We start from the raw sequence: 144,179 nt of genomic DNA on the forward strand, positions 1-144,179 counted from the left end.
CTAAAACAAAACCGAATATTTCCGGTTTCATTTAGTCATATCCGGAAAAACTGGTGTGGAATTTGTATGCAATCAACCGAGAAAATCACAGTAAAAATGGTTTTGGAGAAAAGCAAAGGCTTTTTGTTAGGCAAGTGCATAAAATGTCATCTAGACAGGAATTCGTATGCAATCAACTGAGAAAATGTCATCTAGACAAACAGAAATATCATGTTTGTCTGCCGCAGTTCCTCAGGCTTTCTTTTTGAAAATACGAATGTGTAGAGCTGGTGTCCCCATGATGAACCAATTAGTGTTTCTACGGTAGAAAAATAAATGTTCCCTGATAAAAATACTCAAAACAATAAAGTCCATCAATAATATCAGGAATACACAAACACGGAGGCTTTCACAATATTTCAGATTGAGTTAGCCAAAACACAACCGGATATTTCAGGTTTCATCCAGTCATATCCGGACAAACTGGTGTGGAATTCATATCCAATGGAGCGAGAAAATCACAATAATAATGGTTTTGGAGAAAAAGAAAAGTCTTTTCATTAGGAAAGGAGAATAAATGTCATCTATACAAACAGAAATATCATGTTTGTTTGTTGCGGTTCCTCTAGCTTTCTCCCTAGAAAATACGAATGTGTAGAGCTGGTGTCTCCATGTGGAACCAATTACTGTTTCAAAGCTCAAAATAAAACGTTACCCAATAAAAAACATTCAAAACAATAAAGTCCGTTGATAATATCCAGAAAACACAAACACAGAGGCTGTAACAATATCTGGGATTGAGTTAGCCAAAACACAACCGGATATTTCTGGCTTCATCCAGTCATATCCGGACAAAAAGGAGTGGAATTCGTATGCAATGGAGCGAGAAAATCACAGTAAAAATGGTTTTGGAGAAAAGCAAAGTCTATTCGTTAGGCAAGTGCATAAAATGTCATCTCTACAAACAGAAATATCATGTTGGTTTGTTGCAGTTTCTCTAGCTTTCCTACTAGAAAATACGAATGTGTAGAGCTGGTGTCTCCATGTGGAACCAATTAGTGTTTCCAAGCACAAAATTAAATGTTCCCCAATAAAAACATTCAAAACAATAATGTCTGTTGATAATATCCAGAAAACACAAACACAGAGGATGTAGAAGTATTTCAGATTGTGTTAGCCAAAACAAAACCGGATATTTCCGGTTTCATCCAGTCATATCGGGACAAACTGGTGTGGAATTCATATGCAATGGACTGAGAAAATCAGAGTAAAAATGGTTTTGGAGAAAAAGCAAAGTCTTTTCGTTAGGCAAGTGCATAAAATGTCATCAATACAAACAGAAATATCATGTTTGTTTGCCGCAGTTACTCTAGAATCCTCCCTAGCAAATACGAATGTGTAGAGCTGGTGTCTCCATGTAGAACCAATTAGTGTTTCCAAGCACAAAATTAAATGTTCCCTGAAAAAAAAACATTGAAAAAAATAAAGTCCCTGGATAATATCAGGAATACACAAACACAGAGGCTTTCACAATATTTCGGATTTAGTTAGCCAAAACACAACCAGATATTTCTGGCTTCATCCAGTCATATCCGGACAAAGTGGTGTGGAATTCGTATGCAATACACCGAGAAAATCACAGTAAAAATGGTTTTGTAGAAAAGCAAAGTCTTTTCGTTAGGCAAGTGCATAAAATGTCATCTATAGAAACAGAAATATCATGGTTGTTTCCCACAGTTCCTCTAGCTTTCTCTGTAGAAAATACGAATGTGTAGAGCTGGTGTCTCCATGTGGAACCAATTACTGTATCCAAGCTCAAAATAAAATGTTACCTGATAAAAAATATTCAAAACAATAAAGTCCGTTGATAATATCCAGAAAACACAAACACAGAGGCTGTAACAATATCTGGGATTGAGTTAGCCAAAACACAACCGGATATTTCTGGCTTCATCCAGTCATATCCGGACAAAGAGGAGTGGAATTCATATGCAATGGACCGCGAAAATCACAGTAAAAATGGTTTTGGAGAAAATCAAAGTCTTTTCTTTCGGCAAGTGCATAAAATGTCATCTAGACAAACAGAAATATCATGTTTGTTTGCCGCAGTTCCTCTAGCTTTCTCCAAAGAAAATACGAATGTGTAGAGCTGGTGTACCCATGATGAACCAATTAGGTTTTCAACAGTACAAAATTAAATGTTCCCTGATAAAAACATTCAAAACCAAAAAGTCCATCGATAATATCCAGAAAACACAAACACACAGGCTTTCACAACATTTCGGATTGAGTTAGCCAAAACACAACCGGATATTTCTGGTTTCATCCAGTCATATCCGGACAAAGTTGTGTGGAATTCGTATGCAATGTACCGAGAAAATCACAGTAGAAATGGTTTTGGAGAAAAGCAAAGTCTTTTCATTAGGCAAGTAGATAAAATGTCATCTACACAAACAGAAATATCATGTTTGTTTGTCACAGTTACTCTAGAATTCTCCGTAGAAAATAAGAATGTGTAGAGCTGGTGTCTCCATGTAAACAATTAGTGTTTCGCAGCACAAAATCAAATGTTCTCTGATGAAAAACATTCAAAACAATAAAGTCTTGCATAATATCAGGAATACACAAACACAGAGGCTGTAGCAATATCTGGGATTGAGTTAGCCAAAACAAAACCGGATATTTCTGGTGTCATCCAATCATCTCCAGACAAACTGGTGTGGAATTCATATGCAATGGACTGAGAAAATCACAGTAAAAATGATTTTGGAGAAAAGCAAAGTCTTTACGTTAGGCAAGTGCATAAAATGTCATCTAGACAAACAGAAATATCATGTTTCTTTGGCGCAGTTCCTCTAGCAGTAACCCTAGAAAATACGAATGTGTAGAGCTCGTGTACCCATTAAGAACCACTTACTGTTTCAACGATACAAAATTAAATATTCCCTGATAAAAACATTCAAAACAATAAAGTCCATCATAATATCCAGAAAACACATACACAGAGGCTTTCACAATATTTCGGATTGAGTTAGCCAAAACACAACCAGATATTTCTGGTTTCATCCAGTAATATCCGGACAAACTGGTGTGGAATTCCTATGCCATGGACTGAGAAAATCACAATAAAAATGGTTTTGGAGAAAAAGCAAAGTCTTTTCGTTAGGCAAGTGCATAAAATGTCATCAATACAAACAGAAATATCATGTTTGTTTGCCGCAGTTACTCTAGAATCCTCCCTAGCAAATACGAATGTGTAGAGCTGGTGTCTCCATGTAGAACCAATTAGTGTTTCTAAGCACAAAATTAAATGTTCCCTGAAAAAAAAAAACATTGAAAAAAATAAAGTCCCTGGATAATATCAGGAATACACAAACACAGAGGCTTTCACAATATTTCGGATTGAGTTAGCCAAACACAACCAGATATTTCTGGCTTCATCAAGTCATAGCCGGACAAAGTGGTGTGGAATTCGTATGCAATGCACCGAGAAAATCACAGTAAAAATGGTTTTGTAGAAAAGCAAAGTCTTTTCGTTAGGCAAGTGCATAAAATGTCATCTATAGAAACAGAAATATCATGGTTGTTTCCCACAGTTCCTCTAGCTTTCTCTGTAGAAAATACGAATGTGTAGAGCTGGTGTCTCCATGATGAACCAATTACTGTATCCAAGCTCAAAATAAAATATTACCCGATAAAAAACTTTCAAATAATAAAGTCCGTTGATAATATCCAGAAAACACAAACACAAAGGCTGTAACAATATCTGGGATTAAGTTAGCCAAAACACAACTGGATATTTCCGGCTTCATCCAGTCATATCCGGACAAACTGGTGTGGAATTCGTATGCAATGGACCGAGAAAATAACAGTAAAAATGGTTTGGGAGAAAAGCAAAGTCTATTCGTTAGGCAAGTGCATAAAATGTCATCTCTACAAGCAATAATATCATGTTTGTTTGCCGCAGTGCCTCTAGCTTTCTCTGTAGAAAATAGGAATGTGTAGAGCTGTGTCTAGATGTGGAACCAATTAGTGTTTCCAAGTACAAAATTAAACGTTCCCTGAAAAAAAAATTAAAAAAAAATAAATTACGTGGATTATATCAGGATACACAAACACAGAGGATGTAGCAATATTTCAGATTGAGTTAGCCAAAACACAAGCGGATATTTCTGGTTTCATCCAGTCATATCTGGACAAACTGCTGAGGAATTCGTAGGCAATGGACCGAGAAAATCACAGTAATAATGGTTTTGGAGAAAAGGAAACTCTTTTCGTTAGGCAAGTGCATAAAATGTCATCTAGACAAACAGAAATATCATGTTTGTTTTCTTCAGTTACTCTGGCTTTCTCCCTAGAAAATAAGAATGTGTAGAGCTGGTGTCTCCATGTGGAACTAATTAGTGTATACAAGCTCAAAATGTAATATTCCCCAATAAAAACATTCAAAACAATAACGTCTGTTGATAATATCCAGAAAACACAAACACAGAGGCTGTAGCAATATCTGCGATTGAGTTAGCCAAAACAAAACCGGATATTTCCGGTTTCATCCAGTCATATCCGGACAAACTGGTGTGGAATTTATATGCAATGGACCTATAAAATCACAGTAAAAATGATTTTGGAGAAAAGCAAAGTCTTTTTGTTATGCAAGTGCATAAAATGTCATCGATACAAACAGAAATATCATGTTTCTTTGCCGCAGTTCCTCTAGCAGTCTCCCTAGAAAATACGAATGTGTAGAGCTCGTGTACCCATTAAGAACCAATTACTGTTTCAACGATACAAAATTAAATATTCCCTGATAAAAACATTCAAAACAATAAAGTCCATCATAATATCCAGAAAACACATACACAGAGGCTTTCACAATATGTCGGATTGAGTTAGCCAAAATACAACCCGATATTTCTGGTTTCATCCAGTCATATCCAGACAAACTGGTGTGGAATTCGTATGCCATGGACTGAGAAAATCACAGTAAAAATGGTTTTGGAGAAAAGCAAAGTCTTTACGTTAGGCAAGTGCATAAAATGTCATCTATAGAAACAGAAATATCATGGTTGTTTCCCACAGTTCCTCTAGCTTTCTCTGTAGAAAATACGAATATGTAGAGCTGGTGTCTCCATGTGGAACCAATTACTGTATCCAAGCTCAAAATAAAATATTCCCCGATAAAAAATACTCAAAACAATAAAGTCCATTGATAATATTCAGAAAACACAAACACAGAGGCTATAGCAATATCTGGGATTGAATTAGCCAAAACAAGTCCGTGGATAATATCAGGAATACACAAACACAGAGGCTGTAGCAATATTGCGGATTGAGTTAGCGAAAACATAACCAGATATTTCTGTTTTCATCCAGTCACATCCGGACAAACTGGTGTGGAATTCCTATGCAGTGGACTGAGAAAATCACAGTACAAATGGTTTTGGAGAAAAGCAAAGTCTTTTCGTTAGGCAAGTGCATAAAATATCATCCAAACAAACAGAAATATCATGCTTGTTTGCCGCACTTCCTCTAGCTTTCTCCCTGGAAAATATGAATGTGTAGAGCTGGTGTACCCACGATAAACCAATTAGTGTTTCAACAGTACAAAATTAAATGTTCCCTGATAAAAACATTCAAAACAATAAAGACCATCGATAATATCCAGAAAACACAAACAAGAGTCTTTCACAATATTTCCGAATGAGTTAGCCAAAACAATACCGGATATTTCTGCTTCTTCCAGTCATATCCGGACAAAGTTGTGTGGAATTCATATGCAAGGGACCGAGAAAATCACAGTAAAATTGGTTTTGGAGAAAAGCAAAGTCTTTTCGTTAGGCAAGTGCATAAATGCCATCTATACAAACAGAAATATCATGTTTGCTTGCCGCAGTTCCTCTAGATTTCTCTCTAGAAAATACAAATATGTAGAGCTGGTGTCTCAATGTGAAACCAACTAAAGTTTCGCAGCAAAAAATTAAATATTCCCTGATAAAAAAACTTTCAAAACAATAAACTCTGGGGATAATATCAGGAATACAAAAACACAGAGGCTGTAGCAATAACTGGGATTGAGTTAGCCAAAACACAACCGGATATTTCTGGTTTCATCCAGTCATATCCGGACAAACTGGTGTGGAATTCGTATGCAATGGACTGTGAAAATCACAGTAATAATGGTTTTGGAGAAAAGCAAAGTCTTTTCTTTTGGCAAGTGCATAAAATGTCACTGATACAAACAGAAATATCATCTTTGTTTGCTGCAGTTCCTCTAGATTTCTCCTTAGAATATACGAATGTGTAGAGGCAGTGTCCCCAGGATGAACCAATTAGTGTTTCTACATTACAAAATGAAATGTTCCCTGATAAAAACATTCAAAACAATAAGTCCCTCTATAATATCGAGAAAACACAAACACAGAGTCTTTCTCAATATTTTGGATTGAGTTATCCAAAACACAACCGGATATTTCTGGTTTCATCCAGTCATATCTGGACAAACTGGTGTGGAATTTGTATGCAATAAACCGAGAAAATCACATTAAAAATGGTTTTGGAGAAAAGCAAAGTCTTTTCATTAGGCAAGTGCATAAAATGTCATCTATACAAACAGAAATATCATGTTTGTTTGCCGCAGTTCCTCTAGCTTTCTTGCTAGAAAATACGAATATGTAGAGCTGGTGTCTCCATGTGGAACCAATTAGTGTATCCAAGCTCAAAATAAAATGTTCCCCGAAAAAAACTTCAAAACAATAAAGTCCATTGATAATATCCAGAAAACACAAACACAGAGGCTGTAGCAATATGTGGAATTGAGTTAGCCAAAACACAACTGGATATGTCTGGTTTCATCCAGTCATATCAGGACAAACTTGTGTGGAATTCATATGCAATGGACTGAGAAAATCAGAGTAAAAATGGTTTCGATAAAAGCAGAGTCTTTTCGTAAGGGTAGTGCATAAAATGTCATCTATAGAAACAAAAATATCATGGTTGTATGCCGCAGTTCCTCTAGCTTTCTCTGTAGAAAATAGGAATGTGTAGAGCTGTGTCTCCATGTGGAACCAATTACTGTATCCAAGCTCAAAATAAAATGTTTCCCGAAAAAAAACATTCAAAACAATAAGGTCCATTGACAATATCCAGAAAACACAAACACTGTGGATGTAGCAATATCTGGGATTCAGTTAGCCAAAACAAAACCGGATATTTCCGGTTTCATCCAGTCATATCCTGTACACTGGTGTGGAATTTGTATGCAATGGACAGAGAAAATAACAGTAAAAATGGTTTTGGAGAAAAGCAAAGTCTTTTTGTTATGCAAGTGCATAAAATGTCATCGATACAAACAGAAATATCATGTTTGTTTGCCGCAGTTCCTGGAGGTTTCTCCCTAGAAAATACGAATGTGTAGAGCTGGTGTCCCCATGATGAACCATTTAGTGGTTCAAAGGTAGAAAAATTAATGTTCCCTGATAAAAACATTCAAAACCATAAAGTCCATCGATAATATCCAGAAAACACAAGCACAGAGGCTTTCAGAATATTTCGGATTGAGTTAGCCAAAACACAACAAATGTTCCCTGTTAAAAAACATTCAAAAAAATAAAGTCTGTTGATAATATCAGGAATACAGAAACCAGAGCTGTAGCAATATCTGGGATTGAGTTAGACAAAAGAAAACCGGATATTTCTGTTTTCATTCAGTCATATCCGGATAAACTGGTGTGGAATTCATATGCAATGTACCGACAAAATCCCAGTAAAAAAGATTTTGGAGAAAAGCAAAGTCTTTACGTTAGGCAAGTGCATAAAATGTCATCTAGACAAACAGAAATATCATGTTTGTTTGACGCAGTTCCTCTACCAGTCTCCCTAGAAAATACCAATGTGTAGAGCTTGTGTACCCATTAAGAACCAATTACTGTTTCAATGATACAAAATTAAATGTTCCCCGATAAAAACATTCAAAACAACAAGTCCATCGATAATATCCAGAAAACACATACACAGAGACTTTCACAATATTTCGGATTGAGTTAGCCAAAACACAACCGGATATTTCTGGTTTCATCCCGTCATATCCGGATGAACTGTTGTGGAATTCATATGCAATGGACCGAGAAATCACAGTAAAATGGTTTCGGAGAAAAGCATAGTCTTTTCGTTAGGCAAGTGCATAAAATGTCATCGATACAAACAGAAATATCATGTTTGCTTGCCGCAGTTCCTCTAGCTTTCTCCCTGAAATACGAATGTGTCGAGATGGTGTCTCCATGTGGAACCAAATAGTGTTTCCAAGCACAAAATTAAATGTTTCCTGAAAAAAAAAACATTCAAAAAATGAAGTCCGTGGATAATATCAGGAATACACAAACACACAGTCTGTAGCAATATTTCGGATTGAGTTAGCCAAAAAAAAAAAACAGACATTTCTGGTTTTATCTATTCATATCTGGACAAAGTGGTGTGGAATTCGTATGCAATGGACCGAGAAAATCACAGTAGAAATGGTTTTGGAGAAAAGCCAAGTCTTTCATTAGGCAAGTCGATAAAATATCATCGATACAAACAGAAATTTCATGTTTGATTGCAGCAGTTCCTCTAGCTTTCTCCCTAGAAAATAGAAATATGTAGAGCTGGTGTCTCCATGTGGAAACAATTAATGTTTTGAAGCACAAAATTAAATGTTCCCTGATAAAAAACATTCAAAAAAATAAAGTCTGTGGATAATATCCAGAAAACACAAACACAGAGGCTGTAGCCATATCTGGGATTGAGTTATTCAAAACAAAACCGGATATTTCCGGTTTCATCCAGTCATTTCCGCCACACTGGTGTGGAATTCGTATGAAGTATACCCAGAAATCACAGTACAAATGGTTTTGGAGAAAAGCAAAGTCTTTTCGTTAGGCAAGTGCATAAAATGTCATCGATACAAACAGAAATATCATCTTCGTTTGCCGCAGTTACTCTAGCTTTCTCCCTAGCAAATATGAATGTGTAGAGCTAGTGTCTCCATGTGGGACCAATTAGTGTTTCCAAGCACAAAATTAAATGTTCCCTGATAAAAAAATTCAAAGCAATAAAGTACATCGATAATATCCATAAAATAAAACACAGAGGCCTTCACAATATTTCAGTTTGAGTTAGGCAAAACTCAACAGGATATTTCTGGTTTCATCCAGTCAGATCCGGACAAACTGGTGTGGAATTCGTATGCAATGGACTGAGAAAATCACAGTAATAATGGTTTTGTAGAAAAGCAAAGTCTTTTCCTTAGGCAAGTGCATAAAATGTCATCTATAGAAACAGAAATATCATGATTGTTTGCCGCAGTGCCTCTAGCTTTCTCCCTAGAAAATACGAATGTGTAGAGCTGGTGTATTGATGTGGAACCAATTAATGTATCCAAGAACAAAATAAAATGTTACCCGATAAAAAAAATTCAAAACAATATAGTCCGTTGATAATATCCAGAAAACACAAACACAGAGGCTGTAGCAATATCTGGGATTAAGTTAGGCAAAACAAAACCGGATATTTCCGGCTTCATCCAGTCATATCCGGACAAAGTGGTGTGGAATTCGTATGCAATGGACCGAGAAAATAACAGTAAAAATGGTTTTGGAGAAAAGCAAAGTCTATTCGTTAGGCAAGTGCATAAAATGTCATCTCTACAAACAGAAATATCATGTTTGTTTGCCGCAGTGCTCTAGCTTTCTGTGTAGAAAATAGGAATGTGTAGAGCTGTGTCTCCATGTGGAACCAATTAGTGTTTCCAAGTACAAAATTAAACGTTCTCTGAAAAAAAAAATTGAAAAAAATAAATTACGTGGATTATATCAGGATACACAAACACAGAGGATGTAGCAATATTTCAGATTGAGTTAGCCAAAACACAAGCGGATATTTCTGGTTTCAGCCAGTCATATCTGGACAAACTGGTGTGGAATTCGCATGCAATGGAAAGAAAAAAATCACAGTATATTGATTTTGGAGAAAAGCAAAGTCTTTTCGTTAGGCAATTGCATAAAATGTCATCTATACAAACAGAAATATCATGTTTGTTTGCCGCAGTTCCTCTAGCTTTCCCCCCAGAAAATACGAATGTGTAGAGCTGGTGTCTCCATGTGAAACTAATTAGTTTATCCAAGCTGAAAATAAAATGTTATCCGATAAAAGCATTCAGAACAATAACGTCTGTTGATAATATCCAGAAAACACAAACACAGAGGCTATAGCAAAATCTGGGATTGAGTTAGCCAAAACAAAACCAGATATTTCAGGTTTCATCCAGTCATATCCGGACAAACTGGTGTGGAATTCATATGCAATGGACTGAGAAAATCAGAGTAAAAATGGTTTTGGAGAAAAGCAAAGTCGTTTCGTTAGGCAAGTGCATAAAATGTCATCGACACAAACAGAAATATCATGTTTGTTTGCCGCAGTTCCTCTAGCAGTCTCCCTAGAAAATATGAATAGGTAGAGCTTGTGTCTCCATGTGGAAAGAATTACTGTATCCAAGCTCAAAATTAAATGTTCCCTGATAAAAAAAACATTCAAAACAATAAAGTCTGGGGATAATATCCAGAAAACCCAAACACAGAGGCATTCACAATATTTTGGATTGAGTTAGCCAAAACACAACCAGATATTTCTGGCTTCATCCAGTCTTATCCGGACAAACTGGTGTGGAATTCGTTTGCAATGGACCGAGAAAATCACAGTAAAAATGGTTTTGGAGAAAAGCAAAGTCTTTTCTTTTGGCAAGTAGATAAAATGTCATCTATAAAAACAAAAATATCATGTGTGCCTGCCGAAGTTCCTCTAGCTTTCTCCCTAGAAAATACAAATATTTAGAGCTGGTGTCACTGTGTGGAACCAATTAGTGTTTCCAAGAACAAAATTAAATGTTCCCTGATAAAAAACATTCAAAACAATAAAGTCGATGTATAATATCCGGAATATACAAACACAGAGGCCTGAAGCAATATCTGGGATTGAGTTAGCCAAAACACAACCGTATATTTCCGGTTTCATCCAGCCATATCTGGACAAAGTCGTTTGGAATTCATATGTAATTGACCGAGAAAATTAGAGTACAAATGGTTTTGGAGAAAAGCAAAGTCTTTTCGTTCGGCAAGTGCAATACAAACAGAAATATCATGTTTGTTTGCCACAGTTCCTCTAGCTTTCTTCCTAGAAAATACGAATGTGTAGGGCTGGTGTCTCCATGTGGAACCAATTACTGTATCCAAGCTCAAAATAAAATGTTCCCCGATAAAAAACTTTCAAACAATAAAGTCCATTGATGACATCCAGAAAACACAAACACAGAGGCTTTCACAATATCTGGGATTGAGTTAGCCAAAACACAACCGGATATTTCTGCCTTCATCCAGTCATATCCGGACAAGTGGTGTGGAATTCGTATGCAATGGGCTGTGAAAATCAGAAAAAAATGGTTTTGGAGAAAAGACAAGTCTTTTTGTTAGGCAAGTGCATAAAATATCATCTATACAAACAGAAATATCACGTTTTTTGCCACATTTCCTCTAGCTTTCTTTCTAGAAAACACGAATGTGTAGAGCTGGTGTCCCCATAATGAACCACTTAATGTTTCCAAGCTCAAAATAAAATGTTCCCTGATAAAAACATTCAAAACAATAAAGTCCATTGATAATATCCAGAAAACACAAACACAGAGGTTTTCATAATATTTCAGATTGTGTTAGACAAAATACAACTGGATATTTCTGCTTTCATTCAGTCATATCCGGACAAACTGGTGTGAGAATTCGTATATAATGGACTGAGAAAATCACAATACAAATGGTTTTAGAGAAAAGCAAGGTCTTTTCGTTAGGCAAGGGCATAAATTGTCATCTATACAAACTGAAATACTGTTTTTGTTTGCCGCAGTTCCTCTAGCTTTCTAACTAGAAAATAATAATACGTAGCGCTGGTGTCTCCATGTAGATCCTATTACTGTATCCAAGCTCAAAATAAAATGTTCCCTGATAAAAAAACTTTCAAAACAATAAAGTCCATCAATAATATCCAGAAAACACAAAAACAGAGGCTGTAGCAATATTTCTGATTGAGTTAGCCAAAACACAACCGGATATTTCTGGTTTCATCCATTCATATCTGGTCAAACTGGTGTGGAATTTGTATGCAATGAACTGAGAAAATCACAGTAAAAATGGATTTGGAGAAAAGCAAAGTCTTTTCGTCAGGCAAGTGCATAAAATGTCATCTATACAAACAGAAATATCATGTTTGTTTGCCACAGATCCTCTAGTTTTCTCTCTAGAAAATACGAATATTTAGAGCTTGTGTCTCCATGTGGAAACAATTATTGTATCCTAGCTCAAAATTAAATGTTTCCTGATAAAAATTTTCCAAACAATAAAGTCTGTGGATAATATCAGGAGTACACAAACACAGAGGCTGTAGCCATAAGTGGGACTGAGTGAGGCAAAACAAAACTGGATATTTCCGGTTTCATCCAGTGATAACCGGACAAACTGGTATGGAATTCGTATGCAATGGACCGATAAAATCACAGTAAAAATGGTTTTGGAGAAAAGCAGTCTTTTCGTTAGGCAAGTGCTTAAAATGTCATCGATAAAAACAGAAATATCATGTTTGTTTGCCGCAGTTCCTCTAGCTTTATCACTTGAAAATAAAAATATGTAGAGCTGGTGTCTCCATGAGGCAACAATTAGTGTTTCGCAGCACAAAATTAAATGTTCCCTGATAAAAAACATTCAAAACAATAAAGTCTGTGGATAATATCAGGAATACACAAACACAGAGTCTGTAGCAATATGTGGCATTGAGTTAGCCAAAACAAAACCTGATATTTCCGTTTTCATCCTGTCATATGCGGACAAAGTGGTGTGGAATTCGTATGCAATGGACCAAGAAAATCACAGTAAAAATGGTTTTGGAGAAAAGCAATGTCTTTTCGTTAGGGAAGTGCATAAAATGTCATCTATACAAACAGAAATATCATATTTGTTTGTCGCAGCTCCTCGAGCTTTCTACCTAGAAAATATGAATGTTTAGAGCTGTTGTCCCCATGATGAATGAACTAGAGATTCAACGCTACAAAATTAAATATTCCCTGATAAAAACATTCAAAACAATAAAGTCCATCGATAATCTCCAGAAAACACAAACACATAGGCTTTAGCAATATTACAGATTGAGTTGGCCAAAACACAACCGGATATTTCTGGTTTCATCCAGTCATATCCGGACAAACTGGTGTGGAATTCGTATGCAATGGACCAAGAAAATCACACTAAAAATGGTTTTGGAAAAAAGCATCGTATTTTAATTAGGCAAGTGCATAAAATGTCATCGATAAAAACAGAAATATCATGTTTGTTTGCCACAGTTCCTCTAGCTTTCTCCCTAGAAAATACGAATGTGTAGAGCTGGTGTCTCCATGTGGAACGAATTACTGTATCCAAGCTCAAAATAAAATGTTACCCGATAAAAAACATTCAAAACAATAAAGTACATTGATAATATCGAGAAAAAAAAAACAAACACAAATGCAGTAGCTATATCCGGGATTGCGTTAGCAAAAAAAAAAAAAAAAAAAAAAAAAAAAAAAAAAAAAAAAAAACGATTATTTCCGGTTTCATCCAGTCATATCCGGACAAAGTGGTGTGGAATTCTTATGCAATGGACTGAGAAAATCACAGTAAAAATGGTTTTGGAGAACAACAAAGACTTTTCGTTAGGCAAGTGCATAAAACATCATCGATACAAACAGAAATATAATGTTTGTTTGCCACAGATCCTCTAGCTTTCTCCCTAGAAAATATGAATATATAGAGCTTGTTTCTCCATGTGGAAACAATTACTGTATTCAAGCTCAAAATTAAATGTTCCCTGACAAAAAAACATTCAAAACAATAAAGTCTGGGGATAATATCCAGAAAACACAAACACAGAGGCATTCACAATATTTCGGACTGAGTTAGCCAAAACACAACCAGATATTTCTGGTTTCATCCAGTCGTATCCGGACAAAGTCGTGTGGAATTCCTATGCAATGGACCAAGAAAATCACAGTAAAAATGGTTTTGGAGAAAAGCAAAGTCTTTTCGTTAGGTAAGTGCATAAAATGTCATCGATACAAACAGAAATATCATGTTTGTTTGTCGCAGTTCCTCTAGCTTTCTCCGTAGAAAATACGAATGTGTAGAGCTGGTGTCTCCATGTGGAACCAATTAGTGTTTCCAAGCACAAAATTAAATGTTCCCTAAAAAAAAAAAAAAAGCATTCAACAAAATAAAGTCCATAGATAATATCAGGAATTCACAACACAGAGGCTTTCAAAATATTTCAGATTGAATTAGCCAAATAAAACCCGATATTTCTGCTTTCATCCAGTCATATCCGGACAAAGTGGTGTAAAATTCGTATGCAATGTACTGAGAAAATCACAGTAAAAATGGTTTTGGAGAAAAGCAAAGTCTTTTCTTAGGCAAGTGTACAAAATGTCATCTATTCAAACATAAATATGATGTTTTTTGCCACAGTTCCACTAGTTTTCCGCTAGAAAATATGAATGTGTAGAGCTGGTGTCTCCATGTGGAGTCAACTAATGTTTCTACGGTACAAAATTAAATGTTTCCTGATAACAAAATTTCAAAACAATAAAGTCTGTCGAGGATATCCAGAAAATTTTAACACAGAGGCTGTAGCAATATCTGGGATTGAGTTAGCCAAAACACAACCGGATATTTCTGGTTTCATCAAGTCATATCTTGAAAAAGTGGTGTGGAATTCGTATGCATTGTAGTTAGAAAATCACAGTAAAATGGTTTTGGAGAAAATCAAAATCTTTTCCTTCAGCAAGTGCATAATATGTCATCTATACAAACAGAAATATCATGTTTGTTTGCCGCACTTCCTCTAGCTTCCTCCCTAGAAAATATCAATGTGTAGAGCTGGTGTCTCCATGTGGAACCAATTAGTGTTTCCCAACACAAAATTAAATGTCCCCTCATAAAAAACATTCAAAACCATAAAGTCCATGTATAATATCGGGAATATACAAACACAGACTCTGTAGCAATACCTGGGATGGAGTTAGCAAAAACATAACTGGATATTTATCATGTCTTCCAATCATATCCGGATAAAGTGGTGTAGAATTCGTATGCAATGGACCGAAAAAATCACAGTACATATGGTTTTGGAGAAAAGCAAAGTCTTTTCGTTAAGCAAGTGCTTAAAATGTCATCTATACTAACAGAAATATCATTTTTGTTTGCCCCAGTTCCTCTAGATTTCTTCCCAGAAAATACCAATGTGTAGAGCTGGTGTCTCCATGTGGAATCAACAAGTGCTTCCCAGCACAAAATTAAATGTTCTCTGATAAAAAACATTCAAAACAATAAAGTCCGTCTATAATATCCGTAAAAAACATAGACAATGGCAGTAGCAATTTCTGGGATTGAGATAGCCATAACACAACCGGATATTTCTGGTTTCATCCAGTCATATCTGGAAAAAGTGGTGTTTAATTCTTATGCAATGGACCGAGAAAATCACAGTAAAAATGGTTTTGGAGAAAAGCAAATTCTTTTCGTTAGGCAAGAGTATAAAATATCATCTATTCAAACAGAAATATCATGTTTGTTTGCCGCAGTTCCTCTAGCTTTCTCACTAGAAATTACGAATGTGTAGAGCTGGTGTCTCCATGTGGAATCAACTAGTGTTTCTAAGCACAACATTAAATGTTCCCTGATAAAAAACATTCAAAACAATAAAGTCCATAGATAATATCTAGAAAACACAAACACAGAGGCTGTAGCAATATCTTTGAATGAGTTAGCCAAAACACAACCGGATATTTCCAGTTTCATCCAGTCATATCCGGACAAAGTCATTTGGAATTTTTATGCAATGGAACAAGAAAATCACAGTAAAAATGGTTTTGGAGAAAAGCAAAGTTTTTCGTCAGGCAAGTGCATGAAATGTCATGTATACAAACAGAAATATCATGTTTTTTGCTGCAGTTCCTCTAGCTTTCCCTCTAGAAAATATTAATGTGTAGAGCTGGTGTCTCCATGTGGAGTCAACTAGTGTTTCTACGGTACAAAATTAAATGTTCCCTGATAACAAAATTTGAAAACAAGAAAGTCTGTCGAGGATATCCGGAAAACTTTAACACAGAGGCTGTAGCAATATCTGGGATTGAGTTAGCCAAAACAAAACCGGATATTTCCGGTTTCATCCAGTCATATCCAGACAAATTGTTTTGGAATTCGTATGTAATGCACCGAGAAAGTAACAGTAAAAATGGTTTTGGAGAAAATCAAAGTCTTTTCGTTAGGCAAGTGCTTAAAATGTCATCTAGACAAACAGAAATAAGTTTGTTTGCCAGAGTTCCTCTAGCAATCTCCCTAGAAAATACGAATGTGTAGAGCTGGTGTCTCCATATGGAGTCAACTAGTGTTTCCCAGCACAAAATTAAATGTTCCCTGATAAAAAAATATTCAAAACAATAAAGTCCATCGATAATATCCAGAAAACACAAACACAGAGACTGTAGCAATATCTGGGATTAAGTTAGCCAAAACACAACCGGATATTTCTGGTGTCATCCAATCATCTCCGGACAATGTGGTGAGGAATTCGTATGGAATCATCCGAGAAAATCAAAGTGAAAATGGTTTTGGAGAAAAGCAAAGTCTTTTGCTTCTGCCATTGCATAAAATGCCATGTATATAAACAGAAATATCATCTTTGTTTGCCGAAGATCCTCTGGCTTTCTCCCTAGAAAATACGAATGTGTAGAACTGGTGTCTCCATGTGGAGTCAACTAGTGTTTCCCAGCACAAAAGTTAATATTCGCTGATAAAAAATATTTAAAATTAATAAAGACTGTCGATAATATCCGGAAAGCATTAACACTGAACCTGTAGTAATATCTGGTATATAGTTAGCCAAAACACAACCGTATATTTCTGGATTCATCCAGGCACATCTGGACAAAGTGGTGTGGAATGCAATGGACCAAGGAAATCACAGTAAAAATGGTTTTGGAGAAAAGCAAAGTCTTTTCTTTAGGCAAGTGTATAAATTGTCATCTATTCAAACAGAAATGTAATGATTGTTTGCAGCAGTTCATCTAGCTTTCACCCTAGAAAATATGAATGTGTAGAGCTGGTGTCTCCATATGGAACCAATTAGGGTTTCTACGGTACATAATTAAATTTTCCCTGATAAAAACATTCAAAACAAAAAAAGTCCGTTGATAATATCCGGAAAACACAAACACAGATGCTTTCACAATATTTTGCATTGAGTTAGCCAAAACACAACGGGATATTTCTGGTTTCATCCAGTCATATCCGGACAAAGTGGAGTGGAATTCATATGCAAAGGACCGGACTGAGAAAGTCACAGTGAAAATGGTTTTGGAGAAAAGCAAAAGCTTTTCGTTAGGCAACTGCATAAAATGTCATCTATAAAAAAAGAAATATTATGTTTGTTTAGCGCAGTTCATCTAGCTTTCTCCCTAGAAAACACGAATGTGCAGAGCTTGTATCTCCATGTGGAAACAACTAGTGTTTCCTAGCACAAAATTAAATGTTCCCTGATAAAAAACATTCAAAACAATAAAGTCTGTCGATATTATCTGGAAAACAGAAACACAGAGGCTGCAGCAATATCTGGAATTGAGTTACCCAAAACATAACAGGATATTTCTGGTTTCATCCAGGCATATCCGGGCAAAGTGGGGTGGAATTCGTATACAATGGATAAAAAAATCACAGTAAATATGGTTTTGTAGAAAAGCAAAGTCTTTCCTTTATGCAAGTGCATAAAATGTCATCGATACAAACAGAAATGTCATGTTTGTTTGCCGCAGTTCCTCTAGCTTTCTCCCTAGAAAAATGAATGTGTAGATTTGGTGTGTCCATGTGGAACCAATTAGATTTTCTACGGTAAAAAATTACATGTTCCATGATAAAAAAACATTCAAAACAATAAAGTCTATTGATAATAACCAGATAACACAAACAAAGAGGCTTTCACAATATTTTGGATTGAGTTACCCTAAATAGAACCGGATAATTCTGGTTTCATCCAGTCATATCCTGACAAAGTGGTGTGGAATTCGTATGGAATGGACTGAGAAAATCACAGTAAAATTGTTTTGGAGAAAAGCAAAGGCTTTTCGTTAGTCAAATGCATAAAATGTCATCTAATCAAACAGAAATATCATGTTTGTTTGCCGCAGTTCCTCTAGCTTTCTCCCTAGAATATACGAATGTGTAGAGCTGGTGTCTCCATGTGGAACCAATTAGTGTTTCTACGGTACAAAATTAAATGTTCCCTGATAAAAATATTCAAAACAATAAAGTCCATCGATGATATCCAGAAAACACAAACACAGAAGCTTTCTCAATATTTCGGATTCAGTTAGCCAAAACACAACCGGATATTTCTTGTTTCATCCAGTCATATCCAGACTAAGTGGTAAGGAATTCGTATCCAATGGACCGAGCAAATCAGATTAAAAATGGTTTTGGAGAAAAGCAAAGTCTTTTCGTTAAGCAAGTTCTTAAAATATCATCTATACAAAGAGAAATATCATGTTGTTTGCTGAATTTCCTCTAACTTTCTCCCTAGAAAATACGAAAGTGTAGAGCTGGTGTTTGCATGTGGAAGCAATTAGTGTTTCTACGGTATTAAATGAAATGTTCCCTGATAAAAACATTCAAAAGAATGAAGTCCATCGATAATATCCAGAAAACACAAACAGAGAGGCTGTTGAAATATCTGGGATTGAGTTAGCTAAAACACAACCGGATATTTGTGGTTTCATCCAATCTTATCCGGACATAGTCCGGTGGAATTCGTATGCAATGCACCGAGAATATCACAGTAAAATGGTTTTGGAGAAAAGCAAAGTGTTTTCTTAGGCAAGTGCATAAAATGTCATCTATACAAACAGAAATATCATGTTTGTTTACCGCAGTTCCTCTAGCTTTCTCCCTAGAAAATATGAATGAGTAGAGCTGGTGTCTCCATGTGGAGTCAATTAGTGTTTCCCAGAACAAAATTAAATATTCACTGGTAAAAAAACATTCAAAACATAAAGTCTGTCGATATTATCCGGAAAAAAGAAACACAGAGGCTGCAGCAATATCTGGGTTTGAGTGAGCCAAAACATAACCGGATAATTCTGGTTTCATCCAGGCAATCCGGACAAAGTGGGGTGGAATTCGTATACAATGGACAGAAAAATCACAGTAAATATGGTTTTGTAGAAAAGCAAAGTCTTTCCTTTAAGCAAGTGCATAAAATGCCATGTATACAAACAGAAATATCATGTTTGTTTGCCACAAATCCTCTGGCTTTCTCCCTAGAAAATACGAATGTGTAGAACTTGTGTCTCCATGTGGAGTCAACTAGTGTTTCCCAGCACAAAACTAAATGTTCTCTGATAAAAAACATTCAAAATAATACAGTCTGTCCATAATATCCTGAAAGCATTAACACAGAGCCTGTGGCAATATCTGGGATATAGTTAGCCAAAACACAAACGGATATTTCTGGTTTCATCCAGGCACATCTGGACAAAGTGGTGTGGAATGCAATGGACCAAGGAAATCACATTAAAAATGGTTTTGGAGGAAAGCAAAGTCTTTTAGCTTGGCAAGTACATGAAATGTCATCTATACAAACAGAAATATCATGTTTGTTTTCCGCAGTTCCTCAAGCTTCCTCCCTAGAAAATACGAATGTGTAGAGCTGGTGTCTCCATGTGGAACCAATTAGTGTTTCTACGGTACAACATTAAATGTACCATGATAAAAAACATTCAAAACAATAAAGTCCATTGATAATATCCAGAAAACACAAACAAAAGGGCTTTCACAATATTTTGGATTGAGTTACCCAAAACACAACCGGATATTTCTGGTTTCATCCAGTCATATCCGGACAAACTGGTGTGGAATTCGCATTCAGTGGACTAAGAAAAAAAGAGTACAAATGGTTTTGGAGAAAAGGAAAGTCTTTTCGTTAGGCAAGTGTGTAATATGTCATCTATACAAACAGAAATATCATGTTTGCTTGCCAACGTTCCTCTAGCTTTCTCACTAGAAAATACGAATGTGAAGCGCTGGTGTCTCCATGTGGAGTCAACTAGAGTTTCCCAGCACAAAATTAAATGTTCACTGATAAAAAACATTCAAAACAAGAAAGTCCGTGGATATTATCACAAATACACAAACACAGAGGCTGTAGCAATATCTGGGATTGAGTTAGCCAAAACAAAACCGGATATATCCGGTTTCATCCAGGGATGTCCGGAAAAAGTGGTGTGGAATTCTTATGCAATGGACCGAGAAAATCAGAGTAAAAATGGTTTTGGAGAAAAGCAGTCTTTTCGTTAGGCAAGTGTATAAAATGTCTTCTATACAAACAGAAATATCATGTTTGTTTGCCACAGTTCCTCTACCTTTTCCCTAGAAAATACGAATGTGTAGAAGTGTTGTCTCCTTGTGGAACCAATTAGAGTTTCCAAGAACAAAATTAAATGTTCTTGATAAAAAACATTCAAAACAATAAACTGCATCGATAATATCCAGAAAACACAAACACAGAGTTGGTAGTAAGATCTGGGATTGAGTGAGCCATAACACAAGAGGATATTTCCAGTTTTATCCAGTCATATCCGGACAAAGTGTTCTGGAACTGGTATGCAGTGTACTCAGATACTCACAGTACCAAAGAAAATATTCCCTGCTTAAATTCATTCAAAATCACAAAGTCCACTATTAATAATATTAAAAAACACAGAGCAGAGCCTGTAGCCAGATCTGGGATTCAGTTAGCCATAACACAAGAGGATATTTTTGGTTTCATCCAGGCATATCCACACAAAGTGCTGTAAAACTGGTATGCAATGGCCTCAGATAATCACAGTCAAACTGGTTTTGGAGAATAGCAAAGTATTTTCTTAGGCAAGTGCATAAAATGTCATCTACACCAACACAAATATCATGTTTCTTTGCAGCAATTGCTGTAGTTTTCTGCCTAGACAGCACGAATGTGTTGAGTTTGTGTCTCCATGTGGAACTAATTAGAGTTTCCCTGCACCAAAGAAAATATTCCCTGCTTAAATTCATTCAAAACCATAAAGTCCATTGATAATATCAAAACACACAAAGCACAGCCTGTAGCAAGATCTAGGATTGAGTTAGATATAACACAAGATGATATTTCTGGTTTCATCCAGTCATTTCCATTCAACCTGTTATGGAACTGGTATGCAATGGACTCAGAAAATCACCCTCAAACTGGTTTTGGAGAAAAGCAAACTCTTTTTCTTGGACAAGTGTATAAAAAGTTATGTTTGCAAATATCAATATCCTGTGTGTTTGCAATGATAGCTCTAGCTTTCTGCGTAGAAAACACAAATATGAACACGTTGTGCCTGCGTATGGAATCACTTAACATTTCCAGCACAAAACAGAATTTCTTCTACAGAAATTCATTCTAAAATGTAAAGTCCATTGATAATATCCAGAAAACACAAACACAGAGGTTGTAGCAAGATCTGGGATTGAGTTAGCCATAACACAAAAGGATATTTCTGGTTTCATCCAGTCATATCCACACAAAGTGCTGTAAAACTGGTATGAAATGGACTCAGATAATCACAGTCAAACTGGTTTTGGAGACTAGCAAAGTATTTTCTTAGGCAAGTGCATACAATGTCATCTACACAAACACAAATATCATGTTTGTTTGCAGCAATTACTGTAGTTTTCTGCCTAGACAGCACGAATGTGTTGAGTTTGTGTCTCAATGTGGAATTAATTAGAGTTTCCCAGCACCAAAGAAAATATTCCCTGCTTAAATTCATTCAAAACCATAAAGTCCATTAATAATAAAAAACACAAAGCAGAGCCTGTAGCAAGATCTGGGATTGAGTTTGCCATAACGCAAGAGGATATTTCTGGTTTTATCCAGTCATTTCCATTCAACCTGTTGGGGAACTGGTAGGCAATGGACTCAGAAAATCACCCTCAAACTGGTTTTGGAGAAAAGCAAACTCTTTTTCTTGGCCAAGTGGATAAAAAGTCATGTTTGCCAATATCATTATCCTGTTTGTTTGCAACGATTGCTCTAGCTTTCTGCGTAGAAAGCACAAATGTGAACACGTTGGGCCTGCATATGGAATCACTTAACATTTCCAGCACAAAAGAGAATTTCTTCTACAGAAATTTATTCTAAAACGTAAAGTCCATTGATAATATCCAGAAAAGAAAAACACAGAGGTTGTAGCAAGATCTGGGATTGAGTTAGCCATAACACAAGAGGATATTTCTGGTTTCATCCGGGCATATCCACACAAAGTGCTGTAAAACTGGTATGCAATGGACTCAGATAATCACAGTCAAACTCGTTTTGGAGAATAGCAAAGTATTCTCGTTGGCAAGTGCATAAAATGTCATCTACACGAACACAAATATCATGTTTCTTTGCAACAATTACTGTAGTTTTCTGCCTAGACAGCACGAATGTGTTGAGTTTGTGTCTCCAGGTGGAACTAATTAGTGCTTCCCAGCACCAAAGAAAATATTCCCTGCTTAAATTCATTCAAAACCATAAAGTTCATTGATAATAAAAAACACAAAGCAGAGCCTTTAGCAAGGTCTGGGATTGAGTTTGCCATAACACAAGAGGATATTTCGGGTTTCATCCAGTCATTTCCAGACAAAGTTTTGTGGGACTGGTATACAACGGACTCAGAAAATCACCCTCAAACTGGTTTTGGAGAAAAGCAAACTCTTTTTCTTGGCCACGTGTATAAAAAGTCATGTTTGCAAATATCAATATCCTGACTGTTTGCAACGATTGCTCTAGCTTTCTGCGTAGAAAACACAAATGTGCACACGTTGGGCCTGCATATGGAATCACTTAACATTTCCAGCACAAAACAGAATATCTTCTACAGAAATTCATTCTAAAACATAAAGTCCATGGATAATATCCAGAAAACACAAACACAGAGGTTGTAGCAAGATCTGGGATTGAGTTAGCCATAACGCAAGAGGATATTTCTGGTTTCATCCAGGCATATTCGGACAAAGTGCTTTGGAATTGGTATGCAATGGACTCAGATAATCACAGTCAAACTTGTTTTGGAGAATAGCAAAGTATTTTCTTAGGCAAGCGCATACAATGTCATCTACACCAACACAAATATCATGTTTGTTTGCAGCAATTGCTGTAGTTTTCTGCATAGACAGCACAAATGTGTGAGTTTGTGTCCCCATGTGGAACTAATTAGTGCTTCCCAGCACCAAAGAAAATATTCCCTGCTTAAATTCATTCAAAACCATAGAGTCCATTGATAATATCAAAACACACAAAGCACAGCCTGTAGCAAGATCTAGGATTGAGTTAGCCATAACACAAGATGATATTTCTGGTTTCATCCAGTCATTTCCATTCAACCTGTTGGGGAACTGGTAGGCAATGGTTTAGAAAATCACCCTCAAACTGGTTTTGGAGAAAAGCAAACTCTTTTTCTTGGCCAAGTGGATAAAAAGTCATGTTTGCAAATATCAATATCCTGTTTGTTTGCAACGATTGCTCTAGCTTTCTGTGTAGAAAACACAAATGTGAACACGTTGTGCCTGCATATGGAATCACTTAACATTTCCAGCACAAAAGAGAATTTCTTCTACAGAAATTTATTCTAAAACGATAAAGTCCATTGCTAATATCAAAAAATACAAAGCAGAGCCTGTAGCAAGATTTGGCTTTGAGTTAGCCATAACACAGAGGATATTTGTGGTTTCATCCAGTCATATCCGGACAAAGTGGTGTGGAATTCGTATGCAGTGGATCAAGTAAATCACAGTAAAAATGGTTTTGGAAAAAAGCAAATGTTTTCATTAGCCAAGTGTATAAAATGTCATCTATTCAAACAGAAATATCATGTTTGTTTGCTGCAGTTCCTCTAGCTTTCTCCCTAGAAAATACGAATGTGCAGAGCTGGTGTCTCCATGTGGAACCAACTAGTATTTAAACGGTACAAAATGAAATGTTCCCTGATAAAAACACTCAAAACAATAAAGTCCATCGATAATATCCAGAAAACACAAACAAAGAGGCTTTCACAGTATTTTGGATTGAGTTAGACAAAACACAACCAGATATTTCTGGTTTCATCCAGGCATATCCGGACAAAGTGGTGTGGAATTCGTATGCAATGGACCGAGAACATCATAGTAAAAATGGTTTTGGAGAAAAGCAAAGTCTTTTTGTTAGGCAAGTGCTTTAAATGTCATCTATACAAACAGAAATATCATGTTTGTTTGTTGCATTTCGTCTATTTTCTCCCTAGAAATACGAATGTGTAGAGCTGGTGTCTCCATGTGGAGTCAACTACTGTTTCCCAGCACAAAATTAAATGTTCTCTGATAAAAAACATTCAAAACAATAAAGCCTGTCGATAATACCCAGATAATATTATCACAGAGCCTGTAGCAATATCTGGGATTGAGTTAGCCAAAACACAACCAGATAATTCTGGTTTCATCCAGGCAGAGCCGTACAAAGTGGTGTGGAATTCGTATATATTGGACCGAGACAATCACAGTATAAATGGTTTTGAAAAAAAGCAAAGTCTTTTCGTTAGGAAAATGTATAAAATTTCCTCTATTCAAACAGAAATATCATGTTTGTTTGTCACAGTTCCTCTAGCTTCACCCTAGATAATATGAATTTGCAGAGCTAGTGTCTCCATGTGGAACCAATTAGTGTTTGTATGGTACAAAATTAAATGTTCCCTGATAAAAACATTCAAAACAATAAAGTCATTGATAATATCCAGAAAACACAAACACAGAAGCTGTAGCAATATCTGGGATTGAGTTAGCCAAAACACAACTGGATATTTCTGGTTTCTTTCAGGCATATCAGACAAAGTGGTATTGAATTCATATAAAATGGATTGAGACAATCACTGTAAAAATGGTTTTGGAGAAAAGCAAAGTCTTTTCATTAGGCATGTGCATAAAATGTCATCTATACACACAGAAATATCAAGTTTGTTTGCCGCAGTTCCTCTAGCTTTCTCCCTAGAAAATACGAATGTGTAGATCTTCTGTCTCCATGTGGAGTAACTAGTGTTTCTACGGTACAAAATTAAATGTTCCCTGATAAAAAAACATTCAAAACAATAAAGTACATCTATAATCCTGAAAACACAAACACAGAGTCTTTCACAATATTTTGGGTTGAGTTACCCAAAACACAACCGTATATTTCTGGTTTCATCCAGTCATATCCGGACAAAGTGGTGTGGAATTCTTATGCAATGGACCGAAAAAATCACAGTACAAATGGTTTTGGAGAAAAGCAAGGTCTTTTCGTTAGGCAACTGCATAAAATGTCATCTATTCAAACAGAAATATCATGTTTGTTTGCCGCAGTTATTCTAGCTTTCTCCCTAGAAAATACGAATATGTAGAGCTGGTGTCTCCATGTGGAGTCAACTAGTGTTTCCCAGCACAAAATTAAATGTTCCCTGATAAAAAAACATTCAAAACAATAAAGTCCGTTGGTAATATCCAGAAAACACAAACACAGCGGCTGTAGCAATATCTGGGATAGAGTTAGCCAAAACACAACTGAATATTTCTAGTTTCTTTTTTTTTTTTGACAGGCAGAGTGGACAGGCAGAGAGAGAAACAGAGAGAAAGGTCTTCCTTTTGCCGTTGGTTCACCCTCTAATGGCCACCGAGGTAGTGCACTGCGGCCGGCGCACCGCGCTGATCCGATGGCAGGAGCCAGGTGTTTATCCTGGTCTACCATGGGATGCAGGGGCCAAGGGCTTGGGCCATCCTCCACTGCACTCCCTGGCCACAGCAGAGAGCTGGTCTGGAAGAGGGGCAACCGGGACAGGATCAGTGCCCCGACCGGGACTAGAACCCGTTGTGCCGGTGCCGCTAAACAGAGGATTAGCCTAGTGAGCCGCGACACCGGCTGAATATTTCTAGTTTCATCCAGTCATATGCGGACAAAGTGTTGTGGCATTCGTATACAACGGACCAAAAAATCACAGTAAAAATGGTTTTGGAGAAAAGCAACTTCATTTCTTTAGGCCAGTGCATAAAATGTCATCTATACAAACAGAAATATCATGTTTGTTTACCACAGTTCCTCTAGCTTTCTCCCTAGAAAATACGAATGTGTAGAGCTGGTGTCTCCACGTGGAGTCAACTAGTATTTCCCAGCACAAAATTAAATGTTCCGTAATGAAAAAGATTAAAAGTTATAAAGTCTGTTGAAAATATGCGGAAATCACAAACACAGAGGCTTTCACAATATTTCGGATTGAGTTAGCCAAAACAAAAAAGGATATTTCTGGTTTCATTCAGTCACTTTCGGAAAAACTGTTGTGGAATTCGTATGCAATGGACCAAGAAAATCACAGTAAATATGGTTTTGAAGAAAAACAAGTCTTTTCCTTCGTCCAGTGCATAAAATGTCATCTAATCAAACAGAAATATCATGTTTGTTTCCCGCAGTTCCTCTAGTTTTCTCCCTAGAAAATACGAATGTGTAGAGCTGGTGTCTCCATATGGAGTCAACTAGTGTTTACGAGCCCAAAATTAAATGTTCTCTCATAAGAAACATTCAAAATAATAAAGTCTGTAGATAATATCCGAAACATTAACACAGAGCCTGTAGCAATAACTGGGATTGAGTTAGCCAAACCAAAAACCGATATTTCTGTTTTCATCCAGGCATATCTGGACAAAGAGGTGTGGAATTCATATACAATGGACCGAGAAAATCACAGTAAAAATGGTTTTGGAGTAAAGCAAAGTCTTTTCGTTAGGCAAGTGAATAAAATGTCATCTATACAAACAAAAATATCATGTTTGTTTGCCATAGTTCCTCTAGCTTTCTTCCTAGAAAATACGAATATGTAGAGGTGGTGTCTCCATGTGGAAACAATTAGTGTTTCCCAGCAAAAATTTAATGTTCCCTGATAAAAAAGATTCAAAACAATTAGGTCTGTCGATAATATCCAGAAAACACAAAAACAGAGCCTGTGGCAATATCTGGGATTGAGATAGCCAAAACACAACCGGGTATTACTGGTTTCATCAAGTCATATCTGGAAAAAGTGGTGTGGAATTCGTATGAAATGGACCGAGAAAATTACAATAAAAATGGATATGGAGGAAATCGAAATCTTTTCTATAGGCAAGTGCATAAAATGTCATCGATACAAACAGAAATATCATGTTAGTTTGCTGCAGTTCCTCTAGCTTTCTCCCTAGAAAATACAAAAGTGTAGCGCTGGTGTTTCCATGTGGAACCAATTAGTGTTTCCAAGCACAAAATTAAATGTTCCCTGATAAAAAAAAATTCAAAACAATAAATCCCTGGATAATATCTGGGAAACAGAAACACAAAGCATGCAGCAATATCTGGGATTCAGTTACCTAAAACACAACCAGATATTTCTAGTTTCATGCAGCCATATCCAGTCAAAGTGGGATAGAACTGGACCGAGAAAATCACAGTAGAAATGGTTTTGGAGAAGCGCAAAGTCTTTTCTTTAGGCAAGTGTATAAAATGTCATCGATACAAACAGAAATATCATGTTTGTTTGCCGCAGTTCCTCTAGCTTTCTCCCTGGAAAATATGAATGTGTAGAGCTGGTGTCTCCATGTGGAAACAATTAGTGTTTCAACGGTACAAAATTAAATGCTCCCTGCTAAAAACATACAAAACAATATAGTCCATCGATAATATCCAGAAAACACAAACATAGAGGCTTTCACAGTATTTTGGATTGAGTTAGCCAAAACACAACCGGATATTTCCGGTTTCATCCAGTCATATCCAGACAAACTGGTGTGGAATATGTATGCAGTGTATCGAGAAAATCACAGTAAAAATTGTTTTGGAGAAAAGCAAAGTCTTTACGTTAGGTCAGTGCATACAATGACATCTAAACAAACAGAAATATCATGTTTGTTTGCCGCAGTTCCTCTACCTTTCTCCCTAGAAAATACAAATATGTAGAGTTGCTGTCTCCATGTAGAACCAATTAGAGTTTCCAAGCACAAAATTAAATGTTCCCTGATAAAAATATTCAAAACAATAAAGTCTGTGGATACTATCAAGAAAACACAAACACAGAGGCTGTAGCAATATCTGGGATTGGGTTAGACAAAACAAAACCGGATATTTCCGGTTTCATCCAGTAATATCTCGAAAAACTCCTGTGGAATTCCTATGCAATTGACCAAGAAAATCACAGTACAAATGGTTTTGGAGAAAAGCAAAGTCTTTAAGTTAGGCAAGTGCATAAAATGTCATCTATACAAACAGAAATATCATGTTTGTTTACCGCAGTTCCTCTAGCTGTCTCCTTAGAAAATACGAATGTGTAGAGCAGGTGTTCCCATTATGAACCAATTAGTGTTTCAATGGTACAAAATTAAATGTTCCCTATAAAAACATTCAAAACAATAAAGTCCATTGATAATACCCAGAAAACACAATCACAGAGGCTGTAGCAATATTTGGGATTGGGTTAGCAAAAAACACAACTGGATATTTCTGGTTTCATCCATTCATATCCAAACAAAGTGGTGTGGAATTCGTATGCAACGGACCGAGAAAATCACAGTAAAAGTGGTTTTGGAGAAAAGCAAAGTGTTTTCATTAGGCAAGTGCATAAAATCTCATCTATACAAACAGAAATATCATGTATGTTTGCCGCAGTTCCTCTAGCTTTCTCAATAGAACATACGAATGTGTAGAGCTGGTGTCTCCATGTGGAACCTATTAGTGTTTCCAAGCACAAAAGTAAATGTTCTCTGAAAAAAAGCATTGAAAAATATAAAGTCCATGGATAATATCAAGAATACACAAACACACAGGCTGTAGCAATATTTCGGATTGCGTTAGCCAAAACACAACCGGATATTTCCGGTTTCATCCAGTCATATTCGGAAAAAGTGGTGTGGAATTCGTATGAAATGGATTGAGAAAATCAGAGTAGCAATGGTTTTGGAGAAAAGCAAAGTCTTTTCGTTAGGCAAGTGCATAAAATGTCATCGATACAAACAGAAATATCATGTTTGTTTGCCGCAGTTCCTCTAGCTTTCTCCCTGGAAAATTTGAATGTGTAGAGCTGGTGTCTCCATGTGGAACCAAATAGTGTTTCCAAGCACAAACAAAAATGTTCCCCGAAAAAAAAATATTCAAAAAAATAAAGTCCGTGGATAATGTCAGAAATACACAAACGCAGAGTCTGTAGCAATATCTGGGATTGATTTAGCCAAAACAGAACTGGATATTTCCTTTTTCATCCAGTCATATCTGGACAAACTGGTGTGGAATTCGTATGCAATGGAAAGAAAAAATCACAGTACAAACGGTTTTGGAGAAAAGCAAAGTCTTTTCTTTAGGCAAGTGCATAAAATGTCATCTAGACAAACAGAAATAATATGTTTGTTTGCCGCAGTTCCTCTAGCTTTCTCCATAGAAAATACGCATGTGCAGAGCTAGTATCCCCATGATGAAACAATAAGTGTTTCTACCGTACAAAATCAAATGTTCCCTGATAAAAATATTCAAAACAATAAAGTCCATCGATAATATCCAGAAAACACAAACACAGAGGCTTTCACAATATTTCGGATTGAGTTAGCCAAAACAAAATCGGATATTTCTGGTTTCATCGAGTCATATCCGGACAAAGTGGTCTGGAATTCTTATGCAATGGACCGAGATATCCACAGCAAAATTGGTTTTGGAGAAAAGCAAAGTCTTTTCCTTAGGCAAGTGCATAAAATGTCATCTATACAAAAAGAAATATCATGTTTTTTTTTGCCACACTTCCTCTGGTTTCTCCCTAGAACATATGAATCTGTAGAGCTGTTGTCTCCATGTGGAATCAATTAGATTTTCAACGGTACAAAATTAAATGTTCCCTGATAAAAACATTCAAAACACTAACGTCCATCGACAATATCCAGAAAACACAAAAACAGAGGCTTTCACAATATTTCTGATTCAGTTAGCCAAAACACAACCAGATATTTCTGGTTTCATCCAGTCATATCCGCACAAAGTGGTTTAGAATTCCTATGCAATAGACCAAGAAAATCAAAAGACAAATGGTTTTGGCGAAAAGCAAAGTATTTTCATTAGGCAAGTGTATAAAATGTCATCGATACAAACTTGAATGTCATGTTTTTTTTTGCCGCAGTTCCTCTAGCTTTCTTCCTAGAAAATACGAATGTGTAGAGCTGGTGACTCCATGTGGAACCAATTAGTGTTTCAACGGTATAAAATAAATGTTCCCTGATAAAAAACATTCAAAAAATAAAGCCTGTGGATAATATCAGGAATACAGAAACCCAGAGGCTGTAGCAATATCTGGGATTGAGTTAGCCTAATCAAAACAGGATATTTCCGGTTTCACCCAGGCATATCCGGTAAACTGGTGTGGAATTCATAAGCAATGGACCAAGAAAATCACAGTAAAAATGGTTTTCGAGAAAAGCAAAGTCTTTTCCTTAGGGAAGTGCCTAAAATGTCATCGATACAAACAGAAATATCATGTTTGTTTGCCGCATTTCCTCGAGCTTTCTCCCTAGAAATCTGAATGTGTAGACCTCGTGTCCCCATGATGAACCAATTAGTGTTTCAACGGTACAAAAGGAAATGTTCCCTGAAAAAACATTCAAAACTATAAAGTCCATCGATAATATCCAGAAAACACAAACGCAGAGGCTTTCACAATATTTTGGATTGAGTCAAAACACAACCGGATATTTCTGGTTTTATCCTGTCATATCCGGACTAACTGGTGTGGAATTCGTATGCAACGGACCGAGAAAATCACAGTAGAAATGGTTTTGGAGAAAAGCAAAGTCTTTTCGTTAGCCAAGTGCATAAAATATCTTCGATACAAACAGAAATATTATGTTTTTTTGCCGCAGTTCCTCTAGATTTCTCCCTAGAAAATACGAATGTGTAGAGCTGGTGTCTCCATGTGGAACCAATTAGTGTTTCAACGGTAGAAAATTAAATGTTCCCTGATAAAAAACATTCAAAACAATAAATTCCATAGATAATATCCAGAACACAAACACAGAGGCTTACATAATATTTACGATTGAGTTATCCAAAACACAACCGGATATTTCTTGTTTCATCCAGTCACATCCGGACAAAGGGGTGCGGAATTCAGATGCAATGGGCTGAGAAAATCAGAGTAAAAATGGTTTTGGAGAAAAAGCAAAGTCTTTCGTTAGGCAAGTGCATAAAATATCATGTATACAAACAGAAATATCATGTTTGTTTGCCGCACATCCTCCAGCTTTCTCCCTAGAAAACCCAAATGTATAGAGCTGGTGTCTCTATTTGGAGCCACTTAGTGATTCCAAGCACAAATTAAATGTTCCCTGATAAAAAACATTCAAAACAATAAAGTCTGTGGATAATATCAGGAATACAGAAACACAGAGGCTGTAGCAATATCTGGGATTGAGTTAGCCAAAACAAAACCGGATATTTCCGGTTTCATGCAGTCATATGCGGACAAAGTGGTGCGGAATTCGTATGCAACGGACCGAGAAAATCAGAGTAAAAAGGTTTTGGAGAAAAGCAAAGTCTTTTTGTTATGCAAGTGCATAAAACGTCATCGATACAAACAGAAATATCATGTTTGCTGCAGTTCCTTGAGCTTTCTCCCTAAAATACGAATGTGCAGAGCTGGTGTCCCCATGATGAACCAATTAGTGGTTCAACGGTGCAAATTGAAATGTTCCCTGAAAAAACATTCAAAACCATAAAGTCCATCGATAATATCCAGAAAACAAAAACAAAGAGGCTTTCAGAATATTTCGGATTGAGTTAGCCAAAACACAACCGGATATTTCTCGTTTCATCCAGTCATATCCGGACAAACTGGTGTGGAATTCGTATGCAATGGACTGAGAAAATAAGAGTAAAAATGGTTTTGGAGAAAAGCAACGTCTTTTCATTAGGCAAGTGCTTAAAATATCATCTATACAAACAGAAATATCATGTTAGTTTGCTGCAGTTCATTTAGCTTTCTCCCTAGCAAATACGAATGTGTAGAGCTGGTGTCTCCATCTGGAAACAATTAGTGTTTCCAAGCAAAAATTAAATGTTCCCTAATAAAAAACATTCAAAACAATAAAGTCCATCGATAATATCCGGAAAACACAAACACAGAGGCCTTCACAATATTTGGCATTGAGTTAGCCAAAACACAACCGGATATTTCTGGTTTCATCCAGTCATATCCGGACAAACTGGTGTGGAATTCGTATGTCGACCGAGAAAATAAGAGTAAAAATGGTTTTGGAGAAAAGCAAAGTCTTTTCGTTAGCCAAGTGCATAAAATGTCATCTAGACAAACAGAAATGTCATGTTTGTTTGCCGCAGTACCTCCAACTTTCTCCCTAGAAAATACGAATGTGCAGAGCTGGTGTCCCGATGATGAAACAATTAGTTGTTCAACGGTACAAAATGAAATGTTCCCTGAAAAAAACATTCAAAACCATAAAGTCCATCGATAATATCCAGAAAACACAAACACAGACGCTGTAGCAATATCTAGGATTGAGTTAGACAAAACAAAACTGGATATTCTGTTTACATCCAGTCATATCCGGACAAAGTTGTGTGGAATTCGCATGCAATGGACCGAGAAAATCACAGTAAAAATGGTTATGGAGAAAAGCAAAGTCTTTTTGTTAGGCAAGTACATGAAATGTCATCTACACAAACAGAAATATCATGCTTGTTTGCCACAGTTCCTCTAGCTTTCTCCCTAGAAAATACGAATGTGCAGAGCTGGTGTCTCCATGAGGAACCAACTAGTGTTTCCAAGCACAAAATTAAATGTTCCCTATAAAAAAATTCAAAACAATAAAGTCTGTGGATAATATCAGGAATACACAAACACAGAGTCTGTAGCAATATCTGGGATCGAGTTAGCCAAAACAAAACCAGATATTTCTGGTTTCATCCAGTCATATCCGGACAAAATGGTGTGGAATTCGCATGCAATGGACCGAGATATTCACAGTTAAAATGGTGTTGGAGAAAAGCAAATTCTTTTCGTTAGGCAAGTACATAAAATGTCATCGATACAAAGAGAAATATCATGTTTGTTTGCCACAGTTCCTCCAGCTTTCTCCCTAGAAAATACGAATGTGTGGAGCTTTTGTTCCAATTATGAATCAACTAGAGTTTCAACGGTACAAAATTAAATGTTCCCTGATAAAACATAAAAAAAAGTCCATCGATAATATCCAGAAAACACAAACACAGAGGGTTTAGCAATATTTCGGATTGAGTTAGCCAAAACACAGCCAGATATTTCTGGTTCCATCCAGTCATATCCGGACAAAGTGGTGTTGAATTCATATGCTACGGACCGAGAAAATCACAGTAAAAATTGTTTTGGGGAAAAGCAAAGTTTTTTCATTAGGGAAGTGCATAAAATATCATCTATACAAACAGAAATATCATGTTAGTTTGCTGCAGTTCCTCTAGCTTTCTCCCTAGCAAATACGAATGTGTAGAACTGGTGTCTCCATGTGGAAACAATTAGTGTTTTCAAGCAAAAATTAAATGTTCCCTAATAAAAAACATTCCAAACAATAAAGTCCATCGATAATATCCGGAAAACACAAACACAGAGGCTTTCACAATATTTGGCATTGAGTTAGCCAAAACACAACCGGATATTTCTGGTTTCATCCAGTCATATCCGGACAAACTGGTGTGGAGTTCATATGCAATGGACCGAGAAAATAAGAGTAAAAATGGTTTTGGAGAAAAGCAAAGTCTTTTCATTAGGCATGTGTATAAAATGTCATGGATACAAACATGAATGTCATATTTTTTTGCCGCAGTTCCTCTAGCTTTCTCCCTAGAAAATACGAATGTATAGAGCTGGTGTCTCCATGTGGAACCAATTAGTGTTTCAACGGTATAAAATTAAATGTTCCCTGATAAACAACATTCAAAACAATAAAGTCTGTGGATAATATCAGGAATACACAAACACAGAGGCTGTAGCAATTTTCGGATTGAGTTAGCCAAAACACAACCAGATATTTCTGGTTTCATCCAGTCATATCCCCACAAAGTGGTTTAGAATTCCTATGCAATGGACCGAGAAAATCACAGTAAAAATGGTTTTCGAGAAAAGCAAAGTCTTTTCCTTAGGGAAGTGCATAAAATGTCATCTATACAAACAGTAATATCATGTTTGTTTGCCGCAGTTCCTCTAGCTTTCTCCCTAGAAAATCGAATGTGTAGAGCTGGTGTTCCCATGATGAACCAATTAGTGTTTCAATGGTACAAAACTAAATGTAGCCTGATAAAAACTTTCAAAACAATAAAGTCCATCAAGAAAATCCAGACAACACAAACACAGATGATTCACAATATTTTGCATTGTGTTAGCCAAAACACAACCGGATATTTCTGGTTTCTTCCAGTCATATCAGGACAGGGTGGTGTGGAATTCGCATGCAATGGACCGAGAAAATCACAGTACAATTGGTTTTGGAGAAAAGCAAAGTCTTTTCTTTAGGCAAGTGCATAAAATGTCATCTCTACAAACAGAAATATCATGTTTGTTGCCATAGTTCCTCTAGCTTTCTCCCTAGAAAATACGATATGTAGTGCTGGTGACTCCAAGTGGAACCAAATTACTGTATCCAGGCTAAAAATAATATGTTCCCCGATAAAAAACTTCAAAATAATAAAGTCCATTGGTAATATCCAGAAAAAAAAAAACAAAAACACAGAGTCTGTAGCAATATCTTGGATTGAGATAGCCAAAAGATAACCGGATATTTCCTTTTTCATCCAGTCATATCTGGACAAACTGGTGTGGAATTCGTATGCAATGGAAAGAAAAAATCACTGTACAAATGGTTTTGGAGTAAAGCAAAGTCTTTTCATTAGGCAAGTGCATAAAATGTCATCTAGACAAACAGAAATATCATGTTTGTTTGCCGCAGTTCCTCTAGCTTTCTCCATAGAAAATATGAATGTGTAGAGCTGGTGTCCCCATGATGAACCAATTAGTTTCTACTGTACAAAATTAAATATTTCCTGATAAAAATATTCAAAACAATAAAGTCCATCAATAATATCCAGAATACAAAAACACAGAGGCTTTCACAATATTTCGGATTGAGTTAGCCAAAAGAAAACCGTATATTTCCGGTTTCATCCAGTCATATCTGGACAAAGTGGTGTGGAATTCGTATGCAATGGACCGAGAAAATGACAGGACAAATGCTTTGGAGAAAAGCAATGTCTTTTCGTTAGGCAAGTGCATAAAATATCATCAATACAAACAGAAATATCATGTTTGTTTGCCACAGTTATTCTAGCTTTCTCCCTAGAAAATACGAATGTGTAGAGCTGGTGTCTCCATGTGGAACCAATTAGTGTTTCCCAACACAAAATTAAATGTTCCCTGTTAAAAACATTCAAAATAATAAAGTCCCTCGATAATATACAGAAAACACAAACACAGAGTCTGTAGCAATATTTGGGATGGAGTTAGCGAAATATAACTGGATATTTATCATGTCTTCCAATCATATCCGGACAAAGTGGTGTGGAATTCGTATGCAACAGATCGGGGACATCACAATAAAAATGGTTTTGGAGAAAAGCAAAGTCTTTTCCTTGGGCTAGTGCATAAAATGTCATCTATACAAACTGAAATATCATGTTTCTTTGCCACAGTACCTCTAGCTTGCTCCCTAGAAAATACGAATGTGTAGAGCTGGTGTCTCCATGTGAAATCAACAAGTGTTTCCCAGCACAAAATGAAATATTCCCTGATAAAAACATTCAAAGCAACAAAGTCTGTCGATAATATCCGGAATAAACCTAGACAATGGCAGTAGCAATATCTGGGAATGAGATAGCCACAAAACAACCGGATATTTCTGGTGTCATCCAATCATATCCGGACAAAGTGGTGTAGAATTCGTATGCAATGGGCCGAGAAAATCACAGTGAAAATGGTTTTTGAGAAAAGCAAATTCATTTCGTTAGGCAAGTGCATAAAATTTCATGTAAACAAACAGAAATATCATGTTTGTTTGCTGCAGATCGTCTGGCTTTCGCCCTAGAAAATACGAATGTGTAGAGCTTGTGTCTCCATGTGGAATCAACTAGTGTTCCCCAGCACAAAACTAAATGTTCCCTGATAAAAACATTCAAAACTATAAAGTCTTTCGATAATATCCAGAAACACAAACACAGAGGCTGTCGCAATATCTGGGATTTAGTTACCCAAAACACAACCGCATATTTCTGGTTTCATCCACGCATATCCGGACAAAATGGTGTGGAATTCGTATGCAATGGACTGAGAAAATCACAGTAAAAATGGTTTTGGAGAAAAGCAGTCATTTCGTTAAGCAAGTGCATAAAATGTCAGCTATTCAAAGAGAAATATCATGTTTGTTTGCCGCAGTTCCTCTTGCTTTCTCCCTGAAAACACGAATGTGTAGAGCTGGTGTCTCCATTTGGAACCAGTTAGTGTTTCCCAGTACAAAATTAAATGTTCCATGATAAAAACATTCAAAACAATAAAGTCCATCGATAATATCCAGAAAACACAAACACAGAGGCTGTAGCAATATCTGGGATTGAGTTAGCCAAAACTGAACCGCATATTTCTGGTTTCAGACAGTCATATCCGGACAAAGTGGTGCAGAATTCATATGCAATAGACCGAAAAATCACAGTGAAAATGGTTTTGGACGAAAGCAAAGTCTTATCGTTAGGAATTGCATAAAATATCATGCATATAATCACAAATATCATGTTTGTTTCCCACGGTTCCTCTAGCATTCTCCTAGAAAATACGAATGTGTAGAGCTGGTGTCTCCATGTGGAACCAATTAAAGTTTCCCATTACAAAATAAAATTTTCCCTGATAAAAAACATTCAACACAATAAAGTGCATCGATAATAACCAGAAAACACAAACACAGAGGTGGTAGCAAGATCTGGGATTGAGTGAACCATAACATTAGAGGATATTTCTGGTTTCATCCAGGCATATCCGGACAAAGTGCTGTGGAACTGGTATGCAATGGACTCAGATAATCACAGTCAAACTGGTTTTGGAGACTAGCAAATTATTTTCTTAGGCAAGTGCATAAAATGTCATCTACACCAATACAAATATCATGTTTGTTTGCAGCATTTGCTATAGTTTTCTACCTAGACAGCACGAATGTGTTCAGTTTGTGTCTGCATGTGGAACTAATTAGTGCTTCCCAGCACCAAAGAAAATATTCCCTGCTTAAATTCATTCAAAACTATAAATTCCATTGATAATAGCAAAAAACAAAAAGCAGAGCCTGTAGAAAGATCTGGGATTGAGTTAGCCATATCACAAGAGGATATTTCTGGTTTCATCCAGGCCAAACCGGACAGCATGCTGTGAAACTGGTATGCAATGGACTCAGATAATCACAGTAAAACTGGTTATTGGAGTATAGCAAAATATTTTCTTATAAAAGTGCATAAAATGTCATCTACACCAATACAAATATCATGTTTCTTTGCAGCAATTGCTGTAGTTTTCTGCCTAGACAGCACGAATGTGTTGAGTTTGTGTGTCCATGTGGAACTAATTAGAGATTGCCAGCACCAAATAAAATATCCCCTGCTTAAATTCATTCAAAACCATAAAGTCCATTGATAATATCAAAAAACACAAAGCAGAGCCTGTAGCAAGATTAGGATTGCGTTAGCCATAACAGAAGAGGATATTTCTGGTTTCATCCAGTCATTTCCATTCAACCTATTGTGGAACTGGTATGTAATGGACTTAGAAAATCACCCTCAAACTGGTTTTGGAGAAAAGCAAACTCTTTTTCTTGGCCAAGTGGATAAAAAGTCATGTTTGCAAATATCAATATCCTGTTTGTTTGCAATGATAGCTCTAGCTTTCTGCGTAGAACACACAAATGTGAACATGTTTGGCCTGCATATGAAACCAATTAGCATTTCCAGCACAAAACAAAATTTCCTCTACTGAAATTCATTCTAAAACGTAAAGTCCATTGATAATATCCAGAAAACACAAACACAAAGGTTGTAGCAAGATCTGGGATTGTGTAAGCCATAACAAAAGAGGATATTTCTGGTTTCATCCAGGCATATCCGGACAAAATGCTATGGAACTGGTATGCAATGGACTCAGATAATCACAGTCAAACTGGTTTTGGAGACTAGCAAAATATTTTCTTAGGCAAGTGCATAAAATGTCATCTACACCAACACAAATATCATGTTTCTTTGCAGCAACTGCTGTAGTTTTCTGCCTAGACAGCACGAATGTGTTGAGTTTGTGTCTCCATGTGGAACTAATTAGTGCTTCCCAGCACCAAAGAAAATATTCCCTGCTTAAATTCATTCAAATCTATAAAGTCCATTGATAATATCAAAAACACAAAGCAGAGCCTTTAGCAATATCTGGGATTGAGTTAGCCATAACACAAGAGGATATTTCTGGTCTCATCCAGGCATATCCGGACAAAGTGCACTGGATGTGGTATGCAATGGACTCAGATAATATCAGTCAAACTGGTTATTGGAGTATAGCAAAATATTTTCTTAGAAAAGTGCATAAAATGTCATCTACACCAATACAAATATCATGTTTCTTTGCAGCAATTGCTGTAGTTTTCTGCCTAGACAGCACGAATGTGTTGAGTTTGTGTGTCCATGTGGAACTAATTAGAGATTGCCAGCACCAAAGAAAATATCCCCTGCTTAAATTCATTCAAAACCATAAAGTCCATTGATAATATCAAAAAACACAAAGCAGAGCCTGTAGCAAGGTCTGGGATTGAGTTTGCCATAACACAAGAGGATATTTCTGGTTCATCCAGTCATTTCCAGACAAAGTGTTGTGGAACTGGTATGCAATGGACTCAGAAAAGCACCCTCAAACTGGTTTTGGAGAAAAGCAAACTCCTTTTCTTGGCCAAGTGCTTAAACAGTCATGTTTACGAATATCAATATCCTGTTTGTTTGCAATGATAGCTCTAGCTTTCTGTGTAGAAAACACAAATGTGAACATGTTTGTCCTGCATATGAAACCAATTAGCATTTCCAGCACAAAACAAAATTTCCTCTACTGAAATTCACTCTAAAACGTAAAGTCCATTGATAATATCCAGAAAACACAAACGCAAAGGTTGTAGCAAGATCTGGGATTGAGTTAGCCATAACACAAGAGGATATTTCTGGTTTCATCCAGGCATATCCGGATAAAGTGCACTGGATGTGGTATGCAATGGACTCAGATAATCACAGTCAAACTGGTTTTAGAGACTAGCAAAGATTTTCTTAGGCAAGTGCATAAAATGTCATCTACACCAATACAAATATCATGATGCTTTGAAACAATTGCTGTAGTTTTCTGCCTAGACAGCACGACTGTGTTGAGTTTGTGTCTGCATGTGGAACTAATTTGTTTTTCCCAGCACCAAATAAAATATCCCCTGCTTAAATTCATTCAAAACCATAAAGTCCATTGATAATATCAAAAAAACAAAGCAGATCCTGTAGCAAGATCTGGGATTGAGTTAGCCATAACACAGAGGATATTTGTGGTTTCATCCAGTCATTTCCATTCAACCTGTTCTGGAACTGGTAGGCAATGGACTCAGAAAATCACCCTCAAACTGGTTTTGGAGAAAAGCAAACTCTTTTTCTTGGCCAAGTGGATAAAAAGTCATGTTTGCCAATATCATTATCCTGTTTGTTTGCAACGATTGCTCTAGCTTTCTGCGTAGAAAACACAAATGTGAACACATTGGGCCTGCATATGGAATCACTTAGCATTTCCAGCACAAAACAGAATTTCTTCTACAGAAATTCATTCTAAAACGGAAAGTCCATTGATAATATCCAGAAAATACAAACACAGAGGTTGTAGCAAGATCTGGGATTGAGTTAGCCATAACACAAGAGGATATTTCTGGTTTCATGCAGTCATAACCACACAAAGTGCTGTAAAACTGGTATGCAATGGACTCAGATAATCACAGTCAAACTGGTTATTGGAGAATAGCAAAATATTTTCTTAGAAAAGTGCATAAAATGTCATCTACACCAACACCAATATCACGTTTCTTTGCAACAATTGCTGTAGTTTTCTGCCGAGAAAACTCAAATGAATGAGTTTGAGTCTCCATGTGGAAATAGAGTTTCCCAGCATCAAAGAAAATATTCCCTGCTTAAATTCATTCAAAACCATAAAGTCCATTGATAATATAAAAAAACAAAAAGCAGAGCCTGTAGCAAGATCTGGGATTGAGTTAGCCATAACCCAAGAGGATATTTCTGGTCTCATCCACGCATATCCAGACAAAGTGCTGTGGAACTGGTATGCAATGGACTCAGATAATCACAGTCAAACTGGTTTTAGAGAATTGCAAATTAATTTCTTAGGCAAGTGCATAAAAGGTCATCTACACCAACACAAATATCATATTTGTTTCCAGCAATTGCTGTAGTTTTCTGCCTAGATAGCACGAATGTGTTGAGTTTGTGTCTGCATGTGGAACTAATTAGTGTTTCCCAGCACCAAATAAAATATCCCCTGCTTAAATTCATTCAAAACCATAAAGTCCATTGATAATATCAAAAAAACAATGCAGATCCTGTAGCAAGATCTGGGATTGAGTTAGCCATAACACAAGAGGATATTTCTGGTTTCATCCAGTCATTTCCATTCAACCTGTTCTGGAACTGGTAGGCAATGGACTCAGAAAATCACCCTCAAACTGGTTTTGGAGAAAAGCAAACTCTTTTTCTTGGCCAAGTGGATAAAAAGTCATGTTTGCCAATATCATTATCCTGTTTGTTTGCAACGATTGCTCTAGCTTTCTGCGTAGAAAACACAAATGTAAACACATTGGGCCTGCATATGGAATCACTTAGCATTTCCAGCACAAAACAGAATTTCTTCTACAGAAATTTCATTCAAAAACATAAAGTCCATTGATAATATCCAGAAAATACAAACACAGAGGTTGTAGCAAGATCTGGGATTGAGTTAGCCATAACACAAGAGGATATTTCTGGTTTCATGCAGGCATAACCACACAAAGTGCTGTAAAACTGGTATACAATGGACTCAGATAATCACAGTCAAACTGGTTATTGGAGAATAGCAAAATATTTTCTTAGAAAAGTGCATAAATCTCTTCTACACCAACACCAATATCACGTTTCTTTGCAACAATTGCTGTAGTTTTCTGCCGAGAAAACTCAAATGAATGAGTTTGAGTCTCCATGTGGAAATAGAGTTTCCCAGCATCAAAGAAAATATTCCCTGCTTAAATTCATTCAAAACCATAAAGTCCATTGGTAATATCAAAAAACAAAAAAGCAGAGCCTGTAGCAAGATCTGGGATTGAGTTAGCCATAACACAAGAGGATATTTCTGGTGTCATCCAGGCATATCCGGACAACGTGCTGTGGAACTGGTATGCAATGGACTCAGATAATCACAGTAAAACTGGTTATTGGAGTATAGCAAAATATTTTCTTAGAAAAGTGCATAAAATGTCATCTAGACCAACACAAATATCATGTTTCTTTGCAGCAATTGCTGTAGTTTTCTGCCTAGACAGCACGAATGTGTTGAGTTTGTGTCTCCATGTGGAAATTATTAGTGCTTCCCAGCACCAAATAAAATATCCCCTGCTTAAATTCATTCAAAACCATAAAGTCCATTGGTAATATCAAAAAACAAAAAGCAGAGCCTGTAGCAAGATCTGGGATTGAGTTAGCCATAACACAAGAGGATATTTCTGGTCTCATCCAGGCATATCCGGACAACGTGCTGTGGAACTGGTATGCAATGGACTCAGATAATCACAGTCAAACTGGTTTTGGCGACTAGCAAAGTATTTTCTTAGGCAAGTGCATAAAATGTCATCTACACCAACACAAATATCAAGTTTCTTTGCAGCAATTGCTGTAGTTTTCTGCCTAGACAGCACGAATGTGTTGAGTTTGTGTCTCCATGTGGAAATTATTATAGCATCCCAGCACCAAATAAAATATCCCCTGCTTAAATTCATTCAAAACCATAAAGTCCATTGATAATATCAAAAAAACAAAGCAGATCCTGTAGCAAGATCTGGGATTGAGTTAGCCATAACACAGAGGATATTTGTGGTTTCATCCAGTCATTTCCATTCAACCTGTTCTGGAACTGGTAGGCAATGGACTCAGAAAATCACCCTCAAACTGGTTTTGGAGAAAAGCAAACTCTTTTTCTTGGCCAAGTGGATAAAAAGTCATGTTTGCCAATATCATTATCCTGTTTGTTTGCAACGATTGCTCTAGCTTTCTGCGTAGAAAACACAAATGTGAACACATTGGGCCTGCATATGGAATCACTTAGCATTTCCAGCACAAAACAGAATTTCTTCTACAGAAATTCATTCTAAAACGGAAAGTCCATTGATAATATCCAGAAAATACAAACACAGAGGTTGTAGCAAGATCTGGGATTGAGTTAGCCATAACACAAGAGGATATTTCTGGTTTCATGCAGTCATAACCACACAAAGTGCTGTAAAACTGGTATGCAATGGACTCAGATAATCACAGTCAAACTGGTTATTGGAGAATAGCAAAATATTTTCTTAGAAAAGTGCATAAAATGTCATCTACACAAACACAAATATCAGGTTTCTTTGCAACAATTGCTGTAGTTTTCTGCCGAGAAAACTCAAATGAATGAGTTTGAGTCTCCATGTGGAAATAGAGTTTTCCAGCATCAAAGAAAATATTCCCTGCTTAAATTCATTCAAAACCATAAAGTCCATTGATAATATCAAAAAACAAAATCAGAGCCTGTAGCAATGTCTGGGATTGAGTTAGCCATAACACAAGAGGTTATTTCTGGTTTCATCCAGGCATAACCACACAAAGTGCTGTGGAACTGGTATGCAATGGACTCAGATAATCACAGTCAAACTGGTTTTGGAGAATAGCAAAGTATTTTCTTAGGCAAGTGCATAAAATGTCATCTACACCAACACAAATATCAAGTTTCTTTGCAGCAATTGCTGTAGTTTTCTGCCTAGACAGCAGGAATGTGTTGAGTTTGTGTCTCCATGTGGAAATTATTAGTGCTTCCCAGCACCAAATAAAATATCCCCTGCTTAAATTCATTCAAAACCATAAAGTCCATTGATAATATCAAAAAACACAAAGCAGAGCCTGTAGCAAGGTCTGGGATTGAGTTAGCCATAACACAAGAGGATATTTCTGGTTTCATCCAGTCATTTCTAGACAAAGTGTTTTGGAACTGGTATGCAATGGACTCAGAAAATCACCCTCAAACTGGTTTTGGAGAAAAGCAAACTCTTTTTCTTGGCCAAGTGGATAACAAGTCATGTTTGCCAATATAAATATCCTGTTTGTTTGCAATGATAGCTCTAGCTTTCTGCGTAGAAAACACAAATGTGAACATGTTTGGCCTGCATATGAAACCAATTAGCATTTCCAGCACAAAACAAAATTTCCTCTACTGAAATTCATTCAAAAACTTAAAGTCCATTGATAATATCCAGAAAACAAAAACACAAAGGTTGTAGCAAGATCTGGGATTGAGTTAGCCATAACACAAGAGGATATTTCGGGTTTCATCCAGGCATATCCAGACAAAGTGCTATGGAACTGGTATGCAATGGACTCAGATAATCACAGTCAAACTGGTTTGGAGACTAGCAAAGTATTTTCTTAGGCAAGTGCATAAAATGTCTTCTACACCAACACAAATATCATGTTTCTTTGCAGTAATTGCTGTAGTTTTCTGCCGAGAAAACTCAAATGAATGAGTTTGAGTCTCCATGTGGAAATAGAGTTTCCCAGCATCAAAGAAAACATTCCCTGCTTAAATTCATTCAAAACCATAAAGTCCATTGATAATATCAAAAAACACAAAGCAGAGCCTGTAGCAAGGTCTGGGATTGAGTTTGCCTTAACACAAGAGGATATTTCTGGTTTCATCCAGTCATTTCCAGACAAAGTGTTGTGGAACTGGTATGCAATGGACTCAGAAAATCACCCTCAAACTGGTTTTGGAGAAAAGCAAACTCCTTTTCTTGGCCAAGTGCTTAAACAGTCATGTTTACGAATATCAATATCCTGTTTGTTTGCAATGATAGCTCTAGCTTTCTGTGTAGAAAACACAAATGTGAACATGTTTGGCCTGCATATGAAACCAATTAGCATTTCCAGAACAAAACAAAATTTCCTCTACTGAAATTCATTCTAAAACATAAAGTCCATTGATTGTAGGACCCCCGAAGCAGGTGTCCCACAGATCGACCGAACCCCAGATACATGATCTCCACACCAATCGATGCAAAAGGCAAGAGGGAAGTTTATTTCATTTGCAAATGTGCCGTCTCAGCAGCACCCTCTAGTGCAGTGCAGAGAGCGCGGCCCATTTGCAAATGAAATAAACTTCCCTCTTGCCTTTTGCATCAATTGGTGTGGAGATCGTGTATCTGGGGTTCGGTCGATCTGTGGGACACCTGCTTCTGGGGTCCTACATTTTGGGGGCTCGTCCGGGATCCAGACCCCCCAGATTCACCCTCCATCTCCCAATCGGAGGTAAGTTTTTTCTGTTCCGTGTATTTTTGTGTGTTCCATTGTCTATCTTCCCCGGGCGCCGGGCGTACGGGTGTTTGTGTTTGCGGGCGCTAGGCGCCGAAAGAGTAGAGAGCCAGTTGTAGGAAAAGACATACGTGTCCAGGACCCCTGGCTCGAGCCTCTGGAGGACGCTCCAGTGGCAGTCTGGGAGGAGAAGGAGGTGGATTTTGTCTCCCTCCTTCGTCGGGAGAGCCTGGCTGCTAGGCAGCCACTCCCGAGCCAAAGGGAGAGCCTGGCTGCTAGGCAGCCGCTCCCAAGCCTGCCTGTCTGGCGGCTGCTCCCATCAGAGGTTTTGGTTTCAGTTTTGTCTCGTTGCATTGTCGCGCGCAGTGTGTTTGTGTGTTTTGTAATTGTGTTCTGTGTTATAATTTACTTACCTTTCTTCTCCAATATGGGACAGGGATTAACTACACCTCTAAGCCTCACTTTAGATCATTGGAAAGAGGCCTGGGAGCGGGCCCAAAACTTGTCTGTGAGAGTGCGGAAGAAGAATTGGACAGGTTTTTGTACGTCCGAATGGCCAGCCTTCAATATCGGGTGGCCACAGGATGGGACTTTTGACTCTCGTATTATCTTACAGGTGAAGAGCCAGGTCTGTAAGGAAGGGAAAGAGGGGCACCCGGATCAAGTGCCCTACATCTTTGTGTGGGAGGACCTGGCGCAAAACCCCCCAAAATGGGTAAAACCTTTCCTCTTTTCCAACAGGGTGGTGGCGAAGCTCAATCCCGCTACACCCGCCACCGCCCTGAGGATGGAGCCCAGTCCTGAGTTGCCAGCAGCTGCCCTCGTGGCGGAGTCGAGCCCCAAACCCACTCCGCCCCTATCCGCGACACCCCTAGTATCAAAACTCGCGGACCAAGGCAAATACCCCACCTCAACCCTTTACCCATTAAAGGAATCGGACTCCCTCAAATCTAAAAAGCCCCTAGTCCCCCCAGGCAAGCAGGAGGACCTTTTACTTTTTGATATCCCACCACCTTATGCCCCCCCCTTCCCAAAAGGCCCGTGGCACCTTCTCTGGAGTCTGTGCAGGAAGGAAGGGAGGAGGAACCTCCGGCTCATTCAACCCCCATGAGTGCCAGACTGCGTCCACGTCGAGGGAGGGGGGATGAGGACAACCAGTGGAAAGCTCGGGCTTCCCCCTTTCGCTCAGTGAGGGATTACATGCAATACTGGCCGTCTTCCTCCTCCGTATAACTGGAAAACACATAACCCGTCTTCCATCTTTTTCACAGGATCCACAAGCCCTGACGGGACTCGTAGAGCCTATTTTACTAACACATTAGCCTACCTGAGATAATTGCCAGTAGTTTTTTGCAGATTTTACTAACCACTGGAGAAAGGCATAGGGTTTATTTGGAAGCCCGTAAAAGGCTTTTCCCTTGTCTAGGCCCTTGTTTAAGCCCGACTGGGACTTGAACACGGTGGAGGGAAAGGAAAGACTCAGACTCTACAGCCAGGTTCTCCTGACGGGTTTGACGGAACGCCTTCAGAAGCTGGAGGGGCTTCAGGGGCATACATTACCTGATTTAGAAAGGGAACGCCTAAAGAAAGGGAAGATAGGATGAGGGGGGAGGAACTGACTAGGATCCTGGCCACCATAGTTTCCAAAGCAGAGCAAGGGAGGATCAGGTCAGGAAGGGACCCGGGAGACCGACAAAGGCCCCGTCTTGACCGAGAACAATGCGCACTGGGCAAAAGAGTGCCCAAAGAAACAAACTTGTTTGAGATCCGTTCCTGTACTATCTCTGAAAAATAAAGATTAGGAAGGGGATCCAGTGGTGCACGGCTGCCACACGGGACTCGAGCCGACCTGACCGACATCCCCCTGCCAAATGCGGACTGACCTGGCATACCGACGGGAACAGCTTCCTGCAAGACAGCGAGAGAAGAGCCGGGGCAGCGGTGGTGGACGGCCGAACAAGGTCAGTAGTCTGGGTTTCTGCCCCCCCCCCCCGGAACCTCCGCTCAGCGGGCAGAGCTGATCGCTCTGACCCAAGCACTCCGCGCAGCCAAGGAAAAGCGGGTGAACATCTACATGGACAGCAGGTACGCTTTTGCCACTGCCCATGTCCATGGGGAAAATCTATAAGCGAAGGGGGCACCTGACCTCCACGAAAGGACTCTCTTAATGCAAGATGGACCAGGGTAACTGAGGCCCGTGTAAAATAAACCCCAAGCATCTCAAACCCCCGGAGGGGGCCAGGATCAGAAGGGCAGGACCTGGCGTAAACTGGGAGGTAAATTTTACAGAAAGTTACCCCAATAAACATGAAGTTATTTGTAAACACCTCCTCAAAATGGACAGAAGCCTTCCCGACCAAGAAAGAAACCGCACTAATATTTCCGATTTGGACTACCAAAAGGTACTGGGGTCAGACAACGGACCCGCTTTCGTCTCCCGGGTAAGTCAGTCGGTGGCCAGGGTGCTGGGGATTTAGTCAGGTAAAACATATAAACAGAACAATTAAAGAGACCTTAACTAAATTAATAGTGGAGACTGGCACTAGAGACTGGGTCGAATTGCTGCCGATGGCTTTGTTTAGGGCTTGTAATACACCTTCTATGAAATATTGTATGGAGGTCCCCCACCCGCGGCGGATTTGTTAGGACCCATTGCTAACTCTTTTGCAACTTCCCCTACCCTGTAGACTCGCTTCCGTGCCTTACAACTGATTCACAAGCACATAGGAAAGCAGCTGGTGGCCGCCGCATATCAGTCCAGGGGTTTCGCGCTCCCACACTCGTTCCAGGCTGGGGACACTGTCTACGTTCGCAGGCACCAAACCACGACTCTTGAGCCGCGCTGGACCACCCCAACAGCGGTAAAAGTCGACGGATTCGCCGCCTGGGTCCACGCGTTCTGTGTGAAGCGAGCCCTACTGGAGGAGGACAAAACTCAGGACGATTGCCCCGCTGACTGGACAGTATGGAAGGCACAACGCACTCAAAATCCACTCAAGATAAGACTCTTAAAGACTGTTTAGTACTTGTAATACTTTTGATTTTTCTTACCCCGATTATGGGCAGCCCACATACCCCAAGGAGGCTCACGTGGGAGGTGAGATCTGGCACCACTGAGGTCGTGTGGTCCGTTTCCCACGAGGCCCCTTCTGGGACGTGGTGGCCTTCATTGCACCCTGATGTGTGTCAGTTGGTAGCAGGGATAGACACCTGGGATATACCGGACTGGAGCCCAGCCGAAATCCCCAAGGAAGGAGTCCCCGCCAGCGCCGCTGGAGGGTGGATCCCCATGGTCTACGGCGCCGGGTGGCTTGGGTGCAGATATAAGACAAAAAGATGCCAGTTACAACAACAAGAGTTTTACGTGTGCCCTAAGGATGGCAGGTCTACGGAAGAAAGGTGGCGGTGCGGGGGGCCAGAATCTCTTTACTGTAAAGCCTGGGGATGTGAGACCACGGGTCACGCGTATTGGAAACCCTCCTCTAGTTGGGATTGGATTACTGTGCACCGTAATTTCACCCCGGGAACAGGGCCCTCCTGCTCTATGCCCCTAAACATTTCCTTCACAGAAAAGGGAAAAAAAAGCCAACATTGCTGACTGGAAAAGGGGAAGGACTTGGGGTTTAAGGTTTTATGTTTCTGACTACGATCCTGGGTTCCAATTTTCCATTCAACTTAAAGAAAGAACTATCTCTCAGTCTATAGGCCCCAACCTAGTGTTGGCGGGGTTGGCGGATCAGAGGCCGAGGCCTGTGTTGGCAGATCAAAGGCCTGTGTCTAGGGTTACACCTCCAAGATCCCAGGGCCAACCCTCGACCTCTCCACCTTCCCTGACGACAGGGGCAGCTGTGAGTCCTAACTCGTCTCCTGCTGTACGGTTGGGCACAGGGGACCACCTCTTAGGCCTAATACATGGGGCCTTCCAAGCACTAAATGGCTCTGACCCCGATAGGACCCGGGATTGCTGGCTGTGCCTTGCCTCACCTCCCCCTTATTATGAGGGAGTAGCCGTCGTTGGGAATTGGACCAACCATACTATTTTGCCTCCCCAGTGCTCCAATCTGCCATCCCACCGACTAACTCTTCCAGAAGTATCAGGACAGGGACTTTGCGTAGGCTCCATTCCCCCTCAATATCAGGGCCTCTGTAATAAAACTATGACTCTCAAACCAGGCACCTATTATTTAACAGGACCAAATGGGACATTTTGGGCATGCAATACAGGCCTAACCCCCTGCTTGGCAGGACAAGCTCATAATCGAACTCATGAATGGTGCGTCATGGTTGAAGTATGGCCTCGGGTCACATTACATGACCCTGAGGAAGTCTACCGACAATATGAGGGAAATCTCCAGCTCCCTAGGGAACCCTAACCATAACGCTAGCCCTCATATTGGGAGGACTCACAGTTGGGGGCATCGGAGCAGGCATAGGTACCGGAGCCACTGCTCTGTCAAAGACAAATCAGTTTCACCTGTTACAGCAAGCTATGCATTCAGATTTACAAGCTTTAGAAGAATCTGTCAGTGCCTTGGAAAAGTCCTTAACTTCATTTTCCGAGGTAGTATTACAAAATAGAAGGGGGCTGGACCTGGTATTTTTAAAGGAAGGGGGACTCTGTGCAGCCCTAAAGGAAGAGTGTTGTTTCTATGCGGATCACACTGGAGTAGTCAGAGATAGCATGGCAAAATTAAGGGAAAGACTAAAACAACGACAGAGCCATTTTGAGACAGGACAGTCATGGTTTCAGAGCTGGTTTAACTCATCCCCTTGGTTAACAACCCTAATCTCCACCATCACAGGACCCTTAATAATATTACTTTTAATTTTAACCTTTGGACCCTGCATAATAAATAGGCTTCTTCAGGTTTTTAAAAGTAGATTGTCTATCACCCACGCCTTGGTTCTGACCCAGCAGTACCAAAGTTTAAAAACAAAGGGCATAGAAGAAAAATTTCAGGATACAGCTATTCCTTAAAATTTAAGATTAAAATTTGCCAAAAACAAGAGGAGGGAATGAAAGAATTAGGCAGGTTAGGTTTAAGATGGAGTGGCTTGAGCTAACTGCATATTGTTCTGCTTTTGTACAAATTGGCTGGGCTTGCAATAATCTTGCAAGAAATGTGACTGCTTTCATAAGATGGCTGAGCTTGCAATATGTAACCGTTTTTAGGAACTATAAAGGCTGAAGTTAACAGAAAATGTACCCAACCTATATCCTGTTACAACACTACAAGTTACCACACACTACATACCTGGCTTGACGACCCCTGCCCTTGCTTGCTCAGGCTAAAGATAAAAACCGCAAGGCACGTACAGCATGTAACTTCTTCCTTTATCCTGTAATCATTTAGGTTACCCAATGGGATTGTACCACAGTGGAAATATGCTAATGTTGTGGTTTTAAGCCTTAAATACTCTGTGAAACTGATGATCGGGGCCGCTCTCTCTGCACTGCACTAGAGGGTGCTGCTGAGACGGCCCATTTGCAAATGAAATAAACTTCCCTCTTGCCTTTTGCATCGATTGGTGTGCAGATCGTGTATCTGGGGTTCGGTCGATCTGTGGGACAACTGCTTCGGGGTCAAACTGGTTTTGGAGAATTGCAAATTAATTTCTTAGGCAAGTGCATAAAAGGTCATCTACACCAACACAAATATCATATTTGTTTCCAGCAATTGCTGTAGTTTTCTGCCTAGACAGCACGAAAGTGTTGAGTCTGTGTCTGCATGTGGAACTAATTAGTGTTTCCCAGCACCAAATAAAATATCCCCTGCTTAAATTCATTCAAAACAATAAAGTCCATTGATAATAGCAAAAAAACAAAGCAGAGCCTGTAGCAAGATTAGGATTGCGTTAGCCATAACAGAAGAGGATATTTCTGTTTCCATCCAGTCATTTCCATTCAACCTGTTGTGGAACTGGTAGGCAATGGACTCAGAAAATCACCCTCAAACTGGTTTTGGAGAAAAGCAAACTCTTTTTCTTGGCCAAGTGGATAAAAAGTCATGTTTGCCAATATCATTATCCTGTTTGCTTGCAATGATAGCTCTAGCTTTCTGCGTAGAAAACACAAATGTGAACATGTTTGTCCTGCATATGAAACCAATTAGCATTTCCAGCACAAAACAAACTTTCCTCTACTGAAATTCATTCAAAAACGTAAAGTCCATTGATAATATCAAAAAACACAAACACAAAGGTTGTAGCAAGATCTGGGATTGTGTTAGCCATAACACAAGAGGATATTTCTGGTTTCATCCAGGCATATCCAGACAAAGTGCTATGGAACTGGTATGCAATGGACTCAGATAATCACAGTCAAACTGGTTTTGGAGACTAGCAAAGTATTTTCTTAGGCAAGTGCATAAAATGTCATCTACATCAACACAAATATCATGTTTCTTTGCAGCAATTGCTGTAGTTTTCTGCCTAGACAGCACGAATGTGTTGAGTTTGTGTCTCCATGTGGAACTAATTAGAGCTTCCCAGCACCAAAGAAAATATTCCCTGCTTAAATTCATTCAAAACCATAAAGTCCATTGATAATATCAAAAAACACAAAGCAGAGCCTGTAGCAAGGTCTGGGATTGAGTTTGCCATAACACAAGAGGATATTTCTGGTTTCATCCAGTCATTTCCAGACAAAGTGTTGTGGAACTGGTATGCAATGGACTCAGGAAAGCACCCTCAAACTGGTTTTGGAGAAAAGCAAACTCCTTTTCTGGGCCAAGTGCTTAAACAGTCATGTTTACGAATATCAATATCCTGTTTGCTTGCAATGATAGCTCTAGCTTTCTGCGTAGAACACACAAATGTGAACATGTTTGGCCTGCATATGAAACCAATTAGCATTTCCAGCACAAAACAAAATTTCCTCTACTGAAATTCATTCTAAAACGTAAAGTCCATTGATAATATCCAAAAAACACAAACGCAAAGGTTGTAGCAAGATCTGGGATTGAGTTAGCCAAAACACAAGAGGATATTTCTGGTTTCATCCAGGCATATCCAGACAAAGTGCTGTGGAACTGGTATGCAATGGACTCAGATAATCACAGTCAAACTGGTTTTGGAGACTAGCAAAGTATTTTCTTAGGCAAGTGCATAAAAGGTCATCTACACCAACACAAATATCATATTTGTTTCCAGCAATTGCTGTAGTTTTCTGCCTAGACAGCACGAATGTGTTGAGTTTGTGTCTGCATGTGGAACTAATTAGTGTTTCCCAGCACCAAATAAAATATCCCCTGCTTAAATTCATTCAAAACCATAAAGTCCATTGATAATATCAAAAAAACAAAGCAGATCCTGTAGCAAGATCTGGGATTGAGTTAGCCATAACACAAGAGGATATTTGTGGTTTCATCCAGTCATTTCCAGACAAAGTGTTGTGGAACTGGTATGCAATGGACTCAGATAATCACAGTCAAACTGGTTTTGGAGACTAGCAAAGTATTTTCTTAGGCAAGTGCATAAAAGGTCATCTACACCAACACAAATATCATATTTGTTTCCAGCAATTGCTGTAGTTTTCTGCCTAGACAGCACGAATGTGTTGAGTTTGTGTCTGCATGTGGAACTAATTAGTGTTTCCCAGCACCAAATAAAATATCCCCTGCTTAAATTCATTCAAAACCATAAAGTCCATTGATAATATCAAAAAAACAAAGCAGATCCTGTAGCAAGATCTGGGATTGAGTTAGCCATAACACAGAGGATATTTGTGGTTTCATCCAGTCATTTCCAGACAAAGTGTTGTGGAACTGGTATGCAATGGACTCAGAAAATCACCCTCAAACTGGTTTTGGAGAAAAGCAAACTCTTTTTCTTGGCCAAGTGGATAAAAAGTCATGTTTGCCAATATCATTATCCTGTTTGTTTGCAACGATTGCTCTAGCTTTCTGTGTAGAAAACACAAATGTGAACACACTGGGCCTGCATATGGAAGCACTTAGCATTTCCAGCACAAAACAGAATTTCTTCTACAGAAATTCATTCTAAAACGGAAAGTCCATTGATAATATCCAGAAAATACAAACACAGAGGTTGTAGCAAGATCTGGGATTGAGTTAGCCATAACACAAGAGGATATTTCTGGTTTCATGCAGTCATAACCACACAAAGTGCTGTAAAACTGGCATGCAATGGACTCAGATAATCACAGTCAAACTGGTTTTGGAGACTAGCAAAGTATTTTCTTAGGCAAGTGCATAAAATGTCATCTACACCAACACAAATATCACGTTTCTTTGCAACAATTGCTGTAGTTTTCTGCCGAGAAAACTCAAATGAATGAGTTTGAGTCTCCATGTGGAAATAGAGTTTCCCAGCATCAAAGAAAACATTCCCTGCTTAAATTCATTCAAAACCATAAAGTCCATTGATAATATCAAAAAACAAAAAGCAGAGCCTGTAGAAAGATCTGGGATTGAGTTAGCCATAACACAAGAGGATATTTCTGGTTTCATCCACGCATATCCGGACAACGTGCTGTGGAACTGGTATGCAATGGACTCAGATAATCACAGTCAAACTGGTTTTGGAGACTAGCAAAGTATTTTCTTAGGCAAGTGCATAAAATGTCATCTACACCAACACAAATATCATGTTTCTTTGCAGCAATTGCAGTAGTTTTCTGCCTAGACAGCACGAATATGTTGAGTTTGTGTCTCCATGTGGAACTAATTAGTGTTTCCCAGCACCAAACAAAATATTCACTGCTTAAATTCATTCAAAACCATAAAGTCCATTGATAATATCAAAAAAACAAAGCAGATCCTGTAGCAAGATCTGGGATTGAGTTAGCCATAACACAGAGGATATTTGTGGTTTCATCCAGTCATTTCCATTCAACCTGTTCTGGAACTGGTAGGCAATGGACTCAGAAAATCACCCTCAAACTGGTTTTGGAGAAAAGCAAACTCTTTTTCTTGGCCAAGTGGATAAAAAGTCATGTTTGCCAATATCATTATCCTGTTTGCTTGCAGCGACAGCTCTAGCTTTCTGCGTAGAAAACACAAATGTGAACATGTTTGTCCTGCATATGAAACCAATTAGCATTTCCAGCACAAAGCAAAAAATCCTCTACTGAAATTCATTCAAAAACGTAAAGTCCATTGATAATATCCAGAAAACACAAACACAAAGTTTGTAGCAAGATCTGGGATTGTGTTAGCCATAACACAAGAGGATATTTCTGGTTTCATCCAGGCATATCCAGACAAAGTGCTATGGAACTGGTATGCAATGGACTCAGATAATCACAGTCAAACTGGTTTTGGAGACTAGCAAAGTATTTTCTTAGGCAAGTGCATAAAATGTCATCTACACCAACACAAATATCATGTTTCTTTGCAGCAATTGCTGTAGTTTTCTGCATAGACAGCACGAATGTGTTGAGTTTGTGTCTCCATGTGGAACTAATTAGAGCTTCCCAGCACCAAAGAAAATATTCCCTGCTTAAATTCATTCAAAACCATAAAGTCCATTGATAATATCAAAAAACACAAAGCAGAGCCTTTAGCAAGTTCTGGGATTGAGTTTGCCATAACACAAGAGGATATTTCTGGTTTCATCCAGTCATTTCCAGACAAAGTGTTGTGAAACTGGTATGCAATGGACTCAGAAAAGCACCCTCAAACTGGTTTTGGAGAAAAGCATACTCCTTTTTTGGCCAAGTGCTTAAACAGTCATGTTTACGAATATCAATATCCTGTTTGCAATGATAGCTCTAGCTTTCTGCGTAGAAAACACAAATGTGAACATGTTTTGCCTGCATATGAAACCAATTAGCATTTCCAGCACAAAACAAAATTTCCTCTACTGAAATTCATTCTAAAACGTAAAGTCCGTTGATAATATCCAGAAAACACAAACGCAAAGGTTGTAGCAAGATCTGGGATTGAGTTAGCCATAACACAAGAGGATATTTCTGGTTTCATCCAGGCATATCCAGACAAAGTGCTATGGAACTGGTATGCAATGGACTCAGATAATCACAGTCAAACTGGTTTTGGAGAATTGCAAATTAATTTCTTAGGCAAGTGCATAAAAGGTCATCTACACCAACACAAATATCATATTTGTTTCCAGCAATTGCTGTAGTTTTCTGCCTAGACAGCACGAATGTGTTGAGTTTGTGTTTGCATGTGGAACTAATTAGTGTTTCCCAGCACCAAATAAAATATCCCCTGCTTAAATTCATTCAAAACCATAAAGTCCATTGATAATATCAAAAAAAAAGCAGATCCTGTAGCAAGATCTGGGATTGAGTTAGCCATAACACAGAGGATATTTATGGTTTCATCCAGTCATTTCCATTCAACCTGTTCTGGAACTGGTAGGCAATGGACTCAGAAAATCACCCTCAAACTGGTTTTGGAGAAAAGCAAACTCTTTTTCTTGGCCAAGTGGATAAAAAGTCATGTTTGCCAATATCATTATCCTGTTTGTTTGCAACGATTGCTCTAGCTTTCTGCGTAGAAAACACAAATGTGAACACATTGGGCCTGCATATGGAATCACTTAGCATTTCCGGCACAAAACAGAATTTCTTCTACAGAAATTCATTCTAAACGTAAAGTCCATTGACAATATCCAGAAAATACAAACACAGAGGTTGTAGCAAGATCTGGGATTGAGTTAGCCATAACACAAGAGGATATTTCTGGTTTCATGCAGTCATAACCACACAAAGTGCTGTAAAACTGGCATGCAATGGACTCAGATAATCACAGTCAAACTGGTTTTGGAGACTAGCAAAGTATTTTCTTAGGCAAGTGCATAAAATGTCATCTACACCAACACAAATATCACGTTTCTTTGCAACAATTGCTGTAGTTTTCTGCCGAGAAAACTCAAATGAATGAGTTTGAGTCTCCATGTGGAAATAGAGTTTCCCAGCATCAAAGAAAACATTCCCTGCTTAAATTCATTCAAAACCATAAAGTCCATTGATAATATCAAAAAACAAAAAGCAGAGCCTGTAGAAAGATCTGGGATTGAGTTAGCCATAACACAAGAGGATATTTCTGGTTTCATCCACGCATATCCGGACAACGTGCTGTGGAACTGGTATGCAATGGACTCAGATAATCACAGTCAAACTGGTTTTGGAGACTAGCAAAGTATTTTCTTAGGCAAGTGCATAAAATGTCATCTACACCAACACAAATATCATGTTTCTTTGCAGCAATTGCAGTAGTTTTCTGCCTAGACAGCACGAATATGTTGAGTTTGTGTCTCCATGTGGAACTAATTAGTGTTTCCCAGCACCAAACAAAATATTCACTGCTTAAATTCATTCAAAACCATAAAGTCCATTGATAATATCAAAAAAACAAAGCAGATCCTGTAGCAAGATCTGGGATTGAGTTAGCCATAACACAGAGGATATTTGTGGTTTCATCCAGTCATTTCCATTCAACCTGTTCTGGAACTGGTAGGCAATGGACTCAGAAAATCACCCTCAAACTGGTTTTGGAGAAAAGCAAACTCTTTTTCTTGGCCAAGTGGATAAAAAGTCATGTTTGCCAATATCATTATCCTGTTTGCTTGCAGCGACAGCTCTAGCTTTCTGCGTAGAAAACACAAATGTGAACATGTTTGTCCTGCATATGAAACCAATTAGCATTTCCAGCACAAAGCAAAAAATCCTCTACTGAAATTCATTCAAAAACGTAAAGTCCATTGATAATATCCAGAAAACACAAACACAAAGTTTGTAGCAAGATCTGGGATTGTGTTAGCCATAACACAAGAGGATATTTCTGGTTTCATCCAGGCATATCCAGACAAAGTGCTATGGAACTGGTATGCAATGGACTCAGATAATCACAGTCAAACTGGTTTTGGAGACTAGCAAAGTATTTTCTTAGGCAAGTGCATAAAATGTCATCTACACCAACACAAATATCATGTTTCTTTGCAGCAATTGCTGTAGTTTTCTGCATAGACAGCACGAATGTGTTGAGTTTGTGTCTCCATGTGGAACTAATTAGAGCTTCCCAGCACCAAAGAAAATATTCCCTGCTTAAATTCATTCAAAACCATAAAGTCCATTGATAATATCAAAAAACACAAAGCAGAGCCTTTAGCAAGTTCTGGGATTGAGTTTGCCATAACACAAGAGGATATTTCTGGTTTCATCCAGTCATTTCCAGACAAAGTGTTGTGAAACTGGTATGCAATGGACTCAGAAAAGCACCCTCAAACTGGTTTTGGAGAAAAGCATACTCCTTTTTTGGCCAAGTGCTTAAACAGTCATGTTTACGAATATCAATATCCTGTTTGCAATGATAGCTCTAGCTTTCTGCGTAGAAAACACAAATGTGAACATGTTTTGCCTGCATATGAAACCAATTAGCATTTCCAGCACAAAACAAAATTTCCTCTACTGAAATTCATTCTAAAACGTAAAGTCCGTTGATAATATCCAGAAAACACAAACGCAAAGGTTGTAGCAAGATCTGGGATTGAGTTAGCCATAACACAAGAGGATATTTCTGGTTTCATCCAGGCATATCCAGACAAAGTGCTATGGAACTGGTATGCAATGGACTCAGATAATCACAGTCAAACTGGTTTTGGAGAATTGCAAATTAATTTCTTAGGCAAGTGCATAAAAGGTCATCTACACCAACACAAATATCATATTTGTTTCCAGCAATTGCTGTAGTTTTCTGCCTAGACAGCACGAATGTGTTGAGTTTGTGTTTGCATGTGGAACTAATTAGTGTTTCCCAGCACCAAATAAAATATCCCCTGCTTAAATTCATTCAAAACCATAAAGTCCATTGATAATATCAAAAAAAAAGCAGATCCTGTAGCAAGATCTGGGATTGAGTTAGCCATAACACAGAGGATATTTATGGTTTCATCCAGTCATTTCCATTCAACCTGTTCTGGAACTGGTAGGCAATGGACTCAGAAAATCACCCTCAAACTGGTTTTGGAGAAAAGCAAACTCTTTTTCTTGGCCAAGTGGATAAAAAGTCATGTTTGCCAATATCATTATCCTGTTTGTTTGCAACGATTGCTCTAGCTTTCTGCGTAGAAAACACAAATGTGAACACATTGGGCCTGCATATGGAATCACTTAGCATTTCCGGCACAAAACAGAATTTCTTCTACAGAAATTCATTCTAAACGTAAAGTCCATTGACAATATCCAGAAAATACAAACACAGAGGTTGTAGCAAGATCTGGGATTGAGTTAGCCATAACACAAGAGGATATTTCTGGTTTCATGCAGTCATAACCACACAAAGTGCTGTAAAACTGGTATGCAATGGACTCAGATAATCACAGTCAAACTGGTTATTGGAGAATAGCAAAATATTTTCTTAGAAAAGTGCATAAAATGTCATCTACACCAACACAAATATCAGGTTTCTTTGCAACAATTGCTGTAGTTTTCTGCCGAGAAAACTCAAATGAATGAGTTTGAGTCTCCATGTGGAAATAGAGTTTCCCAGCATCAAAGAAAATATTCCCTGCTTAAATTCATTCAAAACCATAAAGTCCATTGATAATATCAAAAAACAAAAAGCAGAGCCTGTAGCAAGATCTGGGATTGAGTTAGCCATAAACCAAGAGGATATTTCTGGTCTCATCCAGGCATATCCGGACAACGTGCTGTGGAACTGGTATGCAATGGACTCAGATAATCACAGTCAAACTGGTTTTGGAGACTAGCAAATATTTTCTTAGGCAAGTGCATAAAAGGTCATCTACACCAACACAAATATCATGTTTCTTTGCAGCAATTGCTGTAGTTTTCTGCTTAGACAGCACGAATGTGTTGAGTTTGTGTCTGCATGTGGAACTAATTAGTGTTTCCCAGCACCAAATAAAATATCCCCTGCTTAAATTCATTCAAAACCATAAAGTCCATTGATAATATCAAAAAACACAAGGCAGAGCCTGTAGCAAGATCTGGGTTTGAGTTAGACATAACACAAGAGGATATTTCTGGTTTCATCCAGGCATATCCAGACAGAGTGCTGTGGAACTGGTATGCAATGGACTCAGATAATCACAGTCAAACTGGTTTTGGACAATAGCAAAGTATTTTCTTAGGCAAGTGCATAAAATGTCATGTACACCAACACAAATATCATGTTTCTTTGCAGCAATTGCTGTAGTTTTCTGCCTAGACAGCACGAATGTGTTGAGTTTGTGTCTGCATGTGGAACTAATTAGTGCTTCCCAGCACCAAATAAAATATCCCCTGCTTAAATTCATTCAAAACCATAAAGTCCATTGATAATATCAAAAAACACAAAGCAGAGCCTGTAGCAAGGTCTGGGATTTAGTTAGCCATAACACAAGAGGATATTTCTGGTTTCATCCAGTCATTTCCAGACAAAGTGTTGTGGAACTGGTATGCAATGTACTCAGAAAAGCACCCTCAAACTGGTTTTGGAGAAAAGCAAACTCCTTTTCTTGGCCAAGTGCTTAAACAGTCATGTTTACGAATATCAATATCCTGTTTGTTTGCAATGATAGCTCTAGCTTTCTGCGTAGAAAACACAAATGTGAACATGTTTGGCCTGCATATGAAACCAATTAGCATTTCCAGAACAAAACAAAATTTCCTCTACTGAAATTCATTCTAAAACGAAAAGTCCATTGATAATATCCAGAAAACACAAACGCAAAGGTTGTAGCAAGTTCTGGGATTGAGTTAGCCATAACACAAGAGGATATTACTGGTTTCATCCAGGCATATCCAGACAAAGTGCTATGGAACTGGTATGCAATGGACTCAGATAATCACAGTCAAACTGGTTTTGGAGAATTGCAAATTAATTTCTTAGGCAAGTGCATAAAAGGTCATCTACACCAACACAAATATCATATTTGTTTCCAGCAATTGCTGTAGTTTTCTGCCTAGACAGCACGAATGTGTTGAGTTTGTGTCTGCATGTGGAACTAATTAGTGTTTCCCAGCACCAAATAAAATATCCCCTGCTTAAATTCATTCAAAACCATAAAGTCCATTGATAATATCAAAAAAACAAAGCAGATCCTGTAGCAAGATCTGGGATTGAGTTAGCCATAACACAGAGGATATTTATGGTTTCATCCAGTCATTTCCATTCAACCTGTTCTGGAACTGGTAGGCAATGGACTCAGAAAATCACCCTCAAACTGGTTTTGGAGAAAAGCAAACTCTTTTTCTTGGCCAAGTCGATAAAAAGTCATGTTTGCCAATATCATTTTCCTGTTTGTTTGCAACGATTGCTCTAGCTTTCTGCGTAGAAAACACAAATGTGAACACATTGGGCCTGCATATGGAATCACTTAGCATTTCCGGCACAAAACAGAATTTCTTCTACAGAAATTCATTCTAAACGTAAAGTCCATTGACAATATCCAGAAAATACAAACACAGAGGTTGTAGCAAGATCTGGGATTGAGTTAGCCATAACACAAGAGGATATTTCTGGTTTCATGCAGTCATAACCACACAAAGTGCTGTAAAACTGGTATGCAATGGACTCAGATAATCACAGTCAAACTGGTTATTGGAGAATAGCAAAATATTTTCTTAGAAAAGTGCATAAAATGTCATCTACACCAACACAAATATCAGGTTTCTTTGCAACAATTGCTGTAGTTTTCTGCCGAGAAAACTCAAATGAATGAGTTTGAGTCTCCATGTGGAAATAGAGTTTCCCAGCATCAAAGAAAATATTCCCTGCTTAAATTCATTCAAAACCATAAAGTCCATTGATAATATCAAAAAACAAAAAGCAGAGCCTGTAGCAAGATCTGGGATTGAGTTAGCCATAAACCAAGAGGATATTTCTGGTCTCATCCAGGCATATCCGGACAACGTGCTGTGGAACTGGTATGCAATGGACTCAGATAATCACAGTCAAACTGGTTTTGGAGACTAGCAAATATTTTCTTAGGCAAGTGCATAAAAGGTCATCTACACCAACACAAATATCATGTTTCTTTGCAGCAATTGCTGTAGTTTTCTGCTTAGACAGCACGAATGTGTTGAGTTTGTGTCTGCATGTGGAACTAATTAGTGTTTCCCAGCACCAAATAAAATATCCCCTGCTTAAATTCATTCAAAACCATAAAGTCCATTGATAATATCAAAAAACACAAGGCAGAGCCTGTAGCAAGATCTGGGTTTGAGTTAGACATAACACAAGAGGATATTTCTGGTTTCATCCAGGCATATCCAGACAGAGTGCTGTGGAACTGGTATGCAATGGACTCAGATAATCACAGTCAAACTGGTTTTGGACAATAGCAAAGTATTTTCTTAGGCAAGTGCATAAAATGTCATGTACACCAACACAAATATCATGTTTCTTTGCAGCAATTGCTGTAGTTTTCTGCCTAGACAGCACGAATGTGTTGAGTTTGTGTCTGCATGTGGAACTAATTAGTGCTTCCCAGCACCAAATAAAATATCCCCTGCTTAAATTCATTCAAAACCATAAAGTCCATTGATAATATCAAAAAACACAAAGCAGAGCCTGTAGCAAGGTCTGGGATTTAGTTAGCCATAACACAAGAGGATATTTCTGGTTTCATCCAGTCATTTCCAGACAAAGTGTTGTGGAACTGGTATGCAATGGACTCAGAAAAGCACCCTCAAACTGGTTTTGGAGAAAAGCATACTCCTTTTTTGGCCAAGTGCTTAAACAGTCATGTTTACGAATATCAATATCCTGTTTGCAATGATAGCTCTAGCTTTCTGCGTAGAAAACACAAATGTGAACATGTTTGGCCTGCATATGAAACCAATTAGCATTTCCAGAACAAAACAAAATTTCCTCTACTGAAATTCATTCTAAAACGAAAAGTCCATTGATAATATCCAGAAAACACAAACGCAAAGGTTGTAGCAAGTTCTGGGATTGAGTTAGCCATAACACAAGAGGATATTACTGGTTTCATCCAGGCATATCCAGACAAAGTGCTATGGAACTGGTATGCAATGGACTCAGATAATCACAGTCAAACTGGTTTTGGAGAATTGCAAATTAATTTCTTAGGCAAGTGCATAAAAGGTCATCTACACCAACACAAATATCATATTTGTTTCCAGCAATTGCTGTAGTTTTCTGCCTAGACAGCACGAATGTGTTGAGTTTGTGTCTGCATGTGGAACTAATTAGTGTTTCCCAGCACCAAATAAAATATCCCCTGCTTAAATTCATTCAAAACCATAAAGTCCATTGATAATATCAAAAAAACAAAGCAGATCCTGTAGCAAGATCTGGGATTGAGTTAGCCATAACACAGAGGATATTTATGGTTTCATCCAGTCATTTCCATTCAACCTGTTCTGGAACTGGTAGGCAATGGACTCAGAAAATCACCCTCAAACTGGTTTTGGAGAAAAGCAAACTCTTTTTCTTGGCCAAGTGGATAAAAAGTCATGTTTGCCAATATCATTATCCTGTTTGTTTGCAACGATTGCTCTAGCTTTCTGCGTAGAAAACACAAATGTGAACACATTGGGCCTGCATATGGAATCACTTAGCATTTCCGGCACAAAACAGAATTTCTTCTACAGAAATTCATTCTAAACGTAAAGTCCATTGACAATATCCAGAAAATACAAACACAGAGGTTGTAGCAAGATCTGGGATTGAGTTAGCCATAACACAAGAGGATATTTCTGGTTTCATGCAGTCATAACCACACAAAGTGCTGTAAAACTGGTATGCAATGGACTCAGATAATCACAGTCAAACTGGTTATTGGAGAATAGCAAAATATTTTCTTAGAAAAGTGCATAAAATGTCATCTACACCAACACAAATATCAGGTTTCTTTGCAACAATTGCTGTAGTTTTCTGCCGAGAAAACTCAAATGAATGAGTTTGAGTCTCCATGTGGAAATAGAGTTTCCCAGCATCAAAGAAAATATTCCCTGCTTAAATTCATTCAAAACCATAAAGTCCATTGATAATATCAAAAAACAAAAAGCAGAGCCTGTAGCAAGATCTGGGATTGAGTTAGCCATAAACCAAGAGGATATTTCTGGTCTCATCCAGGCATATCCGGACAACGTGCTGTGGAACTGGTATGCAATGGACTCAGATAATCACAGTCAAACTGGTTTTGGAGACTAGCAAATATTTTCTTAGGCAAGTGCATAAAAGGTCATCTACACCAACACAAATATCATGTTTCTTTGCAGCAATTGCTGTAGTTTTCTGCTTAGACAGCACGAATGTGTTGAGTTTGTGTCTGCATGTGGAACTAATTAGTGTTTCCCAGCACCAAATAAAATATCCCCTGCTTAAATTCATTCAAAACCATAAAGTCCATTGATAATATCAAAAAACACAAGGCAGAGCCTGTAGCAAGATCTGGGTTTGAGTTAGACATAACACAAGAGGATATTTCTGGTTTCATCCAGGCATATCCAGACAGAGTGCTGTGGAACTGGTATGCAATGGACTCAGATAATCACAGTCAAACTGGTTTTGGACAATAGCAAAGTATTTTCTTAGGCAAGTGCATAAAATGTCATGTACACCAACACAAATATCATGTTTCTTTGCAGCAATTGCTGTAGTTTTCTGCCTAGACAGCACGAATGTGTTGAGTTTGTGTCTGCATGTGGAACTAATTAGTGCTTCCCAGCACCAAATAAAATATCCCCTGCTTAAATTCATTCAAAACCATAAAGTCCATTGATAATATCAAAAAACACAAAGCAGAGCCTGTAGCAAGGTCTGGGATTTAGTTAGCCATAACACAAGAGGATATTTCTGGTTTCATCCAGTCATTTCCAGACAAAGTGTTGTGGAACTGGTATGCAATGGACTCAGAAAAGCACCCTCAAACTGGTTTTGGAGAAAAGCAAACTCCTTTTCTTGGCCAAGTGCTTAAACAGTCATGTTTACGAATATCAATATCCTGTTTGTTTGCAATGATAGCTCTAGCTTTCTGCGTAGAAAACACAAATGTGAACATGTTTGGCCTGCATATGAAACCAATTAGCATTTCCAGAACAAAACAAAATTTCCTCTACTGAAATTCATTCTAAAACGAAAAGTCCATTGATAATATCCAGAAAACACAAACGCAAAGGTTGTAGCAAGTTCTGGGATTGAGTTAGCCATAACACAAGAGGATATTACTGGTTTCATCCAGGCATATCCAGACAAAGTGCTATGGAACTGGTATGCAATGGACTCAGATAATCACAGTCAAACTGGTTTTGGAGAATTGCAAATTAATTTCTTAGGCAAGTGCATAAAAGGTCATCTACACCAACACAAATATCATATTTGTTTCCAGCAATTGCTGTAGTTTTCTGCCTAGACAGCACGAATGTGTTGAGTTTGTGTCTGCATGTGGAACTAATTAGTGTTTCCCAGCACCAAATAAAATATCCCCTGCTTAAATTCATTCAAAACCATAAAGTCCATTGATAATATCAAAAAAACAAAGCAGATCCTGTAGCAAGATCTGGGATTGAGTTAGCCATAACACAGAGGATATTTATGGTTTCATCCAGTCATTTCCATTCAACCTGTTCTGGAACTGGTAGGCAATGGACTCAGAAAATCACCCTCAAACTGGTTTTGGAGAAAAGCAAACTCTTTTTCTTGGCCAAGTCGATAAAAAGTCATGTTTGCCAATATCATTTTCCTGTTTGTTTGCAACAATTCCTCTAGCTTTCTGCGTAGAAAACACAAATGTGAACATTTTGGCCTGCATATGAAACCAATTAGCATTTCCAGCACAAAACAGAATTTCTTCTACAGAAATTCATTCTAAAACGGAAAGTCCATTGATAATATCCAGAAAATACAAACACAGAGGTTGTAGCAAGATCTGGGATTGAGTTAGCCATAACACAAGAGGATATTTCTGGTTTCATGCAGTCATAACCACACAAAGTGCTGTAAAACTGGTATGCAATGGACTCAGATAATCACAGTCAAACTGGTTGTTGGAGAATAGCAAAATAGTTTCTTAGAAAAGTGCATAAAATGTCATCTACACCAACACAAATATCATGTTTCTTTGCAGCAATTGCTGTAGTTTTCTGCCTAGACAGCACGAATGTGTTGAGTTTATGTCTGCATGTGGAACTAATTAGTGTTTCCCAGCACCAAAGAAAATATTCCCTGCTTAAATTCATTCAAAACCATAAAGGCCATTGATAATATCAAAAAATACAAAGCAGAGCCTGTAGCAAGGTCTGGGATTGAGTTTGCCATAACACAAGACGATGTTTCTGGTTTCATCCAGGCATATCCGGAAAAAGTGCTATAGAACTGGTATGCAATGGACTCAGAAAATCACCCGCAAACTGGTTTTCGAGAAAAGCAAACTCTTTTTCTTGGCCCAGTGGATAAAAAGTCTTGTTTGCCAATATAAATATCCTGTTTGTTTGCAATGATAGCTCTAGCTTTCTGTGTAGCAAACACAAATGTGAACATGTTTGGCCTGCATATGAAACCAATTAGCATTTCCAGAACAAAACAAAATTTCCTCTACTGAAATTCATTCAAAAACGTAAAGTCCATTGATAATATCAAAAAACACAAAACAGAGCCTGTAGCAAGGTCTGGGATTGAGTTTGCCATAACACAAGAGGATATGTCTGATTTCATCCAGTCATTTCCAGACAAAGTGCTGTGGAACTGGTATGCAATGGACTCAGAAAATCACCCTCAAACTGGTTTTGGAGAAAAGCAAACTCCTTTTCTTGGCCAAGTGCTTAAACAGTCATGTTTACGAAAATCAATATCCTGTTTGTTTGCAATGATAGCTCTAGCTTTCTGCGTAGAAAACACAAATGTGGCCGGCGCCGTGGCTCAACAGGCTAATCCTCCGCCTTGCGGCGCCGGCACACCGGGTTCTAGTCCCGGTTGGGGCACCGATCCTGTCCCGGTTGCCCCTCTTCCAGGCCTCTCTCTGCTGTGGCCAGGGAGTGCAGTGGAGGATGGCCCAAGTCCTTGGGCCCTACACCCCATGGGAGACCAGGAGAAGCACCTGGCTCCTGCCATCGGAACAGCGCGGTGCGCCGGCCGCAGCGCGCCTACCGCGGCAGCCATTGGAGGGTGAACCAACGGCAAAAGGAAGACCTTTCTCTCTGTCTCTCTCTCACTGTCCACTCTGCCTGTCAAAAATAAAAAAAAAAAGCAAACACAAATGTGAACATGCTTGGCCTGCATATGAAACCAATTAGCATTTCCAGAACAAAACAAAATTTCTTCTACTGAAATTCATTCTAAAACGTAAAGTCCATTGATAATATCCAGAAAACACAATCACAAAGGTTGTAGCAAGATCTGCGATTGAGTTAGCCATAACACAAGAGGATATTTCTGGTTTCATCCAGGCATATCCAGACAAAGTGCTGTGGAACTGGTATGCAATGGACTCAGATAATCACCCTCAAACTGGTTTTGGAGAAAAACAAACTCTTTTTCTAGTCCTAGTGTATAAAAAGTCATGTTTGCAAATATCAATATCCTGTTTTTTTGAAACGATTGCTCAAGCTTTCTGTATAGAAAACACAAATGTGAACACATTGGGCCTGCATATGGAATCACTTAGCATTTCCAGCACAAAACAGAATTTCTTCTCCAGAAATTCATTCTAAAACGTAAAGTCCATTGATAATATCCAGAAATCACAAACAAAGAGGTTGTAGCAAGATCTGGGATTGAGTTAGCCATAACACAAGAGGATGTTTCTGGTTTCATCCAGGCATATCCAGACAAAGTGCTGTAAAACTGGTATGCAATGGACTCAGATAATCACAGTCAAACTGGTTTTGGAGACTAGCAAAATATTTTCTTAGAAAAGTGCATAAAATGTCATCTACACCAACACAAATATCATGTTTCTTTGCAGCAATTGCTGTAGTTTTCTGCCTAGACAGCACGAATGTGTTGAGTTTGTGTCTCCATGTGGAACTAATTAGTGATTCCCAGCACCAAAGAAAATATTCCCTGCTTAAATTCATTCAAAACCATAAAGTCCATTGATAATATCAAAAAACACAAAGGAGAGCCTTTAGCAAGTTCTGGGATTGAGTTTGCCATAACACAAGAGGATATTTCTGGTTTCATCCAGTCATTTCCAGACAAAGTGCTGTGGAACTGGTATGCAATGGACTAAGAAAAGCACCCTCAAACTGGTTTTGGAGAAAAGCAAAATCTTTTTCTTGGCCCAGTGGATAAAAAGTCTTGTTTGCCAATATAAATATCCTGTTTGTTTGCAATGATAGCTCTAGCTTTCTGCGTAGAAAACACAAATGTGAACATGTTTAGCCTGCATATGAAACCAATTAGCATTTCCAGAACAAAACAAAATTTCCTCTACTGAAATTCATTCTAAAACGTAAAGTCCATTGATAATATCAAAAAACACAAAGCAGAGCCTGTAGCAAGATCTGGGATTGAGTTAGCCATAACACAAGAGGATATTTCGGGTTTCATCCAGGCATATCCGGACAAAGTGCTGTGGAACTGGTATGCAATGGACTCAGATTATCACAGTCAAACTGGTTTGGGAGACTAGCAAAGTATTTTCTTAGGCAAGTGCATAAAAGGTCATCTACACCAACACAAATATCATTTGTTTCCAGCAATTGCTGTAGTTTTCTGCCTAGATAGCACGAATGTGTTGAGTTTGTGTATGCATGTGGAACTAATTAGTGTTTCCCAGCATCAAAGAAAATATTCCCTGCTTAAATTCATTCAAAACCATAAAGTCCATTGATAATATCAAAAAACACAAAGCAGAGCCTGTAGCAAGATCTGGGATTGAGTTAGCCATAACACAAGAGGATATTTCTGGTTTCATCCAGGCATATCCGGACAACGTGCTGTGGAACTGGTATGCAATGGACTCAGATAATCACAGTCAAACTGGTTTTGGAGACTAGCAAAGTATTTTCTTAGGCAAGTGCATAAAATGTCATCTACACCAAAACAAATATCATGTTTCTTTGCAGCAATTGCTGTAGTTTTCTGCCTAGAAAACACAAATGAATGAGTTTGAGTCAATGTGGAGCTAATTAGTGTTTCCCAGCACCAAAGAAAATATTCCTGCTTAAATTCATTCAAAACCATAAATTCCATTGATAATATCAAAAAACACAAAGCAGAGCCTGTAGCAAGGTCTGGGATTGAGTTAGCCATAACACTAGAAGATATTTCTAGTTTCATCCAGTCATTTCCAGACAAAGTATTGTGGAACTGGTATGCAATGGACGCAGAAAAGCACCCTCAAACTGGTTTTGGAGAAAAGCAAACTCTTTTTGGCCAAGTGGATAAAAAGTCATGTTTGCAAATGTAAATATCCTGTTTGTTTGCAACGACTGCTCTCGCTTTCTACGTAGAAAATAAAAATGTGAACATGTTTGGCCTTCATATGGTAGCACTTAGCATGTCCAGCACAAAACAAAATTTCCTCTACTGAAATTCATTCTAAAATGTAAAGTCCATTGTTAATATCCGGAAAACACAAAAACACAGGTTGTAGCAAGATCTGGGATTGAGTTACCATAACAGAAGAGGATATTTCAGGTTTCCTCCAGGCATATTGGGACAAAGTGCACTGGATTTGGTATGCAATGGACTCAGATAATCACAGTCAAACTGGTTTTGGAGAATAGCAAAGTATTTTCTTACGCAAGTGCATAAAATATCATCTGCACAAACACAAATATCATGTTTCTTGGAGCAATTGCTGTAGTTTTCTGCCTAGACAGCACGAATGTGTTGAGTTTGTGTCTCCATGTGGAACTAATTACTGTTTCCCAGCACCAAAGAAAATGTTCCCTGCTTAAATTCATTCAAAACCATAAAGTCCATTTTATAATATCAAAAAACACAAAGCAGAGCCTGTAGCAAGGTCTGGGATTGAGTTTGCCATAACACAAGAGGATATTGCGGGTTTCATCCAGGCATATCCGGACAAAGTGTTGTGGAACTGGTATGCAATGGACTAGAAAATCACCCTCAAACTGGTTTTGGAGAAAAGCAAAATCGTTTAATTCGCCAAGTGGATAAAATGTCATGTTCACAATTATAATTCTCATGTTTGTTTGCAACAATTGCTCAAGCTTTCTGCGTAGAAACAAAATTCCCTCTACTGAAATTCATTCTAAAATGTAAAGTCCATTGATAGTATCCAGAAAACACAAACACAGAGGTTGTAGCAAGATCTGGGATTGAGTTAGCCATAACACAAGAGGATATATTTCTGGTTTCATCCAGGCATATCCACACAAAGTTCACTGGAATTGGTATGCAATGGACTCAGATAATCACAGTCAAACAAGTTTTGGAGAATCGTAAAGTATTTTCTTATGCAAGTGCATAAAATGTCATCCACGCAAACAGGAATATCAGGTTTTTTTGCAGCAATTGCTGCAATTTTCTACCTAGACAGAACGAACATGTTGAGTTTGTGTCTCCATGTGCAACTAATTAGTGTTTCCCAGCACCAAAGAAAATATTCCCTGCTTAAATTCATTGAAAACCATAAAATCCACTGATAATATAAAAAAACACAAAGCAGAGGATATTTCTGGTTTCATCCAGTCATACCCAGACAAAGTGTTTTGGAATTTGTATGCAATGGACCGAGAAAATCACAGTACAAAAGGTTTTGGAGAAAAGCAAAGTTTTTTCATTAGGCAAGTGCATAAAATGTCATCTATACAAACAGAAATATCTTGTTGGTTTGCAGCAGTTAGTCTAGCCATCTCCTTAGAAATTACGAATCTGTAGAGCTGGTGTCTCCATGTGGAACCAATTAGTGTCTCCAAGATCAAAATAAAATGTTCCCTGATAAAAAACATTCAAAACAATAAAGTCCGTGGATAATATCAGGAATACCCAAACACAGAGGCTGTAGCAATATCTGGGATTTAGTTAGTCATAACAAAACTGGATATTTCCGGTTTCAATCAGTCATATCCGGACAAAGTGGTGTGGAATTCATATGCAATGGACCGAGAAAATCACAGTAAAATGGTTTTGGAGAAAAGCAAATACTTTTCTTTAGGCAAGTGCATAAAATGTCATCTATACAAACAGAAATCTCATGGTTGTTTTTCGCAGTTCCTCTAGCTTTCTCCCTAGAAAATATGAATGTGTAGAGCTGGTGTCCCCATGATGAACCAATTAGTTTTTCTACGGTACAAAATGAAATGTTCCCTGATAAAAACATTCAAAACAATAAAGTCCATCGATAATATCCAGAAAACAGAAACACAGTGGCTTTCACAATATTACGGATAGAGTTAGCCAAAACACAACCGGATATTTCCAGTTTCCTCCAGTCATATCCGGAGAAACTGCTGTGGAATTCCTATGCAATGGACCAAGAAAATCACAGTACAAATGGTTTTGGAGAAAAGCAAAGTCTTTTCGTTAGGCAAGTGCATAAAATGTCATTGATACAAGCCAAAATATCATGTTTGTTGCCGGAATTCCTCTAGCTTTCTACCTAGAAAATACGAATGTGTAGAGCTGGTGTCCCCATGATGAATCAATTAGTGTTTCAACGATACAAAATGAAATGTTCCCTGATAAAAACATTCGAAACATTAAAATCCCTCAATAAAATCCAGAAAACACAGATGCAGACGCTTTAGCAATATCTGGGTTTGAGTTAGCCAAAACAAAACCAAATGTTTCCTGTTTCATCCAGTCATATCCAGACAAACTGGTGTGGAATTCGGTTTTGGAGAAAAGCAAAGTCTTTTCGTTAGGCAAGTGCATAAAATGTCATCTATACAAACAGAAATATCATGTTTGTTTCCCGCAGTTCATCTAGCTTTCTCCCTAGAAATACGAATGTGTAGAGCTGATGTCCCCATGATGAACCAATTAGTGTTTTAACGGTACAAAATGAAATGTTCCCTGATAAAAGCATTCAAAACAATAAAGTCCATCGATAATATCCAGAAAACACAAACACAGAGGCTTTCACAATATTTTGCATTGAGTTAGCCAAAAAAAAAAAAAAAAAAAACAGATATTTCCGGTATCATCCAGTCATCTCCGGACAAAATGGGGTTGAATTTGTATGCATTTGACTGAGAAAATCACAGTAAATAGTTTTGGAGAAAAGCAAAGTCTTTTCCTTAGGCAAGTGCATAAAATGTCATCTATACAAACAGAAATATCAAGTTTGTTTGCCGCACTTCCTCTAGTTTTCTCCTTGGAAAATATGAATGTGTAGAGCTGGTGTCTCCATGTGGAACCAATTAGTTTCTCCCAGCTCAAAATTAAATGTGACCTGATAAAAAATATTCAAAACCATAAACTCCGTTGATAATATCCGGTGAACACAAACAAAGAGGCTGAGGAATATATGGGATTGAGTTAGCCAAAACAAAACCGGATATTTCTGGTTTCATCCAGTCATATGTGGACAAACTAGTATGGCATTCGTATGCAATAGACCGAGAAAATCCCAGTAAAAATGGTTTTGGAGAAAAGCATTGTCTTTTCATTAGGCAAGTGCATAAAATGTCATCAATGCAAACAGAAATATCATGTTTGTTTGCCGCAGTTCCTCTAGCTTTCTCCCTAGAAATATGAATGTGTAGAGCTGGTGTCCCCATGATGAACCAATTAGTGTTTCAATGGTACAAAAAGAAATGTTCCCTAATAAAAAATTCAAAACCATAAAGTCCATCGATAACATCCAGAATACACAAACACAGAGGCTTTGACAATATTTCAGATTGAGTTAACGAAAACACAACCGGATATTTCCCGTTTCATCCAGTAATATCCGTACAAAGTGGTGTGGTATTCGTACTCAATGGGCTGAGAAAATCAGAGTACAAATGGTTTTGAAGAAAAGCAATGTCTTTTCATTAGGCAAGTGCATAAAATGTCATCTATACAAACAGAAATATCAGGTTGGTTTGCCGCAGTTCCTCCAGCTTTCTCCCTAGAAAATAGGAATGTGTAGAGCTGGTGTTCCCATGATCCAATTAGTGTTTCTACAGTACAAAATAAAATGTTCCCTGATAAAAATATTCAAAATAATAAAGGCCATCGATAATATCCAGAAAACACAAACACTGAGGCTTTCACAATATTGTGGATTGAGTTAGCCAAAACACAACCGGATATTTCTGGTTTCATCCAGTCATATCCGGACAAAGTGGTGTGGAATTCGTATGCAACGGACGGAGAAAATCACAGTAAAAATGGTTTTGGAGAAAAGCAAAGACTTTTCATTAGGCAAGTGCATAAAATGTCATCTATACAAACAGAAATATGAGGTTTGCCTCCCGCATTTCCTCTAGCTTTCTCACTAGAAAATACAATTTGTAGCACCGGTGTCTTCATGTGCAACCAATTAGTGTTCCAAGCACAAAATTAAATGTTCCCTGATAAAAAACATTAAAAACAATAAAGTCCATGAAAAATATCAGGAATACACAAATACAGAAGCTGTAGCAATATCTGGGATTGTGTTAGCCAAAACAAAACCGGATATTTCTGGTTTCATCCAGTCATATCCGGACAAACTGGTGTGGAATTCGTATGCAATGGGCTGAGAGCATCAGAGTAAAAATTGTTTTGGGGAAAAGCAAAGTCTTTTCGTTAGGCAAGTGCATAAAATGTCATCTATAGAAACAGAAATATCATGTTTTTTTGCCGCAGTTGCTCTAGTTTTCTCCCTGGAAAATACGAATGTGTAGAGCTGGTGTCCCCAGGATGAACCAATTAGTGTTCCTACGGTACTACATGAAATGTCCCTGAAAAAAACATTCAAAACAATAAAGTGCATTGATAATATCTTGAAAACACAAACACAGAATCTTTCACCATATTTCAGATTGAGTTAGCCAAAACACAACCGGATATTTCTGGTTTCATCCAGTCATATCCGGACAAACTGGTGTGGAATTGCTATGCAGTGGACGGAGAAAATCACAGTAAAAATGGTTTTGGAGAAAAGCAAAGTCTTTTCGTTAGGCAAGTGCATAAAATGTCATCTATACAAACAGAAATATCAGGTTTGTTTGCCGCAGTTCCTCTAGCTTTCTCCCTAGAATATACGAATGTGTAGAGCTGGTGTCCCCATGATGAACCATTAGTGCTTCAACAGTACAAAATGAAATGTTCCCTGATAAAAACATTCAAATCAATAAAGTCCATCGATAATATCCAGAAAACACAAACACAGAGGCTTTCACAATATTTCAGATTGAGTTAGCGAAAACACAACCGGATATTTCTGGTTTCGTCCAGTCATATCCGGACAAACTGGTGTGGAATTCATATGCAATGGTCTGAGAGAATCAGAGTAAATTGGTTTTGGAGAAAAGCAAAGTCTTTTCGTTAGGCAAGTGCATAACATATCATAGATACATACAGAAGTATCATGTTTGTTAATTGCTGTTTCTCTAGCTTTCTCAACAGAAAATACGAATTTGTAGAGCTGGTGTCTCCATGTGGAACCAATTAGTGTTTCCAAGCACAAAATTCAATGTTCCCTGATAAATTTTTTTCAAAATAAAAAAGTCCGTTGATAATATCCAGAAAACACACACACAGAGGCTGCAGCAATATCTGGAATTGAGTTAGCCAAAAAGAAACCGGATATTTCCGGTATCATCTAGTCATAACCGGACAAAGTGGTGTGGAATTCATATGAAATGGACTGAGAAAATCACAGTAAAAATGGTTTTGGAGAAAAGCAAAGTCTTTTCGTTAGGCAAGTGCATAAAATGTCATCGATACAAACAGAAATATCATGTTTGTTTGTCGCAGTTCCTCCAGCTTTCTCCCTTGAAAATACGAATGTGTAGAGATGGTTTTTCCTTGTGGAACCAATTAATGTTTCCAAAAATGAAATTAAGTGTTCCCTGATAAAAAAAAAATTCAAAGCAATGAAGTCCGTGGATAATATCAGGAATACAAAAATACAGAGGCTTTAGCAATATCTGGGATTGGGTTAGCCAAACCAAAACCCGATATTTCCGGTTTCATCCAGTCATATCTGGACATGGTGTGGAATTCGTATGCAATGGACCGAGAAAATCACAGTAAAAATATTTTGGAGAAAAGCAGAGTCTTTTCGTTAGTCAAGTGCAGAAAATGTCATCTAAACAAACATAAATATCATGTTTGTATGCCACAGTTCCTCTAGCTTTCTCCGTAGAAAATACGAATGTGTAGGGCTGGTGTCTCCATGTGGAACCAATTAGTATTTCCAAGAATAAATTAAATGTTCCTTAATAAAAAAACATTCAAAACAATAAAGTCCATCGATAATATCCAGAAAACAAAAACACAGAAGCTTACACAGTATTTCGGATTGAGTGAGCAAAAACAAAACTGGATATTTCCGGTTTTCGTCTCATCATATTTGGACAAACATGTGGAATTCGTATGTAATGGACCGAGAAAATCACAGAAAAATGCTTTTGGAGAAAATAAAGTCTTTTCGTTAGGCAAGTGCATAAAATGTCATCGATACAAACAGAAATATCATGTTTGTTTGCCGCAATTCCTCTCGCATTCTCCCTAGAAAATACGAATGTGTAGAGCTTGTGTCCCCATGATGAACCAATTACTTTTTCCAAGCACAAAATTAAATGTTCCCTGATAAAAACATCAAAAAAATAAAGTCCATGGATAATATCAGGAATACAGAAACACAGAGGCTGTAGCAGTATTTTGGTTTGAGTTAGCCAAAACACAACCAGATATTTCTGGTTTCTTCCCATCATACCCGGACAAAGTGATGTGGAATTCGTATGCAATGGACCGAGAAAATCACAGTAAAAATGGTTTTGGAGAAAAGCAAAGTCTTTTCGTTAGGCAAGTGCATAAAATGTCATCGATACAAACAGAAATATCATGTTTGTTTGCCGCAGTTCCTCTAGCTTTCTCCCTAGAAAATACGAATGTTCAGAGCTGGTGTCTCCTTCTGGAAACAATTAATGTTTCATAGCACAAAATAAAATGTTCCCAGATAATAAAATTCAAAACAATAAAGTCTCTGGATGATATCAGGAATACACAAACACACAGGCGGTAACAATATGTGGGATTGAGTTAGCCAAAATACAACCTGATATTTCCGGTTTCATCCAGTCATATTCAGACAAATTGGTGTGGAATTCGTATGCAATGGACTGAGAAAATCATAGTAAAAATGGTTTTGGAGAAAAGCAAAGTCTTTTCGTTAGGCAAGTGCATAAAATGTCATCGATACAAACAGAAATAATTTGTTTGTTTCCCGCAGTTCCTAGTTTTCTCCCAAGAAAATACGAATATTTGGAGCTGGTTTCTCCTTGTGGAACCAATTAGTGTTTCCAGGCACAAAATTAAATGTTCCCTGAAAAAAAAACTAGAAAAAAATAAAGTGAATGGATAATATCAGGAATACACAAACACAGAGACCTTCATATTATTTCGGATTGCGTTAGCCAAAACACAACCGGATATTTCCGGTTTCATCCAGTCATATCCACACAAACTGGTGTGGAATTCGTATGCAATGGACCGAGAAAATCACAGTAAAAATGCTTTTGGAGGAAAGCAAAGTCTTTTCGTTAAGCAAGTGCATAAAATGTCATCTATACAAACAGAAATATCATGTTTCTTTGCGGCAGTTCCTCTAGCTTTCTACCTAGAAAATACAAATGTGTAGAGCTGGTGTCTCCATGTGGAAACAATTAGTGTATCACAGCACAAAATTAAATGTTCCCTGGTAAAAAAACACTCAAAAAATAAAATCTTTGGATAATATCAGGAATAAACATATACAGAGGCTGTAGCAATATCTGGGATTGAGTTAGCCAACACAAAACCTGGTATTTCCGGTTTCATCCAGTCATATCTGGACAAACTGAAGTGGCATTCGTATGCAATGGACCGAGAAAATCACAGTACAAATGGTTTTGGAGAAAAACAAAGTCTTTTTGTTAGGCAAGTGCATAAAATGTTATCTAGACAAACAGAAATATCATGTTTGTTTGCCACAGTTCCTCTAGCTTTCTCCCTAGAAAATACGAATGTGTAGAGCTGGTGTCCCCAGGATGAACCAATTAGTGTTTCAACAGTACAAAATGAAATGTTCCCTGATAAAAACATTCAAAACAATAAAGTCCGTCGATAATATCTGGAAAACACAAACACAGAGGCTTTCACAATATTTCGGATTGGATTAGACAAAACACAACCGGATATTTCTGGTTTCATCCAGTCATATCAGGACAAACTGGTGTGGAATTCGTATGCAATGGACCGAGAAAATCACAGTAAAAATCATTTTGGAGAAAAGAAAAGTCTTTTCGTTAGGCAAGTGCATAAAATGTCATCTACACATACATAAATATCATGTTTGCCACAGTTCCTCTAGCTTTCTCCCCAGAAAATACGAATGTGTAGAGCTGGTTTCCCCATGATGAACCAATTAGTGTTTCTATGGTGCAAAATTAAATATTCCCTGATAAAAACATTCAAAACTATAAAGTCCATCGATAATATCCGGAAAACACAAACACAGAGGCTTTAAAAATATTTCGGATTGGTTAGCCAAAACACAACCGGATATTTCTGGTTTCATCCAGTCATATCCGGACAAACTGGTGTGGAAATCAATGCAATGGACCGAGAAAATCACAGTACAAATGGTTTTGCTGAAATGCAAAGCCTTTTTGTTAGGCAAGTGCATCAAATGTCATCGAAAAAAACAGTTATATCATGTTTGTTTGCCACATTTCCTCTAGCTTTCTCCCTAGAAAATAAGAATATACAGAGCTGGTGTCTCCATGTGGAACCAATTACTGTATCCAAGCTCTAATAAAATGTTCTCTGGTAAAAAAAAACATTCAAAACAATAAAGTCCATTGATAATATCCAGTGAACACAAACACAGAGGCTGTAGCAATATCTGGGATTGTGCTAGCCAAAACACTACCGGATATTTCCGGTTTCATCCAGTCATATCCGTTCAAACTGGTGTGGAATTCGTATGCAATGGACCGAGAAAATCAGAGTAAAAATGGTTTTGGAGAAAAGCAGTCTTTTCGTTAGGCAAGTGCATAAAATGTCATCTATACAAGCAGAAATATCATGTTTGTTTGCCGCAGTTCCTCTCACATTCTAACTAGAAAATATGAATGTGTAGAGCTTGTGTCCCCATGATGAACCAATTACTTTTTCCAAGCACAAAATGAAATGTTCCCTGATAAAAACATTAAAAAAAATAAAGTCCATGGATAATATCAGGAATACAGAAACACAGAAGCTGTAGTAATATTTCGGTTTGAGTTAGCCAAAACACATCCAGATACTTCTGGTTTCATCCATTCATACCCGGACAAAGTGGTGTGTAATTCGTATGCAATGGACCGAGAAAATCACAGTAAAAATGGTTTTGGAGAAAAGCAAAGTCTTTTCGTTAGGCAAGTGCATAAAATGTCATCTATACAAGCAGAAATATCATGTTTGTTTCCCGCAGTTCCTAGTTTTCTCCCAAGAAAATACAAATATTTGGAGCTGGTTTCTCGATGTGGAACCAGTTAGTGTTTCCAGGCACAAAATTAAATGTTCCCTGAAAAAAAACTAGAAAAAAATAAAGTGCATGGATAATATCAGGAATACACAAATACAGAGACTTTCACATTATTTCGGATTGCATTAGCCAAAACACAACCTGATATTTCCGGTTTCATCCAGTAATATCCGCACAAACTGGTGTGGAATTCATAAGCAATGGACCGAGAAAATCACAGTAAAAATGCTTTTGGAGGAAAGCAAAGTCTTTTCGTTAGGCAAGTGCATATAATGTCATCTATACAAACAGAAATATCATGTTTCTTTGCGGCAGTTCCTCTAGCTTTCTACCTAGAAAATACGAATGTGTAGAGCTGGTGTCTCCATGTGGAAACAATTAGTGTATCACAGCACAAAATTAAATGTTCCCTGATAAAAAACACTCAAAAAAATAAAGTCTGTGGATAATATCAGGAATACACAAATACAGAGGCTGTAGCAATATCTGGGATTGAGTTAGCCAACACAAAACCTGGTATTTCCGGTTTCATCCAGTCATATCTGGACAAACTGAAGTGGAATTCGTATGCAATGGACCGAGAAAATCACAGTACAAATGCTTTTGGAGAAAAACAAAGTCTTTTTGTTAGGCAAGTGCACAAAATGTTATCTAGACAAACAGAAATATCATGTTTGTTTGCCGCAGTTCCTCTATCTTTCTCCCTAGAAAATACGAATGTGTAGAGCTGGTGTCCCCAGGATGAACCAATTAGTGTTTCTAGGGTACAAAATGAAATGCTCCTTGATAAAAACTTTCAAAACAGTAAAGTCCATCGATAATATCCAGAAAACACAAACACAGAGATTTTCACAATATTTCGGATTGGTTAGCCAAAACACAACCGGATATTTCTCGTTTCATCCAGTCATATCCAGACAAAGTGGCGAGGTTTTCGTATGCAATGGACCGAGAAAATCACAGTAAAAATGGTTTTGGAGAAAAGCAAAGTCTTTTCGTTAGGCAAGTGCATGTCATCTAGACAAACAGAAATATCATGTTTGTTTGCCGCAGGTACTCTAGGTTTCTCCCTAGATAATACGAATGTGCAGAGCTGGTGTCTCCATGTGGAACAAATTAGTGTTTCCAAGCACAAAATTAAATGTTCCCTGAAAAAAAAAAACATTCAAATCAATAAAGTCCGTGGATAACAACAGGAATACACACAGAGGCTGTAGCAATATTTCGGATTGAGTTAGCGAAAACACAACTGGATATTTCTGCTTTCATCCCGTCATATCCGGACAAAGTGGTGTGGAATTCAAATGCAATGGTCCGAAAAAATCACAGTAAAAATGATTTTGGAGAAAAGCAAAGTCTTTTCGTTAGGCAAGTGCATAAAATGTCATCTAGACAAACAGAATTATGAGGTTTGTTTGCCGCAGTTCTTCGAGCTTTCTCCCTAGAAAATACGAATGTGTAGAGATGGTGTCCCCATGATGAACCAATTAGTGTTTCTACGGTACAAAATGAAATGTTCCCTGAAAAAAACATTCAAAACAATAAAGTCCATCGATTATATCTGGAAAACACAAACACAGAGGCTTTCACAATATTTCGGATTGGATTAGCCAAAACACAACCGGATATTTCTGGTTTCATCCAGTCATATCAGGACAAACTGGTGTGGAATTCGTATGCAATGGTCTGAAAAAATCACAATAAAAATGATTTTGGAGAAAAGCAAAGTCTTTTCGTTAGGGAAGTGCATTAAATGTCATCTACACATACATAAATATCATGTTTGCCACAGTTCCTCTAGCTTTCTCCCCAGAAAATACGAATGTGTAGAGCTGGTGTCCCCATGATGAACCAATTAGTGTTTCTACGGTACAAAATGAAATGTTCCCTGATAAAAACATTCAAAACAATAAAGTCCGTCGATAATATCCAGAAAACACAAACACAGAGGCTTTCAAAATATTTCGGATTGGTTAGCCAAAACACAACCGGATATTTCTGGTTTCATCCAGTCATATCTGGACAAACTGGTGTGGAATTCGTATGCAATGGACTGAGAAAATCACAGTACAAATGGTTTTGGTGAAATGCAAAGCCTTTTCGTTAGGCAAGTGCATCAAATGTCATCGATACAAACAGAAATATCATGTTTGTTTGCGACATTTCCTCTAGCTTTCTCCCTAGAAAATAAGAATACATAGAGCTGGTGTCTCCATGTGGAACCAATTACTGTATCCAATCTCATAATAAAATGTTCTCTGGTAAAAAAACATTTAAAACAATTAAGTCCATTGATAATATCCAGTGAACACAAACACAGAGGCTGTAGAAATATCTGGGATTGTGTTAGCCAAAACACTACCAGATATTTCCGGATTCATCCAGTCATATCCGTTCAAACTGGTGTGGAATTCGTATGCAATGGACTGAGAAAATCAGAGTAAAAATGGTTTTGGAGAAAAGCAAAGACTTTTCGTTAGGCAAGTGCATAAAATGTCATCTATACAAACAGAAATATCATGTTTGCTTTTCACAGTTCCTCCAGCTTTCTCCCTGGAAAACACAAATGTGTAGAGCTAGTGTCTCTATTAGGACCCACTTAGTGATTCCAAGTACAAATTAAATGTTCCCTGATAAAAAACTTTCAAAACAATAAAGTCCAGGGATAATATCAGGAATACAGAAACACAGAGGCTGTAGCAATATCTGTGATTGAGTTAACCAAAAAAAACCCGGATATTTCCGGTTTCATCCCGTCATATCCGGTAAAGTGTTGTGGAATTCGTATGCAATGGACCGAGAAAATCACAGTAAAAATGGTTTTGGAGAAAAGCAAAGTCTTTCGTTAGGCAATGCATAAAATGTCATCGATACAAACAGAAATATCATGTTTGTTTGCCGCAGTTTCTCTAGCTTTCTCCCTAGGAAATACGAATGTGTAGAGCTGGTGTCTCTATGTGGAACCAATTAGTGTTTCCAAGCACAAAATAAATGTTCCCTGAAAAAAAAAACATTCAAAACATTAAAGTCCGTGGATAATATCCAGAAAATACAAACACAGAGGCTGTAGCAATATTCACATTGAGTTAGCCAAAACAAAACCAGATATTTCTGGTTTCATCCAGTCATATCCGGACAAAGTGGTGTGGAATTCGTATGAAATGGATCGAGGAATTCACAGTATAAATGGTTTTGGAGAAAAGCAAAGTCTTTTCGTTAGGCAAGTGCATAAAATGTCATCTAGACAAACAGAAATATCATGTTTGTTTGCCGCAGTTCCCCTAGCTTTCTCCCCAGAAAATACGAATGTGTAGAGATGGTGTCCCCATGATGAACCAATTAGTCTTTCTACGGTACTAAAATAAATGTTCCCTGATAAAAACATTAAAAACAATAAAGTCCATGGATAATATCAGGAATACAGAAACACAGAGGCTGTAGCAATATTTCAGATTGAGTTAGCCAAAACACAACCGGATATTTCTGGTTTCATCCAGTCATATCCACACAAACTGGTGTGGAATTCGTATGCAATGGACCGAGGAAATCACAGTACAAATTGTTTTGGAGAAAAGAAAAGCCTTTTCATTAGGCAAGTGCATAAAATGTCATATATACAAACAGAAATATCATGTTTGTTTGCAGCAGTTCCTCTAGCTTTCTCCCTAGAAAATACGAATGTGTAGAGCTGGTGTCCCCATGATGAACCAATTCGTGTTTTAACGGTACAAAATGAAATGTTCCCTGATAAAAACATTCAAAACAATAAAGTCCGGGGAGCAGAGCCAAGATGGCAGATAGTGAGGACGTGTGCCTTAGCTTGGGAAAATAAAATTTCTTAAAAGTGGAATTACTGTAGCCTCAGGAAAAGACTGAAGAAAAAAACTGCAGAGGAAACGCTTCCAGATCTAGTGGATGTGAATCAGAGGACTTACAGGGAGCCCACCGCATGGAAGACCAACCGAGACGAGCCGAGCGGCGGGAGAGGAGCCAGAGCCACAGAATCTCGCCAGCACGGGAACCCGAGGAGGGTAAGACAAAGACCTCAGAAACCCAAGACATTGGGGGAGGGGGGAACAGAGGCCTCTCCCTTCACTCACCAAGCAAAACAAAGAGCACTGTGATTTTACATATGTAAAGCGCAGCCAAACTCAGTAACTTTAGTGAAACTGGAGAACACTTTGAGGGCTGCATAAACTCTTTGTGTGGTCCCAGGTGTAGATCAAAGAAATACTCACAGAGGGCAGATTTCAACTACCCTCAACTCCACTCCCAACTGAGTCAAAAAAAAAAAAAAAGAGAGAGAGAGAGAGAGAGAGAGAGAGAGAGAGAGCCAGCAAGGAGCAAGTGAGTGAGCAATCTGGGAAAGTCACTCTTTATACAGCCTTAAACCTAAAAAATCAAGCATAGCTCTCTGGCCACACCCATCACAGCCCCTAAGGATTCAACAAAGCAGACAGCTCACTTACAGGCATAGTATAATGAGAAAAAAATTACCACAGCAAAAAGCAAAAAAAAAACACCATAAATTATCACCAACATGCCAAACAACAAACATAGAAGCCGAGGTAACAACAGCAAGGAAGACACTATGACGCCCCCAAGCGAACAAGACACGCCAATGCAAGATTATGAAGATGAAGAGATAGAGGAAATGCAAGAAGCAGATCTCAAAAAAATGATAAGAACATTAAGAAGTTCTCAAAAACAAATTCTTGAACTACAGAAATCCTTAATGGACAAGATAGAAAATCTCTCCCGTGAAAATGAAATATTAAGGAGGAATCAAAATGAAATGAAACAACTAGTAGAACAGGAAACTGAGATAGTGACCAAAAACCACAATGAAATGAAGAACGCAATAGATCAAATGGCAAACACATTAGAGAGCCTTAAAAACAGAATGCGTGAAGCAGAAGAGAGAATATCGGAATTAGAAGACAGAGAACAGGAAAGGAAACAGTCAAATCAAATAAAAGAAGAAGAAATCAGAAATCTAAAAAATACTGTCAGGAATCTACAGGATACTATTAAAAAACCCAACATTCGGGTTCTAGGAGTTCCTGAAGGCATGGAAAGGGAGAAAGGATTAGAAGGCCTTTTTAGTGAGATACTAGCAGAAAATTTCCCAGGTTTGGAGAAGGACAGAGACATCCTAGTACAGGAAGCTAATAGAACCCCTAATAAACATGATCAAAAGAGATCCTCACCACGACACGTTGTAATCAAACTCACCACAGTGAAACACAAAGAAAAGACCCTAAAATGTGCAAGAGAGAAACGCCAGATTACTCTCAGAGGATCTGCAATTAGACTTACAGCTGACTTCTCATCAGAAACCCTACAAGCCAGGAGAGAATGGCGAGACATAGCCCAGGTACTAAGAGAGAAAAACTGCCAGCCCAGAATATTATATCCTGCAAAGCTCTCATTTGTGAATGAAGGTGAAATAAAGACCTTTCACAGCAAACAGAAATTGAAAGAATTTGTCGCCACTCGTCCAGCCCTGCAAAAGATGCTTAAAGATGTCTTACATACAGAAACACAGAAACACGGTCACCAATATGAAAGAAGGTAAAGGAAGGAAACCTCACAGCAAAAGACCACAAGAATCTCAAACCAGATATTAGAAAATATCTTTGGCAAATGGCAGGGCAACGTTACTCCTTCACAATAGTCACATTGAATGTTAATGGCTTGAACTGTCCAGTTAAAAGACACCGATTGGCTGATTGGGTTAAGGAACAAAACCCATCTTTTTGCTGCTTACAAGAAACTCATCTTTCCAACAATGATCCATACAGACTGAAAGTGAAAGGCTGGAAAAAGATATACCATGCCAACAGAAATGAAAATAGAGCGGGAGTAGCCATCTTAATATCGGACAACATAAACTTTACCACAAAAACTGTCAGGAGAGACAAAGAGGGGCACTATTTAATGATTAAGGGATCCATTCAACAGGAAGATATAACAATTATCAATGTATATGCACCTAATCACAGGGCACCAGCTTATTTAAAAGACTTGTTAAGGGACTTAAAGGGAGACTTAGACCCCAATACAATAGTACTGGGGGACTTCAATACTCCACTCTCAGAGGTAGACAGATCAACAGGACAGAAGATCAACAAGGAGACAGCAGATTTAAATGACACTATAGCCCAAATGGATCTAACAGATATCTATAGAACATTTCATCCTACATCTAAGGACTTTACATTCTTCTCAGCAGTATATGGAACCTTCTCTAGGATTGACCACATACTAGGCCATAAAGCAAGTCTCAGCAAATTCAAAAGAATTAGAATCATACCATGCAGCTTCTCAGACCACAAAGGAATGAAATTAGAAATTAGCAACTCGGGAATCCCCAGAGCACGTGCAAACACATGGACATTGAACAACATGCTCCTGAATGAACAATGGGTCATAGAAGAAATTAAAAGAGAAATCAAAAATTTTCCGGAAGTAAATGAGGATAACAGCACAACATACCAAAACCTCTGGGATACAACAAAAGCAGTGTTAAGAGGAAAGTTTATATCAATAGGTGCCTACATCAAGAAATTGGAGAGGCACCAAATAGATGAGCTTTCAAGTCATCTCAAGGATCTAGAAAATCTGCAGCAAACCAAATCTAAACCCAGTAGAAGAAGGGAAATAATTAAATTCAAAGAAGAAATCAACAGGATTGAATCCAAAAAAAAAAACATTACAAAAAATCAGCCAAACGAGGAGCTGGTTTTTTGAAAAAATAAACAAAATTGACACCCCATTGGCCCAACTCACTAAAAAAAGAAGAGAAAAGACCCAAATCAATAGGATCAGAGATGAAAAAGGAAACGTAACAACAGACACCACAGAAATAAAAAGAATCATCAGAAATTACTACAAGAACTTGTATGCCAGCAAACAGGGAAATCTATCAGAAATGGACAGATTCTTGGACACATACAACCTACCTAAATTGAGCCAGGAAGACATAGGAAACCTAAACAGACCCATAACTGACACAGAAATTGAAACAGTAATAAAGGCCCTCCCAACAAAGAAAAGCCCAGGACCAGATGGATTCACTGCTGAGTTCTACCAGACATTTAGAGAATAACTAACTCCAATTCTTCTCAAACTATTCAGAACAATCGAAAAAGAGGGAATCCTCCCAAATTCTTTCTATGAAGCCAGCATCACCTTAATTCCTAAGCCGGAAATAGATGCAGCATTGAAAGAGAATTACAGACCAATATCCCTGATGAACATAGATGCAAAAATACTCAATAAAATTCTGGCCAATAGAATGCAACAACACATCAGAAAGATCATCCACCCAGACCAAGTGGGATTTATCCCTGGTATGCAGGGATGGTTCAACATCCACAAAACAATCAACGTAATACACTACATTAACAGGCTGCAGAAGAAAAACCATATGATTCTCTCAATAGACGCAGAGAAAGCATTTGATAAAATACAACACCCTTTCATGATGAAAACTCTAAGCAAACTGGGTATGGAAGGAACATTCCTCAATACAATCAAAGCAATATATGAAAAACCCACGGCCAACATCCTATTGAATGGGGAAAAGTTGGAAGCATTTCTGCTGAGATCTGGTACCAGACAGGGATGCCCACTCTCACCACTGCTATTCAATATAGTTCTGGAAGTTTTAGCCAGAGCTATTAGGCAAGAAAAAGAAATTAAAGGGATACAAATCGGGAAGGAAGAACTCAAACTATCCCTCTTTGCAGATGATATGATTCTTTATTTAGGGGACCCAAAGAACTCTACTAAGAGACTACTGGAACTCATCGAAGAGTTTGGCAAAGTAGCAGGATATAAAATCAATGCACAAAAATCAACAGCCTTTGTATACACAGGCAATGCCACGGCTGAGGAAGAACTTCTAAGATCCATCCCATTCACAATAGCTACAAAAACAATCAAATACCTTGGAATAAACTTAACCAAAGACGTTAAAGTTCTCTATGATGAAAACTACAAAACCTTACAGAAAGAAATAGAAGAGGATACCAAAAAATGGAGAAATCTTCCATGCTCATGGATTGGAAGAATCAATATCATAAAAATGTCTATTCTCCCAAAAGCAATTTATACATTCAATGCAATACCAATCAAGATACCGAAGACATCCTTCTCAGATCTGGAAAAAATAATGCTGAAATTCATATGGATACACAGAAGACCTCGAATAGCCAAAGCAATCTTGTACAACAAAAACAAAGCCGGAGGCATCACAATACCAGATTTCAGGGCATAGTACAGGGCAGTTGTTATCAAAACAGCATGGTACTGGTACAGAAACAGATGGATAGACCAATGGAACAGAATAGAAACACCAGAAATCAATCCAAACATCTACAGCCAACTTATATTTGATCAAAGATCAAAAACTAATCCCTGGAATAAGGACAGCCTATTCAATAAATGGTGCTGGGAAAATTGGATTTCCATGTGCAGAAGCTTGAAGGAAGACCCATACCTTTCACCTTACACAAAAATTCACTCAACGTGGATTAAAGACTTAAATCTACGACCCGAAACCATCAAATTAGTAGAGAGCATTGGAGAAACCCTGCAAGATATAGGTACGGGCAAAGACTTCTTGGAAAAGACCCCAGGAGCACAGGCAGTCAAAACCAAAATTAACATTTGGGATTGCATCAAATTGAGAAGTTTCTGTACTTCAAAAGAAACAGTCAGGAAAGTGAAGAGGCAACCGACAGAATGGGAAAAAATATTTGCAAACTATACTACAGACACAGGGTTGATAACCAGAATCTACAAAGAAATCAAGAAAATCCACAACAACAGAACAAACAACCCACTGAGGAGATGGGCCAAGGAACTCAATAGACATTTTTCAAAAGAGGAAATCCAAATGGCCAACAGACACATGAAAAAATGTTCAAGATCACTAGCAATCAGAGAAATGCAAATCAAAACCACAGTGAGGTTTCACCTCACCCCTGTGAGAATGGCTCACATCCAGAAATCTACCAACAATAGATGCTGGAGAGGATGTGGGGAAAAAGGGACACTAACCCACTGTTGGTGGGAATGCAAACAGGTTAAGCCACTATGGAAGTCAGTCTGGAGATTCCTCAGAAACCTGAACATAACCCTACCATACAACCCAGCCATCCCACTCCTTGGAATTTACCCAAAGGAAATTAATTTGGCTAATAAAAAAGCCATCTGCACATTAATGTTTATTGCAGCTCAATTCACAATAGCTAAGACCTGGAACCAACCCAAATGCCCATCAACAGTAGACTGGATAAAGAAATTATGGGACATGTACTCCATAGAATACTATACAGCAGTAAGGAACAACGAAACCCAGTCATTTGCAACAAGATGGAAGGATCTGGAAAGCATCATGCTGAGTGAATTAAGCCAGTCCCAAAGAGACAAATATCATTTGTTTTCCCAGATCGGTGACAACTGAACACCAAAGGGGAAACCTTTTGAAGTGAAATGGACACTATAAGAAACAATGACCGGATCAGCTTTTGTCCTGACTCTAGATGTACAATGTAATACTTTATCCTTTTTAGTATTTGTTGTTGTTGTTATTGTTCTTGTACTAGCAGTTGAACTCTGTAATTAACACACAATTATTCTTAGGTGTTTAAATTTTAACTGAAAAGTGATCCCTGTTAAATTTCAGAGTGGAAAAAGAGAGGGAGGAGATGCACAATTTGGGACATGCACAATCAGTCTTGCCCCAAATGATGGAGTTAGAAATGTGCCAGGGGATTCCAATACAATCCCATCAAGGTGGCATGTACCAATGCCATCTCACTAGTCCAGGTGATCAATTTCAGTTCACATTCGATGGCCTGGATAGGTCTAAGAAACAAAGGGATCACACAAACAAGACAAGTGTCTGCTAATACTAACTGATAGAATCAAAAAGGGAGAGAAAGATCCAGCATGGGAAGTGGGATACACAGCACTCATAGAATGGCAGATGTCCTAAACAACACACTGGCCTCAGACTCAGCCCTTAAGGCATTCAGACCTGGCTGAAGAGCCCATGAGAGTATTGTAGGCATGGAAAGCCAAGATACCATGGAAAAGAGAAAAAGAAGAAGACCTGGATGGGGGATCTCTGTTAGTGAGATCCCAGTGGAAAGAACGGGGCCATCAAAGAAGGAGGTACCTTTCTCTGAAGGGAGGAGAGAACTTCCACTTTGACTGTGACCCTATCGGAATAAGATCAAAGTCGGAGAACCCTAAAGGCTTTCATAGCCCTGGAAACTCATGACTAGAGCCTAGGGAGATTACTGACACCATGAACAGGAGTGTCAAATTGTTAAGTCAGCAACAGGAGTCACTGTGTACTTACATCCCATGTGGGATCTATCCTTAATGTGTTGTCTAATGTGCAGTGAGGCTATAACTAGTACTGAAACAGTATTTTTACACTTTGTGTTTCTGCTGATGAAATCTTTACTAATTATATATACTGAATCGATCTTCTGTATATAAAGATAATTGGAAATGAAAAAAAAAAACCTGGTGTTAAATTGGAAACGGCATAGAAAATTAATTAATTTTTTAAAAAAAATATTATGTAGGATCTCTGCCTTTAATGTACTGTACACTCTTATTTAATGCTATAACTAGTATTCCAACAGTATTTTTTTTTCACTTTGTGTTGCTATATGGGGTCAAACTGTTGAAATCATTACCTAATATATACTAAACTGATCTTTTGTATATAAAGAGAATTGAAAATGAATCATGATGTGATTGGAAGGGGAGAGGGAGCGGGAAAGTGGAGGGTTGTGGGTGGGAGGGAAGTTTTGGGAGGGGGAAGCCATTGTAACCCATAAGCTGTACTTTGGAAATTTATATTCATTAAATAAATGTTTAATTTAAAAAAAGAAATAATAGTTCTGACTGGCAAGCAATTTGCAAAGGCAGACTGCTTTAGCTGTATAAGATGAATAACTTCCTGCATGTACTAGCACTAATCATACTGTGAAATTAAACTTTTTATTCAAACAGAAAAAAAACAATAAAGTCCATCGTTAATATCCAGAAAACATAAACACAGAGGCTTTCACAATATTTCGGATTGAGTTAGCCAAAACACAACCGGATATTTCTGGTTTCATCCAGTCATATCCGGACAAACTGGTGTGGAATTCGTATGCAACGGACCGAGAAAATCACAGTAAAAATGGTTTTAGAGAAAAGCAAAGGCTTTTCATTAGGCAAGTGCATAAAATGTCATCTATACAAACAGAAATATGAGGTTTGTCTCCCGCATTTCCTCTAGCTTTCTCACTAGAAAATACAATTTGTAGCACCGGTGTCTTCATGTGGAACCAAGCAATGATTCAAAGCGCAAAATTAAATGTTCCCTGATAAAAAACATTCAAAACAATAGTCTGTGGATACAATCAGGAATAAACAAACACAGAGGCTGTAGAAATATCGGGATTGAGTTAGCCAAAATATAACTGGATATTTCCGGTTTCATGCAGTTATATCCGTACAAACTGCTGTGGGATTCGTATGCAACGGATTGAGAAAATGACAGTAAAAATGGTTTTGGAGAAAAGCAGTCTCTTCGTACGGCAAGTGCATAAAATATCTTCAATACAAACAGAAATATCATGTTTGTTTGTCGCAGCTCCTCTAGCTTTCTCCCTAGAAAATAAGAATATGTAGAGATGGTGTCTCCATGTGGAAGCAATTACTGTATCCAAGCACAAATTAAATGTTCCCTGATAAAAACTTTCAAAACAATAAAGTCCATTGATAATATCTTGAAAATACAAACACAGAATCTTTCAAAATATTTCAGATTGAGTTAGCCAAAACAAAACCGGAAATTTCTGATTACATCCAGTCATATCCGGACAACATGGTGTGGAATTCGTATGCAATGGACCGAGAAAATCACAGTACAAATGGTTTTAGAGAAAAGCAAAGTCTTTTTTTTAGGCAAGTGCATAAAATGTCTTCTATACAAACAGAAATATCCTGTTTGTTTGTCACAGTTCCTATAGCTTTCTCCCTAGAAAATATGAATGTGTAGAGCTGGTTTCTCCATGTGGAACCAATTAGTGTTTCCAAGCACAAAATTAAATGTTCCCTGATAAAAAACCTTCATACAATAAAGTCTGTGGATAATATCAGGAATACACATACAAAGAGTCGGTATCAATATCAGGGAGTGTTAGCCAAAAGAGAACCGGATATTTCCATTTATATCCAGTCATATACGGTCAAACGGGTGTGGAATTCGTATGCAATGGACCGAGAAAATCAGAGTAATAATGGTTTTGCAGAAAAGCAAAGTCTTTTCGTTAGGCAACTGCATAAAATGTCATCGATACAAACAGAAATATCATATTTATTTCCCACAATTCCTCTAGTATTCTCCCTAGAAAATACCAATGTGTAGAGCTGGTGTCTCCATGTGGAAGCAATTACTATATCCAAGAACAAAATCAAATGTTCCCTGATAAAAAACATTCAAAAGAATAAAGTCCGTTGATAATATCCAGAAAACACAAACACAGAGGCTGTAGCAATATGTGGGATTGAGTTAGCCAAATCGAAACCGGATAGTTCCAGTTTCATCCAGTCATATCCGGACAAACTGTTCTGGAATTCATATGCAATGGATTGAGAAAATCACTGTATCAATGGTTTTGGAGAAAAGCGAAGTCTTTTCATTAGGCAAGTGCATAAAATGTCATCGATACAAACAGAAATATCATGTTTGTTTGCCGCAGTTCCTCTAGCTTTCTCCCTAGAAGACACAAAGGTGTAGAGCTGGTGTCCCCAGGATGAACCAATTAGTGTTTCTAGGGTACAAAGTGAAATGTTCCCTGATAAAAACATTCAAAACAATGAAGTCCATCAATAATATCCAGAAAACACAAACACAGAGGCTTTCACAATATTTCAGATTGAGTTAGCCAAAACACAACCGGATATTTCTGATTACATCCAGTCATATCCGGACAAACTGGTGTGGAATTCGTATGCAATGGACCGAGAAAATCAGAGTAAAAATGGTTTTGGAGAAAAGCAAAGTCTTTTCGTTAGGCAAGTGCATAAAATGTCATCGATACAAACAGAAATATCATGTTTGTTTGCCGCAGTTCCTCTAGCTTTCTCCCTAGAAAATACGAATGTGTAGAGCTGGTGTCTCCATGTGAAACCAATTAGTGTTTCCAAGCACAAAATTAAATGTTCCTTGAAAAAAACATTCCAAAAAATAAAATCTGTGTATAATATCAGGAATACACAAACACAGAGGCTGTAGCAATATCTGGGATTGAGTTAGCTGAAACACAACCAGATATTTCTGGTTTGATCCAGTCATATCAGGACAAACTGGTGTGGAATTCATATGCAATGGACCGAGAAAATCACAGGAAAAATGGTTTGGAGAAAAGCAAAGTCTTTTCGTTAGGCAAGTGCATAAAATGTAATCGATACAAAGAGAAATATAATGTTTGTTTGCTGCAGTTCCTCTAGCTTTCTCCCTAGAAAATACGAATATATAGAGCTAGTGTCTCCATGTGGAACCAATTACTGTATCCGAGTTCAAAATAAAATGTACCCCGATAAAAAACATTTAAAACAATAAAGTCCATTGATAATATCCAGAAAACAGAAACAGAGAGTCTGTAACAATATCTGAGATTGAGTTAGCCAAAACAAAACCTAATATTTCCGGTTACATCCAGTCATATCCGGACAAACTGTTCTGGAATTCATATGCAATGGATCGAGAAAATCACTGTATCAATGGTTTTGGAGAAAAGCGAAGCCTTTTCGTTAGGCAAGTGCATAAAACGTCTTTCAAAATACTTCAGATTGAGTTAGCCAAAACACAAGTGAAAATTTCCATTTTCATCCAGTCATATACAGTCAAACGGGTGTGGAATTCGTATGCAAAGGACCGAGAAAATCAGAGTAAAAATAATTTTGCAGAAGGGCAAAGTCTTTTCGTTAGGCAAATGCATAAAACGTCATCGATAGAAACAGAAATATCATGTTTGTTTGCCGCACTTCCTCTAGCTTTCTCCCTAGAAAATACGAATATTTAGAGCTGTTGTCAACCTGTGGAACCAATTACTATATAGAAGCTCAAAATAAAATGTTCCCCAATAAAAAACATTCCAAAAAATAAAGTGTGTGGACAATATCCAGAAAACACAAACACAGAGGCTGTAGCAATACCTGGGATTGAGTTAGCCAAAACATATCCGGATATTTACGGTTTCATCCAGTCATGTCAGGACAAACTAGTGTGGAATTCTTATGGAGGGTTTCGAGAAAATCACAGTAAAAATGGTTTTGGAGAAAAGCAAAGTATTTTCATTAGGCAAGTGCATAAAATGTCATCAATACAAACAGATATATCATGTTTGTTTGCCGCAGTTCCTCTAGTTTTCTCCCTGGAAAATATGAATGTGTAGAGCTGGTGTCTCCATGTGGAACGAATTAGTGTTTCCAAGCACAAAACTTATTGTTCCCTGGTAAAAAAATTCAAAGCAATAAAGTCCGTTGATAATATCAGGAATACACAAACACAGAGGCTGTAGCAATATCTGGGATTGAGGTAGCCAAAACACAACTGGATATTTCTGGTTTCATCCAGTCATATCCGCAGAAACTGGTGTGGAATTCGTATGCAATGGGCCAAGAAAATCACAGTAAAAATGGTTTGGAGAAAAGCAAAGTCTTTTCATTAAGCAAGTGTATAAAAAGTCATCTATACAAACAGAAATATCATGTTTGTTTGCCGCAGTTCCTCTAGTTTCTACCTAGAAAATACGAATGTGTAGAGCTGGTGTCCCCATGTGGAAACAATTAGAGTTTCTATGGTACTTAATGAAATGTTCCCGGATAAAAACATTCAAAACAGTAAAGTCCATCGATAATATCCAGAAAACACAAACCCAGAAACTTTCACAATATTTTGCACTGAGTTAGCCAAAACACAACCAGATATTTCCGGTTTCATCCAGCCATATGCGGAGAAAGTCCTTTGGAATTCATATGCAATGGACCGAGAAAATCACTGTAAATATTGTTTTGGAGAAAAGCAAAGTCTTTTCGTTAGGCAAGTGCATAAAATGTCATCGATACAAACAGAAATATCATGTTTGTTTGCCGCAGTTCCTCTAGCACTCTCCCTAGAAAATACGCATGTGCACATCTGGTGTCTCCATGTGGAACCAATTACTGTATCCAAGCTCAAAATAAAATGTTCCCCAATAAAAAACATTCAAAACAATAAAGTCCGTGGATAATATCAGGAATACAGATACACAGAGGCTTTATCATTATCTGGGATTGAGTTAGCGAAAACAAAACTATATATTTCAGGTTTCATCCAGATTTGTCCGGACAAACTCGTGTGAAATTCGTATGAAATGGACAGAGAAAATCACAGTAAAAATGTTTTGGAGAAAAGCAATGTCTTTTGGTTAGGCAAGTGCATAAAATCTCATATACACAAACATAAATATCATGTTTGCTTGTCGCAGTTCCTCTACCATTCTCCCAATAAAATATGAATGTGTAGAGCTGGTGTCCCCATGATGAACCAATTAGTGTTTCTACGGTACTAAATGAAATGTTCCCTGATAAAAATATTCAAAACAATAAAGTCCATCGATAATATCCAGAAAACTCAAACACAGAGGCATTCACAATATTTTGAATTGAGTTAGCCAAAACACAACCGGACATTTCTGGTTTCATCCAGTCATATCCGGACATAGTGGTGTGAAATTCATATGCAATGGACCGAGAAAATCACAGGAACAATGGTTTTGGAGAAAAGCAAAGTCTTTTTGTTAGGCAAGTGCATAAAATGTCATCGATACAAACAGAAATATCATGTTTGTTTGCCGCAGTTCCTCTAGCTTTCTCCCTAGAGAATACGAATGTGTAGCGCTGGTATCTCCATGTGGAACGAATTAGTGTTTCCAAGCACAAAATTAAATGTTCCCTGATTAAAAAAATATTCAAAACAATAAAGTCCTGGATAGTATCCAGAAAACAAAAACACAGAGGCTTTCAAAATATTTCTGATTGAGTTAGCCAAAACACAACCGGATATTTCCGGTTTCATCCAGTCATATCCGGAAAATATTGTATGGAATTCGTATGCAATGGACCAAGAAAATCACAGTAAAAATGGTTTTGGAGAAAAGCAAAGTCTTTTCGTTAGGCAAGTGCATAAAATGTCATCTATACAATCAGAAGTATCATGTTTGTTTGCTGCAGTTCCTCTAGCTTTCTCCCTAGAAAATAAAAATGTGCAGAGCTGGTGTCCCCATGATGAACCAATTAGTGTTTCAAAGATCAAAATAAAATGTTCCCTGATAAAAACATTCAAACAATAAAGTCCATTGATAATATCCAGAAAACACAAACACAGAGTCTTGGACAATATTTTGGATTGAGTTAGTCATAAGACAACCGGATATATCTGGTTTCATGCAGTCATATCCGGACAAACTGGTGTGGAATTCGAATGCAATGGACCGTGAAAATCAGAGTAAAAATGGTTTTGGAGAAAAGCAAAGTCTTTTCGTTAGGAAAGAGCATAAAATGTCATCTATACAAACAGAAATATCATGTTTGTTTGCCACAGTTCCTATAGCTTTCTCCCTAGAAAATACGAATGTGCAGAGCTGGTGTCCCCATGATGAACCAATTAGTGTTTCAAAGATCAAAATAAAATGTTCCCTGATAAAAACATTCAAAATAATAAAGTCCATTGATAATATTCAGAAAGCACAAACACATATGTTTTCAAAATATTTCGGATTGAGTTAGCCAAAACACAACTGGATATTTATAGTTTCATCCAGTCATATCCGGACAAAGTCCTGTGGAATTCGTATGCAATGGATCGAGAAAATCACAGTATAAAATGTTTTGGAGAAAAGCAAGGTCTTTTCGTTAGGCAACTACATAAAATGTCATCTATACTAACAGAAATTTCATGTTTGTTTGCCGCAGTTCCTCGAGCTTTCTCCCTAGAAAATACAAATGTGTAGAGCTCGTGTCTCCATATGGAACCAATTACTGTATCCAAGCTCAAAATAAAATCTTCCCTGATAAAAAACATTCAAAACAATAAAGTCCATTGATAATATCCAGAAAACATAAACACAGAGCCTGTAGCAATATCTGGGATTGAGTTAGCAAAAACAAAAGTGGATATTTCAGGTTTCATCCAGTGATATCCGGACAAACTGGTGTGGAATTCGTATGCAATAGACCAAGAAAATCTCAGTAAAAATATTTTTGAGAAAAGCAAGTCTTTCGTTAGGCAAGTGTATAAAATGTCATCTATACAAACAGAAATATCACGTTTGTTTGTCGCAGTTCCTCTTGCTTTCTTCCTAGAAAATACGAATATGTAGCACTGGTGTCTCCATGTGGAACCAATTACTGTATCCAAGTTCAAAATAAAATGTTCCCCGCTAAATAATATTCAATACAATATAGTCCATTGAAAATATCCAGAAAACACAAACACATAAGCTGTAGCAATATCTGGGATTGAGTTAGCCAAAACAAAAATGGATATTTCCGGTTTCATCCAGTCATATCCGCACAAACTCGTGTGGAATTCATATGCAATGGACCCAGGAAATCACAGTTAAAATGGTTTTGGCGAAAAGCAAAGTCTTCTCGTTAGGCAAGTGCATAAAATATCATCTATACAAACAGAAATATCATGTTTCTTTGCCACAGTTCCTCTAGCTTTCTCCCTAGAAAATGCGAATGTGTAGAGCTGGTGTCCCCATGATGAACCAATTGGTGTTTCTATGGTACAAAATTAAATGTTCCCTGATAAAAACATTCAAAACGATAAACTCAATTGTTAATATCCAGAAAACACAAACAGAGGGGTTGTAGCAATATTTCGGATTTAGTTAGCTAAAACACAACCGGATATTTCTAGTTTCAGCCAGTCATATCCAGAGAAAGTGGTTTGTATTATGTATGAAATGGAGCGAGAAAATCACAGTAAAAATGGTTTTGGAGAAAAGCAAAGTCTTTTCGTTACGCAAGTGCATAAAATGTCATCGATAAACAGAAATATCATGTTTGTTTTCCGCAGTTCCTCTAGCTTTCTCCTTAGAAAATACAAATATGTAGAGCTGGAGTCTCCAAGTGGAACCAATTAGTGTTTCCAAGCACAAAATTAAATGTTCCCTGATAGAAAACATTAAAAACAATAAAGTCCGTGGATAATATCCGGAAAAAACAAACACAGTTGCTGTAGCAATATCTGGGATTGAGTTAGGCAAATCACAACCGGATATTTCCGGTTTCATCCAGTCATATCCGGACAAACTGGTGTGGAATTCGTATGTAATGGACCTAGAATATACAGAAAAATGGTTTTGGAGAAAAGCAAAGTCTTTTCGTTGGGCAAGTAGATAAAATGTCATCTATACAAACAGAAATATCATGTTTGTTTGTCGCAGTTCCTTTAGATTTCTCTCAGTAAAATACAAATATGTAGAGCCGGTGTCATAATGTGGAACCAACTAGTGTTTCGCAGCACAAAATTAAATGTTCCCTGATAAAAAACCTTCAAAACAATAAACTCTGTGGATAATATCAGGAATGCACAAACACAGATGCTGTAGCAATATATGGGATTGAGTTAGCCAAAACAAAACCGGATATTTCCGGTTTCATCCAGTCATATCCGGACAATCTGTTCTGGAATTCATATGCAATGGATTGAGAATATCACAGTAAAAATGGTTTTGGAGAAAAGCAAAGTCTATTCGTTAGGCAAGTGCATAAAATGTCTTCTATACAAACAGAAATATCATGCTTCTTTGTCGCAGTTCCTCTAGCTTTATCCCTACAAAATACAAATGTGTAGAGCTGGTGTCCCCATCATGAACCAATTAGTGTTTCTACGGTTAAAATTAAATATTCCCTGATGAAAATATTCAAAACCATAAAGTCCATCGATAATATCCGGAAAACACAAACACAGAGGCTGTATCAATATCTGGGATTGAGTTAGCCAAAACAAAACTGGTTATTTCCGGTTTCATCCTGTCATATCCGGACAAACTGGTGTGGAATTCCTATGCAATGGACCGAGAAAATCACAGTTAGCATGATTTTTGAGAAAAGCAAAGTCTTTTCGTTTAACAAATGCATAAAATGTCATCTATACAAACAGAAATATCGTCTTTGTTTGCCGCATTTCATCTATCTTTCTCCGTAGAAAATACAAATGTGTAGAGCTGGTGTCTCCATGTGGAACCAATTCAGAGTTTCCAAGCACAAAATTAAATGTTCCCTGATAAAAAACATTCACAACAGTAAAATCCATTGATAATATCAGGAATACAGAAACACAGAGGCGGTAACAATATCTGGGATTGAGTAAGCAAAAACAAAACCGCAGATGTCCGGTTTCATCCATTCATATCCTGACAAAGTGGGGTGGAATTGGTATGCAATGGACCGAGAAAATCACAGTTAACATGGTTTTCGAGAAAAGCAAAGTGATTTCCTTAGGTAAGTGCATAAAATGTCATCGATACAAACAGAAATATCATGTTTGTTTGCCGCAGTTCCTCTAGATTTCTCCCTAGAAAATACAAATATGTAGAGCTGGTGTCTCCATGAGGAACCAATTAGTGTTTCGCAGCACAAAATTAAATGTTCCCTGATAAAAACATTCAAAACAATAAAGTCTGTGGATAATATCAGGAATACACAAACACAGAGGCTGTAGCAATATTTCGGATTGAGTTAGCAAAAACATAACCGGATATTTCCGGTTTCATCCAGTCATATCCGGACTAACTGGTGTGGAATTCGTATGCAACGGACCGAGAAAATCACAATAAAAATGGTTTTGGAGAAAAGCAAAGTCTTTTCCTTAGGCAAGTAGACAAAATGTCATCTATACAAACAGAAAATCATGTTTGTTTGACGCAGTTCCTCTAGCTTTCTCCCTAGAAAATACGAATATATAGAGCTGGTGTCTCCATTTGGAACCAATTAGTGTTGCCAAGCATAAAATTAAATATTCCCTAATAAAAGCATTCAAAATAATAAAGTCCGTGGGTAATATCAGGAATACACAAACACAGAGGCAGTAACAATATCTGGGATTGAGTTAATCAAAAAACAGCCGGATACTTCCGGTTTCATCCAGTCATATCCGGACAAACTGGTGTGGAATTGGTATGCAATGGACCGAGAAAATCACAGTAAAAATGGTTTTGGAGAAAAGCAAAGTCTTTTCCTTAGGCAAGTAGACAAAATGTCATCTAGCCAAACAGAAAATCATGTTTGTTTGCCGCAGTTCCTCTAGCTTTCTCCCTAGAAAATACGAATATATAGAGCTGGTGTCTCCATTTGGAACCAATTAGTGTTGCCAAACACAAAATTAAATATTCCCTAATAAAAGCATTCAAAATAATAAAGTCCGTGAGTAATATCAAGAATACACAAACACAGAGGCGGTAAAAATATCTGGGATTGAGTTAACCAAAAAACAACCAGATACTTCTGGTTTCATCCAGTCATATGCGGACAAACTGGTGTGGAATTCAATGCAATGGACCGAGAAAATCACAGTCCAAACGGTTTTGGAGAAAAGCAAAGTCATTTCGTTAACCAAGTGCATTAAATGTCATCTACACAAACAGAAATATCATGCTTGTTTGCCGCAGTTCCTCTACCTTTCTCCCTAGAAAATACGAATGTGTAGAGATGGTGTCTGCATGTGGAACCAATTAGTGTTTCCAAGCACAAAATTAAATGTTCCCTGAAAAAAAAAAAAACTTTGAAAAAAATAAAGTCCGTGGATAATATCAGGAATACACAAACACAGAGGCTGTCGCAATATCTGGGATTGAGTTAGCGAACAGAAAGCCGTTTCGTTAGGCAAGGGCATGAAATGTCATCTACACAAACAGAAATATCATGAATGTTTACCGCAGTTCCTCTAGTTTTCTCCCCAGAAAATACAAATGATGAACCAAATTTGTTTCTATGGTACAAAATTAAATGTACCCTGATAAAAACATTCAAAACAATAAAGTCCATTGATAATATCCAGAAAACACAAACAGAGAGGCTGTTTCAATATATGGGATTGCGTTAGCAAAAACAAAACCGGATATTTCCCGTTTCATCCAGTCATATCCGGATATAGTGGTGTGGAATTCATATGCAATCGACTGAGAAAGTCACAGTAGAAATGGTTTTGGAGAAAAAGTCTTTTCATTAGGAAAGTGCATAAAATGTCATCTATACAAACAGAAACATCATGTTTGTTTGCCACAGTTCCTTTAGCTTTCTCCCATGAAAATACGAATATGTTTCGCTGGTGTCTTCATGTGTAACCAATTACTGTATCCAAGCTCAAAATAAAATATTCCCCGATAAAAATCATTGAAAACAATGAAGTCCATTGATAATATCCGGAATAAACAAACACAGATGCTGTAGCAATATCTGGGATTGAGTTAGCCAAAACACAAGCGGATATATCCGGTTTCATCCAGTCATATCCGGACAAACTGGTGTGGAATTCGTATGCAATTGTCCGAGAAAATCACAGTAAATTGGCTTTGGAGACAAGCAAAGTCTTTTCGTTAGGCAAGTGCATAAAATGTCATCTACACAAACATAAACATCATGTTTGTTTGCCGCAGTTCCTCTAGCATTCTCCCAATAAAATAAGAATGTGTAGAGCAGGTGTTCCCATGATGAACCAATTAGTGTTTCTACGGTACAAAATGAAATGTTCCCTGATAAAAACATTCAAAACAATAAAGTCCATCGATAATATCCAGAAAACACAAACACAGAGACTTTCACAATATTTCGGATTCAATTAGCCAAAACACAACCAGATATTTCTCCTTTCATCCAGTCATAACCGGACAACATGGTGTGGAACTCGTATGCAATGGACCGAAAAAATAACACTACATATAGTTTTGGAGAAAAGCAAAGTCTTTTCGTTAGGCAAGTAGATAAAATGTCATCTATACAAACAGAAATATCATGTTTGTTTGTCGCAGTTCCTCTAGCTTTCTCTCTGTAAAATACAAATATGTAGAGCTGGTGTCTCAATGTGGAACCAAGTAGTGTTTCAAGCACAAAAATAAATGTTCCTTGATAAAAAACCTAGAAAAGAATAAAGTCTGGGGATAATATCCAGAAAACTGAAACACAGAGGCTGTAGCAATATCTGGGATTGAGTTAGCCAAAACAAAACCGGATATTTCCCGTTTCATCCAGTCATATCCAGAGAAACTGGTGTGGAATTCATATGTGATGCACCGAAAAAATCACAGTACATATGGTTTTGGAGAAAAGCAAAGTCTTTTCCTTTGTCCAGTGCTTAAAATGTCATCGATACAAACAGAAATATCATGTTTGTTTGCTGCAGTTCCTCTACTTTCTCCCTAGAAAATACGAATGTGTAGAGCTTGTTTCCCCATGTGGAACCTATTAGTGTTTCAATGGTAAAAAATTAAATCTTCCCTGATAAAAACATTGAAACCAATAAAGTCCATCGACAATATCCAGAAATCACAAACACAGAGGCTTTCACAATATTTCGGATTCAGTTAGCCAAAACACAACCGGATATTTCTGGTTTCATCCAGTCATATCCTGACATTTGGTGTGGAATTCATGTGCAATGGAACGATAAAATCACAGTAAAAATGGTTTGGAGAAAAGCAAAGTCTTTTCATTAGGCAAGTAGATAAAATATCATCTACACAAAGATAAATATCATGTTGTTTGTCGCAGTTCTTCTAGCTTTCTCTCTGTAAAATGCAAATATGTAGAGCAGGTGTCTCAATGTGGATGCAACTAGTATTTCGGAGCACAAAGTTAAATGTTCCCTGATAAAAAACCTTCAAAACAATGAACTCTGGTGATAATATCAGGAATACACAAACACAGAGGCTGTAGCAATATCTGGGATGGAGTTAGCCAAAACAAAACCGGATATTTCTGGGTTCATCCAGTCGTAACAGGACAAACTGGTGTGGAATTCGTATGCAATGGACCGAGAAAATCACAGTAAAAAATGGTTTTGGAGAACAGCAAAGTCTTTTCGTTAGACAAGTGCATAAAATGTCACCTTGACAAACAGAAATATCATGTTTGTTTGCCACAGTTCCTCCAAATTTCTCCCTAGAAATTATGAATGTGTAGAGCTGGTGTCCCCATGATGAACAAATTAGTGTTTCTATGGTACAAATTAAATGTTCCCTGATAAAAACATTCAAAACAATAAAGTCCATTGATAATATCCAGAAAACTCAAACACAGAGGATTTCACAATATTTCGATTAAGTTAGCCAAAAAACAACCGGATATTTCTGGTTTCATCCAGTCATATCCGGACAAACTGGTGTGGAATTCGTATGCAAGGGACCGAGAGAATCACAGTAAAAATGGTTTTGGAGAAAAGCAAAGTCTTTTCATTATGCAAGTGCATAAAATGTTATCTAGACAAACAGAAATATCCTGTTGGTTTGTCGCAGTTCTTCTAGCTTTCTCCATAGAAAATATGAATTTTTAGAGCTGGTGTCTTCATGTGTAAACATTTAGTGTTTAAAGGGTACAAAATTAAATGTTCCCCGATAAAAAACATTCAAAACAATAAAGTCTGTGGATAAAATCCAGAAAACACAAACACAGAGGCTGTAGCAATATCTGGGATGGAGTTAGCCAAAACAAAACCGGATATTTCCGGTTTCATGCAGTCATAAGCGGAAAAACTGGTGTGGAATTCGCATGCAATGTACAGAGAAAATCACAGTAAAAATGCTTTTGGAGAAAAGCAAAGTTTTTCGTTAGGCAAGTGCATAAAATGTCATCTAGACAAACAGAAATATCATGCTTGTTTGTCGCAGTTCCTCTAGCTTTCTCCCTAGAAAATACGAATGTGTAGAGCTGGTGTCCCCATGATGAACCAATTAGTGTTTCTACGGTACAAACTGAAATGGTCCCTGATAAAAATATTCAAAACAATAAATTCCATCGATAATATCTGTAAAACACAAGCACAGAGATGGTAGCAATATCTGGGATTGAGTTAGCCAAAACACAACCGGATATTTCTGGTTTCTCCAGTCATATCCGGATAAAGTGGTTTGGAATTCGTATGCATATACCGAGAAAATCACAGTACAAATGGTTTTGGAGAAAAAGTCTTTTCGTTATGCAAGTGCATAAAATGTCATCTATACAAACATTGCTATCATGTTTGTTTGCCGCAGTTCCTCGAGCTTTCTCCCTGGAAAATACGAATGTGTAGAGCTGCTGTCTCCATGTGGAACCAATTAGTGTTTCCAAGCACAAAATTAAATGTTCCCTGATAAAAAATATTAAAAGCAATAAAGTCCAAGGATAATATCTGGAAAACACAAACACAGAGGCTGTAGCAATATCTGGGATTGAGTTAGCCAAAACAAAACCTGATATTTCCGGTTTAATCCAGTCATATCTGGACAAACTGGTGTGGAATTCCTATGCAATGGACCGAGAAATTCACAGTAAAAATGGTTTTAGAGAAAAGTAAAGTCTTTTCATTAAGCAAGTAGATAAAATGTCATCAATACAAACAGAAATATCATGTTTGTTTGTCGCAGTTCCTCTAGCTTTCTCCCAAGAAAATACCAATATGTAGAGCTGGTGTCTCAATGTGGAACCAACTAGTGTTTCGCAGCACAAAATTAAATGTTCCCTGATAAAAAATATTCAAAACAATAAAGTCTGGGGATAATATCTAGAAAACTGAAACACAGAGGCTGTAGCAATATCTGGGATTGAGTTACCTAAACCAAAACCGGATTTTCTGGTTTCATCCAGTCATATCCGGACAAACTGGTGTGGAATTCGTATGCAATGGAACGAGAAAATAACAGTGAAAATGGTTTTGGAGAAAAGCAAAGTCTTTACGTTAGGCAAGTGCATAAAATGTCACCTATACAAACAGAAATATCCTGTTGTTTGTCGCAGTTCCTCTAGCTTTCTCCCTAGAAAATACGAATGTGTTGAGCTGGTGTCTCCATGTGGAGTCAACTCGTGTTTCTAGGGTACAAAATTAAATGTTCTCAGATAAAAACTCTCAAAACAATAAAATCCATTGATAATATCCAGAAAACACAAACGCAGACTGTTTCACAATATTTCAGATTGAGTTAGCTAAAATACAACCTGCTATTTCTGGTCCATCCAGTCATATCCGGACAAAGTATTGTGGAATTCGTATGCAGTGGACCGAGATAGTCACAGTAAAAATGGTTTTGGAGAAAAGCAAAGACTTTTCATTCAGAAAGTGCATAAAATGTCATCTGTACAAAGAGAAATATCATGTTTGTTTGTCGCAGTTCCTCTAGCTTTCTCCCTAGAAAATACGAATGTGTAGAGCTGTGTTCTCTATGTGGAACTAATTAGTGTTTCTATGGTAAAAAATTAAATGTTCCCTGATAAAACATTCAAAACAATAATGTTCGTTGATAATATCCAGAAAACACAAACACTGAGGCTGTCGAAACCTCTGTGATTGAGTTAGCCAAAACACAACCCTATATTTGTGGTTTCATCCAGTCATATCCAGACAACGTGGTGTGGAATTCGTATGAAATGGACCAAGAAAATCACATTAAAATGGTTTTGGGGAAAAGCAAAGCCTTTTAGTTAGGCAAGAGCATAAAATGTCATCTGTACAAACAGAAATATCATATTTGTTTGCCACAGTTCCTCTAGCTTTCTCCCTAAAAAATATGAATGTGTAGAGCTGGTGTCTCCTTGTAGAACCGATTAGAGTTTCCAAGAACAAAATTAAATGTTCCCTGATAAAAAACATTCAAAACAATAAAGTCCTTTGATAATATCAAGAAAACACAAGCACAGAGGCTGTAGCAATATTTCGGATTTAGTTAGCCAAAACACAACCGGATATTTCTGGTTCCATCCAGTCATATCCGGTCAAACTGGTGTGAAATTCATATGCAATGGCCCGAGAATATCACAGTAAAAATTGTTTTGAAGAAAAGCAAAGTCTTTTCATTAGGCAAGTGCATAAAATGTCATCGATGCAAACAGAAATATCGTGTTTGGTTGCCGCTTTTCTTCTAGCTTTCTCCCTAGAAAATACGAATGTGTAGAGATGGTGTCTCCATGGGGAAAAAATTACTTTATCCAAGAACAAAATAAATGTTCCCTGATAAAAAACATTCAAAACAATAAAGTCTGTGGATAATATCAGGAATAAACAAACACAGAGGCTGTAGCAATATCTGGGATTCAGTTAGCCAAAACAAAACCGGATATTTCCGGTTTCATCCAGTCATATCCGGACAAAGTGGTGTGGAACTCGCATACAATGGACCGAAAAAATCACATTACATATTGTTTTGGAGAAAAGCAACGTCTTTTCATTAGGCAAGTAGATAAAATGTCATCTATACAAACAGAAATATCATGTTTGTTTGTTGCAGTTCCTCTAGCTTTCTCTCTGTAAAATACAAATATGTAGAGCTGGTGTCTCAGTGTGGAACCAACTAGTGATTCGCAGCACAAAATTAAATGTTCCCTGATAAAAAAACTGCAAAACAATAAACTCTATGGATAATATCAGGAATGCACAAACACAGAGGCGGTAGCAATATCTGGGATTGAGTTAGCCAAAACAAAACCGGATATTTCCGGTTTCATCCAGTCATATCCGGACAAACTGGTGTGGAATTCGTATGCAATGCACCGAGCAAATCGCAGTAAATGTGGATTTGGAGTAAAGCAAAGTCTTTTCGTTAGGCAAGTTCATAAAATGTTATCGATACAAACAGAAATATCATGTTTGTTTGCCACAGTTCCTCTAGCTTTCTGCTTAGAAAATATAAATGTGTAGAGCTGGTGTCCCCATGTGGAACCTATTAGTGTTTCAATGGTACAAAATTAAATGTTCCCGGATAAAAACATTCGAAACAATAAAGTCCATCGATAATATCCAGAAAACACAAAAACAGAGGGTTTCACAATATTTCGGATTCAGTTAGCCAAAGCACAACGGATATTTCTGGTTTCATCCAGTCATATCCAGACAAAGTGGTGTGGAATGCGTATGCAATGGACCCAAAATATCGAAGTAAAAATGGTTTTTGAGAAAAGCAAAGTCTTTTCATTAGGCAAGTAGATAAAATGTCATCTATACAAACAGAAATATCATGTTTGTTTGTCGCAGTTCCTCTAGCTTTCTCCCTAGACAATACAAATATGTAGAGCAGGTGTCCCAATGTGGAACCAACTAGTGATTTGCAGCACAAAATTAAATATTCCCTGATAAAAAACCTTCAAAACAATAAATTCTGTGGATAATATCAGGAATGCACAAACACAGAGTCTGTAGCAATATCTGGGATGGAGTTAGCCAAAACAAAACCGGGTATTTCCGGTTTCATCCATTCATATCCGGACAAACTGTTGTGGAATTCGTATGCAATGCACCGAAAAAATCACAGTACATATGGTTTTGGAGAGAAGCAAAGACTTTTTGTTAGGCAAGTACATAAAATGTCATCTACACAAACATAAATATCATATTTGTTTGCCGCAGTTCTTCTAGCTTTCTCCTTAGAAAATACGAATGATTAGAACTTGTGTCCATTGATGAACCAATTAGTGTTTCTACGGTACAAAATGAAATGTTCCCTGATAAAAATATTCAAAACTATAAAGTCCATCGAGAATATCCAGAAAACACAAACACAGAGGCTTTCAAAATATTTCGGATTGAGTTAGCCAAAACACAACCGGATATTTCTGGTTTCATCCAGTCATATCCGGACAAAGTGGTTTGGAATTCGTATGCAATGGAACGAGAAAATCAGAGTAAAAATGGTTTTGGAGAAAAGGAAAGTCTTTTCATTAGGCAAGTGCATATAAAGTCATCCAAAAAAGCAGAACATCATTTAGGTTTGTCGCAGTTCCTCTAGATTTCTCCCTAGAAATTACGAATACGTAGAGCTGGTGTCTCAATGTGGAACCAATTAATGTTTCGCAGCACAAAATTAAATGTTCCCCGATAAAAAACATTCAAAACAATAAAATCTGTGTATAATATCCAGAAAAAACAAATACAGAGGCTGTAGCAATATCTGGGATTTAGTTAGCCAAAACACAACCAGATATTTCTGGTTACATCCACTGATATCCGGACAAAGTTGTGTGGAATTCGTATGCAATGGACCGAGAGAATCACAGTAAAAATGGTTTTGGAGAAAAGCAGAGTCTTCTCGTTACGCAAGTGCATAAAATGTCATCTATACAAACAGAATATCATGTTTGTTTGAGGCAGTTCCTCTAGCTTTTCCGTAGAAATTACGAAGGTGTAGAGCTGGTGTCTTTATGTGTAAACAATTAGTGTTTCAACGGTACAAAATTAAATGTTCCCTGATAAAAAACATTCAAAATAATAAAGTCTGTGGATAATATCAGGAATACACAAACACAGAGGCTGTAGCCATATCTGGGATTGAGTTAGGCAATACAAAACCAGATATTTCCGGTTTCATGCAGTCATAATCAGAAAAACTGGTGTGGAATTTGTATGTAATGTACAGAGAAAATCACAGTAAAATGGTTTTGGAGAAAAGCAAAGTTTTTAGTTAGGCAAGTGCATAAAATGTCATCTAGACAGAAAGAAATATCATGCTTGTTTGTCGCAGTTCCTCTAGCTTTCTCCCTAGAAAATACGAATGTGTAGAGCTTGTGTTCCCATGATGAACCAATTAGTGTTTCTACGGTACAAACTGAAATGGTTCCTGATAAAAATATTCAAAACAATAAATTCCATCGATAATATCTGTAAAACACAAGCACAGAGGCTGTAGCAATATTTCGGATTTAGTTAGCCAAAACACAACCAGATATTTCTGGTTTCTCCAGTCATATCCGGATAAAGTGGTTTGGAATTCGTATGCATATACCGAGAAAATCACAGTAGAAATGATTTTGGAGAAAAAGTCTTTTCGTTACGCAAGTGCATAAAATGTCATCTATACAAACAGAAATATAATGTTTGTTTGCGGCAGTTCCTCTAACTTTCTCCCTGGAAAATACTAATGTGTAGAGCTGGTGTCTCCATGTGGCACCAATTAGTGTTTCCCAGCACAAAATTAAAAGTTCCCTGAAAAAAAAATTAAAAGCAATAAATTCCATCGCTAATATCTGGAAAACACAAACACAGAGGCTGTAGCAATATCTGGGATTGAGTTAGCCAAAACAAAACCAGATATTTCCGGTTTCATCCAGTCATATCCGGACAAACTGGTGTGGTATTCGTATGCAATGGACTGAGAAAATCACAATAAAAATTGTTTTGGAGAACAGAAAAGTCTTTTCGTTAGGCAAGTGCATAAAACGTCATCTACACAAACATAAATATCATGTTTGTTTGCAGCAGTTCCTCTAACTTTCTCCCTAGAAAATACGAATATGTAGAGCTGGTGTCCCCATGTGGAACCAATGAGTGTTTCCAAGCACAAAATTAAATGTTCCCTGATAAAAAATATTTAAAACAATAAAGTTCATCGATAATATCCAGAAAACGCAAACACAGAGGCTGTCGAAATATGTGTTACTGAGTTAGCAAAAACACAACCGGATATTTCTGGTTTCATGCAGTCATATCCTGACAAAGTGGTGTGGAATTCGTATAATATAGTCACAGACAATCACATTGAAAATGGTTTCAGAGAAAAACAATGTCTTTTCGTTAGGCAAGTGTATAAAATGAAATCTACACAAACAGATATATCATGATGGTTTGCCACAGTTTCTCCAGTTTTCTCCCTAGAAAATACGAATGTGTAGAGTTGTTGTGTCCATGTGGAACCAATTAGTGTTTCCCAGCACAAAATTAAATGTTCCCTGATAAAAAACATTGAAAACAATGAAGTCAATCGATGATATAGAGAAAACAGAAACACAGAGGCTGTCGCAATATCTGGCATTGCCTTTAGCCAAGACACAACCGGATATTTCTGGTTTCATCCAGTCATATCAGGAAAAAGTTGTGTGGAAATCGTATGCAATGGACCGAGAAAATCACAGTAAAAACTGTTTGTGAAGAAAAGCAAAGTCTCTTCGTTATGCAAGTGCATGAAATGTCATCTATTCAAACAGAAATATCATGTTTGTTTGCCGCAGTTCCTCTAGCTTTCTCCCTAGAAAATACGAATGTGTAGAGCTGGTGTCTCCATGTGGAACCAAGCAATGATTCAAAGCGCAAAATTAAATGTTCCCTGATAAAAAACATTCAAAACAATAAAGTCTGTGGATACTTTCAGGAATAAACAAACACAGAGGCTGTAGCAATATCGGGATTGAGTTAGAGAAAACACAACCAGATATTTCTGGTTTCATCCATTCATATCCAAACAAAATGGTTTGGAATTTGTATGAAATGGACCAAGAAAATCATAGTAAAAATGGTTTTGGAAAAAAGCAAAGTCATTTCGTTAGACTAGTGCATCAAATGCCATGTACACAAACAGAAATATCATGTTTGTTTGACCCAGTTCCTCTAGATTTTCCCTAGAAAATATGAATGTTTACAGCTGGAGTCTCCATGTGGAAACAATTAGTGTTTCCCGCATAAAAATAATGTTCACTGATAAAAAAACATTCAAAGCAATAAAGTCCATCGATGATATCCAGAAAACACAAACAGAAATACTTTCACAACATCTGGGATAGAGTTAGCCAAAACACAACCGGATATTTCTGGTTTCATCCACTCATATCCCCACAATGTCATGTGGAATTTGTATGCAATGGACCGAGATAATCACAGGAAAATTGGTTTTGGAGAAAAGCAAAGTCTTTTCATTAGGCAAGTGCATAAAATGTCATTTATATAAACAGAAATACCATGTTTGTTTGCCGCAATTTCTCTAGCTTTCTAACTAGAAAATACAAATGTGTAGAGTTTGTGTCTCCATGTTGAACCAATTAGAGTTTCCCAGCACAGGGTTAAATGTTCCCTGATAAAAAACAATCAAAACAATAAAGTCCCTCTATAATATCCAGAAATGACAAAAACAGAGGCTTTCACAATATTTCAGATTGAGGTAGCCAAAACACAACCGGATATTTCTGGTTTCATCCAGTCATATCCAAGCAAAGTGGTGTGGCATTCATATGCAATGGACCGAAAAAATCACAGCACAAATATTTTTGGAGAAAATCAGTCTTTTCTTTAGGCAAGTGCATAAAATGTCAACTATACAATCAGAAATATCATGTTTGTTTGCCGCAGATCCCCTAGCTTTCTCCCTAGAAAATATGAATGCATAGAGCTGGTGTCTCCATGTGGAACCAACTATTGTTTCCCAGCAGAAAATTAAATGTTCCCTGATTAAAAACATTCCAAACAATAAATTCCATCGATAATACCCCGAAAACACAAACACAGAGACTTTCGCAATATCTCAAATTGAGTTAGGAAAACACAACCGGATATTTCTGGTTTCATCCAGTCATATCCGGACAAATTGGTGTGAGATTCATAAAAAATGGACATAGACAATCACAGGAAAAATGGTTTTGGAGAAAAGTAAAGTCTTTTCTTAGGCAAGTGCATAAAAAGCCATCTATACAAACAGAAATACCATGTTTGTTTGCAGCAGTTGCTCTAGGTTTATCCCTAAAAAATACGAATGAGTAGAGCTGGTGTCTCCATGTGGAACCAATTTGTGTTTCCCAGCACTAAATTAAATATTCCCCGAAAAAAACATTCAAAACAATAAAGTCCATCGATAATATCCAGAAAACACAACCACAGATGCTGTTGCAATATCTGGGATGGGGTTAGCCAAACACAAACGAATCTTTCTGGTTTCATCCAGTGATATCCGGACAAAGTTGTGTGGCATTCGTATGCAAGGACTGAGAAAAATCACAGTAAAATGGTTTTGGAGAAAAGGAATGTCTTTTCCTTAGGCAAGTGCATAAATTGTCATGTATAGAAACAGAAATATCATGTTTCCTTGCCGCATATCCGCTAGCTTTCTCCATAGAAAATACGAATGTGTAGATCTGGTGTCTGCACATGGAACCAATTATTGTTTCCAAGCACAAAAATGAATGTTCTCTTATAAAATACATTCAAAACCATAAAGTCCGTTCATAATATCCGGAATACACAAAGAAAGAGGCTGTAGCTATATGTGGGTTGGAGTTAGCCAAAAAACATCCAGATATTTGAAATTTCAACAAGTCTTATCAGGGCAAAGGGGTGTGGCATTCGTATGCAATGGAGCAAGAAAATAAAAATACAAATGGTTTTGGAGAAAAGCAAAGTCTTTTTGTTAGGCAAGTGCATAAAATGTCATCTATACAAACAGAAATATCATGTTTGTTTGCCGCAGTTCCTCTACCTTTCTCCCTAGAAAATACGAATGTGTAGAGGTGGTGTCTGCCTTTGAAACCATTTTGTTTTCCCAAACACAAAATTAATTTTCCCTGATAAAAAAAAACATTCAAAACAATAAAGTCCATGGATAACATCCAGAAAACAGAAACACAGAGGCTGTCGGAATATCTACGATTGAGTTAGCCAAAACACAACCAGATATTTCTGGTTACATCCAGTCATATCCGGACAAAGTGGTGTGGAATTCGTATGCAATGGACCGAGATAATCACAGGAAAATGTTTTGGAGAAAAGCAAGGTCTTTTCATTAGCCAACTGCATAAAATGTCATCTGTACAAACAGAAATATGATGTTTGTTTGCAGCAGTTCCTCTAACTTTCTCCCTAGAAAATACGAATATGTAGAGCTGGTGTCTCCATGTGGAACCAATTAGTGAGTCCCAGCACTAAATTAAATGTTCCCTGATAAAAAACGTTCAAAACAAGACAGTATGTCAATAATATCCAGAAAACACAAACAGAGAGGCTCTCACAAATCTGGGATTGAGTTTGCCAAAACACAACTGGATATTTCTGGTTTCATCCAGTCATATCCGGACTAAGTGTTGTGCAATTCATAGGAAATTGACCGGGAAAATCAAAGTAAAATGGTTTTGGAGAAAAGCAAAATCTTTTCGTTAGGCAAGTGCATAAAATGTCATCTATACAAACAGAAATACCATGTTTGTTTGCCGCAATTCTTCTGGATTTCTCCCTAGAAAATACGAATGTGTAGAGATGGTGTCTCCATGTGGAACCAATTAGTGTTTCTATGGTACAAAATGAAATGTTAACTGATAAAAACATTCAAAGCAATAAAGTCCGTTGATAATATCCAGAAAACACAAACACAGAGGCTGTAGCAATATCTGGGATTGAGTTAGCCAAAATACAACCGGATATTTCTGGTTTCATAAAGTCATACCGGGACAAACTGGTGTGGAATTCGTATGCAATGGACTGAGAAAATCACAGCAAAAATGGTTTTGGAGAAAAGTAATGTCTTTTTATTAAGCAAGTTCTTAAAAAGTCATCTATTCAAACAGAAATATCATGTTTGTTTGCCGCACTTCCACTAGCTTCCTCCCTACAAAATATCAATGTGTAGAGCTGGTGTCTCCATGTGGAACCAATTAGTGTTTCCCAACACAAAATTAAATGTTCCCTGATAAAAACATTCAAAACAATAAAGTCCCTCGATATATACAGAAAACAGAAACACAGAGGCTGTAGCAATATATTGGATGGAGTTAGCGAAAACATAACTGTATATTTATCATGTCTTCCAATCATATCCGGAAAAAGTGGTGTAGAATTCGTATAAAATGGACCGAAAAAATCACAGTAGAAATGGTTTTGGAGAAAAGCAAAGTCTTTTCATTAAGCAAGTGCATACAATGTCATCTATACTAACAGAAATATAATTTTTGTTTGCTGCAGTTCCTCTAGATTTCGTCCTAGAAAATGCCAATGTGTAGAGCTGGTGTCTCCATGTGGAATCAACAAGTGTTTCCCAGCACAAAATTAAATGTTCCCTGATAAAAAACATTCAAAACAATAAAGTCCGAAGATAATATCCGGAAAAAACATAGACAATGGAAGTAGTAGTATCTGGGATTGAGATAACCACAACGCAACTGGATATTTCTTGTGTCATCCAATCAACTATGGACAGAGTGGTGTGGAATTCGTATGCAATGGACCGAGAAAATCACAGTACAAATGGTTTTGGAGAAAAGCAAATCTTTTGCTTCGGGCAGTGCATAAAATGCCATGTATACAAACAGAAATATCATCTTTGTTTGCCACAAATCCTCTGGCTTTCTCCATAGAAAATACGAATGTGTAGAGCTGGTGTCTCCATGTGGAATCAACTAGTGTTTCCCAGCACAAAATTAAATGTTCCCTGATAAAAAAAATCAAAACAATAAAGTCTGTCGATAATATCCAGAAAACACAAACACAGAGGCTTTAGCAATATCTGGGATATAGTTAGCCAAAACACAACCGGATATTTCTGGTTTCATCCAGGCACATCTGGAAAAAGTAGTGTGGAATGAAATGGACCAAGGAAATCAAAGTAAAAATGGTTTTGGAATAAGGGAAAGTCTTTTAGCTTGGAAATTGCATGAAATGTCATCTATGCAAACAAAAATATCATGTTGGTTTTCTGCAGTTCCTCCAGCTTTCTCCCTAGAAAATACGAATGCGTAGAGCTGGTGTCTCCATGTAGAACCAATTAGTGTTTCCCAGCAAAAAATTTAATGTTCCCTGGTAAAAAAACATTCAAAACAATAAAGTACATCCATAATAACCAGAAAAAAAACACAGAGGCTTTCACAATATTTCAGATGGAGTTAGCAAAAACACAACTGGATATATCTCATTAAATCCAGTCATATCCGGACAAAGTGTTGTGGAATTCGTATACAATGAACTGATAAAATCAGTGTAAAAATGGTTTTGGAGAAAAGCAAAGTCTTTTTTTAGGCAAGTGTTTTAATTGTCATCTATTCAAACAGAAATGTCATGATTGTTTGCCGCAGTTCATCTAGCTTTCACCCTAGAAAATATGAATGTGTACAGCTGGTGTCTCCATGTGGAATCAACTAGTGTTTTACGGTACAAAATTAAATGTTCCCAGATAAAAATATTCAAAACAATAAAGTCCATTGTTAATATCCGGGAAAACACAAACACAGAGGCTTTCACAATATTTCGCATTGAGTTAGCCAAAACACAACCGGATATATCTGGGTTCATCCAGTCATATCCACACAAAGTGGTGTGGAATTCATATGCAATGGACTAGACTGAGAAAGTCACAGTAATAATGGTTTTGGAGAAAAGCAAAATCTTTTCGTTAGGCAACTGCATAAAATGTAATCTATAAAAAAAGAAATATTATGTTTGTTTGCCGCAGTTCGTCTAGCTTTCTCCCTAGAAAACACGAATTTGTAGAGCTGGTGTCTCCATGTGGAATCAACTAGAGTTTCCCAAGCACACAATTAAATATTCCTGATAAAAAACATTCAAAATAATAAATCCATTGATAATATCCGGGAAACAGAAACACAGAACCTGTAGCAATATCTGGGATCGAGTTAGCGAAAACACAACCGGATATTTCTGGTTATATCCAGGCATATCCGGATAAACTGGTGTGGAATTTGTATGCAATGGATGGAGAGAATCACAGTAAAAATGGTTTTGGAGAAAATTAAAGTCTTTTCATTAGGCAAGTGCATGAAATGACATCTTCACAAAGAGAAATATCATGTTTGTTTGCCGAAGTTCCTCTTGCTTTCTCCCTAGAAAACACGAATGTGTAGAGCTGGTGTTTCCATGTGGAACCAATTAGAGTTTCCCAGTACAAAATTAAATGTTCCATGATAAAAACATTCAAAACAATAAAGTCCATCGATAATATCCAGAAAACACAAACACAGAGGCTGTAGCAATATGTGGGATTGAGTTAGCCAAAACCGAACCGCATATTTCTGGTTTCATCCAGTCATATCCGGACAAAGTGGTGTGGAATTCATATGCAATAGACCAAAAAAACACAATGAAAATGGTTTTTGATGAAGCAAAGTGTTTTCGTTAGGAAATGCATAAAATATCATGTATATAATCAGAAATATCATGTTTGTTTCCCACGGTTCCTCTAGCATTCTCCAAGAAAATACGAATGTGTAGATCTGGTGTCTACATGTGGAACCAATTAATGTTTCCCAGTACAAAAAAAAATTTCCCTGATAAAAAACTTTCAAAACAATAAAGTGCATCGATAATATCCAGAAAAACACAAACACAGAGGTGGTAGCAAGATCTGGGATTGAGTGAGCCATAACACAGGAGGATATTTCTGGTTTCATCCAGGCATATCCAGACAAAGTGTTGTGGAACTGGTATGCAATGGACTCAGATAATCACAGTCAGACTGGTTTTGGAGAATAGCAAAGTATTTTCTTAGGCAAGTGCATAAAATGTCATCTACACCAACACAAATATTATGTTTCCTTGCAGCAATTGCTGTAGTTTTCTGCCTAGACAGCACGAATGTGTTGAGTTTATGTCTCCATATGGAGCTAATTAGTGTTTCCCAGCACCAAAGAAAATATTCCCTGCATAAATTCATTCAAAACCATAAAGTCCATTGATAATATCAACAAACACAAACACAGAGGTTGTAGCAAGATCTGGGATTGAGTTAGCCATAACACAAGAGGATATTTCTGGTTTCATCCAGTCATTTCCAGACAAAGTGTTGTGGAATTGGTATGCAATGGACTCAGAAAATCACAGTCAAACTGGTTTTGGAGAAAAGCAAACTCTTTTTCTTGGCCATGTGTATAAAAAGTCAAGTTTGCAAATATGAATATTCTGTTTGTTTGCAACGATTGCTCTCGCTTAATGCGTAGAAAATACAAATGTGAACATGTTTGGCCTGCATATGGAAGCACTTAGCTTGTCCAGCACAAAACAAAATTTCCTCTACTGAAATTCATTCTAAAATGTAAAGTCCATTGATAATATCCAGAAAACACAAACACAGAGGTTGTAGCAAGATCAGGGATTGAGTTAGCCATAATACAAGAGGATATTTGTGGTTTCATCCAGTCATTTCCATTCAACCTGTTGTGGAACTGGTAGGCAATGGACTCAGAAAATCACCCTCAAACTGGTTTTGGAGAAAAGCAAACTCTTTTTCTTGGCCAAGTGGATAAATAGTCATGTTTGCAAATATCAATATCCTGTTTGTTTGCAACGATTGCTCATGCTTTCTGCGTAGAAAACACAAATGTGAACACATTGGGCCTACATATGGATTCACTTAGCATTTCCAGGACAAAACAGAATTTCTTCTACAGAAATTCATGCTAAAACGTAAAGTCCGTTGATAATATCCAGAAAACCCAAACACAGAGGTTGTAGCAAGATCTGGGATTGAGTTAGCCATAACACAAGAGGATATTTTTGGTTTCATCTAGGCATATCCGGACAAAGTCCTGTGGAACTGGTATGCAATGGACTCAGATAATCACAGTCAAACTGGTTTTGGAGACTAGCAAAGTATTTTCTTAGGGAAGTGCATAAAATGTCATCTACACCAACACAAATATCATGTTTGTTTGCAGCAATTGCTGTAGTTTTCTTCCTAGAAAACACAAATGAATGAGTTTGAGTCTCCATGTGGAAATAGAGTTTCCCAGCATCAAAGAAAATATTCCCTGCTTAAATTCATTCAAAACCATAAAGTCCATTGATAATATCAGAAAACACAAAACAGAGCCGGTAGCAAGATCTGGGATTGAGTTAGCCATAACACAAGAGGATATTTCTGGTCTCATCAAGGCATATCCAGGCAAAGAGCTGTGGAACTGGTATGCAATGGACTCAGATAATCACAGTCAAACTGGTTTTGGAGAATAGCAAAGTATTTTCTTAGGCAAGTGCATAAAATGTCCTCTACACCAACACAAATATTATGTTTCCTTGCAGCAATTGCTGTAGTTTTCTGCCTAGACAGCACGAATGTTTTGAGTTTGTGTCTCCATATGGAGCTAATTAGTGTTTCCCAGCTCCAAAGAAAATATTCCCTGCTTAAATTCATTCAAAACCATAAAGTCCATTGATAATATCAAAAAAACACAAACACAGAGGTTGTAGCAAGATCTTGGATTGAGTTAGCCATAACACAAGAGGATATTTCTGGTTTCATCCAGTCATTTCCAGACAAAGTGTTGTGTAATTGGTATGCAGTGGACTCAGAAAATCACCCTGAACCTGGTTTTGGAGAAAAGCAAACTCTTCTTTTGTCCATGTGTATAAAAAGTCATGTTTGCAAATATAAATATCCTGTTTGTTTGCAATGATTGCTCTCGCTTTCTGAGTAGAAAATACAAATGTGAACATGTTTGGCCTGCATATGGAAGCACTTAGCATGTCCAGCACAAAACAAAATTGCCTCTACTGAAATTCATTATAAAATGTAAAGTCCATTGATAATATCCAGAAAACACAAACACAGAGGTTGTAGCAAGATCTGGGATTGAGTTAGCCATATCACAAGAGGATATTTAAGGTTTCATCCAGGCATATTGGGACAAAGTGCTGTGGAACTGGTATGCAATGGACTCAGATAATCACAGTCAAACTGGTTTGGGAGACTAGCAAAGTATTTTCTTAGGCAAGTGCAAAAAATATCATCTACACAAACACAAATATCATGTTTCTTGGAGCAATTGCTGTAGTTTTCTGCCTAGACAGCACGAATGTGTTCAGTTTGTGTCTCCATGTGGAACTAATTAGTGTTTCCCAGCACCAAAGTAAATATTCCCTGCTTAAATTCATTCAAAACCATAAAGTCCATTGATAATATCAAAAAACACAAAGCAGAGCCTGTAGCATGATCTAGGATTGAGTTAGCCATAATACAAGAGGATATTTGTGGTTTCATCCAGTCATTTCCATTCAACCTGTTGTGGAACTGGTAGGCAATGGACTCAGAAAATCACCCTCAAACTGGTTTTGGAGAAAAGCAAACTCTTTTTCTTGGCCAAGTGGATAAATAGTCATGTTTGCAAATATCAATATCCTGTTTGTTTGCAACGATTGCTCATGCTTTCTGCGTAGAAAACACAAATGTGAACACATTGGGCCTACATATGGATTCACTTAGCATTTCCAGGACAAAACAGAATTTCTTCTACAGAAATTCATTCTAAAACGTAAAGTCCGTTGATAATATCCAGAAAAAACAAACACAGAGGTTGTAGCAAGATCTGGGATTGAGTTAGCCATAACACAAGAGGATATTTTTGGTTTCATCTAGGCATATCCGGACAAAGTCCTGTGGAACTGGTATGCAATGGACTCAGATAATCACAGTCAAACTGGTTTTGGAGACTAGCAAAGTATTTTCTTAGGCAAGTGCATAAAATGACATCTACACCAACACAAATATCATGTTTGTTTGCAGCAATTGTTGTAGTTTTCTTCCTAGAAAACACAAATGAATGAGTTTGAGTCTCCATGTGGAAATAGAGTTTCCCAGCATCAAAGAAAATATTCCATGCTTAAATTCATTCAAAACTATAAAGTGCATTGATAATATCAGAAAACACAAAGCAGAGCCGGTAGCAAGATCTGGGATTGAGTTAGCCATAACACAAGTGGATATTTCTGGTTTCATCCAGGGATATCCAGACAAATTGCTGTGGAACTGGTATGCAATGGACTCAGATAATCACAGTCAAACTGGTTTTGGAGAATAGCAAAGTATTTTCTTAGGCAAGTGCATAAAATGTCATCTACACCAATACAAATATTATGTTTCTTTGCAGCAATTGCTGTAGTTTTCTGCCTAGACAGCACGAATGTGTTGAGTTTGTGTCTCCATGTGGAACTAACTAGTGCTTCCCAGCACCAAAGAAAATATTCCCTGCTTAAATTCATTCAAAACCATAAAGTCCATTGATAATATCAAAAAACACAATGCAGAGCATGTAACAAGATCTGGGAATGAGTTAGCCATAACACAAGAGGATATTTCTGGTTTCATCCAGGCATATCCGGACAAAATGCTGTGGAATTGGTATGCAATAGACTCAGATAATCAACCTCAAACTGGTTTTGGAGAAAAGCAAAGTCTTTTTCTTGGCCATGTTCCTAAAAAGTCATGTTTACGACTATCAATATCCTGTTTGTTTGCAATGATAGCTCTAGCTAACTGCGTAGAGAACACGAATGTGAACACGTTTGGCCTACATATGAAACCAATTAGCATTTCCAGCACAAAACAAAATTTCCTCTACTGAAATTCATTCTAAAACGTAAAGTCCATTGATAATATCCAGAAAACACAAACACAAAGGTTGTAGCAAGATCTGGGATTGAGTTAGCCATAACACAAGAGGATAATTCTGGTTTCATCCGGGCATATCCACGCAAAGTGCTTTTAAACAGGTATGCAATGGACTCAGATAATCACAGTCAAACTGGTTTTCGAGAACAGCAAAGTATTTTCTTAGGCAAGTGCATAAAATGTAATCTACACCAACACAAATATTATGTTTCTTTACAGCAATTGCTGTAGTTTTCTGCCTAGACAGCACGAATGTGTTGAGTTTGTGTCTCCATGTGGAACTAATTAGTGCTTCCCAGCACCAAAGATAATATTCCCTGCTTAAATTCATTCAAAACCATAAAGTCCATTGATAATTTCAAAAAACACAAAGAGGAGCCTGTAGCAAGATCGGGGATTGAGTTAGCCATAACACAAGAGGATATTTCTGGTCTCATCCAGGCATATCCAGACAATGTGCACTGGAATTGGTATGCAATGGACTCAGATAATCACAGTCAAACTGGTTTTGGAGAATAGCAAAGTATTTTCTTATTCAAGTGCATAAAATGTCATCTACACCAACACAAATATTATGTTTCTTTGCAGCAATTGCTGTAGTTTTCTGCCTAGACAGCACGAATGTGTTGAGTTTGTGTCTCCATGTGGAACTAATTAGTGCTTCCCAGCACCAAAAAAAAATCCCCTGCTTAAATTCATTCAAAACCATAAAGTCCATTGATAATATAAAAAAACACAAAGTAGTGCCTCTATCAAGATCTGGGATTGAGTTAGTCATAACACAAGAGGATATTTCTGGTTTCATCCAGTCATTTCCATTCAACCTGTTATGGAACTGGTCGGCAATGGACTCAGAAAATCACCCTCAAACTGGTTTTGGAGAAAAGCAAACTCTTTTTCTTTGCCAAGTGGATAAAAAGTCATGTTAGCGAATATCAATATGCTGTTTGTTTGCAATGATTGCTCTAGCTTTCTGCGTAGAAAACACAAATGTGGACACATTGGGACTACATATGAAATCACTTAGCATTTCCAGCATGAAACAGAATTTCTTCTACAGAAATTCATTCTAAAACGTAAAGTCCATTGATAATATCCAGAAAACACAAACAGAGAGGTTGTAGGAAGATCTGGGATTCAGTTAGCCATAACACAAGAGGATATTTCTGGTCTCATCCAGGCATATCCAGACAATGTGCACTGGAATTGGTATGCAATGGACTCAGATAATCACAGTCAAACTGGTTTTGGAGAATAGCAAAGTATTTTCTTAAGCAAGTGCATAAAATGTCATTTACACCAACGCAAATATCATGTTTGTTTGCAGCAATTGCTGTAGTTTTCTGCCTAGACAGCACGAATGTGTTCAGTTTGTGTCTCCATGTGGAACTAATTAGTGTTTCCCAGCACCAAAGTAAATATTCCCTGCATAAATTCATTCAAAACCATAAAGTCCATTGATAATATCATAAAACACAAAGCAGAGCCTGTAGCAAGATCTGGGATTGAGTTAGCCATAACACAAGAGGATATTTCTGGTTTCATCCAGTCATATCCACACAAAGTGCTGCTAAACTGGTATGCAATGGACTCAGCTAACCACAGTCAAACTGGTTTTGGAGAATAGCAAAGTATTTTCTTAGGCAAGTGCATAAAATGTCATCTACACCAACACAAATATAATGTTGTTTGCAACAATTGCTGTAGTTTTCTTCCTAGAAAACACAAATGAATGAGTTTGAGTCTCCATGTGGAAATAGAGTTTCCCAGCAACAAAGAAAATATTCCCTGCTTAAATTCATTCAAAACCATAAAGTCCATTGATAATATCAGAAAACACAAAACAGAGCCGGTAGCAAGATCTGGGATTGAGTTAGCCATAACACAAGAGGATATTTCTGGTCTCATCAAGGCATATCCGGACAAAGTGCTGTGGAATTGGTATGCAATGGACTCAAATAATCACAGTCAAACTGGTTTTGGAGAGTAGGAAAGTATATTCTTAGGCAAGTGCAGAAAATATCATCTACACCAACACAAATATCATGTTTGTTTGCAGCAATTGCTGTAGTTTTCTGCCTAGACAGCACGAATGTGTTGAGTTTGTGTCTGCATGTGGAACTAATTAATGTTTCCCAGCACCAAAGTAAATATTCCCTGCTTAAATTCATTCAAAACCATAAAGTCCATTGGTAATATCAAAAAACACAAAGCAGAGCCTGTAGCAATGTCTGGGATTGAGTTTGCCATAACACAAGATAATATTTCTGCTTTCATCCAGTCATTTCCAAACAAAGTGTTGTGGAACTGGTATGCAGTGGACTCAGAAAATCACCCTCAAAATGGTTTTGGAGAAAAGCAAACCCTTTTTCTTGGCCAAGTGGATAAAAAGTCATGTTTGCAAATATCAATATTCTGTTTGTTTGCAATAATAGCTCTAGCTTGCTGCGTAGAGAACACGAATGTGAACACGTTTGGCCTGCATATGAAACCAATTAGCATTTCCAGCACAAAACAAAATTTCCTCTACTGAAATTCATTCTAAAACGTAAAGTCCATTGATAATATCCAGAAAACACAAACACAAAGGTTGTAGCAAGATCTGGGATTGAGTTAGCCATAACACAAGAGGATATTTCTGGTTTCATCCAGGCATATCCGGACAAAGTGCTGTGGAAATGGTATGCAATAGACTCAGATAATCACCCTCAAACTGGTTTTGGAGAAAAGCAAAGTCTTTTTCTTGGCCAAATGTCTAAAAAGTCGTGTTTACGACTATCAATATCCTGTTTGTTTGCAATGATAGCTCTAGCTTACTGCGTAGAGAACACGAATGTGAACACGTTTGGCCTGCATATGAAACCAATTAGCATTTTCAGAGCAAAACAAAATTTCCTCTACTGAAATTCATTCTAAAACGTAAAGTCCATTGATAATATCCAGAAAACACAAACACAAAGGTTGTAGCAAGATCTGGGATTGAGTTAGCCATAATACAAGATGATATTTCTGGTTTCATCCAGGCATATCCGGACAAAGTGTGGTTGAACTGGTATGCAATGGACTAGAAATAACCCTCAAACTGGTTTTGGAGAAAAGCAAAATCTTTTAACTCGCCAAGTGGATAAAAAGTCATGTTTATTTTATTTTTTTTTTCATTTCCAATTCTCTTTCTATACAAAAGATCACTTCAGTATATAATTAGCAAAGACCTCATCAGTCTGCGCCCACACAGAATTGCAAAGTATAAAAATACTGTTTCAATACTAGTTATAGCATCACTTGGCTTTAGACGACACATTAGGGACAGATCCCACATGGGGTGTAAGTACACAGTGACTCCTGTTGCTGACTTAACAATTTGACACTCCTGTTCATGGCGTCAGTAATCTCCCTAGGCTCTAGTCATGAGTTGCCAGGGCTATGGAAGCCTTTAGAGTTCGCTGACTTTGATTTAATTCCGATAGGGTCATAGTCAAAGTGGAGGTTCTCTCCCCCTTCGGAGAAGGGTACCTCCTTCTTTGATGGCCCCGTTCTTTCCACTGGGATCTCACTCACAGAGTTCATTCATTTAGGTCTTTTTTTTTAACAACCTGGTGTTAAAATGGAAATGGCATAGAAAATTAATTAATTTGAAAACAAATTATGTAGGATCTCTGTCTTTAATGTGCTGTACATTGCTATTTAATGCTATAATTAGTAATCCAATGGTAGTTTTTTCACTTTATGTTGCTATATGGGCAAAATGTTGAAATCTTTACCTAATATACACTAAACTGATCTTCTGTACACAAAAATAATTGAAAATGAATCTTTACATGAATGGAAGGGGAAAGGGAGCGGGAAAGGGGAGGGTTGCGGGCGGGAGGGAAGTTATGGGAGGGGGGAAGCCATTGTAACCCATAAGGTATACTTTGGAAATTTATATTCATTAAATAAAAGTTTAATAAAAAAAGTCATGTTTACAAATATAATTCTCATGTTTGTTTGCAACGATTGCTCAAGCTTTCTGAGTAGAAAACATGAATGTGAACACATTTGGCCTTCATATGGAAGCACTTAGCATTTCCAGCAGAAAACAAAATTTCCACTACTGAAATTCATTCTAAAATGTAAAGTCAATTGATAATATCCAGAAAACACAAACACAAAGGTTGTAGCAAGACCTGCGATTGAGTTAGCCAAAACACAAGAGGATATTTCTGGTTTCATCCAGGCATAGCCAGACAAAGTGCTGTGGAACTGGTATGCAATGGATTCAGATAATCACAGTCAAACTGGTTTTGGAGAATAGCAAAGTATTTTCTTAGGCAAGTGCATAAAATGTCCTCTACACCAACACAAATATCATGTTTGTTTGCAGCAATTGCTGTAGTTTTCTGCCTAGACAGCACGAATGTGTTGAGTTTGTGTCTCCATGTGGAGCTATTTAGTGCTTCCCAGCACCAAAGAAAATATTCCCTGTTTAATTCATTCAAAACCATAAAGTCCATTGATAATATCAAAAAACACAAACACAGAGGTTGTAGCAAGACCTGGGATTGAGTTAGCCATAACACAAGCGGGTATTTCTGGTTTCATCCAGGCATATCCAGACAAAGTGCTGTGGAACTGGTATGCAATGGACTCAGATAATCACAGTCAAACTGGTTTTGGAGAATAGCAAAGTATTTTCTTAGGCAAGTACATAATGTCATCTACACCAACACAAATATCATGTTTGTTTGCAGCAATTGCTGTAGTTTTCTGCCTAGACAGCACGAATGTGTTGAGTTTGTGTCTCCATGTGGAGCTAATTAGTGCTTCCCAGCACCAAAGAAAATATTCCCTGCTTCAATTCATTCAAAACCATAAAGTCCATTGATAATATCAAAAAACACAAAGCAGAGCCTGTAGCAAGATCTAGGATTGAGTTAGCCATAACACAAGAGGATATTTCTGGTTTCATCCAGTCATTTCCCTTCAACCTGTTGTGGAACTGGTAGGCAATGGACTCAGAAAAATCACCCTGAACCTGGTTTTGAGAAAAGCAAACTCTTTTTCTTGGCTAATTGGATAAAAAGTCATGTTTACGAATATAAATATTCTGTTTGTTTGCAATGATAACTCTAGCTTACTACATAGAGAACACGAATGTGAACACGTTTGGCCTGCATATGGAAGCACTTAGCATTTCCAGCACAAAACAGAATTTCTTCTACTGAAATTCATTCTAAAACGTAAAGTCCATTGATAATATCCAGAAAACACAAACACAGAGGTGTAGCAAGATCTGGGATTGAGTTAGCCATAACACAAGAGGATATTTCTGGTTTCCTCCAGGCATATCCGGACAAAGTGCACTGAAATTGGTATGCAATGGACTCAGATAATCATAGTGAAACTGATTTTGGAGAATAGCAAAGTATTTTCTTAGGCAAGTGCATAAAATGTCCTCTACACCAACACAAATATCATGTTTGTTTGCAGCAATTGCTGTAGTTTTCTGCCTAGACAGCACGAATGTGTTGAGTTTGTGTCTCCATGTGGAGCTATTTAGTGCTTCCCAGCACCAAAGAAAATATTCCCTGTTTAATTCATTCAAAACCATAAAGTCCATTGATAATATCAAAAAACACAAACACAGAGGTTGTAGCAAGACCTGGGATTGAGTTAGCCATAACACAAGCGGGTATTTCTGGTTTCATCCAGGCATATCCAGACAAAGTGCTGTGGAACTGGTATGCAATGGACTCAGATAATCACAGTCAAACTGGTTTTGGAGAATAGCAAAGTATTTTCTTAGGCAAGTACATAATGTCATCTACACCAACACAAATATCATGTTTGTTTGCAGCAATTGCTGTAGTTTTCTGCCTAGACAGCACGAATGTGTTGAGTTTGTGTCTCCATGTGGAGCTAATTAGTGCTTCCCAGCACCAAAGAAAATATTCCCTGCTTCAATTCATTCAAAACCATAAAGTCCATTGATAATATCAAAAAACACAAAGCAGAGCCTGTAGCAAGATCTAGGATTGAGTTAGCCATAACACAAGAGGATATTTCTGGTTTCATCCAGTCATTTCCCTTCAACCTGTTGTGGAACTGGTAGGCAATGGACTCAGAAAAATCACCCTGAACCTGGTTTTGAGAAAAGCAAACTCTTTTTCTTGGCCAATTGGATAAAAAGTCATGTTTACGAATATAAATATTCTGTTTGTTTGCAATGATAACTCTAGCTTACTACATAGAGAACACGAATGTGAACACGTTTGGCCTGCATATGGAAGCACTTAGCATTTCCAGCACAAAACAGAATTTCTTCTACTGAAATTCATTCTAAAACGTAAAGTCCATTGATAATATCCAGAAAACACAAACACAGAGGTTGTAGCAAGATCTGGGATTGAGTTAGCCATAACACAAGAGGATATTTCTGGTTTCCTCCAGGCATATCCGGACAAAGTGCACTGAAATTGGTATGCAATGGACTCAGATAATCATAGTGAAACTGATTTTGGAGAATAGCAAAGTATTTTCTTAGGCAAGTGCAAAAAATGTCATCTACACCAACACAAATATCATGTTTCTTTGCAGCAATTGCTGTAGTTTTCTGCCTAGACAGCACGAATGTGTTGAGTTTGTTTCTCCATGTGGAACTAATTAGTGCTTCCTAGCCCCCTCAAAAATATTCCCTGCTTAAATTCATTCAAAACCATAAAGTCCATTGATGATATCAAAAAACTCAAAGCAGAGCCTGTAGCAAGATATAGGATTGAGTTAGCCATAACACAAGAGGATATTTCTGGTTTCATCCAGTCATTTCCATTCAACCTGTTGTGGAACTGGTAGGCAATGGACTCAGAAAATCACCCTCAAACTGGTTTTGGAGAAAAGCAAACCCTTTTTCTTGGCCAAGTGGATAAAAAGTCATGTTTGCAAATATCAATATTCTGTTTGTTTGCAATAATAGCTCTAGCTTGCTGCGTAGAGAACACGAATGTGAACACGTTTGGCCTGCATATGAAACCAATTAGCATTTCCAGCACAAAACAAAATTTCCTCTACTGAAATTCATTCTAAAACGTAAAGTCCATTGATAATATCCAGAAAACACAAACACAAAGGTTGTAGCAAGATCTGGGATTGAGTTAGCCATAACACAAGAGGATATTTCTGGTTTCATCCAGGCATATCCGGACAAAGTGCTGTGGAAATGGTATGCAATAGACTCAGATAATCACCCTCAAACTGGTTTTGGAGAAAAGCAAAGTCTTTTTCTTGGCCAAATGTCTAAAAAGTCGTGTTTACGACTATCAATATCCTGTTTGTTTGCAATGATAGCTCTAGCTTACTGCGTAGAGAACACGAATGTGAACACGTTTGGCCTGCATATGAAACCAATTAGCATTTTCAGAGCAAAACAAAATTTCCTCTACTGAAATTCATTCTAAAACGTAAAGTCCATTGATAATATCCAGAAAACACAAACACAAAGGTTGTAGCAAGATCTGGGATTGAGTTAGCCATAATACAAGATGATATTTCTGGTTTCATCCAGGCATATCCGGACAAAGTGTGGTTGAACTGGTATGCAATGGACTAGAAATAACCCTCAAACTGGTTTTGGAGAAAAGCAAAATCTTTTAACTCGCCAAGTGGATAAAAAGTCATGTTTATTTTATTTTTTTTTCATTTCCAATTCTCTTTCTATACAAAAGATCACTTCAGTATATAATTAGCAAAGACCTCATCAGTCTGCGCCCACACAGAATTGCAAAGTATAAAAATACTGTTTCAATACTAGTTATAGCATCACTTGGCTTTAGACGACACATTAGGGACAGATCCCACATGGGGTGTAAGTACACAGTGACTCCTGTTGCTGACTTAACAATTTGACACTCCTGTTCATGGCGTCAGTAATCTCCCTAGGCTCTAGTCATGAGTTGCCAGGGCTATGGAAGCCTTTAGAGTTCGCTGACTTTGATTTAATTCCGATAGGGTCATAGTCAAAGTGGAGGTTCTCTCCCCCTTCGGAGAAGGGTACCTCCTTCTTTGATGGCCCCGTTCTTTCCACTGGGATCTCACTCACAGAGTTCATTCATTTAGGTCTTTTTTTTTAACAACCTGGTGTTAAAATGGAAATGGCATAGAAAATTAATTAATTTGAAAACAAATTATGTAGGATCTCTGTCTTTAATGTGCTGTACATTGCTATTTAATGCTATAATTAGTAATCCAATGGTAGTTTTTTCACTTTATGTTGCTATATGGGCAAAATGTTGAAATCTTTACCTAATATACACTAAACTGATCTTCTGTACACAAAAATAATTGAAAATGAATCTTTACATGAATGGAAGGGGAAAGGGAGCGGGAAAGGGGAGGGTTGCGGGCGGGAGGGAAGTTATGGGAGGGGGGAAGCCATTGTAACCCATAAGGTATACTTTGGAAATTTATATTCATTAAATAAAAGTTTAATAAAAAAAGTCATGTTTACAAATATAATTCTCATGTTTGTTTGCAACGATTGCTCAAGCTTTCTGAGTAGAAAACATGAATGTGAACACATTTGGCCTTCATATGGAAGCACTTAGCATTTCCAGCAGAAAACAAAATTTCCACTACTGAAATTCATTCTAAAATGTAAAGTCAATTGATAATATCCAGAAAACACAAACACAAAGGTTGTAGCAAGACCTGCGATTGAGTTAGCCAAAACACAAGAGGATATTTCTGGTTTCATCCAGGCATAGCCAGACAAAGTGCTGTGGAACTGGTATGCAATGGATTCAGATAATCACAGTCAAACTGGTTTTGGAGAATAGCAAAGTATTTTCTTAGGCAAGTGCATAAAATGTCCTCTACACCAACACAAATATCATGTTTGTTTGCAGCAATTGCTGTAGTTTTCTGCCTAGACAGCACGAATGTGTTGAGTTTGTGTCTCCATGTGGAGCTATTTAGTGCTTCCCAGCACCAAAGAAAATATTCCCTGTTTAATTCATTCAAAACCATAAAGTCCATTGATAATATCAAAAAACACAAACACAGAGGTTGTAGCAAGACCTGGGATTGAGTTAGCCATAACACAAGCGGGTATTTCTGGTTTCATCCAGGCATATCCAGACAAAGTGCTGTGGAACTGGTATGCAATGGACTCAGATAATCACAGTCAAACTGGTTTTGGAGAATAGCAAAGTATTTTCTTAGGCAAGTACATAATGTCATCTACACCAACACAAATATCATGTTTGTTTGCAGCAATTGCTGTAGTTTTCTGCCTAGACAGCACGAATGTGTTGAGTTTGTGTCTCCATGTGGAGCTAATTAGTGCTTCCCAGCACCAAAGAAAATATTCCCTGCTTCAATTCATTCAAAACCATAAAGTCCATTGATAATATCAAAAAACACAAAGCAGAGCCTGTAGCAAGATCTAGGATTGAGTTAGCCATAACACAAGAGGATATTTCTGGTTTCATCCAGTCATTTCCCTTCAACCTGTTGTGGAACTGGTAGGCAATGGACTCAGAAAAATCACCCTGAACCTGGTTTTGAGAAAAGCAAACTCTTTTTCTTGGCTAATTGGATAAAAAGTCATGTTTACGAATATAAATATTCTGTTTGTTTGCAATGATAACTCTAGCTTACTACATAGAGAACACGAATGTGAACACGTTTGGCCTGCATATGGAAGCACTTAGCATTTCCAGCACAAAACAGAATTTCTTCTACTGAAATTCATTCTAAAACGTAAAGTCCATTGATAATATCCAGAAAACACAAACACAGAGGTTGTAGCAAGATCTGGGATTGAGTTAGCCATAACACAAGAGGATATTTCTGGTTTCCTCCAGGCATATCCGGACAAAGTGCACTGAAATTGGTATGCAATGGACTCAGATAATCATAGTGAAACTGATTTTGGAGAATAGCAAAGTATTTTCTTAGGCAAGTGCATAAAATGTCCTCTACACCAACACAAATATCATGTTTGTTTGCAGCAATTGCTGTAGTTTTCTGCCTAGACAGCACGAATGTGTTGAGTTTGTGTCTCCATGTGGAGCTATTTAGTGCTTCCCAGCACCAAAGAAAATATTCCCTGTTTAATTCATTCAAAACCATAAAGTCCATTGATAATATCAAAAAACACAAACACAGAGGTTGTAGCAAGACCTGGGATTGAGTTAGCCATAACACAAGCGGGTATTTCTGGTTTCATCCAGGCATATCCAGACAAAGTGCTGTGGAACTGGTATGCAATGGACTCAGATAATCACAGTCAAACTGGTTTTGGAGAATAGCAAAGTATTTTCTTAGGCAAGTACATAATGTCATCTACACCAACACAAATATCATGTTTGTTTGCAGCAATTGCTGTAGTTTTCTGCCTAGACAGCACGAATGTGTTGAGTTTGTGTCTCCATGTGGAGCTAATTAGTGCTTCCCAGCACCAAAGAAAATATTCCCTGCTTCAATTCATTCAAAACCATAAAGTCCATTGATAATATCAAAAAACACAAAGCAGAGCCTGTAGCAAGATCTAGGATTGAGTTAGCCATAACACAAGAGGATATTTCTGGTTTCATCCAGTCATTTCCCTTCAACCTGTTGTGGAACTGGTAGGCAATGGACTCAGAAAAATCACCCTGAACCTGGTTTTGAGAAAAGCAAACTCTTTTTCTTGGCCAATTGGATAAAAAGTCATGTTTACGAATATAAATATTCTGTTTGTTTGCAATGATAACTCTAGCTTACTACATAGAGAACACGAATGTGAACACGTTTGGCCTGCATATGGAAGCACTTAGCATTTCCAGCACAAAACAGAATTTCTTCTACTGAAATTCATTCTAAAACGTAAAGTCCATTGATAATATCCAGAAAACACAAACACAGAGGTTGTAGCAAGATCTGGGATTGAGTTAGCCATAACACAAGAGGATATTTCTGGTTTCCTCCAGGCATATCCGGACAAAGTGCACTGAAATTGGTATGCAATGGACTCAGATAATCATAGTGAAACTGATTTTGGAGAATAGCAAAGTATTTTCTTAGGCAAGTGCAAAAAATGTCATCTACACCAACACAAATATCATGTTTCTTTGCAGCAATTGCTGTAGTTTTCTGCCTAGACAGCACGAATGTGTTGAGTTTGTTTCTCCATGTGGAACTAATTAGTGCTTCCTAGCCCCCTCAAAAATATTCCCTGCTTAAATTCATTCAAAACCATAAAGTCCATTGATGATATCAAAAAACTCAAAGCAGAGCCTGTAGCAAGATATAGGATTGAGTTAGCCATAACACAAGAGGATATTTCTGGTTTCATCCAGTCATTTCCATTCAACCTGTTGTGGAACTGGTAGGCAATGGACTCAGAAAATCACCCTCAAACTGGTTTTGGAGAAAAGCAAACCCTTTTTCTTGGCCAAGTGGATAAAAAGTCATGTTTGCAAATATCAATATTCTGTTTGTTTGCAATAATAGCTCTAGCTTGCTGCGTAGAGAACACGAATGTGAACACGTTTGGCCTGCATATGAAACCAATTAGCATTTCCAGCACAAAACAAAATTTCCTCTACTGAAATTCATTCTAAAACGTAAAGTCCATTGATAATATCCAGAAAACACAAACACAAAGGTTGTAGCAAGATCTGGGATTGAGTTAGCCATAACACAAGAGGATATTTCTGGTTTCATCCAGGCATATCCGGACAAAGTGCTGTGGAAATGGTATGCAATAGACTCAGATAATCACCCTCAAACTGGTTTTGGAGAAAAGCAAAGTCTTTTTCTTGGCCAAATGTCTAAAAAGTCGTGTTTACGACTATCAATATCCTGTTTGTTTGCAATGATAGCTCTAGCTTACTGCGTAGAGAACACGAATGTGAACACGTTTGGCCTGCATATGAAACCAATTAGCATTTTCAGAGCAAAACAAAATTTCCTCTACTGATATTCATTCTAAAACGTAAAGTCCATTGATAATATCCAGAAAACACAAACACAAAGGTTGTAGCAAGATCTGGGATTGAGTTAGCCATAATACAAGATGATATTTCTGGTTTCATCCAGGCATATCCGGACAAAGTGTGGTTGAACTGGTATGCAATGGACTAGAAATAACCCTCAAACTGGTTTTGGAGAAAAGCAAAATCTTTTAACTCGCCAAGTGGATAAAAAGTCATGTTTATTTTATTTTTTTTTCATTTCCAATTCTCTTTCTATACAAAAGATCACTTCAGTATATAATTAGCAAAGACCTCATCAGTCTGCGCCCACACAGAATTGCAAAGTATAAAAATACTGTTTCAATACTAGTTATAGCATCACTTGGCTTTAGACGACACATTAGGGACAGATCCCACATGGGGTGTAAGTACACAGTGACTCCTGTTGCTGACTTAACAATTTGACACTCCTGTTCATGGCGTCAGTAATCTCCCTAGGCTCTAGTCATGAGTTGCCAGGGCTATGGAAGCCTTTAGAGTTCGCTGACTTTGATTTAATTCCGATAGGGTCATAGTCAAAGTGGAGGTTCTCTCCCCCTTCGGAGAAGGGTACCTCCTTCTTTGATGGCCCCGTTCTTTCCACTGGGATCTCACTCACAGAGTTCATTCATTTAGGTCTTTTTTTTTAACAACCTGGTGTTAAAATGGAAATGGCATAGAAAATTAATTAATTTGAAAACAAATTATGTAGGATCTCTGTCTTTAATGTGCTGTACATTGCTATTTAATGCTATAATTAGTAATCCAATGGTAGTTTTTTCACTTTATGTTGCTATATGGGCAAAATGTTGAAATCTTTACCTAATATACACTAAACTGATCTTCTGTACACAAAAATAATTGAAAATGAATCTTTACATGAATGGAAGGGGAAAGGGAGCGGGAAAGGGGAGGGTTGCGGGCGGGAGGGAAGTTATGGGAGGGGGGAAGCCATTGTAACCCATAAGGTATACTTTGGAAATTTATATTCATTAAATAAAAGTTTAATAAAAAAAGTCATGTTTACAAATATAATTCTCATGTTTGTTTGCAACGATTGCTCAAGCTTTCTGAGTAGAAAACATGAATGTGAACACATTTGGCCTTCATATGGAAGCACTTAGCATTTCCAGCAGAAAACAAAATTTCCACTACTGAAATTCATTCTAAAATGTAAAGTCAATTGATAATATCCAGAAAACACAAACACAAAGGTTGTAGCAAGACCTGCGATTGAGTTAGCCAAAACACAAGAGGATATTTCTGGTTTCATCCAGGCATAGCCAGACAAAGTGCTGTGGAACTGGTATGCAATGGATTCAGATAATCACAGTCAAACTGGTTTTGGAGAATAGCAAAGTATTTTCTTAGGCAAGTGCATAAAATGTCCTCTACACCAACACAAATATCATGTTTGTTTGCAGCAATTGCTGTAGTTTTCTGCCTAGACAGCACGAATGTGTTGAGTTTGTGTCTCCATGTGGAGCTATTTAGTGCTTCCCAGCACCAAAGAAAATATTCCCTGTTTAATTCATTCAAAACCATAAAGTCCATTGATAATATCAAAAAACACAAACACAGAGGTTGTAGCAAGACCTGGGATTGAGTTAGCCATAACACAAGCGGGTATTTCTGGTTTCATCCAGGCATATCCAGACAAAGTGCTGTGGAACTGGTATGCAATGGACTCAGATAATCACAGTCAAACTGGTTTTGGAGAATAGCAAAGTATTTTCTTAGGCAAGTACATAATGTCATCTACACCAACACAAATATCATGTTTGTTTGCAGCAATTGCTGTAGTTTTCTGCCTAGACAGCACGAATGTGTTGAGTTTGTGTCTCCATGTGGAGCTAATTAGTGCTTCCCAGCACCAAAGAAAATATTCCCTGCTTCAATTCATTCAAAACCATAAAGTCCATTGATAATATCAAAAAACACAAAGCAGAGCCTGTAGCAAGATCTAGGATTGAGTTAGCCATAACACAAGAGGATATTTCTGGTTTCATCCAGTCATTTCCCTTCAACCTGTTGTGGAACTGGTAGGCAATGGACTCAGAAAAATCACCCTGAACCTGGTTTTGAGAAAAGCAAACTCTTTTTCTTGGCTAATTGGATAAAAAGTCATGTTTACGAATATAAATATTCTGTTTGTTTGCAATGATAACTCTAGCTTACTACATAGAGAACACGAATGTGAACACGTTTGGCCTGCATATGGAAGCACTTAGCATTTCCAGCACAAAACAGAATTTCTTCTACTGAAATTCATTCTAAAACGTAAAGTCCATTGATAATATCCAGAAAACACAAACACAGAGGTTGTAGCAAGATCTGGGATTGAGTTAGCCATAACACAAGAGGATATTTCTGGTTTCCTCCAGGCATATCCGGACAAAGTGCACTGAAATTGGTATGCAATGGACTCAGATAATCATAGTGAAACTGATTTTGGAGAATAGCAAAGTATTTTCTTAGGCAAGTGCATAAAATGTCCTCTACACCAACACAAATATCATGTTTGTTTGCAGCAATTGCTGTAGTTTTCTGCCTAGACAGCACGAATGTGTTGAGTTTGTGTCTCCATGTGGAGCTATTTAGTGCTTCCCAGCACCAAAGAAAATATTCCCTGTTTAATTCATTCAAAACCATAAAGTCCATTGATAATATCAAAAAACACAAACACAGAGGTTGTAGCAAGACCTGGGATTGAGTTAGCCATAACACAAGCGGGTATTTCTGGTTTCATCCAGGCATATCCAGACAAAGTGCTGTGGAACTGGTATGCAATGGACTCAGATAATCACAGTCAAACTGGTTTTGGAGAATAGCAAAGTATTTTCTTAGGCAAGTACATAATGTCATCTACACCAACACAAATATCATGTTTGTTTGCAGCAATTGCTGTAGTTTTCTGCCTAGACAGCACGAATGTGTTGAGTTTGTGTCTCCATGTGGAGCTAATTAGTGCTTCCCAGCACCAAAGAAAATATTCCCTGCTTCAATTCATTCAAAACCATAAAGTCCATTGATAATATCAAAAAACACAAAGCAGAGCCTGTAGCAAGATCTAGGATTGAGTTAGCCATAACACAAGAGGATATTTCTGGTTTCATCCAGTCATTTCCCTTCAACCTGTTGTGGAACTGGTAGGCAATGGACTCAGAAAAATCACCCTGAACCTGGTTTTGAGAAAAGCAAACTCTTTTTCTTGGCCAATTGGATAAAAAGTCATGTTTACGAATATAAATATTCTGTTTGTTTGCAATGATAACTCTAGCTTACTACATAGAGAACACGAATGTGAACACGTTTGGCCTGCATATGGAAGCACTTAGCATTTCCAGCACAAAACAGAATTTCTTCTACTGAAATTCATTCTAAAACGTAAAGTCCATTGATAATATCCAGAAAACACAAACACAGAGGTTGTAGCAAGATCTGGGATTGAGTTAGCCATAACACAAGAGGATATTTCTGGTTTCCTCCAGGCATATCCGGACAAAGTGCACTGAAATTGGTATGCAATGGACTCAGATAATCATAGTGAAACTGATTTTGGAGAATAGCAAAGTATTTTCTTAGGCAAGTGCAAAAAATGTCATCTACACCAACACAAATATCATGTTTCTTTGCAGCAATTGCTGTAGTTTTCTGCCTAGACAGCACGAATGTGTTGAGTTTGTTTCTCCATGTGGAACTAATTAGTGCTTCCTAGCCCCCTCAAAAATATTCCCTGCTTAAATTCATTCAAAACCATAAAGTCCATTGATGATATCAAAAAACTCAAAGCAGAGCCTGTAGCAAGATATAGGATTGAGTTAGCCATAACACAAGAGGATATTTCTGGTTTCATCCAGTCATTTCCATTCAACCTGTTGTGGAACTGGTAGGCAATGGACTCAGAAAATCACCCTCAAACTGGTTTTGGAGAAAAGCAAACTCCTTTTCTTGGCCAAGTGACTAAAAAGTCATGTTTTCAAATATCAATATCCTGTTTGTTTGCAATGATTGCTCTAGCTTTCTGCGTAGAAAACACAATTGTGAACACATTGGGCCTGCATATGGAATCACTTAGCATTTCCAGCACAAAACAGAATTTCTTCTACAGAAATTCATTCTAAAACGTAAAGTCCATTGATAATATCCAGAAAACACAAACACAAAGGTTGTAGCAAGATCTGGGATTGATTAGCCATAACACAAGAGGATATTTCCTGGTTTCATCCAGGCATATCCACACAAAGTGCACTGGAATTGGTATGCAATGGACTCAGATAATCACAGTCAAACTGGTTTTGGAGAATAGCAAAGTATTTTCTTAGGCAAGTGCATAAAATGTCATCTACACCAACACAAATATCATGTTTCTTTGCAGCAATTGCTGTAGTTTTCTGCCTAGACAGCACGAATGTGTTGAGTTTGTTTCTCCATGTGGAACTAATTAGTGCTTCCCAGCCCCCTCAAAAATATTCCCTGCTTAAATTCATTCAAAACCATAAAGTCCATTGATAATATCAAAAAACACAAAGCAGAGCCTGTAGCAAGATCGTGGATTGAGTTAGCCATAACACAAGAGGATATTTCGGGTTTCATCCAGGCATATCCGGACAAAGTGTTGTGGAACTGGTATGCAATGGACTAGAAAATCACCCTCAAACTCGTTTTGGAGAAAAGCAAAATCTTTTAATTCGCCAAGTGGATAAAAATTCATGTTTACAAATATAATTCTCAAGGAGATGAACAATTTGGAACATGCTCAATCGGACTGGCTGCAAATGGTGGAGTTAGAAATGTTCCAGGGGATTCCAACACAATCCCATCAAGATGGCATGTACCAATGCCATCGCACTAGTCCAAGTGATCAATTTCAGCTCACAATTGATAGCTCTGCTAGGTCTAAGAGTCAAAGAGATCACACAAACAAGACAAGTATCTGCTACTACTAACTGATAGAATCAAAAAGAGAGAGAAAGATCCAACATGGGAAGTGGGATACACAGCAGACTCATAGGATGGCAGATGTCCTAAACAACACTCTGGCCTCAGAATCAGCCCTCAAGGCATTCAGATCTGGCTGAAGAGCCCATGAGAGTATAACAGGCATGGAAAGCCAAGATATCATGGAAAAAAAAAGACCTAAATGAATGATCTCTGTGGGTGAGATCCCAGTGGAAAGAACGGGGCCATCAAAGAAGGAGGTACCCTTCTCCGAAAGGAGGAGAGAACTTCCACTTTGACTATGACCCTATCGGAATAAGATCAAAGTCAGCGAACTCCAAAGGCTTCCATAGCCCTGGCCACTCATGACTAGAGCCTAGGGAGATTACTGACGCCATGAACAGGAGTGTCAAATTGTTAAATCAGCAACAGGAGTCACTGTGTACTTACACCCCATGTGGGATCTGTCCCTAATGTGTCGTCTAAAGCCAAGTGATGCTATAACTAGTATTGAAACAGTATTTTTATACTTTGCGTTTCTGTGTGGGCACAAACTGATGAGGTCTTTACTAATTATATACTGAAGTGATCTTCTGTATATAAAGAGAATTGGAAATGAAAAAAAAAAAACAACCTGGTGTTAAAATGGAAATGGCATAGAAAATTAATTAATAAAAAAAAAATTATGTAGGATCTCTGTCTTTAATGTGCTGTACATTGCTATTTAATGCTATAATTAGTAATCCAATGGTAGTTTTTTCACTTTATGTTGCTATATGGGCAAAATGTTGAAATCTTTACCTAATATATACTAAACTGATCTTCTATATACAAAGAGAATTGAAAATGAATCTTTACATGAATGGAAGGGGAAAGGGAGCGGGAAAGGGGAGGGTTGCTGGCAGGAGGGAAGTTATGGGAGGGGGGAAGCCATTGTAACCCATAAGCTATACTTTGGAAATTTATATTCATTAAATAAAAGTTTAATAAAAAAACAAATATAATTCTCATGTTTGTTTGCAACGATTGCTCAAGCTTTCTGCGTAGAAAACACGAATGTGAACACATTTGGGCTACATTTGGAAGCACTTAGCATTTCCAGCAGAAAACAAAATTTCCTCTACTGAAATTCATTCTAAAATGTAAAGTCAATTGATAATATCCAGAAAACACAAACACAGAGGTTTTCACAATATTTCAGATTGAGTTAGCCAAAACACAACCGGATATTTCCGGTTTCATCCAGTCATATCTGAACAAACTGGTGTGGAATTCGTATGCAATGGACTGAGAAAATCACAATAAAAATGGTTTTGGAGAACAGCAATGTTTTTCATTAGGCAATTGCATAAAATGTCAAGCATACAAAAAGAAATATCCTGTTTGTTTGCTGCAGTTCCTCTAGCTTTCTCCCTAGAAATTACGAATGTGTTGAGCTTGTGTCTCCATGTGGAAGCAATTAGTGTTTCCAAACACAAAACTAAATGTTCCCTGATAAAATCATTCAAAACAATAAAGTCCATGGAAAATTTCCTGAAATCACAAACACAGAGGCTGTAGCAATATCTGGGATTGAGATAGCCAAAACAAAACTGAATATCTCCGGTTTCATCGAGTCATATCCGGACAAACTGGTGTGGAATTCGTATGCAATGGACCGAGAAAATTACAGTAAAAATGGTTTTGGAGAAAAGCAAAGTCTTTTTGTTAGGCAAGTGGATTAAATGTCATCTACACATACATAAATATGTTTGCCGCAGTTCCTCTAGCTATCAGCCTAGAAATTACGAACTTGTAGATATGGTGTCTCCATTTGGAACCAATTTGTGTTTCCAAGCAAAAAATTAAATGTTCCCTAATAAAAAATATTCAAAACAATAAAGTCCATGGATAATATCCGGAAAACACAAACACAAAGGCTGTAGCAATATCTGAGACTGAGTTAGACAAAACAAAACCGGATATTTCCGGTTCCATCCAGTCATATCCGGAGAAACTCATGTGGAATTCGTATGCAATGGACTGAGAAAATCACAGGAAAAATGGTTTTGGAGAGAAGCAAAGTCTTTTCATTAAGCAAGTGGATAAAATGTCAGCTATACAAACAGAAATAACATGTAGGTTTGTCAGTTACTCTACATTTCTCCCTAGAATATACGAATTTGTAGAGCTTGTGTCTTCATGTGGAACCAATTACTGTATCCAAGCTCAAAATAAAATCTTCCCTGATAAAAACATTCAAAACAATAAAGTCCATTCATAATATCCAGAAAACACAAACACAGACGCTGTAGCAATATCTGAGATTGAATTAGCCAAAACAATAACGGATATTTCTGGTTTCGTCCAGTCATATCTGGACAAACTGGTGTGGAATTCGTATGCAATGGACCGACAAATCACAGTAAAAATGGTTTTGGAGAAAAGCAAAGTCTTTTCGTTAGGCAAGTGAATAAAATGACATCTAGACAAACAGAAATATCATGTTTTTTTACCGCAGTTCCTCTAGCTTTATCCCTGGAAAACACGAATATGTAGAGCTGGTGTCTCCATGTGCAACCAGTTAGTGTTTCCAAGCACAAAATTTTATGTTCCCTGAAAAAAACATTCAAAACAATAAAGTCCTTGATAATATCCAGAAAACACAAACACAGAGGCTGTAGCAATATCTGGGATTGAGTTAGCAAAAAAAAAAAAAAAAACGGATATCTCCGGTTTCATCCAGTCATATCCAGACAAAGTGGTGTGGAATTCGTATGCAATGGACCGAGAAAATCACAGTAAAAATGGTTTTGGAGAAAAGCAAAGTCTTTTCGTTAGGCAAGTGCATAAAATGTCATCTAGACAAACAGAAATATTATGTTGGTTTGCCGCAGTTCCTCTAGCTTTCTCCCTAGAAAATAAGAATGTGTAGAGCTTGTGTTCCCATGATGAACCAATTAGTGTTTCAACGGTACAAAATTAAATGTTCCCTGCATAAACATTCAAAACAATAAGTCCCTCGATAATATCCAGAATACACAAACACAGAGGCTTTCACAATATTTCAGATTGAGTTAGCCAAAACAGAACCAAATATTTCTGATTTCATCCAGTCATATCCGGACAAAGTGGTGTGGAATTCGTATGCAATGGACCGAGAATATCACAGGAAAAATGGTTTTGGAGAAAAGCAAAGTCTTTTCGTTAGGCAAGTGCATAAAATGTCATCTAGACAAACAGAAATATCATGTTTGTTTGCTGCAGTTCCTCTAGCTTTCTCCCTAGAAAATACGAATGTGTAGAGCTGGTGTTCCCATGATGAACCAATTAGTGTTCGAACGGTACAAAATGAAATGTTCCCTGATAAAAACATTCAAAACAATAAGTCCATCGATAATATCCAGAAAACACATACACAGAGGCTGTAGCAATATCTGGGATTGAGTTAGCCACAACACAACCGGATATTTCCGGTTTCATCCACTCATATCCGGACAAACTGGTTTGGAATTCGTATGCAATGGACCGACAAAATCACAGTAAAAATGGTGTTGGAGAAAAGCAAAGTCTTTTCGTTAGGCAAGTACATAAAATGTCATCTAGACAAACAGAAATATCATGATTGTTTGCCGCAGTTCCTCTAGCTTTCTCCCTAGAAAATACGAATGTATAGAGCTGGTGTTTCTATGTGGAACCAATTAGTGTTTCCTAGCACAAAATTAAATGTTCCCTGATAAAAAACATTCAAAAGAATAAAGTCTTTTTATAATATCAGGAATACACAAACACAGAGGCTGTAGCAATATCTAGGATTGAGTTAGCCAAAACAAAACCATATATTTCCGATTTCATCCAGTCATATCCGGACAAACTGGTGTGGAATTCGTATTCAATGGACCGAGAACATCACAGTAAAAATGTTGTTGGAGAAAACCAAAGTCTTTTCGTTAGGCAATTGCCAAAATGTCATCTAGACAAACATTAATATCATGTTTGTTTGCCACAGTTCCTCTAGCTTTCGCCCTAGAAAATATGAATGTGTAGAGCTGGTGTCTCTATGTGGAAGCAATTAGTGTTTCCTAGCACAAAATTAAATGTTCCCTGAAAAAAAACATTGAAAAATATAAAGTCCGCGGATAATATCAGGAATACACAAACACAGAGGCTGTAGCAATATCTATGATTGAGTTAGCCAAAACAAAACCAGATATTTCCGGTTTCATCCAGTCATATCCGGACAAACTGGTGTGGAATTCGTATGCAATGGACCGAGAACATCACAGTAAAAATGGTGTTGGAGAAAACCAAAGTCTTTTCATTAGGCAATTGCCAAAATGTCATCTAGACAAACATTAATATCAAGTTTGTTTGCCACAGTTCCTCTAGCTTTCGCCCTAGAAAATATGAATGTGTAGAGCTGGTGTCTCTATGTGGAACCAATTAGTGTTTCCTAGCACAAAATTAAATGTTCCCTGAAAAAAAACATTGAAAAATATAAAGTCTGCGGATAATATCAGGAATACAAAAACACAGAGGCTGTAGCAATATTTCGAATTGAGTTAGCAAAAACACAACCAGATATTTCTGGTTTCATCCAGTCAAATTTGGACAAAATGGTGTGGAATTCATACGCAATGGACCTAGAAAATCACAGTAAATATGGTTTTGGAGAAAAGCAAAGTCTTTCATTAGGCAAGTGCATAAAATATCATCTATACAAACAGAAATATCATGTTTGTTTGCAGCAGTTACTCTAGCTTTCTCCCTAGAAAATACGAATATGTAGAGCTGGTGTCTCCATGTGGAAACAATTAGTGTTTCAACGGTACAAAATTAAATGTTCCCTGAAAAAAAACATTCAAAAGAATAAAGTCTGTGGATAATATCAGGAATACACAAACACAGAGGCTTTCACAATATTTTGAATTGAGTTAGCCAAAACAAAAGCAGATATTTCCGGTTTCATCCAGTCATATCCCGACATAGTGGTGTGGAATTCGTATGCAATGGACCGAGAACATCACAGTAAAAGAGGTTTTGGAGAAAAGCAAAGTCTTTTCCTTAGGCAAGTGCAGAAAATGTCATCTAGACAAACAGAAATATCATGTTGTTTTGCCGAAGTTCCTCTAGCTTTCTCCCTGGAAAATACGAATGTGTAGAGCTGGTGTACCCATGAAGAACCAATTAGATTTTCCAAGCACAAAATTAAATGCTCCCCGATAAAACATTCAAAACCGTAAGTCCATCGATAATATCCAGAAAACACAAACACAGAGGCTGTAGCAATATTTCGGATTGAGTTAGCCAAAACACAACCAGATATTTCTGGTTTCATCCAGTGATATCTGGACAAAGTGGTTTGTAACTCGTATGCAATGGACCGAGAAAATCACAGCAAATATGGTTTTGGAGAAAAGCAAATTCTTTCGTTAGGCAATTGCATAAACTATCATCTAGACAAACAGGAATATCATGTTTGTTTGCCGCAGTTCCTCTAGCTATCTCCCTAGAAAATAAGAATGTGTAGAGCTTGTGTTCCCATGATGAACCAATTAGTGTTTCAACGGTACAAAATGAAATGTTCCCTGATAAAAACTTTCAAAACAATAAATTCCATCGATAATATCCAGAAAACACAAATACAGAGGCTAGCAATATCTGGGATTGAGTTAGCCATACAAAACCAAATATTTCCGGTTTCATCCAGTCATATCCGTACAAAGTGGTGTGGAATTCTTTGGCAATGGACCGTGAAAATCACCGTTAATATGGTTTTGGAGAAAAGCAAAGTCTTTTCTTAGGCAAGTGCATAAATCGTCATCTAGACAAACAGAAATATCATGTTTGTTTCTTGCAGTTCCTCTAGGTTTCTCCCTAGAAAATACAAATGTGTAGAGCTGGTGTCTCCATGTGGAACCAGTTACTGTTTCCAATCTAAAAATAAAATGTTCGCTGAAAAACAAAATTGAAAACAATAAAGTCCGTGCATTATATCAGGAATACACAAACACATAGGATGTACCAATATCTGGGATTGAGTAAGCCAAAACAAAACCAGATATTTCCGGTTTCATCCAGTCATATCCAGAGAAACTGGTGTATAATTCGTATGCAATGGACCAAGAAAATCACAGTAAATATGGTTGTGGAGAAAAGCAAAGTCTTTTCATTAGGCAAGTGCATAAAATGTCATCTATACAAACAGAAATATCATGTTTGTTTGCCGCAGTTCCTCTAGCTTTCTCCCTAGAAAATACGAATGTGTAGAGCTGGTGTCCCCATGATGAACCAATTAGTGTTTTAAAGGTACAAAATTAAATGTTCCCTGATAAAAACATTCAAATCAATAAAGTCCATCGATAATATCCAGAAAACACAAACAAAGAATCTTTCACAATATTTCGCATTGAGATAGCCAAAAAAAAAGCAGATATTTCCGGTACCATCCAGTCATCTCTGGACGAAATGGGGTGAAATTCGTATGCATTGGACTGAGAAAATCACAGTAAATGGTTTTAGAGAAAAGCAGTCTTTCGTTAGGAAAGTGCACAAAATGTCATCTATACAAACAGAAATATCAAGTTTGTTTGCCGCAGTTCCTCTAGCTTTCTCCTTGGAAAATATGAATGTGTAGAGCTGATGTTTCCATGTGGAACCAATTAGTTTTTCCCAGCACAAAATTAAATGTTCCCTCATAAAAAATATTCAAAACCATAAACTCCGTTGATAATATCCGGTAAACAGAAATACAGAGAGTGAGGAATATTGGGATTGTGTTAGCCAAAATAAAACCGGATATTTCCAGTTTCATCCAGTCATAACCGGACAAACTGGTGTGGAATTCGTATGCAATGGACTGAGAAAATCACTGTACAAATGGTTTTGGAGAAAAGCAAAGTCTTTTCGTTAGGCAAGTGCATTAAATGTCATCTATACAAACAGAAATATCATGTTTGTTTGTCGCAGTTCCTCTAGCTTTCTCCCTAGAAAATATGAACATGTAGAGCTTTTGTCCCCATGATGAACCAATTAGTGTTCAGCAGTATAAAATTAAATGTTCCCTGATAAAAAATTCAAAACAATAAAGTCCATCGATAATATCCAGAATACACAAACACAGAGGTTTCACAATATTTCGGATTGAATTAGCAAAACACAACCGGACATTTCTGGTTTTATCCAGTCATATCCGCACAAACTGGTGTGGAATTCATATGCAATGGACTGATAAATCACAGTAAAAATGGCTTTGGAGAAAAGCAAAGTCTTTTTGTTAGGCAAGTGCATAAAATGTCATCTATACAAACAGAAATATCGTGTTTGTTTGTCGCAGTTCCTCTAGCTTTCTACACAGAAAATACGAATATGTAGAGCTGGAGTCTCCATGTGGAACCAATTACTGTATCCAAGCTCAAAATAAAATGTTCCCCCATAAAAAAAATGTCAAAACAATAAAGTCCATTGATGATATCCAGTAAACAGAAACACGGAGGCTTTCAAAATATCTGGGATTCTGTTAGCCAAAACAAAACCGGATTTTTCTGGTTTCATCCAGTCATAAGCGGACAAACGGGTATGGAATTTGTATGCAATGGACCGAGAAAATCACAGTAAAATTGGTTTTGGAGAAAAGCAAGGTCTTTTCGTTAGGCAAGTGCATAAAATGTCATCTATACAAACAGAAATATCATGTTTGTTTGCCGCAGTTCCTCTAGCTTTCTACACAGAAAATACGAATATGTAGAGCTGGTGTCTCCATGTGGAACCAATCACTGTATCCAAGCTCAAAATAAAATGTTCCCCGTTAAAAAATATCCAGTACAATAAAGTCCATTGATAATATCCAGAAAACACAAACACAGAGGCTGCAACAATATCTGGGATTTAGTTAGCCGAAACAAAACTGGATATTTCCAATTTAATCCAGTCATATCCGGACAAACTGGTGTGGAATTCGTATGCAAAAGGGGTGAGAAAATCAGAGTACAAATGGTTTTGGAGAAAAACAAAATATTTTCATTAGGAAAGTGCATAAAATGTCATCGATACAAACAGAAATATCATGTTTGTTTGCCGCAGTTCCTCGAGCTTTCTACCTAGAAAATACGAATATGTAGAGCTGGTGTCTCCATGTGGAACCAATTACTGTATCCAAGCTCAAAATAAAATGTTTCCCGATAAAAAACATTCAAAACAATAAAGTCCATTGATAATATCCAGAAAACAAAAACACAGAGGCTTTCACAATATTTCGGATTGAGTTAGCCAAAACACAACCGGATATTTATGGTTTCATCCAGTCATATCCGCACAAAGTATTGTGGAATTCGCATGCAATGGATCGAGAAAATCAGAGTAAAACTGGTTTTGGAGAAAAGCAAAGACTTTTCGTTTGGCAAGTGCATAAAATGTCATCTATACAAACAGAAATATCATGTTTGATTGCCGCAGTTCTTCTAGCTTTTTATCTATAAATACGAATGTGTAGAGCTGGTGTCAGCATGATGAACCAATTAGTGTTTCAACGGTTCAAAATGAAATTTTCCCTGAGAAAAAATTCAAAACCATAACGTCCATCGATAATATCCAGAAAACACAAACACAGAGGCTTTCAAAATATTTCGGATTGAGTTAGCCAGAACACAACCGGATATTTCTGGTTGCATCCAGTCATATCAGGACAAACTCGTATGGAATTCGTATGCAATGGGCTGAGAAAATCAGAGTAAAAATGCTTTTGGAGAAAAGCAAAGTCTTTTCGTTAGGCAAGTGCATAAAATGTCATCGATAGAAACAGAAATATCATGCTTGTTTGCCACTGTTCCTCTAGCTTTCTACCTAGAAAATACGAATATGTAGAGCTGGTGTCTCCATGTGGAACCAATTACTGTATCCAAGCTCAAAATAAAATGTTCCCCGATAAAAAATTTCAATACAATAAAGTACATTGATGATATCCAGAAAACGCAAACACAGAGGCTTTCACAATTTCTGGGATTGAGTTAGCTAAAACACAACCAGATATTTCTGGTTCCATCCAGTCATATCCGGACAAAGTGGTGTGGAATTCGTAAGCAATAGACCGAGAAAATAAGAATAAAAATGGTTATGGAGAAAAGCAAATTCTTTTAGTTAGTCAAGTGCATAAAATGTCATCTATACAAAGAGAAATATCATGTTTCTTTTCCGCAGTTCCACTAGCTTTCACCCTAGAAAATACGAATATGTAGAGCTGGTGTCCCCAGGATGAACCAATTAGTGTTTTCAAGCTCAAAATAAAATGTTTCCTGATAAAAACAGTCAAAACATTAAAGTCCATTGATAATATCCAGAAAACACAAACACAGAGGCTTTCACAATATTTCGGATTGAGTTAGCCAAAACACAACCGGATATTTCTGGATTCATCCAGTCATACCCGGACAAAGTCGTGTGGAATTCGTATGCAATGGACGGAGAAAATCACAGTGCAAATGGTTTTAGAGAAAAGCAAGGTCTTTTCGTTAGGCAAGTGCATAAAATGTCATCTAGACAAACAGAAATATCATGTTTGTTTGCCACAGTTCCTCTAGCTTTCTAAATAGAAAAT

This window comes from Lepus europaeus, unplaced genomic scaffold (assembly GCF_033115175.1).
Source record: "Lepus europaeus isolate LE1 unplaced genomic scaffold, mLepTim1.pri SCAFFOLD_49, whole genome shotgun sequence".
Lineage (NCBI taxonomy): Eukaryota > Metazoa > Chordata > Mammalia > Lagomorpha > Leporidae > Lepus > Lepus europaeus.